At 40.7% G+C, this 144,179-nt stretch overlaps 1 protein-coding gene across 1 annotated transcript; it reads left to right on the top strand.

Moving 5' to 3' along the window:
• The first annotated feature begins 12,069 nt into the window (after window positions 1-12,069).
• On the top strand, window positions 12,070-114,964 carry kek1 (kekkon 1). Its single transcript, XM_071598598.1, has 3 exons — window positions 12,070-13,139; window positions 108,908-110,450; window positions 111,069-114,964. The coding sequence occupies exons 1-3, from the start codon at window positions 12,897-12,899 to the stop codon at window positions 111,593-111,595; spliced, it is 2,313 nt and encodes a 770-aa protein (XP_071454699.1). The 5' UTR covers window positions 12,070-12,896; the 3' UTR covers window positions 111,596-114,964.
• Window positions 114,965-144,179: the final 29,215 nt, after the last annotated feature.

A 144,179-nucleotide genomic window follows, 5' to 3' on the forward strand; every position in this document is an offset into this window, starting at 1 on the left:
AGAATTACTTTATAAACCAAATCATTGATAATTCCGTATTTTTTTACTGTGGACTCGACGTATCAGGAGGTGAGGCGTGAGTGGTTGAAACGGAAAAAAACAATCATTGAGTAAAGATTTGTGGGTGAGAGCATGTTTTCGGACCGGAAACTCCGAGAAAAACGCTCAGTGTTGGTGATGCGAATGGAAGAGGGTTTGAAGATTCAGCCTCGCAGGCAGAGAGATACTGGTTGAACTGCAGTAATTATACGACGTTTCTTGAAGTGCAGTTACCTTATGATCAAATTGAATGTTGGCAGGAATAAATTGTGCTGGAATATGCGGAAAAGAGGAGAATGAGAGAGCATGTTTTGAAACGTAGCAGAAGACACGCATATGACTGTGGAGCTTTGTGGGAGGGAATTATGCGCACAGGGAGATGATAGCGTACAATGCTGTAAAAGTATATGACCTCTAACAGATTTTGGAACATTTAGAAATAAGGTATGAGAAGAGGAAACTCTCCCGAAGAACATAGAAAAAGTCTTAAGTAATGTGACTCCTTTAAGCATTTCGGTGAATAAGGTAGTGCAGAATTTGAACGGGAAATCGGTCCTGGGTTTGGAGCGCGGCGTGAATGGGGATGAGGCAAGATAGTTGATGCGACGATTATGAAGGGAAGGTGGATAGCCACGTTTCAGGTGAGAGACTTTGAGGTAATTTAAAAGAAGGTCTCTTGATGAATAGCTATTTTAAAGCCATTGGAAGGAATTGAGAGCGAATATTTCATTGCGCGTTAAGTAAGGGGGAGAGCGGCAGCTTTTGATATGTAGGACCTCAGGGTGGAAAAATATTTACGTATTAACCATAATTTAATTCCTTGTTTAGGGTCATAGATAACAACCCAGTTTTCTCACATCTTGATGAAAATGAAATACATTTTCGATTGATTTCGTCGCTTTAACTAATAATCTAAGATTTTTCATGTGCTAAATTAATCGCTAAATTAATATTTTTTAAATATTTCTTTTTCTATTTTTGGGAAACATATTTTTTTGCGTTTGCAATGTTGCCAATCGGTCATAGGGTAGACTTGTGTGTGTGTGTGTTTCTCTTTCAACGATAAAAAATGTCCAATTAGTGCTCTTATTAGTTCTTTTTTTTGCCACCAAATATTTTAAACATTAAAAACATTTTGGTTTTTGCTAATAATGGCAGATTTGTTCATAAATTGCGCCTACCTCAACAAAAATTCTTCATAGAGAGAACTCAATTTTATTCTATACATCATTTAACAGAATCCCGTCACATACTTTGATGAATTAGAGCCCTAAGAAAACATGGTGTGCCCTGCGTTTATGAAAGACGCTAAAGAGAAGGAAGGGAGTTTCAATTCCCGCTACTTGTGCAAAAGCACATATATCTTCCATGACGTATTATTGCCGCGATTAAAAATGCAACTCTTGTTTGCTTACATTGTTTAATCCCATTTTGTACGATTTTTCGAAATGAGTTTAGCACCCAACGCGGAGTAAATGATGAGAAATATTTTTTTAGCAACGTGTGAGCAGCCTACGGAATTCCTTAAATAAAATGTGGGCGACCATTTCAGAGAACGCCCGGGGCAAGCGCCTCGTTAAGACCAGATCCCGATTGTGTTTACGTCTGCTGTCTTCGAACACAGTGTAATTTGGGCCAACTAACGCTGCCTCCGAACTTGGTTAAAATGGACAGAAAAAATTCTCTCAGGAAGATTACCAGAAGAGGAGAGTCAGTGAAATTACAGGTAAGACATTGTTTCTCGGAAAATAATCCATTGTGCTGAAGTCCTTGATGGCTTATGCAAAGGTTTCTTTAGAGAAAAGAATGCAGAAAAGGTTTCTCGGTAATAATATACGTGTATATGTTACGTGTGTAAAGAAATTGCAGGTTTAGCAGAATAAAATTATAGTTATCCATGAAAATGCTAAATATCAATTAGGAACTCATTGATATTTTAATTATATTTTCTTTACCATTAATTATTTCCCTTCCGTCTACCATTAATTTTCTCCACCATCCGCCAGATGGATATTCCCACCACTCGTTATAGGCTAGAAAATGGACCATTGCTCTTAACAGGTTAAATATTACCAAGCAAGGACCTCTTCATACCGCAACTTTGCTACATGTGACATCCGTCATATTGCCAAAGTGAAAGTTGCGAGAAAAACTTGAATGAATGACAATAAATTTCAATCGTTTATTTATGAAGACAAAACGTGAAAACTTTGATCCAATTAGAATAATGAAGGGATTTTAAACAATATCTAAGTAAAAGGCAAAATAAGGCCGCATGATGAATAGTGTTGACGGCATCGTGAGACTTGATGGCAGTTGTTTCCCCATCTATGGAAAAGGTCTCTAAAACTTATTGGCACTTAATGTAAAGGATTAATCCTATTATTCCTTTACGATGACTCTATTACCACCAGATAAATCGACAAAGAAAGTGAAGAACACTCTTACCTTTCATAATAATGAAACAAAGACCTATTCAAGGGAAAGGAATTTGTTATGACCATGATGAACACAGTAACAAATCTCGCCAAGGGGACTACTTGTTTTTGGCCACCATTCCCGTTCGGGCTTGCTCTATTGTCGGTAAAGGCTCGATGCGGTTTCAGTTTCAACGCCACAACCGACCTTGTGATGAACGGCCCAAAACTTGAACGGTCAGGAAAGATGGAGGGCACCGAGACCTAGTTCCCTCCCTCCTTATTAATGTAAGGGCTCAAACTTTCATCGACAGGACCCCAATAACTCCCGCCGAAGAAAGGGTTTCCAGATTGGCCCGAATCCCCGCCCCTGGCCCCCTCGGCCCCGCCAACCCCCTCCCCCGCCCCCCACGCACCCCTTGCGCCGGAAAGAGCGTCGCGTCTGGGACCACCCGCGGTGATGTGGGCAGGTTGAGTGAGAAGCGTGGACGGGGGAGGGTGGTGGGGACTGGGATCGGCCACGGAGGGCAGCGGGCGGGGGGGGGGTGGAGTGGGGAGAGAGGGCGTTGAGGTATTAAAGAGGGCCGGCCGGGCCTGACCACCGCCACCGATCCGAGGGATGCCACGGGTTCCCCGGGGTCGGCCGATGATGGGTGCACTGTGGCCACAAAATCAGAAATCTAGTATCCGTGACTGAGCATAAGTGACCGTTTAACCGATGATTCTTCTGCGCATCATTTAGGTAAACAATAAGAAAGTTGACCCATTGAATTCCTCAAAAATCAATAGGCGTTGTAACATGTGCTTCCTCAAAATGGGCGTAGATTGGAGGCTTCTGAGATTGGTGCGTGTAGAAGGATGAGAAAGGTGAAATTGACGACTAGGGAAATAAACGAGGAAGTACTAGGCATGGTGGGGGAGGAGAGAGTGTTATTGGGAGATATAAGAAAAGAAGGAAATATGAATGAAAAACATTTTGATGGTCGATGGAATGCTGAGGGCTGTGATAGAGAGGATGATGTCATGCAGGTGAGGTAAAGTTAGAATAAGGATAGGGATGTTGGGCGGATCGAAGGGAGATAAAATGTATGTGGAGTTGAAGAATAGTTTATTGTGGAACGGGGCGTCAGATTTGTCCTTGTTGGGCAAGGCTAAAAAATTAAGGAGTGCTCAGTTTCTGTCCACCCAAATATTTACGTTAAAAAAACTGTGGATTATCAAAAATATCATGTCGTTGGGTTATCAATAGCACCACAACATTAAACTTTAAATTTTCATGTTATTTTAAATATTGAAATACCCATATTAGTTTTATATTTGCAAATTTATGACTACACAATTTCGATTATCATCGGCACTCTTTCCTTTCAGAAACAATTGTTCAGGTATTCAAAAGTTTATTAACACAAACTGAGGGAACATTATATCCCTCTATGATTTCAAAAGAGCAGATTCAAACATCCGATAAGAAGTAACCTCCAGAATCATATCACTGATGTGCTATTCATTGACCAGTTTACTATGCTTAAATGCCATTCATCTTCTTTCCTCTTCAATTTCTCCAACTTTTATGATTTTTTCTTTCGTGGAATGCCCCTCATGAGGTCTATGTGAAGCAAAGTAACCGATTGTGTTGTAGTGATGCGCTCTGCAGTTCTGCTTTGACAGTTCAAGGAGCGGTTGGCGATATGGAATGAAACTCTGCAATGCAATCTACGAGGAAGTTTATAGCTAAAAGGGCTGACGCCGCACCAAGACCCTATTACTGTCCCACAAACCCTCAATGGCCGTTGTCCTCTGACTCTCAATTACCCGGGAGGGTTATTTACTTGGTGCGTTCCAAAGAGGGACCGCCGTCGGAAAAACCGGCTGCTCGGCCACGAGAACACACGGGAATTCGACGCCTGTCGAAAGAATCTGCTCAGAATAGGATGTGCGCCCTACGTAAGGCTCCGCGGGGAGGATCAGCGTCCTGAGAAAGGATCTGCTCAAATAGGACAGGAGGAAAAAGCCTTTTGGGTACCCCAAGCGTCCGCTAAGTCGGGCGCGCACGCGATAAGCTGTGCTGGGGGTAGCGTCAGGGAGGATTCTGCAAAATTGACGTCGGTCGTGGGTGATTCACACGCTAGGTAAGATCTTGAGGGGCATGGGTTCTTATTGTTGGGTGAGTCGCCTTTGGGGTCATTGGTCGGGATGCATCATACATCCTTGCAGTCACATCATTACTACACTTGATCAGCAGGCCAAAGTACGACTATTACAGCATTGATAATAGTTCCTGACGGAATGACGGTCGGGATTGGTACGGTAACCGTATTTACCAGATTCGATTTGATTTGGTAATCCTCCACAAGGTTATTTGAACATCCTTTGCTGAAACTATTAGGCGCAGATTTATCTCTGTGCTTCCTAGTCTTCATTGAGAGGTAAAAAGATGAGAGCTCATCTCTACTGCAGGTGATAGGTTTTTACCGCACCCTCTAAAGAAATAAATTTTGTTCTGACATGAGATCTACTCCTATTCTTGAAATGATAAAAATTTCTTCGCTGGACTACTCTCAAGATTTTTTAAAATATCCATTACAAAACCCCAGGAGCTCATGGTTTGCTTCGCCAACAGAGCACGCAACTTAGCAGTACATTCACCGAGGTTTGAGTATTGGTTAAAAACAATTATTTGGATTATATTGCTTGGGAAGCCTAATTTATCACCGGAAAGGTAACATATTTAATCAGAGAATGTATTAAAATCACAGGCTATTACTCTTAAAGATTCAAATTACGTTACCTACAAAGTATTGAAGTTTTATGGAGTAGATGGGGATTATTTTTACCCGTATAAATTTATCCAATACTTTAAGCAAATTCTAAGTGGTTTCTTATGTGCAAATGAGTATTGAATATGAATTTGAAACCTGAATTTACGCTGGGCTTATGGCCACTATGTTTGTTTTCCTGTAACTATTTCCCATTCCGTATTGTCACCGTATGAGTGTAAGCAACCGTTGCAGATCTCATCGTCAAGACAATGATCGCCATTGTTCCTGCCATCAAGGACAATGCTCAACATTGTTTCTTATGATGAGACCTGGAACGTAGCAAAAGCTCGCGAGTGACTATGCTAAATAGATATCAATTACCGAAAACTAACACTCACGAGAGTTAACTATGATTGACAAATGAGTTAAAATGCGCCTCGTTAGTAGAATTGAACAAGGTTATTAAACATTAGTGACGATATAATTGTTTACTGACTTCAAGTCCCCAGTAAAACAAATGCTCATGATATAATCGTACGATTTTAATCAACTTTTAACTCAATTTGATGCATTTTTTCCGGATTGAAAACAATTTTATTCGATTGAAAAAATGGAATGTTCATGTGTAGCCGGCAATCAGTAATAAATAAACGGGGCTCGTGCAGAAACTTCGATTGAAAAGTTAAATGAAAGATTCTTTGGGATTGAATTCTGTGATAGCACAACATGACAGAGCAATGATGTACGTTCATTTAAAAAATCAGCTTACTAAATCATTTGGTTCTTTCCAAAATTCGTGTCTTATTCATTTGTGTTGACGTTTCTCGTTGAATGAGTGTCGTCAAGGTATTTACAATAGCTCCCTCAGACTAAACGGCGGAAACATAAATGGTCTTTGTCACAGTTCAACTTCGTCCGTCCGGCAACCAAACGCCGGATGGAAATTACCGTGATTGCTTCGTTGGAAAGGAAACGGATGCACAGGTTAAGAAATAACGACAGAGAAACGTATACTGGCGTCATAAACTCGGAATTCTCCTTGAAACAGCAGACAGGAGTGATAAAAATAAACAGGTGTAAATGTGAATCATTTGAGTTATTCTGTATATTAAGGTAGGCTTTGGACAGTACCTGATAAATCTTCCTTCTTCTTTTCTCCGTATCTCCTACCTACCTTCATGCTTTCTGAAAAGCCTGCTCTTTTCCTTTCTCTACTCTGCTTACCCAACGTTCTTCCTTTGATCACGATCATCAACATCCCCCTACCATTTAGAAATTCCTCCACTCAATATTTTTGCCTTCCTCGGAGTCTACTTGCTTTCTTCTGCCCACAAATATAAGCTTCGACTTTCATCCTATCCACTTATTTTCCCAATTGTCCTTCTTACCCTATCTCAGAGCTAATCAACGCTCATGGCCTTGCCTCAAAGCCCAGGTAATGGCTCCAAAGAGTACTATGCTCTTTATCTTTCGGAATTAATTTTTCAGAAAGTCTTTCCACATTTTTTTATTCCTTATTTCTTCACTGCCTTTCACTAAATCACATCTATTTGCGTGTGAATCTAGAAACTTGAACATACGTTAGGGGAGTTTATGCATAAGTTTGGGGAACAACTGCGTCATGAGATTAAAGTTCACTCCAAGGATTCTCTTATATTCTAATGATCTAATGGTCCACAGCAATTGATGATTGACAGCAACGGTCATCAATACTAAGATCGGCTTAACGCTGCAGCTAAGTTCTCCAATGCACCTAGCATTTAATGTCTATAATATGCCCCTTCTCTTTGGCGTCCGTCATTACTTGTTCCACGTTTTTCATCCAGGCTCCTACAAAGTACCTTAAATTTTAAGATTTAAGATCTGCTAATTTTTTCTAACAAATTTCTTACCCCAGAAAGTTGAAACTTCTGGTAATTCTTAAAATAATATTTCTCTAGTCGTACACATTTTTCACAACAACTTGACCCATGGCCGCCAAGAAGTCTTCCATAGATGGGTCCCTTTTGCGCATTGGCAGAGTGCTGATTGTCTGAGACAGAGACTTCTTGGGCTCGTGGCAACAAGACGCTCGTTCTTCTTTGAAATGTCACGCCCACGAACGCATATTTTTCACATCCGTAAGACCATTACCGTGTGTTTCTATCAATTTACGATAGTGTTAAAACAAACACTTGGAGAAAACATATTATTACATACCGCTCCCGTACATCATTACAATATTTAAAACATTGAAAATCTCTCACTCTAGCGGCAGCTATATAAACACTGTACTCTGTATGCCACAACCATTTATATATTGGATTTATTAAGAGCGTCCGCGTATTTTAATCTCAACTAAATTTTTCAAACTATTCTCAGTTGCGAGAAAAAAATGGTATATCTTAAAACTTGAAGATAATAAAGTTTTTCCCCGCAATATTTTCATCTCGACTATTTTCTCTAACAAGCCTGGGCGTTACGAAATATGCAGGATACAGTTTTTTTTTCTGCTTTTCCAAGTTGTCAATAGACATCTTTCCTCTCCTACTCTTCATTGAAATCAGGGAAAAAATAAATTGATAGCAAATTAAAGTCAATAATATGCAATAAGACGGAACATGACGGTACACCTTAATTCCCTGCTGAAATGCGAATAGCTCAAAAAAGACAGCCATCGCCACATTTTATACCCGTCCCCGATTGTAACATCAGTACGCGCAAAAAATGTTGGCTCATGTCTGCTTACGGGAAACCATATACTTTCATAAATATCCCTCAATCCATCCACCTGGTCTCCGTCTTGACTCCCGGTCGCACAGACTACCACGCTTTTGCAAACACCACACCTGTGCTTCCGTAGAAAGTTTTTTTTTAACCATTGATACGGGGGTGTAAAATTTGTATACAATCAAACCTTAGTTTTACAAATTCATAATTTTCCCGCCCCTGCACCCATAATTTTGCCATAGTATCGACACCCTGCTTCCATGTACGTCGGAGATCACTTAAAGAGTTAACACTGAACAACGATTGATCTTTGCAAAATTTAACGCACAGAAAGAGAGTTAATGGCGGTAGTCATTTGTAAATCGTAGTTCGATATTCATTTGTACAATAACTTAAATAAAATACTCTCGGTATTTTTCATATAATGGTAATAATTAAAATCCGCGACCAAAGTAAAAGGAAATTGCCTTTTAATTATTAAATTACCAAATGATATTCCGAGGAAAAAATGAGGAAAGAAGATGGAGGGAGCAAGGTGTAGTGATGCATATGAAAAAAAAAGGTTCTAAGGACAGCATTTGAAAGCAATTCGCACTTAAATAGCACAATACAGTACCATCGCATAATGCTTTAACACAAAAAATGTAGGACATGCAAGCAATTATTTAGAAAGAAGGGCCACCTTATATTTCCCTCGTTCATCATGAAGGCAGTCATTAACTAGACAACAAACGGAATTCCTAGGACAAGTAGTTTACTATTATATACATGTACGGCCTAGGATCAATATTTTATTTCATGCACGGCCCAAAATAATCGTACAAATTCTTATCTACAAAGAAATTTGCAAATCATTAGAAATTTGAAACTTATATCGCACTAGTTTACATTTAGAGACCACAGCGGACTGTGGTAGAAAAATTTTTGCTTTGGGAACAGCAACGATTCAAAGGTGGAGTCGGACATAAAATTAATATTTATTTTGGACAAATGAAAGAAAAAACATTTCGTGAGGTGGTCCATGGCCCCTATACTCTCCTTTTTGGATCCGCCGCGGCAGGAGACCATTATTAATATTCATAATAATGCCACACAAAACTATAAATGATCTAGAAATTAAATTGACAAAGTAGCTCTTATTTTTAAGGTAGGTAGATCATTTTATTGCACCTATTGTAATAAATGAGATTTTCAAAGGTAGGAGACCAGTCTTAAACGACTCAAGCTGCCTGGACTCAAATAGAGGCCAAATTACCACCTCAGGGGGATAGAGGGCAGACGGGACGGCGCTGAGGGTCTGGAGCGAGAGAGCGTCTTCTCCCGTGCTTTTCAAGTCGCCGAGAAGGAACGGAGCGCGCGGGCCTTTAAGACTTCCACCGGCGGACGTCTGCGGCGCTGTGGGCGACGGCAGGAAGCCCTCCACCCTCATAGCACCCCCGAAACCTCCCCGGTCCCCCAAACCCCCTCTCTCTATAGCCTTTCCCGAAAACGTACCCATCGCCCCTCCCGATCCCCTCCCACGAGCTCCTCCTCGCCCCATCCCGAAGAACACGAAACGCTCCCATCCCTTCCCGTCCTCAGCACGCGAGGATCCGAAGGGTAAAGTGAGGTAGGGGAAGTTGAAAGTGTTTGGGAAGGGGTTTGCCCAGCGAGGGCACGACGCCGGGGAAAGGGCGGATGAGGGGAGGGTCAGGAGGGGAGTGCGGCCGGAGGTGGGGAGGGTTAGGATTCTTGGAGCCCCCTCCCCTCCTTCGGCTCTCTCGCTGCCCAATCACGACCGTCGCCTCAGTCCGCCACGGAGAGCGCCACGGTGAGCACCGAGCTGCCGGAGCATCGCAACGTCCCTCCCCTCATTGTGCCAACTTCGTGCGAGAATTCCGCGCCGCTTGGAGAACTTTTCCCAAACGCTGCCGTCCCCTTTGGAAGATTCTTACCTCCTCCACCCGGGGACGTTCTGTGTGGTGCAAGTCCGTCAGGGTAATTTTTTTTCTCGCCAAAAGTGCGCAAGGAGGATTTTTTAGGTGGGCAGTACCACACACTGGGGACGACGTGTTGTGCACGGCATTCAAAGAAAAAAAATCTCCCCCCCTCCGCGGACATCTTCAATTGTCGTGGTGCATTATTCCAGAAGCGGAGATTGCGATACCCCTGACAGAAAAATATTCGAAAGGGGAGGAAAAAAATAGGCTCTCTCAAGGGCGCATGCGTGTCCGCAGTGCTTTGTCCCTCATTTTCAGGCGTCCCGGTACCCTTCTCCCGTCACCCCCCCTGTTTTCGCGCCCTCCCCCACAAATACTCCTCGCCATCAACCACCCTCTTCCCCTATCAAACCTCCCATTTTTTACACCATTTTTGCCAATGGATGAGGGAAGCCCACCACCCACCCCTCCCGCTGGTGTGACAACGCATGGATGGTGACGTGAAATGGAAAAAGTGGTGACCCGTCGAAACGCCGAGGCTGGTTCTGTGCTCCGTTACGGGTTCTTGCGGACGTCGGAATCGCTCCCAAAATCCTCCGGTCCCGCCGTCGCGAACGGATCCCTTTGTTGTAGGGGAGCGGGAGGACCTAGCTACCCTGATGACCGCCGCGCATGGACCCTCCGGGACTCCGAACTGTGAATCGGGTTTGTGTGACCGTTAAAATCTCTCTTGGTGGAAGTGATATCCGAGGGGATCTCGTCGTCAGACTCGCTCGTTTTTTTACGTTGCCTCCGACAGTGGATTTGAGCTTTGTGTTGCCCACCCCCGTCAGAGCTTTGTGGAAAGGCCAGTCGACCCCGCATGTGTGTTGTTGTGTTGTCTCCCGAGTCCGTCCGTCCTCCCCCGCTTCCCTCCTCTTTGGATGTGACGAAGACCGAGAGTGACTTTTAACCCGTCGGATTATTCATGATTCCCCTCTTTCAGGGTTCTTTCAGATTCCAATCTCATCGTTTCCTTCCGGCAGTTTTCCATTGTTCAATAAAGGAAATCTCAAGGAAATTTATTTGAGATTCCTGCCTGAAGGGTTGTGGTTCCATATCTAAATAAATTTTTCCCCTCGACTCTAGTGGTTTTAATAAAAAAATATATGCGAGCACATAATCTCTTGTTTTGAGAGAGAGAGAGAGAAAGAGGAACGTATTAGGTTAAATTTTCAACTTTCCTCGAAAGAAATTGATCGACGATTGCTCCGGAATTAAGAGGGCTCCACAACGATATTATGGGACATTAACTCCATCAAGAAATAACACGTATTTACCAGACGTTCGCCATCAATTCCATAGCGAAAGTACACTTGGTCACGGAATCCAATCACTTTACGAACCCTTCGTTAGCTTGAGGAGAGAGAGAAAAGGTATTTGGGGGGCTGTTTGGAAAACAAAATCTCGCTGGCTGCTGAGTAACCACCCAAAAAAATCGTTTATCGATCACGCGAGACGGAAAGGGAGTGAGAAAGGAAAGAGGGGATAGGGAGAGAAAGGCAGAGAGACGGAGGAAGGAGATCCTAACGCTTAGAGTCATTAATTGATTGATTGCTACCTTGGCAACGGCCTTGCCACCCTCGAGGCGAGATCAAAGCGAGTGAGGAGAGCCGCTCTCGGCTTGGGAAATTGCCTCTTAGCGGTGTCGAGCCCGGATACCGCAAGACTTAGACGTCTCCCTCACGAAAGGGAAAACGTTTTTCTTTGCGCTTGAACGAGGAGATAGGAGTACACCACGGAATATTCACCGCCAATGCCTCGTCCTCATCTCAAACGCCATTTTAAAAAACTCCCTCTCGTCTTCTCTCATACAAGGTGATCGCAAAGGGATTCCTTGCCCGGGTCACTTTTCTGCCCACGAAACCGCCCGCCGAGAACCCCCGGCTTCGGGTTATCCCATTCGCCCATCTCTCCTGACCCTTCGGGAGCACTCGACCGCCCTCTTTCACCACTGCTTGTGGGCCGAGTGAAGTGTGAGAGAAGGGGTCCCGGAATGAGTCCATGACCTCAGGGGCCATCGACACCCATGACGGCGGCTCCGGCGGTCGGATCTTGGGCGCCGCAAACGGGAGGAGCGGCGAGTAGATCGCGTTCGCGGAGGCAGGGCCGAGTCAGGGGCGGCAGGAAGAGGAGGACTAGGGGTAAGTGGAGCGAGTCAGCGGAGACCACTAGGGTGGTGTCGATCGCGTTCGGGAAGGCGAGCGAGTGTGAGACATCTTAGCATCCGAATCTCTCCTTCTCGGGAAAAAAGATATTCCTCTTCGCTTTCTTTCGGCGGGACACCCTTGAGGGAGGGAGAATTCGTGAAGTTAAGACGTGACACATATTTATTGCCCAACTAACACGGATCCAGAAAATTATTTCACCCTCCGTGGAAAGTGAACTTGTGTGTTTATTTTTCTCTCCAAGACTCCCAGCTGTGTGCGGGTGTTTCGTCGGCTGAGGAATTCCCCTTCCGTTGGATTAAGACCCGTCTTCCTAGATTACTTCCACAACTACGAAAGGCGTCCATTCAGAAAGGCAAATACGTGCGAACGCCTCCCTCTTTAATGCGTATCACGCCCACGCTAGTTACGTATCTCTCTCTCTCCACCTTCTCGTACGAATTTACTCGTAACATTAAATAATAATAAACTTCTCCTGTTCCCCGATCACAGTGCTCAGTGGATTATCGCTCGCGTGGATCTTGTGGTGACAACAATCGGGTCGACCTCCAGTGGAAGGGAAAATCGTATCGCCTTGACCTTACAATCCTTCCAATCTCTTGTGTATATACATATATATTTCCTCCTCCTCCGTTTTCTTCCGCCCACCCTCAAAAATTACCCTTCGCGGGGTGGATGAAATTTTCATTTACGGGGTGGATGAAATCAAGGATCGGGCGTTGAAAGGAAGGAGGAATCCCCGAGAACAAACCAAGTGCTTCGTTTTCATCTCACCCCCCCCCTCCGCCTTTCCCCAAGGCACACGTAAGAACCTGGGGGTAAAATAAATCTTTGGACACCCAGATAATGGCGGTGACCCGCGAGACCGGGCCCCAGTGGTCCACGGCCATCTCCGCCTCCCGCCGCCTCCTCCTGGTTCTGCTGCTGCAGCTGTGCCTCGCCGGGGTACGGCTCGGGTCGACGCTGGGTGGCGCCGCGGGCGCCTGCCCCATCGTCTGCGCTTGCAAGTGGAAGGGCGGCAAGAGGACTGTGGAGTGCCCGGAGAGGGCACTATACAGCATCCCGGTCAACGTGGACCCTGAGACTCAGGTAAGACACCAGACGGGGAAATTCGGGGTAGGGGAAGGCCACTTGAACGCGAGAAAAAGCACTCTCCCACGTCATATGGCTTTTATCTTTAGGAAAAATCAGTGCATATAAACCACACTCAGTCCCATTTCCCGACCAATATGAAACCCACCGCTTCTCGGTGTATTTTCCTCATGTCTGCGACATTTCAGCACACGTTATGCAACTTGGGACAACATTGCATGCGCTCATGTAATGCCATGCGACGGAAACGTCTTATCTCCGTTTCTGCAGCGCCGGAAGATTTGCGTCCGATCAACGAGCTTTCTATTATTCACTTGTATTTGGAATTCGCAATCGGCGACCGTTGAGACTCTTTAGGTTTCCAAATAAAACGTTGGGAATGTCAGTTTTCTCAGATGAGACAAGCAAACTGAGCCATGCTTTGATAACTTCTCAACTGATTTTATAAACGCGATTAAATGGGTGTTATACATGAAGATTCTATATCAAATAAGGAATGAAAAAGATGTGAACATTCAGAACACCTACTGAGTAAATGAATGTCTTATTACGATCTTGGAGTTAAGCACAGTCTGCAAATTGTGCTGAAACAAGAAATTAATGCGATTATAAGTATGTGAAATATTCCTTGAAGAAAGAGTTCAACTTCACTCTTCCACTTTGATATTAGTTTTTTAAATCAGGATTAACTCAAATAATTTCTTTTCCCAAATATATTCGCCATTTATAGTGTTTTATTATAATTTAGTTCATCTTTCAGAGAGTTTAATACCGAGGTGTATACCTGTGTCGTTCAATGAGTCCTTAGGGAGAAATAGCAAAACAAATTACTCTGGGAAGTATAAATATCACATGTTTCCACTTCGTTTAGTTTGTAGTCCAAGGGAAGAGAATAATATATTATAATGTAAATGTAAACAATTATGCATAAACATACATAAATGTACATATATATTATTATATAATATATTTATTTATTGATTGTGTCTATCCAGCTTAACCTTCGAAGCTTTCGCTTTGCTTAAGCCATCTATGACCCTCCTTGGTTAAGAAAAACCACGTATTTCCTACGAGATTATTACCGATGGGATTAGGGAAGAAAGTAACTACTGATTGATCAGCAACGCCCACGTTTCTAAATGTAGAAAAGTATATTACTAAAATACATGATCAAAATTCACTATTATCGTTTACTATTTATTCTATTCATTATTTTATTATACCATTTAAGGTCGGTTTTGAATGGACAAAATTTGAGCATCGGGAATGCCTTATGATTTAAACCAGCAGGCTAAAATACTTTTCCAAATTAGTAAAATGATAATATTGCATACACTCTGAAATACTTTCAGCCTCTACGTTAAATAATATCGCATATCTCATGCTACTGTGATTATCAGTCAATTTTTTCATGTACATTTTCTACTGACATGTTTTCATGTTTTCTCGAGAGGAATAAAAAAGTTATTGTAATTTCTATCATACTCTGATTAATCCAACTGTGCCATTACTCGATTTATCATAGTGCACTGATAAATATCGTACATACCTCTGTGTGTGTATCAGAAGGTACTGGAAAAATCTGGAAAGCCTAATAATTCCATCCCATTAAGTGCTCGTTCCAGTTTACCTTAGTTATACTGTTGCATTTGCGGATGTCGTCATGGCGTCTGGAACATTACTGATATATGCGTGGCATGGCCATTTTGATTACTCGTTACAGTGATAGCTATGTAAAATATTGTTTCAATACCCACGTTAAACATTCACTATGCATTCTCTCTATGAAAAATGGCTTTTTTATTTCATTTTGATGTGTTTCGAGAGGTGGTGCTTCCGATTAAATGCTAAATTCATGTGCTATGTATGGAGTTGGAGTCTGTTCTCGAGGTAGAATAAAAAACCATGGTCTTCACATGAGTAAGCGTGGGCATACTTACAGATTTCATCAACCTTAGGTTTTTAAATTTTATTTTAGTTCTAAGCTTTATTTAGTTAACCCTTGTACGTGAATGCATTTTTGGAAAGACTAGAAAACCCACAATTAAGGGTAGTTGAGAATAGTGATGCTTTTTGAAACAGGCATATATTTTTTCCTACCCAACGACTGTTAAGCTCGCAATTTTTTAATATGTGGTCTGTAGGAATTCTACAAGAAACAATAACAATTTTACTCGTATTTTTTTCGTGTTCGATTTCGTCCAGGTTGAAAATTTTGTTTTCTCCCTAAAGCCCCGGCCCTGCTACAATCCCCATCCCCTGAGGGGGGATTCCGACGTCGTCCCCTACATCCTAAAGGTCGTTTGCGGTATGTGATCGACCCTTTCGATGATAGCAGGCGAGGCGAAATGCCACTTGGTGGGAAATTTCCTTCCCCATATTCGTGCACGCAGCCGTACGTACGATTGGAGTGTTCCTGTGAGCGGGGTGGGTGTGGGGGGGTTTCCGCACTCCGCCCGTATGGAGGCGCCGCAAGCGAAATCTCCTTGGATGGCCAGGGACCGCCGCCGGTGTGCAATCCGTGCCTCCCTTACGATGTGCCGTCGTCTGCATTCGGAGATGTGGCTGCATTTGAAGGTTGCATATGCTACGGACTGAACGTTTACGCGATCGAACCCAAAAAGCGATCTTCTACACCATCTTCTCGCGTACTTCACATATTTGCGAATAGTATTCACCCCCGTGACTTTAAGCGAGTTAGCTGGTGCAATACCGGTTCGAACCACACTCCCTCCCTTCCTGTACGAACCTAGCGATCCCTTTGAGAAGTGCCTCGTAAATTCTTACTCAGAAAACGCCGAAGCTGTCGCCAAACTTGAAAGGGTTGTGCTTGCTTTAAGCAAACATTCACGGTGATCTCTAATATTAAAAATGTACTGGTTACAACTTTGAAGGGGAGATACTTTCAGACTGCTGCCAATCAAAACTTGGATTTCCAGGCATTAGGAAACTTAGAACCAAACGAGCACTAAACTTCGTAAAGGGTCTGCCGTAATGCCTGAAGATAGTTCGGAATGCCTATAATGAAAGAATCCTTGCCGTGAATTTAAGCTCGAAGTATTACCATGCAACATATCATTAGAAATATTCCTTCATTTTAATAGATGCATCTAAAAGCGCTCTATCAAGGTAAAAGTGGTCATATTTGTGGAAAAATAAACAAAAATAAGCACGTAAAATTGTCAAAAACTACAAAATACTTACTATACTGCTACTAATTATGCATCCTTCGGATTAATAGTGGGAAAATTAGGCGTTTAAACAATTCCTAGTACAGATACATTATGCAATCATCATTAAATACGACAAGGCTGGAATAGGGAAATTATTTGCAGAAAAATATCACGGAAATCATATAATTTTATTGAAAGGCTGTCTTTTCTTTTAAGATAATTTCCATATCACCCCAAATCAAACAGATTTTGAATAACCCTAAATAAATCAAGCGTTGTTAAATTAAGCTTTAGAAGACATGGAAAAATTGTATAAAAACTTTGTCTTTAAAAATTTTAAATACTTTCATAAATTAAAATCTGAAAAAGAAATTTTTTTGCGATTTTGTAATTGTTGGAGCGAATCCGGAAAAAAAGGATTGCAACAACATATAATCTGCTGTACCTAATTAGGAAAAGAATGGAAAATTGTGAACTTGTATGGGTTTTAATTTTCTTTTCAGTAGTGTTTCAGTGGCCTCATGTAATTTACAACCCCACCCGTTCAAGTGTTTGTTTGTACGTTTTATTTCGGAGGAAAAGCGCGTTTATAGCCTTTGAAGTAACGTTTATTTCGTTAAACTTGCGAGAGGGAGATTTGCCACATTGCCATGAAGGACGTTTGCTTCTCTGTTCAAGACATTTGGTCTAGCATGCAAAAGATCACGATATAAATCGTTCTGGACTTCATGGTCACGCGACAGCATATAAATGAGAAGGGATTGATGCTGTCAAAGCACTTTCCCTACCGTGAGCCCAAATTTCGGAAGATATCGCAATTATAAAGATATGCTGGTGATAAAATCTTGGATAATCGCGATTTTTTTATCCATCTTTCAAAATGCCTCTTAATTTTGCAGTTTTCACTGAGCAAAATATATTCGCCACGAAGTTTTCCTCGGAGGTATCAAGCTTTCCGTGAGCTCAAACCTGCCTTTTAAAATGTGTCCATATCAAGTTGAGCCTGAAGCTGAAGAAAAGTTATTTTACAAATGTTTATAGTTCCAATCAAAATTCAAAAGTGATGAAAAATATTATATGCTCATATTTCTAGTGCATGAGTAAATGGTTCACCTAACGAATACCTCAGGTTTATTCAGGAGACATATTAAAAGATATTGAAAGAAATGCGCTGAAAACCTTATTACGACTCTCCTATGGCCCTTCATATGCTAAGTAAATCTTCGCATCACAGATGTCATTCAAGTAAAAACTGAGATGCTGCTTCAAATTGTCAGTCACCCTTCGGATGTATGTAATTTATTTGAGCAGAACATTAATTTTACTCAAACTTAGTCATAACACACCACTGACAACATTGGTGGTTTTTAGGTGGTGACTTATTTTCCATAATCAGGGGAAGAAAAACCACAGTAACCTGATTTGCAAGAAAAATAGATAATTATATCTCAGGTTCCCTGATTTTACCAGGCTCGGTTTACGTAACCTGCTTTTCATATGGTGGGGGACAGGTGAATCAAACTTATACTATTACCACGGCGGCCATGAGTGATATATTTAATGAAATATAACGCAATGGCTTTCACTTATAATTGTTATAAACACATAAAAGTGTAATCGAAAGTATCTGCGTAATGTTTACTAAATTGTTCGCTTTTTTCGAAGAAATATGTCGTTCATGCAACGGCTCTTTTGTAACAGTGGGTCATTTCGATGTTAATTTTTGGCTCTAGCCGCCCTTTTCGTGGAATATGCTATTTGCCATGCCCCATCGGGACTCAAAGCGATGAAAGAAGTCGTAAATTCACCGGCTTCTCTCAAAAGCCGAATATTTGCTCGCATCAGAGTTGCCCCTGGGGAAATTAAACAAGCTAAGTTTTTGGGAGAGAGAGAGAGTAAATAATAGGGAGTGTTTATCTTCTCCCACGCACACACCATCATTCAATACACAATGCGCTTTGGACCGAAATACGTTTTGTGGCATCCTCACAGGCTCCTTGAGAATGTAAAACGGATTGTCTGAGACCCAAAGATGCCATCGAGAGACTTATAGCAGCCCGTTATTCACTAGGCTCACCCCATTCCTCCCACTGATTTATCAATTTTTCTGCTTGAAAATATTACTTTGTCGGAAAGCTTTTCCCAACCCAATGCCTCCATCATTTAGCAAGCGCTTCTTAAGATTGACTTATAGACTTAAGATTCGATGAACCTAAGTTTTATCCACTAAATATTCCTGATAAATGTTTTAATTCTTTCAAGTTGCATAGCGTTAAATTAGCGGCAGGGGTCTTGAGTTGTTTGCATGTTATGATGCACGATTTAAGGTAGGGTAAAATGAAAATTATAAAACGGTAAATTGGGATGAATAGAATGGAAAAAGTAAGAGATTCGCTTAACATGGTGCATAGTTAGGGTTTTTGCTTGGAAGATTAAAGTTTTTTTACGTCATAATGGGTGTAAATATTTCGGAACAATGAATAATGCAGTTTCTTTCTTTCGATGGTGGCGGTTAGTATTTTTAAAGTACGCATCTAATTTACCCGATTAAATAGACTTTTCTAATGAGGAAAATTATGTGGAAAGTAAAAAAAATGCATATTTACGTAGTATATCTTGCCTAGTAATTTCTAGTTGGACTACGTACAATCCGAACCACAGTGACCCTTGTTTAACCCATGGATGGCATTCGGAAAACTGAAACGAATCAATAGTGTGTCAGTGCGGACAAATCTATTTTATCAGTTAAATAGGAATTAAACAAGACCAACAATTTATAAATTAATACGGACGCCTGAATTATAATGGTATTCAGGCAAAACATGGAGAACCACGATTCAATGAAGAGGCAGAGAAAATTTTATCCATCATAATGAAATTAAATATTCGATGTAAATACAACATCTGGAAAACGTTTTGCGATAAAGAAGGAATGCTAGACTCATTACACTCGCATATCTCAGATACAGATTTGATAAAAGACGAGAGAGCAAATATTTTTTCAACTGTATGTGATTGAGCCCACTGTTATTTTCTTCATAAACGCACTTACACTAAATATTTTAGATTATTTTCATTTCCCCTTGTTTAAAATGCTTAAGGTTAAGTTTCTTGTTGGTTTAAAATACGAATCGATTTAAAAGGCTCGTTCTCCTGTTATTCTCGCACAAATGACCATCCATCTGGAAAACTAACTTTCAAAGCATTCGATAGACATTTCGATTTTCAGAAATAAAATCATTTGAACACGAACTCGACAAACATTTCGCACTCATCCCGAAAGCTGTCTGTAGACCCGTCTGTAACGAAATGAGCAGTCAACAATTATCCACTTCCACTGATTATGCCCCTCCCCCATCATCATTTCTGTGGCATTCTCCAGCTTTCCTTATTAGTCCCATGGGTGCCTTGACATGGGAAAGCATTATTTAAATACAATCAATCGAGTTGGGTTCGTTTCGAGCCTCGTTCCCTGCTTTCGACGTCCCATTTCAAGAGAACCGGTTGCAAATACCTATCGATGATGCACACGCACGGGGTGGGGGAATGGATATAGGGGAAGGAGAGGATGGAAAGGATGAGAGTCAGGGAACCCTCAACCCTTTCCAAATGCTCTGCTATGTATATATATATATATATATATATATATATATATATATATATATATATATATATATATATATGCATGCTATCGTGCACTCGATGGACATGCATATGAAGATCAGGTCGAAACTGCGGTTGCGCCGCGGCACTCAGATTCAAAGCCATTGATTTATGCAAAAGAGATATCAAATTCTTCCTTTGTTTACAGGAGATGGGAGCTTGGACCAAACTGGTGGACAATCGTACGTGTTTAATTTCAAGCAGTGTGTAGTTCACTTATCAGTGCAAAATTATTTTCCTTGCGAAATAGGGATCGATGTGGTCTTACTCGCTCTTGCAAATAAAATTATATATGCTCCGCTCTCATTTTAAACCTTCCAATCACTACTTAACAGCCTACGTTATTTATATTGATAACGCTGAGCGTATTTTGAGTATCCCTTTTTGGTGTGTAGTGGAGCGCGAGCGATTTTATCGCTGCAAAATGTGAACGGAGTTTGACTGAAAATTAAAAAAAAAAGTAGAACGCTTTCGGACAGGTTGCCTGTTTCATCTGATACGCAGCGCAGCGAAGGGGATTTGAATTATTTTAATTCAGTGGGACCAGAAAATAAAATAGTAATGAACCTGGCGTTGTGAAGTTCCATTGCGGAAATCAGGGTCCCAGTTCAAATAAAAAAAATAACTTTAATGTCATATTTTTGAATATTGCTCACAGTCGAATTGACCTGGATTTTTGCCATTATTTGCACTCTAATGAAAACCATTTATGCTCTTTGAAATACTCGGTGTCTGTCGCGTGAGTACGATATCTCTTCGCTTCGTTAACAAAGGACAAATCAATCATTGATATTTACCGATTATGTATTGGTACAAGTTCAGTATGCTCATATGAGTTTTGCAGTTTCTAAACAAACAACAAAATACCTACCACAGAAAAAACTATTGGCAATAAGAAATGCATGATTTTAAGGAATAGTGCAGGAATGATTATGACACGCTGGGTGAATATATAACTACATACATTCGCCACTCATCATATAAAAAAAAGCTGTGTACCTGAAATTGAGGCTCAAACTTGGGAATAGTTTAATTTCGTTTTTAACCACTTGAAGCAAGAGTTTATGCATCGTTAGAACATGCGATTAAATATTATTTTTTCTTTTCAGATGAATACCAATAAGAATAACATTATCTGCCAACGTGATCACTGAAAATCTCATTCCGAGCGAAGATTCCCCAAGAAATATTTCACTTCACCATAAACCAACCGATCACTTAATGTACAAAGAGGAGTTAAATAATCCACCCATTCGAAGACGGTCGGTCCCCGCGCAATTCTCGCCACTCTCTCCCGGTGCCCCTTTAGGTGGAATAAGGAAATTAGAATTCATCTCCTTGAACCCTAGACGGAGTTCTCGGGGAAACACACGGACCCAACCACACTGAGCATTGGGCATGAGGAGCGTGTGAGCCTTGGGCGATTCGGAGAATCCATTTCGGGGGCGACCGTGTCTAGCGATGATGTTCTTTCCTAAGAATCCGTTCCTTTGCGGTCGCGTGCTGGAGGGAGGCGGGATTCCTACCGTCGTCAGAAGGAACCCTGTGAGGGGTGTGGTGCGACCAACACCCGCTCCCTCAAACCACCTCCCCCACTTCGCGACGTCGAAATCACGGCACATCCATTTGGGGTGGTATGGGCGGAGGGGGGGCCTCCACCCCTCATTAGCTTCGATCGAAGAACGAAATCGACCAATCCTCCTTTGTTACCCAAGGAGACAATCGAACCTATCGATATTGCCGCATTCGACGATGCGCATTGATTGGCCATTTGGATGATTCACCCTCAAAGATCCGGACGAGCATTAGCTACTGTTACATCCGCTGGTGAAAAACTATTGTTTTCTTCTTTTCCGTTTGCCTCGACCGATGGTTCTTGGCTTTCCAACGATTCGACGTCACTGACCTAGTGCTGTGAGTTTCATCATTGCAAAAAGGCAGAACGAAATATGCTTCAGTCAGTCGCGTCAGTTGGCTGCCAATGGGCAATTACGTGCGGATCGCTTAATCACCGGGGTATAACGGTCATTTAAATCCACCCCGCTCGCAAGGAACTTAAATATCGCTCAAAAAGCAAAATAAGGGCACAGGCACGCAAGCATGGATGACCTTTGCGCAAGGCTGTTCCTTTTCGTAAACTGAATTTCGGAAAAATTCGTGAACAAGGGAACGTCCTTTTTTGAGCCGTCTTGCCAATTCGTAGGAAATCTGAAACTCATGGCGCCCTTTATTATTCCTCTCATTTATACCGATACCTAAAAAGGTGGTGTGGAGAAAGTTACCTTTCGGAAAATGATCTTTATTCATGAGCGTATGTGTATTCGAAATCATTTTCACGCATTCAAAGGATAAAACACACATATAACGGCCTACCATTACTGCCTTTCTTCCAGAAAGTTCTTGCTATCTGCGGCAGAAAATAGCATCCGAATTTCACACGGCCAGGTGGTCATACAGAAAGAGTCAAAAAAATGCAACTCTGGAGGCGAATTCGCAATTTTTTTTGCTTCTATTATTTCTTCGATTCACTGAAGCTTCTTAAAACCTGACTATTCGGTCCGGGACTGATGGTCTCATATCAGTCGTAAGTGTGAGCGAAAATGCAGTGCATGTATATCCGCTGTAATGACATTGATTGCCCATCGCATTGGATTGATTAACATATAACACAATATGCAACACGCGTGCAATATAGCAAAGTACGGCTAGGCCTTCAATAAATGGGTGTTGCATTCTTTCAGCCACTTTTGCTTATTTTGGAAAAAATCAATGATAATGGCTTATCTATCAAAAATATGAATATCCACTTATCAGGTCGATAAGTTAAATCAGTTCGGCTTATCAGTTTAAATCCATCCCGTCAGTGGCCAGTGATAGTGTCATTATATGGATAGAATTTTTTTTAATAGCATGGAAAACGAAGCTAGAAGATTCATTGTCCCTACATGGTTAAGTGTTGATAAAATATATATTTAAAAAATGGGTTTACCTGTCTGATATGCTTACTTTGCCCTGTATACACTGTTAAATCTAAAATATATTAAAAGTAAAGTATTTGAATTTCATATTGCTATCCATCTATCACATTTGGATCGTCAGTATTTACTTTACACTTTCAAGGCTTCACATAGTGGAATTGTTTGATACCCATATTAAATGAGTTTGTAATTGTTCACAGACTTTAGGAATCACCGCAAGTTGGTGAAACGCGTTGTTTCTTAAAATAAAGTTGTGGAAAATTAAAAACTCATTTAATATGGTCCTCAGTATATACCAATATTTCTTTCAATGGACATTTTTCAAATAACTGCTCTTAATAAGGTAGGAGGATTAGGAATGGCAATATTAATAGAACTCCTTCCGATTAAAATCTTCAGTATACGTACTCCTATTATGGCTACGTTTTGGTAGAAATCAAATAACTGCTCTTTACATGGTAGGGGAATTAGGAATGGTAATAATAATAATAGAAGAAACGTAACCTTATATATAGTTATGTGTGGTAATATATGCTGACTTTGAATGTTACATCATGAAAATATACTTTCCAGATTTTTAATAGGCTTACGTTCATTATGAGGCTCGTCTGCTTACATACTAAAGCGACTTGTGGCGAAGAAGAGCCGAAGTTAACCTTTTCTGAGTATGACTCTGACCGAGTTCATTCGCAGGAATAGCGACGTATTTCTTTATTCTCGTGTAATCAAACATTTCATCCTCGGGAAGGGGACACGTATCGAATAAAGTGTTTATTACACCAATCAGATTCGGCGGCCGTTTAATTTTACTTATTTTTTTGGCATCAGGGGGTGGGAGGCTCTAGATTTTCGGCAAATTTACCCGATGGCAGAGCAGTGATTTCGGACGTTTGGTACAAGAGATAAAGCTGCCAGGCACGTCGTGATAAGGGGACGTGCACTCGGTGCGTCTGATTTACGTGACAAACAGAAACTTCCCTTTTTTCCTAAAAGGGCGTGGACTGAGATAGGTGCTCTAAAGATTTCAAAATTGACTGGCGGTTGTGTTTGACATGCAAAATATTTTTCAGTCGGCATCACCATCAATTTTGTGGACCGTTAAACATTTGATGGAGAGTTTTTGTGTGCCTTTTCATCTTTGATTTCAATCCCTCCGTATTTCAGACTATTATCGATTCCATTATGTGTAAAGTTATTGCCAGTTTTCCGTGCTTTGCGCTTCAAGGTTCAATTGTGGTATTGCCATTATAAATATGAGAAAGGTATGAAATAGATTGGCCATTTAATTGATGGCGATATTCATGAGCATGTATGGACATTTTATTAGCGTCGTGGCACAATAAACATATTAGGTTAATAATTTTTGGCAAAATAACTAGTGAACACATGCAGCATGTTAATTCTTACTAACCGGCAAAGTTTAAGAACCCAACTGCTTATCTTTCATTAAACTGCTTCACTTTACCATAGTAGCCGAGAGGATAATATATCACTATGATAATTGCAATTTTAACATCAAAAGGTACTCTTGGACCAGATATCGAACAATGGTTGTTTCTCCTGCGAAAGAAATTTGCAGGGGTAGTCTTCCACTTAGGAATACAAACTGCATAGAGTTTTTCGTTAATTTAACAAATTATGAGTCGCAAATTTTCTATACTATCCTACGATTGATTACAAATGTTGGACTACGAAACGTCAACTTGTTTACTAACTTCACAGACTCGAGCAAGGGATTCAGACAGAAGGGGGGGAACACACACGACGATGAGCGTTCGGAGAGACCGTCTGTCATTACAGACCAACTGGTGAGCTCAGTTGACGAATTCGTGAGGAACGATCGGCGCGTCACAATTGATGACATCTGTGAGCATTTTCCCAATGTTTCTCGAACAATTGTTCATGAAATTGTTAAACACCATCTGCATTATGCAAAAATTTGTGCAAGATGGGTCCCTCGCGTATCTCAATGAGCTGGCGGCGAAGGACTATGCAGCAGGAATACAGAAACTTGTCACACGTTATGACAAATGCCTTAATTTGCTTGGAGATTATGTTGAGAAGTAGTTTAAAGTATCCTCTTTCAAATAAATTTTTTTATGTTTGTTAATATTTACTTTTGTCTTTTTATTTCACGAACGGGTACTACTTTCCGGATGACCCTCGTATTTTATATTTTACCATGCCGTTTGGTTATGCCAATCATTTTATTATCGAACAAAGAATGTGATAATGCTTTAAAATAAATGTGGTCAATATGTTAAATAAAAAAAATCGTGACATCTCAGGGAAGGCATCACTAGAAATTTAGTGCAGTTTCGAATCTATTGAAATGATTGGTGTTTTAAATGGCACCTAATTTACTCCATGAAATATACTCTGGTTTTCCAACAGTAAACCATTACTTTCGATAAATTTAGTCTTTGAATCGATTTCTTGATAGCATCAAATTAATTTTGACTGACATTTTAATTTAAACCATAGTTTACAGTTAAGGGTCGCTTATGTAATTATTTTAACAGAATAAAGAACAAATAAAAGATAAAAGTTTCATTCATAGCTCATATTCAAGGATTTTTTATTATAGTGGAAACGGAAACTTCTTTTTTTCTGAACGACTATAGAATGAGAGAGTTGCTCTAAGAATGTAAACATTGACAACAGGCTGTACTTGACAAGCGAGCTATTTTTCATTCACTATCAACTTCAATTTTAGGAATAGATAAAACATTCCGTTGAGGGTTTTAATGCCTCTTCATGTAAAAATACTGTTATTTTACTGTGTAATGTACGGAGTTATGCTATGGTATTTAAATAAACAAGAAAAATGTGCAATACCCTAGCCATTTTACTAACTGTGATATTTATATGCATACGATGAAGTATAATTATCATTTTCGAGATGTTGATAAATATTATTAGTTTAGTGCCAAATTTCTACGACTATGATATCTTTTGTTAGTCGTATTGAGGGAAAAATATTTTAGCATTGTAGTTGAAATTCGAGGAAATATTTAGTGAAATGTTTAGTACAAAGTGCACCGGATGATGTTTTCAATGTATTTATATGCATTTTTAGATAATTACTACCCGAATGAACAAAATAAAGTTAAAATTGTATAATTAGAATCCATTCAAATTATAATAGACTTCCTTGGTCCACAACGGTTATCACGTTTCCATCCAGCTGACCTCGCGAGGGCCAGTTTAAAAATTAGCAAGTGTAAATAGAAAATAATAATCTTAATAACTCATAGTTTTTAACTTCTGGTTGCAATACGATTGGGCGATTATAGCATTATTTCGATTAGGGATGACTTTGGGAGTCTGAGAAGTATTCATATTGGTTTGTTTCATTTACATTAAAATTTTAAATTCTCGCTATCAGGGGTAGGTAGTGAATGAATCAGTTTTTTCGCGAGAGAAATATTATGCCTTAGAATTTGTTGAAGCCAATGTTGTGACTTTGCGAAATTTCTTCTCATCGTTCAATGAACCCTGTGGCTTAATTTGTTGAGGCCTCCAATACCCCAGATAAAAAGCAGCAAGAACTTCAGAGTAAGGAATGAAAATTTTATTTAGACCCGGCAGGACATTCCTTTCGTGTGTCCTTTGTTTTCGCCATCTGCAGAGCAAAACGACGGATCCCGAACCGAAATCCAACGCTCTCGCGCCCTCAATTTTTATCACAGCAGGGAGCCTTTGTAGTATGCTGTTTTATTTTTCCGCGAGCACAGAGAATTCGCGATTGTGTACATTTTGCGCACACGAGGACGCACCCGACGTAACCCACTCAGCGAAATACACACACACACACACACACGCACGCACACGGGCCCAAGTCTGTGTGAAATATGTTTCTCTCGCGCATGCCGCAGATGCGAGTACCTCCACAAAGGAGTCGCTCGGAGAAAGGGAAATAAAAAGTGATAAAAAACCGTATGATATTAAAAAAAACACACACACACTCACACGCATAGCGGCTTGCATTTTATACTTGTTGCGTCATCTCGTGAGGATGACTTGAGATGCTATTCCGCTGCACCCGATTGATTTCTTCTCTCCACGCCCATGAGTCAATTCTTTTCACTACTCGACTTCATCCTCCATACAAAACTCCCGCGAGTGCTGTCTCCAACCCCTTCCCTCCATCCTTTCCATGCGAAAATCCAACCTAACCAATGAGAAACAAGGAGAAAAACGCGTCTCCTTCCAATAGAGAAAAAGACGGAAACCGCTGAAATGAAGGAGCATACCCCCTTCCCCCTTTCAACGGGCGGGAAGGAAGGGAAAGGGGGAAATGGCGGAGAGGGATGGAGGTTGAATCGGAATGGGTGGGTGGGTGGGGTGGGATAAAAAAGGAAAGTGGGAAGGAAGATGGGATGAGAAGGGGGCTCTTAACCTAAATGAAACCGACCGGGAGAGCGGGGGTGGCGGAGGACGTCCCCTTCCCCCAACATCCCTTCACCTCCACCGCCCCCGGAGAGGGAGACATCTGGTGGGATGGGAGCGGAACCAAGGGAAGATTCAAATACTGACGTGCATCTCCTGGTTTCCAGCGTAATGTAATGGAAGATTTACGGCCTCAAACCCCTACCTCACTCTCAGATCCCCTCCAACCCCGCCCCGTCCTTACCTCCTCGCTCATTGTTGGCACACTCCTTCATAATGGGGAGCTCCCCGCGACTCTCTTTCCACCCTCTTCCCCTCCTCCCCCTCGCAACAATGACTTCCAAAGCTCGCGCTCTCTCTCTATCCCTCTCTCTTTCACTTCTTCCCCCATTCCTCTCACCCCTCCAACTCTCTCAAAAGGATACTTTTTCTCCCTCTCTCTCTTCTGTACGGACTAAGGAAGAGACCTGGGGAGGGGGAGGAGAGAGAGAGAGAGGTGGGTGGCGATAGTTATACGGGGCGGGGAGGAACTCGAGAGATGGAGAGTTTTTGGGTGAGGAGAATTGTTGGGCGAGGAGAGCGTGGGTGTGGGAAGCCAACGAATGAGTTGGAAGGGAAGGAGAGCGAGAGAGACAGAGGGAGGGGTTCGGACCTACCGCTCATTCGCCGAGTTTCCGATTTTTCTTATTCCGCGCACAAACAGCAGAGCATGGAGCCGATGGATTCACCCGCCAAAGAGCACAAAGTCGTTCGTTCGTTCGTTCCACGTGATCCTTTTGGACCCAAAGTTTCCCCTCCCCCTTTTACTTGCCTCCTGCAACCCTTCCCCCGATATCTCAACCTCAAGCCCCTCCCACTTCCTATCTATCTCCGAGCCTCCGAAACGAATCCAGCGCGCGCTCCGGAGAGAGAGGGAGAGAGACAGAGAGAAAGGAAGAGAAAAGAGACGGGGATCTGGGAATGGGAGAAGGGGTAGGCTTCTGAGGGAAAGGGTTTGTCTTCTCCATCTCCCACCCCCTCCCCGTATTTTCTCCAAGGCATTCCTTTGTTGAGCCATATGGTTGTGGGGTGGGACCGTGAGGGATAAGGGAGTGGGATGGAGTGGAGGCACTAAGGGGGTCGGGAGGGATCCGGGGGAGGCATATGGGCCCCCAGGGCGTTTTCTATGCGCTAGATCGGGGTCTCCCGAACGCGGATGCACGTTCTCATGGGGTTTACTTCCAGGGGGACCACTGGGTTGGTACTTGATAAATCTAACGATCCTGTCTAGAAAACATGGTATCTTACGCTTCTGACATATCACATGAATTGAGAAAACGGTGGTGTGGCAATGCAAATTTTTTTCGGAAATGGGATAGTTGCTCAAGAAAAAGTGATGTACCTACTCAAAGGCATCATATTTCTCCCGCGGATTGGATGCATCCGCGGGTGAAGTATGTTTATAGTGTGTAAGGATGGTTATAAGTTATAGCGTTTAACGATTAAAGATCGTATGGTCGATTAAGATTAACCCAATGGGATTATGTTGAACTAATTCACACGTTATCAATCCTTATATTAGTTGTGAGTTGTTCTCAGATTTTATCGTAAATGATAGTGCTGCTCCGTTTTGAGGTTTAATATATTTACCAGATATCCTACAAGTACAAGATCGGCTTTAATGGCAGTAATGCCTTAAAAGAAATATAAAACAAGCTTTTACCCATCTTCCGGATAATAAGCGTTAGTGATGGAGAAAATGAATATATATCAGAGACAGAAGACAATACTTTTCACGCTATGACATTTTTAGATAATTTTAGAGATTGTGCAGTAAGTTTAAATGCAAGTTTTGGTAGCTAGGAGATTGGTCGCAGCTCATTGATTGTAGGATATATTGAAAGAAAAACCCAAAATAGATCGAATCATGGTTGTCTGCAGAGGAAAAATGCAGGAAAAGCGTTACAATGAGACGCGTTATAACTGAATAATTAGCTATTACATCTCCTTAACTTCACCCTTTAACGTCAGTAACCCGGTTTAAAACGTATTTCGTAACCACTGGCTGATGCCTTAATTCAATTTTTCCTGAGTAAGTGACGGCCGGCTGAGCGAAGGGTAGATGCTATCTTCATGAGTTAAGAATGCACGATTTAAATAACCCACTTGATAATCATACATTAGTTTCATTAAGAAACTGAAGGCCCTTACGAATTAAAGTCACCGTATTTTTTTGTTTTTTTTTTTAACTTTTCTGGACTTTTTCATTTTTATCCGCTTGTTAGGTGTCTTCCTCACGTACTCCGCTCGACGAATTCCCGTGGTAAATTGAAGAAGTCTGAGACTTGGCCGTGAATAAATACTTCCTGGGTGGCCGATGCGTTTTAGCTTTCTTATTTCCTCCCTATTCCTTGAGCGGAGGGCTTTTTTCTTTCTCTTAAGTGTTTGTTTTGATAGGAAGTTTTGATAGCAATCTCTCACATTTCTTTTCGGCTTTTCTGGGAAATTGTGTTTTCTAAAGTTGTGAAACTTTTGAAGCGCTCAGACCATAAACTCCTGTCAGCTTCACGCACATAATTCCGAAAGTAATGGTTACAGTTTTTTTCTTCCTTTTTTAATCTCGCTGTGACACACACGCAAGCTATAAGAATACAACTGAAAATTTGTGCCAGAATCCTCGAATGTATGTAAACTCTAAATATTTAATCATCTCTCCAACTCGAAGTTTTGCGGAGACTACAAAGTTCTAACCAAAGTAATGGATATGTCAAATATAATGTTTTGCGCTCAAGAATCAAATATATTCAACCTGTATATTTTACTTGGTCACAAATTGATCAAAAGAGGGTACAGATTGTTGTTAAAAGAATTGCTAAAAATCTTCAATAGTACTTGTCCTACACCAAATCAGATGTTCCCTTCTGCGTCATATTTCTAACAAAACGTTTTCGACGCTTTAACAAATATTCTTACTCTGAGCAATCTCGTCATCTTATTTAAATCATCCGCATTAGAAAAAAATAATCAAAAGCGCGAGCATAGAATTTAATTAATTTATTGTAATTTAATAGGAATACTAGTTTATTAATAGATTCTATATTTAATAGAATAATAGTAAAAATGTTTCGGCACAAATATAACTCTTTGATCTATCTTGAGCGCGAACAGCAGTGAATAACAGTTATCCCTCAATCACTAGTAGATTTGACCTCATTTACGTTGGTCCGCATGTGCAGCGAGAGATTCTTTTTCGCCCCCTAGGCCCAGATGCTGCTTAAACTTACACAGCTTAGGATTTATTGTTGGTAGCAGACTTTACGTTTCCCTCTAACCCCTAACAGAGAAGGGAGAACCCTTATTTTAGCGCCACCTCTAACCTCAAAATTCTCACTACGCCAATTCGGGAGGTGATTCCGGATTGAGGGAGGCAGTTTTGGAGGCTGGGGAGTGGTGGCTTGAGAGGGAGGACTCTCTCTCGAGAGGGAGGAAACTATGTAGCCGAGTGGAGGAACGCGGTGTGCGGCGGGGAGAAGGAAAGAGGGACCCGGCAAGAACGTGCCCGCGCGCGAGTGGGGTGAGTCCCAGAGTCGTTCTCCTCTAGAATCGGGTTCGCTTCGAGAGGGATGGAAGAGGAATGGGAGGGAAGAGTTTCAGCAGTTTGGGTGGAAGGAAGACGCCTGGTGTAAGAAGAGACACTATCGCTATTTGTAGCTGAAGAGAAGAAGAGGCTCCCCATTGTCTGCCGAGTGGAGGGAGTTTCGGGGAAGGGACGTGGACGCCCGACGGAGGGAGAACGTCGAAGTCGGGGTCTTCGGAGGGGGGAGGGTCTCGGGAGTCAAATGGGGAAACGGGAGGGGGTGACCCCTTTAGTGCCGCACGCAACCATCCCACCCTCCTCCCGTTTCTTCGGTGCGTGCGGCGGTGCGTGATGGAACGAGGGAATTCCAGACGTCCGTCCACCACCTTCCCACTTTGGAGACGGGCCAGGTCTCAAAGGAGTAGGGGTATATTTTTTTTGAGGGTAGGGAGGTAGTTCGTGGGGAGAGAGGAGGAGCAGGAGGAAGAGGTGTTTACTCCATTTCTTCACGGAGGTGGCGTACCCGAGGTTAATCCACGGGGTTGGAGGGTCGTGCTGGGGATAGGGTTGCCAGGGAGCGCCCGCCTCCTTCTTGGTCTCGTCGCCCCCATTTCAACCCTTTCCCTGGCGCTTCGAGCATCCCCTATCCGGAGCCATTTCCCCCAAAACTACCCCCCTGTGGGTGGGGGTGTCGATAGGGGCCATTGGTGGGGGGGGTGAGGAGCGCGGGACCTGTAGGGAAATGCCTGGGGAGGTCCCGGCCAGGTCCTCCCTTCCCCTCAGGCGCCGTCCAACAGACTCCCGGTCGTAAAGCATGCATTCCACACCACCCGGACGGGGGGAGGGAGTGGTCGGGGAGGCGGAGAATGCAGATTCGGGAGGCTAGGAAGAATTAGGGCGTGGGGAGGAGAATTTGTTGGAGTGGCTGTATCGGAGGTGGGCGTAGGTGATCGGAGGGATGAAGTAAGTAGCCAGGGAATGGCGGAGAGCCGGCTCTGTGTGTTGGGGGTGGGGAGGCTCCAGAGGGGCACCTTTCACATAAGTTTTGTATTGTTCAAAGGCGCGTCGACGGGTCAAGTATTAATGGAACACGGGCCGAGCCGCACCAAGAGGAATAATGGGGAAGCCTGAAAATTTTCCCAACCCCAAGCCCGTCCCCATTCGAACTACAATTTATGCCTTCGTAAATAGTGATTTAACTTTTAACTAGTGCTTAAACCCTAATTGCATTGTGACAAAATCAATTAGCATCCGTAATACCGTTACCCTTTTTGGCATTTTGCGGCTGTTTACCGCGAGCTTGCCAATGTTTTTCGCGATAATTTGGTTAGGGCTATTTCCGCGGCAGCCCCATTCTCTTTCGGAAGATGGACGATGCTTTGGATGTGAGAGCAATAATTCGATGGCTTATTCGTGCTATAATTCCGCTCAGAGTTGTGATTTTCGTTATAGTTAATGGCTCGTTTATAGTTTCGACAAATTGTTCAGGAATTTTCTCTCCACTGGAAGATTATGTTTAAAAAATCAATTTTGCATACCTGGAAACTATTTCTGTTCCATTAACAGAAAATAGCAGCAAGAACCCTTGATTAATATTCATTTTCAATATAGACGAATTACCATTTTGTGGGGTAAATGAGTTTGGCAGTCACATTAAAATTAGACATTAAGAGGTAAGGAATGGAGGCGCCATTCCTCTTAATCCGGAAAGCATTTCGAGACTAATATAGCGTTCGTGGAAATCAAATAAAAGAGCACGCTTTACAGATGTTTCCCAGAATGTTTCTACATTTCCCAAATGAATTACCAAATAAGTCGGTAGACAGGTATATTTAGAGTGAGAGTGAATTTCCCGGAACCTTCCTACGCTCGGCTTACTCCACCTTTAAAAAGGACTATTCTGCGTGAAATAGAAACTTTCATTTGAAGTAATGTGGTGGATAAAATCGTGCTCCCAGAATGCCCACCGTTGAAATAATTATAATTTTATCTACAACATCATTTCCCTGATACTGAAGCAAGAATTGGTTTAATTTTCCAAATTCCTTCGATAGAACAATAAAGATGCGTAGCTGAATTACCGTTTTCGAAAGGCCTGGTCTGTTTTCTTGGTTAGGGCCCCAATTCACTCAAACTAGCGAGGAGTTCCGACCGGATTTTACGATAAGCTTTGGTGTCTATTAATTCCCACAAATGGTTTTGCTTCTCTATTTAAAATATTAGTATTCAAAGAGCACATAGTTTTTATCGATCGGGAGGCACATGATTTTCTAAAATAATGATTGCTGTTAATCAATTGTCATTTTGTGCATTCAAAACATCTCTATAATTTTTTATTCCCACATCTAATTGTTTCTAGAATCACTTTTTTAGTTAGTTTGGTCATATCCGACGATTTAATAGATTTATCTGCTCAAAGGCGCTGATAAATTACGACTCTGAACTAAGATATCCTCTAGATATGGAGATCTTGCTCTGGAAGAAGTTTTGCTATTACTATATTATGACTCATTAAGAAACTCGAATTACCCCTTCCAATTGCAATCGGATAGCAATAGGAGGACTTAATCTAATATAAATGGTCTGTTTTCCTTTGCGCGGTTTCATATAGTACTGCGTTTTTTTCATTATTCGTTTATTTCATCATCAAGGCGTTTTATATTCATAGCGTAATACCAATACATCTAATTTGCTTTGTGCCTACGAAGAATCAATAAATCTCATCATAATTTTTAGCAAAAGCCATAGCTATTAATGCAGTGACATGGGTATATAGTAAATAATAGGAAGTTTATTGTTACCTTGAAAGTAGAGGCCGAAAATTCGAGTAAATTTATGATAATAAGAAATAAACGAAAAACCTTAGTTACTACGGAATAAGGAGTAAAAATAATTCTATGGAATTATAAAAAAATAAACTCTTCCTTGTGCATTTTTATGCGAATGATCTACAACTCACCAGGAATATTGAGCCATGAAGAAATTTGTGTAATGTTTCGATACTATGAAAAAATAGTTTCAACGAGAATGTGCAAAATTCAGCTAAGAAGGTAGTTTGCTGTCAAATGACTATGATATTAATGCCAGTTGTTTATGATAAGCACACACACCCCAATTATGTCCTATGAAACATATATTATTAAATTTTTCAGCATACCTACACTTCCATGCCACTCTTTATCTTCTACAGCTAATACTCGTCTTCTTTAAAGGTAATTTAGTTTGAAAAATTGGAGAGAATATTAACATATTCAAGCCCTCACAATTATATCTCGTTTCCGCTTTACATTATCCTCCCAACTGCCACGCATTATATCATTCGATCCCGTCGTACTTATGACGTACACTTAGAGCGTACGAACGCGTTAAGGTCGTCAGATTTAAATGCTAATTCCACGGTTTGAAACTTCGAGCCATGAGAATGTACTAAATCGTTGTGAAAACTCAGCACCCGGCAACAACCCCTACGCCCCAGTGGTGAGAAAGGGTCTCCCATTACGGGGACAAGGAGGGGAGCGGGGGTTACAGAGGGGACTGGCGACACCCTATACAACGCACTTTCCCCGGGACGTCGTCACCCTGTTCGTGTACGGTAGAGAAAGGGCGGGGGGGGGGGATCTATACGAGGGGGTCAGCGAATGGGTGGCGGGGTAAGCGTGGGAGGACGGGGAGACTGGCGGAAGGCGCCTGGTGGACCGGAACGATTCAGCGCCTCTCATCTCCATTGTTGTTCCTCGATCGCCATGGAAACGCGTGTGCTTTATAGTAGCTGTCGTTCTGGTCGTCGGGGGGGGGGGGGTTGAGGGGGGAGGGAGGCGGGATGGACATGGGTGGGTGCGGGAAAGAATGGCGGTAGGTTGTTGTGGAAGAGGAGGAGGTGGATGCAGACGGATAAGAGAGGGCAGACGGGGCGGGAGTAGTTTAACCGTTGGCGTAGCTGCCAAACGCCGTTTGCTACGAACAGTTTTTTTTACGCCCTGGAATTTCTTTCGTAGTGTCGTTCGGTATTTGACGATCGCCTGTTGGTGGTAATTTATTTTTACTCCGTTGCATTGTTTTTAGAGAGGTCGTAAAAAGCAAAGCAGTAAAGCAGACGAGTTCTTCAATTTTATTACGTTTTTCATACATAATCCGCCTGTGTTTTTCTTTGCGTGGAGACAGACAAGCGATAGCTATGGAAGTGTTCTACTATGTTAACAGAGCCTTTAAGTTTTACGTCCCATTAGGTTGCATTGGATCCTCCGCCCATTGATGATCGGCATCAAGCCCAGCTTAAGAAAATAGGACTGTAAACAGGGGTAGAGAAGTTAATAGTTTTTTTATAATTTTATGGCTCCATTACACTGTCTTGATTTTGATTCCCTTGTCCCAAGGAAAGTAGTGTGACTTCATTTTACTAGTCTCAAACATTCAATCAATCAATCAATCTCTTTGATTTGAATTTCGATAAAAATTGGGGTTTTCATTATAAAATAGTGTTTCCAGGAATAAAGAGAAGACTAGATTATTATTCTATATGGTAAGCATATATATATATATATATATATATATATATATATATATATATATATATATATATATATATATATATATATATGAGCGTCTGTATGTCGCCGATAGTAGAATGAATAATTTATATATATATATATATATATATATATATATATATATATATATATATATATATATATATATAAATTATGCATTCTACTATCGGCTATTATAGACGCTCATCTACAATTTTCGGCATTAAGTTTAACTTGATGTGGGTGATCAAAAAACGATAACAATTTCTATTTAATATACGTTTCTTTTTGTTCATTGACATCATTTTTCGCTTTAAGATGATCCATGCCGTGAAACAATAGTGTATTACCTTTTTCACTTAGCTGAGATATATCCACAAAATAATGGTAATTTGTATAATATTTTGTGTCAAGTTATTATATACCAGTCACTACTTAATGAAAACTTTATTTTGTAACATCAAAATTTAAGTTTGACAATAGATACAAAGGATATGTAGGCCCATGGTTCTCATCAATTTTCTTTGTTTAAAAAATGGTACAATGATTAATGGAGATTAGGATGTATTGCAATTCACCTGCATAAATGATTCGTCGCAACAAATATTTAAATTGGCTTTTTAAATATTTTATGATGGCCCCAAATACTTAGATGCAATAGATTTATAACAGCAAAAGGTTATGAATGCACTCCTACATTAGGAGAAGAGAAAAAAGAGAATAATTAAGACTTAAAAACACTCTTTCTAAATGAATAAATTTAAATATCAAGTGTAAAACTGAAATTATTGTCAGAGTAGTTTAAATTGAATCGATCATTTTGACCCTCGTATGTGACCAAATTTCAGAGTATTATTTTTCCCTTTGGTATAAATCACATGATGGAAAGTAACGTCCATTTGTATTTTATTAGCTTAAATTCCTTCGCATTTTCTTAAACTGGTCTCTATCAATTAATATGTATGGAAAAATTCTTTATACGTTTGGATACAGGTACGTGTTATATTTAGGTAATAACTATTCATGACCCAGGCTTTAGAAGCAATGTCTTTATCAACTACAAACAGAAAACTCTACACACCGATGGTTACGTCAGTTTATTATGTAGCTAACTTACAGGCTATCTTCGATAACTAGAACATACCAAGTGGATTTATCGATTATATTAACGTTAATAGCTGTAATTCTTCAGGATGAAAAGATACCTGTTAACGATGTATTCAATCAATCAGGGTAATTTTTAACTGCGTATGTGAGACGTAAGTTGGCCCACATACGGTGCATGTGCACTTCGCTCCCCTCGCCCTGATATCTGGCGCCGGAGACCCGGACGTGAGGAGAGATTATTTTTGCGACGAATGCTGCGCTGACGTTTTGTCTTTAAAGCCGACTCTCGGTGCCTCTCTGCCTGGAAGGAGTCGCCTTCCATCCCTTTAATTAGGCCCGATGATTAACGACGGCGCTTGATTTGCATTGCCGCACTAGGCTCCCGATTACTCCAGGGGATGACGGAAGGGTGGCGGGAATGGGGAGAGGGGCGGGGGTGGAAAGAGAGAATAGGAGGGGACTTAAATGAGGGAAAAGAGGGGTGGAGCTCTAGCCCTCTTGCAGTTAAAACTCCTCTGCATCCTACCTCCTTTTTTTTCCCCCTTTCCGATAGAGGACGAGGGAGCAATGCGGGAATTTAAATGGGTATGGAATCGGTCCCGTAATCAGGAGGTGATTTGAAGCTCCCTGGTGGAAAAATTGTAAATAAAGTGAAAAAGGCACACATACACGTACATATTTACGTAGACTCCCCAGGCTGGGATATATTTTTTCTTTCCTCGGGATTTTGAACGTATCTAATATAGAATATCCAAATTATCGGTCACCGACATCGATTAAACGCTCATTGTATGTAACAGCCAATGGAGTATGCTATATCAATTGCTGAGAACAAGTGAACAGCCGATATATGGGGTGAAAACATCGTATTACACATTTTCAAGTTTCAGGTGACACCTTTGAAATCATAGCGCAAGGAAGGAGCGATTCGAGGATTTCAAAAGAGCCCGAAGGAAAAATGGTTCAACATTGCCCCTCCCCCCCCCCCCTTCATGGAATAAAATGCCGAATACACGGAGAGCGTAAGGTGTAATAACACAGAATCCGGTTTAGGAATCTGGTAGTGAGGTGGAAAATGAGACTGTTTGCGTAGGGTTGCTTGTGGATAATACACCCTTCTCATTTCGATCCGTTTTCAAGGAGTAAAGGTAAGTTCGGGATTCAGAGCGTTCGAAGAAATTACCTTTTTCAATTATCGCTATCAATTGATTTCCAGAATGATAACCAATGGATTGTATTTGTAAACCCTCGAAATCTAAATATGGAGTGATCCTTGCCATATTCAGAGAAAAGTCAGGCTTTTAGTTGCGGACTAAGGGCTCTTTGCAAGGCGTGAATCATTCCAGTTTTCAGATAGTTAACGAAGACACCCGCGAACTCTGTAGATTTAGAGTATCATCATCACACAATGGATGAAACTAATTGGTTACGGAATTCTGATATTGACCATTTGAAACGGAACTAAACATTTCTATTACTTTATCATTATTTTCTCAATTCACTGGTTTGTTGAAAATATAGTAAAATATGAATGAAAGTATAGACATTGGTTCCTCGATCCAGGAGAAAATACACCTTTCCTTCATCATTCTGTACAGAAAATAAATACTTGGTTATTCCACATGCATTTTTTATTAAACACGCCCCGGGTTTAATCACCTGATGATGACTTTCTAAGTCGTAACCCGGGTCGTGTTTAGTAAAATATATATGTGGAATAACCAAGTATTTATTATCTGAAATGAATCGATTCCACAAAGTGACACCTGAAACCATTATATTCATCATTCTGTAGTTATATCCATATGTTTCTTACATTTGATTCCTAATTTTTTTAATTCCGTATTAATTGCATTAATGAATAACTTTAGCAATTTAGTTAGGCTGTCGTCCTCTGTGCATGGAGTAGTGCTTAGAAAAATTGAGTGCGAATCATCTCTGCTTACCATTCGTGACCTCTTTTTGATCTCCCTGGGACTTGAGACAAAAGAACTTATATTTTCTCTCATTGTTTCACCTTTTGCTGCACGCACTGTAGTTTTGTGGAGTATCGGGAAGAGCAACCTGTATGAACAAAGCCTGTTCACGATTCGCTGGTAGAACGCCTAATGGTAAGTTTCTCCTACTGCATCTTTTTGCTGAAATAATTCTTTGGGACTGAGTTGCAAACCACAATTCTTCTAAGAACAAGCGCTTCGAACTTGTTTTGCCCTTACGCTCTCGGACACAAACAATAGGTTCGCGAAAACTGAGAGACGTATCACAAAAAAAATAGAACCAGCAGTGATTGTGCTAAAACCCTGTGCAGACATGCTCCCGTTCTTCGAATAAATCCCAGCCCCACTTTCGTGGAACCTCCGCCTCTTAGTGATGCCCTCTGAACCGAAGACCTATCTGCGCTAAAGATGGGCAAAAATAAAATGACTACTCGATGTACTACTCATGTCATTACTCGAATGTATTCAGCATCAGAATGTTACGGTTTAAGTATAGATGAACTTGTGATTTCGTTTTCACACGTGATGGTAATTATTGTTCACTCTCCGGTGTCTAAACAGGTAAAGAACCCCGTTTTGTTTTCGATAAAGAGCATCCCACCCACATGAATGGAAATATTTACGGACACGACGCGCACAACGCGAATTCATGAACGAAAACTTCAGCTCGTCCGATATTTTTTGCCAAATATAAATGGCAGAGGGGCAATAAAGTGTCAAGGGGCGGATTCTTGGATAAAAAAAAGGTCTAATTTTTACGTCCTGAATATGAACTGGGAAATCAATATTTTAACCCTATTTCCTATCCCTCCTTCAACTTTCGCACTACCCGCTACTCAAAATCCTCTCCTTCATACCTTTCCTCCTCCTCTCTCCGCCTTTAGTGCCCGGCAACGGATTTTTTCGTCAATACGTCGCGCCAGAGTCCATTAGTTTAATCATTTTCCGGGATGGCGGCGGGGAGAATGTAATATGGCACCATTGTTTGCGTCCCTAAATCACCCGAAAATGAAGTCGTTCATCTGTTCCCTTTCTCGCATTCACCCCAGAAAATCGTCAACACGCATTCCTTCCTATCACCCCATGATTTCCTCGTCCATCCCCCGCCATCTCTTTCTCGTCCAGCCGACCGCACTGATACGCACCCACGCTCACCATCTCATCTGTTTTGTAAAGGAGAGGGCATACAGACGGGAGCATTGATGGCAGGGACCCCGAACCCCCCTACCCACTTCTCACACTACCATGCCCCGACCCCTCGCGTCCGGGGGTCGACGTACGGCGGGCTGGTTGGAGGCATCAAAAATGCCTTTAGGCTCGTTTCGAGTACAGTGCAGGGGGGCGAGACACTTGGCGCAATAAAACCATTCTAACAACGACCCCGCCCCCCTATCACCCTCCGTGGGGTCCTTTCTTCCCCATCGTCTGCTCCCCCCCCCCTTCCTCCTCTCCGTCCGCCGATCTCCGTCACTTCCGCCGAAGAATGAGAACGGAAGTCGACGCTCTTACCTCCGCTCCCTTTCCCCTTTTCCCCGCCTCCAGCCAGTCTCCGTCGCCCCATGCCTCTCCTCTCCCCTTTGGTCTTCAACTATCCGGCGCCAATCTCCTCCCTCGCACTCCCCATTCCGTCACTTATATGGCCCTTCAATTCGGGAGATATTACGGCTCCTCCGTCCGATCCCCTTCCATTCCTACTCACCCGGCGACACCGCGGCGTCTCCCCTTCCCACACCCATCCACCTGACGTCCATCCCATCTACCACCCCTCCTCCTCCCACCACACACAGACAAACACACGTTTCATTCTTTTTTTTATACTCTAGGTACACGCATTTAGACTACGTATGTTTTCATGTCATGCTGTTGCATTTATTTTTTTTATCTTTAATGAGCCTTGGACATCTGACTAATGCATCATCGTATCGATGTAATGACTGACGACGTAGGGAGATGGCTTCCAGTGATGCCTCCCGGTTGCAACGGAGGCACCTTATGACAGTCGACGTTTACGCATTTTCTGGAGTGGATACGACCCTCGCATAACAGCGCGATAAAAGCCATTTTCCCATTTTGTTGGGAATTTTCTAGGCTATTCCTCTCTTACGCACTTCGTATTACATTCCATGGAACAAAATAGATTAACACAATCAGCGACGACTTTACTTCCCGTTATCATTTAATTCCGCTGCAGTGTGCCATCCAAAAGCTTTTAGGCGTAGACAACGTTTAAGACTAGGTAGGAACGTCACTTGACGCCGATAAAAAGTTTTTCTTCGTTGCTATAAAGCTAAATGTTTTGGATTAAGCCGATTTTGGGTTGCCGCGTCTTGGAATAGCGTTTCTATGAAATATTACGCATGTAAATCTTCCGAGGAACCAGTTTTCTGTCCGTGTGCGGATCGTATTCCTAGAGGTAAAGTGATTTCTTTCCATAAGACCCATTTGACCTTTTTGTTATAAGGACGGTAAATATAAGGAATCATTAAGGGGATTGATGAATGGATATCTTGTTTCTTTTCTCCTCGTTTAGAGATAACTTTGAGTTGCCCATCAGCAGAATGCGAGATCACCGTCTGGAAGGATAACATATTAAGTCGATCGTCATAAAAGGAAGATATCACGTTCGGGATGCTAGGTTATATTTTTCCGACATATTTATGAATTCACCTTACCAACTGACGCAGGATTGTACGAAATTTATTCGAATGGCCGTTATTTCGTTCGTTTATTTAATTACGAGAACAAGCTCAGAGTATTCAGAAATTTTATCATTCATAATAATTTCTACCTACCATTTTTTTCCATTGAATGGAGGAGTAAGGTCCAACTAAGATGTATTGACTGGGAATTGCCCTGAATTGAAAAATGTGGGTTGATTCAAAACTTCAAATTGAACTGTCGAATAATTCTATAATAACGATTTTTACTCGCGAGAAGGCTGAAAAATACGAGGAACGAGAGGCCGCAGGTGGAATCTGTTGGCTGAATACAATGCTCTTACTGCGTCTGTAATGTTCAGTTTACGATATCACGTTGACTGCAGTGCGGTGCTCCTCGTTAAGGGATAGGCAGGTATATAAAACAGCGTGCCTATCGGGTACTGCATGTGTGATTGCTGGGGAGGACTGTTTGTGAATAGAAATAGAGCAAGTTTCGGATCTATGCCGCAAAGTCCCTCCCTCTCCGTGTATCTCCCTTGGCGCCTCCACTCCCACCGATCCGATCAAACATTAGAGGAAGGATGCCGATATTCACGATTTTGCCGGAGGTCTATTTGATCCCGTCAATTTTCTCTTCATGAATAATTAATGAAATGACTAAAGTTAATATATTTTCTCTCCTCTGTTCACCATCGTGCATTCTATTTGTGATAAAAATATCTATGATACGTATTTCTGACGACATAAAACCGAGTGAATGCCAGGATTCAAGCGTATTGACACATTCGTCAAAGTCGCATCATCACAAGAAATCTCAAATTTCTGTTCCTACCTTCTCTGAATGCTTGAAACGGCTTTGTTAGAATCTAGAAAATCGCTCTTTCCAATCACATGACCTTTAAATGCACCTTTCGAGGAAAGGTAAGGGATTTACATTTTATAGCAAAAATTGACGTGGCATCATTTCATTGTCATTTAGTTTCATATATGATGCCAATGTAACCCTGATAGGTATGATTTTGCACAAGAATATAATAATAAAATAGAAAGCACTAAGAGTTTCTCTTTATCATTAGCCCACGTTCGATTTTCGCAATAGTTTACGATATTTTTCCCAAGGATACAAAGGTCATTTTTTTCTGTTACGCTAGCTACCAACGTAAAATTCACAACAAAGACGAAGTACGCGGCATGACAGTGGAGTGGCAAGAATAGAATTGATCTAAAAGCATTCCGAAACCAAATAGATTCCGAAATAAACCGGTTTTCCAAAGCAGATATCGCCTCGGGTCACCACCTACTTTTATAAGACTATTCATCAATGTATAAAAGCTCCCATCCAACCTAGTATTGTGAGCGCCCTTTGCGGACAAAGAATCTCAACATGGAATGGTGAACCTTGCTGCCTTTTCCAATGATTGCCAATTCTTTTCCTGTGAAAACACAGGGTTGTGATTTCCATCCCACGGAATTCCTACGTTACACCTAACTAAATTCCGGAAGGCAGAGATAGCATCGTAATTTGAGCAGAGCGTTGGACCACTGACCCGAGAGCCCGGGTTCGATTTCCGAGAAAGCCTCTGGGCACCTGCAGCTCCACACAAGCTACGTGATTTTTCGGGTACCAGATCTTCAAGGGAAACCATAACAGGCACAGGGGAAGGAACTGCCCGCCTACTCAGATGTGTAAATTTCACACGCCGTCGGGCTTAGTTCTGTGTGAACTCTATCATCACCTACCAAACCGACCTTCCGGTTGATTTCTGTGTTTATTGAACAAAGCATCCTTTTTTTAACTTCTCCCGGATATGAAATATACAATTTTTCTAATACACTCATTTTAAAACTAATATTGTTTTGGAAAATAAATTACGTGACCTTTTGAATAGGTTTTATCAAGCAATTATATTACAATCTGTTCAATTCAGCACTCCACGAATTGGTTATCGTCCTCATTGGACGTAATTCCTGAGAAAGTCTCGATGTAGCCCTCCACTTTCCTCCTTCGATTGGCTAATATTTCCATGCTTGCATATTGCTAAAGAGTCCACCATTGCTTGTTCCATATATTAAACATTCGAAAGATAAATTCACATGATACTAAAATTTAAATTATTACACCTTAGGAGAGCTTTCAGTAACTGCCTGTAAAATGTGGTTCTTTTAGGCTATTTTTTTCCACTGTTTATCAGGATATGAATTTAAAATTACCTATTCCTTTGCGACATAAAATATTAAAGTTAATTCTTATCACATTTATTTTCATTTACACGTCCATGGTAATTATTAAATCTTAGAAACAATTCTGTATTGGTTTTAAAGTCATGTTTTCAATTTCGGAGGAGGGGTCCTAATTCTCTCGTTACGACGGAATCAGTTGAATAGCAATCGTCTTAAAATGTAAACATTGGGTGTAGCACATGATCACAATGCGCGTAATGATATACGCCTGAATCTCAAATCTCTGGGCGTGACTTTCACTCGATCCTGATTAAGGTAAACTTACTTAATTACTCCTTTTCAATTACCGGGTAAATGAATTCAGCCCAATGAATTTGTTGCATATGGACGCAAGCATTAGGTGAGAATCTGTGTACATATGACTAAATTAAACCTGAATGCCTTCGCTTTATTTTAAATGTATATTTATCCCTTTCCTTTCAACACCCGGGTATACGATCGAATATTCTGCACATTGACCGAGGAAAAAGGTGGCTGGGTTTTATCACACGTACGTCACAGGATACTTAAAACACCATCGCTTGTGTGCATGGCAGAGGATGATGATCCAGCAGCAAGAATGCAGCATCAAAAATAAGTTCAATGTAATTGTTAGTTAAAATTAATACTCAAAAAAAGTATTGCAAATAATGTAAATAATAATGATCACAGATCATGCAATACTACATTTGAATGTGAAATATTTCTCTACGCACTGCTTGTAAAAGGATTCCAATATTCTATTATCAATAATTTCATAAGATTCTACAAAATAAGAAAGCATAAGTGTTTATATGCATGCATGAAAAAAATAAGAGTTTAGATTTTCAATTTTAGGGAGGAATGAATCCATACTGCTTCCGGGAATTACCGTCGCGTAGGTTAGTTGATGGACAACTCCCGGAAGCAGCTGGGATTCATCAGATAGACGTCTCGGAAGCCTAAGGATTAAATTTAGGGAGAAATGTATGATCAGTAATTTTACAGATGTACTCTGATTCTAAAACATGCATACAATAGAAATCTTTATACCAATTCTGTGTTGCTTTTCCTGTTATAAAACTTTAAGGTCCGAAAAATCATTAAATATCAACCTCAACTAATTCATTAAATATAGTGGAACTTACGCAAGTTCGCAATGAAAATCTATCTCTACCATTTCACAAAGTCGTTAAGGGGAAAGCCCTTTTGCTCTTACTCTCAAAAATGGCATTAATCTTTCCCATAATTTCGTTGTCTCAAAAACACCAAAATTACGGTCTACTCTTTGATATAAATTCTTCTCAGAGCTACAATCTTTAATGCCAAAATATTTTTTTCGGATAAATGTTAACAATTGATTGTTACGGCTATAAGAAAACTTGAGAATATGCGTGCTCCAGGTACAATTTTCTCCTCCCATAAAAATTCGGTCACGCAATTTTAACTTTTCTGACGGATTAATTATAAAATGACACAAATACAAAGGTCCCGTAACTCAGGGAACGACAGCAGAAATTGCACCAACGACGGCTAACAAAACACACCCCTCACGCGAATTCATGGTTGATACAGTCAAGTCAGTCAGTCAGCCAGTCTCTCGTCCACACTGGACGAACGCGAGGGCAGGCTGGGCCCGTGGGGAATTTTTGACGGGTCCGCCCGCTTTGTCGTCGAAATCACCATCGGGAACCCTTCACGAGTGCCCTTAAAATGAGTTTGGAACTGGAGGGGGGGGGGCTGGGGTTGGGGAGGGAGGGGGGAAGAGAGGAAACGCTCCGTAGCTTAAAACGGCATCGGACCGTGTCCCGGGCGAATGGATGTTTATCGGAATAAAATGCCTTGCCGGGGGTAAATATTAAACGAAACACGGGAGAATGCCCATCCTCCTCTGTTTGCTCGGCCTTTTCCGCCGGTCGGCGTCTCTATCGGCCTACACCGCCTCGAATGCGGCGCCTCATTTCAAAAATCCCGTCGCTCGACCACGGGCGTCCATTAAACCTTTATCATTTTTCGCGTGTAGAAAGAAAAACGCCGCGCAAAAATGTATGTTGGTCTAATTTTTACGGTTGCTTCTGCATTGCTCGTTTTTAAAGGGTAATTTATAAGCATCCTGAAACATTGCGTGCGATATAAACAGCTTTCTTTTAACTTATGATCCCATTAACCGAGTTTAATGGACGTTTTAAAGTTTTTATCTCCTCGGTCAAGAGGGTTAAAATTTTACTAAATGCCCGTGTTGGCTCTAATAGCTTCCCAGGAAAGTATAATTTTTTACTGTGTACTCTCCCAATTCCTTTTTCACTGCGAGAGTTAGGGATTTAGCGTGAACAAACTTCGCGCAACTTTCACTGTGTGGAGGCTAAGCAGCTCTCTTAACTTCTTCGAATCGATTCCTCCGAATCAAGGAAAGCTAAAGTTTAAGCATATCACCTTGAACATATTCAATAACTCAATAACTCAGATTTCCGCTTCCACGAAATTGTATATCGACGCAGATGGAAGTTGCTCATTTAAACTTGACATACTCGTATATACTTCGAGGCATTCGATAACACTATACATTCACCGAAGGCGTATAAACACTTACAAGGGTATTTAATAAGTGAACGGCCTGCGTTTAGAAAATGCGCATATGGTTTTGGGAGATAAACAGCCCGTTCATTTTCATCCAAAGCTGAGTGATGGGGTCACGAAAACAGCTAGCGACGACATTCCCACAGAGAGCAATATTAAATTTCTCGCTTACGTACATACGTACAGAGGAATTTTAAAGTGTATGCATGAGATGTATAAATGCTTATGACTCCTGGAAAAAAAATCCAGAAATCTAATTCAATAAGTTGTGAGGGCATCGAAGCTATTTCGGGATTTTCGCCTGAGATTAAAAAAAAACACCCTCCTCCCACTTTCTTGATAGGCAGGGCTATCTCTTCTGCCTACCCCCTTATCCTCCTCCTTTCCTCAATGCCAACCCTTTCCCTACACGCCTCTCCTCTTCCACTCTCTTTAAACAAATCGATTCCCCCTCCAAACCCCCCCTTCTCCACCCCGCTGCCTGCTGCTGCTCCACTACGGCGCGATTTGCATCTCTTCCACATCCCTCTTCTTTTGATTTATCTCCCTCATCTCCCGTTATCCCATCTCCCCTTTCCTTCCCTATCTCCCATCGCTCCTCCTCTTCCTCCCCTCCCGCTACCTACGCCGCCCACAATTTTTTATCTGCCCCTTCCAACACCCCTCCTCACCTCCCCCCTCCCTCCCATACAACCCTCGGCCACATTCCCCCTCACCCTCTCTGATTTGCGTAAGCTTTTTCTCACCTTTCTCTTTGCATTTTTTTCTCTCTCCTCCTTTAAACCCGGGCCCAAAACGTCGACAATGGGTTAAAATGCAACGAAATAACCTCCGCTGCGGTCTCGGCTTTCGCACGAATGATGGCATCCATTTGTCCGTATTCCCTTATCTCTTTGCGTAGGTACCACATGCTTCCCTCGCGCCCTTTGTAAATCCCACCCCTCCCACCCTTTACCTCCCTTCCTCTCTCACTCTAACTCTTTCTCCCTCTCCGTTTCATCCTCTTTTCCCATTTCTGCCGCATCAAGGTACGAAACGAAACGTTCGGAGTTTCCTTGCTAATTCGTGGTGTCGTGAAATTACGCAGGACAACTGCTCGCTGACGGAGACCCCTCGTTGGATGAACAGTTGTGCTCAATTTGAAAAAAATAAATAAGTAAATTTCTGGTTTCATGAAAGCGATTTAAATCCTTTGCATAGATGAGCCAAGCTCAATGACTGCAAATTGTATGTTTCGTGGAACAATAGTATGGTGAGCGCTGCTACCGGGATACAGGGAGAAATTTCCCCTCTGTTCGTAAAGAAGTCTTGTTCGTAAAGAAGAAGTTCGTAAAGAAGTAATGGCACAGTTTCCGAATTTGAATTTATTTTTTTATGGTAGAGCAAATGGAGTAATTAAATGCAGCATTTTTTTCGCGTATACTATGTTTGTAGTTGTGCGACGTAATCTTGCAGATCGTACCGGGCAAAATAATAATGATGGCTTACCTATCATACGTAGGTATTAAGTGCTGTATTGGAGTGTGAACCAAAAGAATCTAAAAATGTTAACTGTGCGAATTAATTTTATCACAAAACCCCCATAATAATAATTCACTTGACTAGAATTATATTCAAATTCAATAACTTCAGATGCGCAGAGCAAAATTGTAATTACTATAAATTTAAATATGTCCTTATAGCTCAGGCTATTTTTTCTGCTCTCTTGTGGTAAAAATTGGGTTGATCCTCTGATTTCTTTATACGACTGGAAGTATGAAGGAGGAGTTTCATTTGATATTCTTTATTGCAATACGGTTAATTATTTCCCAATAGTTTGGCATTAAAATAATATTGTAGCGGAATGAAAATCATACGTAGACTACTTTCATACACGTTAACGTCCATCTTGTCACAAAGCTGTTGAAATGCGCAGCAGGGCGTGGAAAAACGCCGGCTGAGTTTCACCCAAACTTTCTATACAATAATATAAAGACATGATACGTGAAGAATTTTCCATATTCACAAACGTTATAGGCGAAATATGTCATATTCATTGCTGGTACCTGCTTATGTTTATTCATAGACATTGTGCATTGCTGGTACATATGCAGTACACGTACGTAGAACGAAATGAATTATTTTTTGGCAGCTGTGACAAGCATATATTACATGGATAACTTTTTGTAAAATTTCGTTCTCAAAATACTACTTCTTCGGTTTACTTTCGTCATCAATTACTGATGAATTTTTTACATCATACCCAGATGAATTGCTCTATAGAATGTATTTTTTTTTAATTCATAGTGATTTACGTTATACCGTCCTGTGCTGCGAGAGTGAGAACACTACGAGACTCATAACCGAGATCTAGGTAAAATATAATTCGAAAGGAAAATATATTTCGAGGACCCTGCATCCATTCTCCGCGTTGAAGTTGATTCACTAGGACTCTACAGGGGTCTGGATATTGAACAGCTTCAAATAGAGACGTCTTCGTCGTTTCTAAGTTACCGTCATTCCTTCTGTGCATGTGTTAGTTCCTCGAATATTTTCTCCGGAGACGTCGTATTTTTCCCCGAGCGTAGCCAGCTCCTTCCTGACGTAAAACTATATATATATAGCCTGGTGCGCTTGCCTAGCCAGAGCTCCTCTTCCCCGTTCCCCATTCAGGCCAATTTATTCAACCATTCGCGGCCACTGCACATAGGGGGGGGGGGGGGCTTGCGTCCGCATTCGCGCCATTACATGCTTTAACAAACAACGCCGGATTTTGACCCACTTTCTGGGATGTTTGAATTTTTCCCCATTCTTCTTGTTTATTCCTTTTCATTCTTCATTTTTTTATGAAAGCGCTGAATTTCATAAAGAAGAGTTGACATCTTTGCAAACTTCAATATCTTGGGCAGAATGCTAATATTTTCACTCAGCAGGATGACGGCAGCTCTTTCGGATTCCAAGCCTATCCGTGTGGGAGAGAGATTCCGAAACTGCCCTTTTCTTTGGCCGACGCCCTTTTGGCCCCTCTCCACACCTTACCGAGGCCTTTCTTCTCTCCTTTCACCATACCGTGTATATAAATAAATAAATATATATATATATATATACATATATATATATATATATATATATATATATATATATATATATATGAACACACATACGCACATTTGCGTATACATCTGAAGAATAATTCCAAAAGAGTGACTTCCTTAGGTGTAAAAATATTGGCATGTCGCTCGAGGCAACTTGGGCCTGACGACCTTTTTTTATGAAATTTCGGATCACAGAGGTGGAAAAGGACATTTGAAGCCTTCGCTAAACTCTCTCAAGTCATTCCAAACACCGTCTGTCCTTCTTTAGAGAATCATTATCCCCGATGTGAGTTATCAACGTAGCTGAACGGTGAGATGAAATTAAAAGTGGCAATGCGGAGTTTACTGAGATATCAAAGGATGGAGCGGATTTTTGTGTGTCTTTCGTATTCTCTCACCCTGACGACCACCTCTTACTGGAGGCAGGAGAGCCAATGCAGTATTAAGGAGACTTGAGAGACAGCAGCCAAGCTCAGAAAAATACTCAGAAAAGAAATACGGAAGAGATTGCAAATAATTTACCCAACTGCGTCGAGATTGCTCCATTGAAGGGATTAAATATTTGCCGAATCCATTGCTGTAAAGCACAAAATCACAGAAACACGTAAACGAGATTGTGCTTATGTGCACGATGTCGGCATGACGGCCTGCGAACCTGGCACGCTTTTTTATTGAAACATAAGTTCTCTAGGTGCCCACGGGTGGGGTTCAAACTCGCGAGCTCTGGGCCGACCGGAGTGAGCGTTTTTCGATCAAGCTGTCGCGATGCGGGACGACATTACACGGCAATTCTTGCTTCGGGGCCCACGGTGTATAAATTTCCAAGTCTTTTCAAACGGACGTGTAAGACTGGAGGGATATGGGGTGCTTGTATTATACCGCATTTTATTTCCGGAGGGAAACGCTCTCCTTTCAACGTCTCATTCCGAAAGAGACTGCCACTGCAGGCGAAATAGCTCCGTCGTGGATGAGAGGGTGACACTCACTCACTCTCTTGGAGCCCGCAGCTCATTAGCTTGGGACGTGTTGGCCAACCTTTTCTTGAGGCCTGGATGTGGAAAAAAAGAGAAACTTCAAACGAGCTTAAATTTGGTCGATTCGGAACTCTTAATGCATTAATTTTTTCAAACGGAGAACGATACCAGATGACAGAAATAGGAGATGCACGTAGTTTGGTGCGTAGTCCATTCTTTTTGCGTACAGAAACTGTATCGGATAGCATGGACAACAATTTTATGCGGTATTAGGACTGCGTTGCAAATGATATATCCCTTCGGACCTCAGTTCTGGTCGTTCCCCTCAGATATTTACTATGATGTGAAACCTTTTACGGATATTGCGTATCAACATGGATTTCATTGCGTTCTTTTGAATTTTTTTCGACATAAAAATGCATTCCAAAATAATTATTACACAATGGTTTAAGTATTCATCGTATCATAAATTACTTCCTTAATTAAAGTGTCTGATTTTCCTTCGGAGTCATAGAGTGCGTCCAAAAACATTAGGGTTCAGAAGCACACATGATTGTAAGTTATTTTTAATGAGCCAATTAATAGGTAAGACTTAGTATTTGAGTTCGGGAGTATAAGAAAGAAATGAAGAAGAAGACGGAGGCTTTGACGCATTGCAGTCAGCAATCCCCGCCCTTGTGACTCAACGAACCTTTTCAGCGAGATAGAGTCTTTATCAGTCCGGAGGCGTACCGGTTTAGTTTTTCAATACGGGAGAAGGAGACGTACGTCGGATGAGATAAGCGAATAATGCGTACTTCACAGGAAAAAATAAATGCACACTATCTCTCTTCAAGCGTCCCTATTGTTGACCGAAATAGAACTTTTAAGTGAAATATAGTGGGCTGTTTTAAATATATATTTATACATAGATATGTGAATAACTATCTCAGTTATTTGACGCATCCATTGTCTTTGATGTTGGCCGCACAAGACTCAAAAAACCACGTGCTTGGCACCCCTGACATATGGGGAGAAAAATTAGCCGTTTGGCCGCCATGGCCTCCCAGAGTGCGGAGGAATGGTGGGGAGATACGGATGGGAAGGAAGGAGAAAAGATTGAAGATATCCAGCTGTGAGGAGGAAATGGGTGTTGCTCGGAGGGTTATTTTTTTCACTCCCCCCTTCCCCCCCTCTCTCTCTCTCTCTGCCTCCGTCGCACCCCCTTTCCCAACCCTCCACCCCCTTGGATACGTGGCGAGGGAGAGAGAAGGATAACTGCAAAAGCAGTCGATTTCCTTTTATAGGTTTCCCATCTCCTCCGGCTCCTTCTAGTCCCGCATCAACTTCCAGCAATGCTTTCTCATAAAATGAAATCCGAAAATGGTAGTTTTTCATCGGACTTCGCATATTTATGTAGGCACATCACATTCTTGTGCGTGCTTTTGGTTTATGTGGAAAGAAACCGCGACCCTAAATGTAAATCCCGAGGCTCAATAAATAATTGTCGGGGTATTTGCGCAAGAAATGCCCCCAGCTGCCGAAATAGGACCTGAAATACTATCCAGTTTCTGAAAAACTCTGATATAAAAAAAAATTATAAATACGCATCTTTTGGTTACGGTCACAATTAACCATTCTGTGCATTCAACCGCACTTGTCTACGTTCGCTAAATTTTCTTTTCAGTATTTGCAATGCAAAAAAAAACATTCCGCCGGAGATTCAAATATCTAACAGATGGACCTAATTGGACTCCAATGTTTAAAAACCTTCAAAAAACTTCATTCATTTTTAAATACAGATGCAGATTTGCAATTTAAATTGCCATTGATTTGCTGTATGAATATTTAGAAAAAAAACTACATGATTTACTTCAGCACGGACAGTAGTAGCTCGTAAGCCGATTTTCCCAACGGAAAATTGAAATGAGTCGGGGCGAGTTGTTTCTTTTTCCTCCCGTATATTCCGGTCATATGCACAGCCCTTCAACCGTATTATGCTTTCGGTTAAGTTTTCCGTCACGTCGAGGGCTTCTCAATTGAATGCAATAATGTGAAACCCAGTGGGACGTAAACTCCTCCTCTAACAGAGTTCCTCGGGAGAGTGCCGGTGTTTTGGTTGCTCACTTCATTCTCCCGGTTATATCAAGGCCCGAACATGCCAGTGCATCACCCTACCCTCCCCACTCCCTCCCACAGCACCCCTTAGGAAAGCCTCCCCAAAACCCGGACATCCCAGCACGAAATATGAAAGAATCAACAGCTCTTCCGCCGCTCGTGCAATATTTTCACCATAAATTCTCGGAATGACGCGGTGTGTGGAAAGGGGAGTGGGGAAGAGGAGGGGGCGTGAAAAAGTAAGTAAGTGAAGGAATTCCCGCCCCGCCCACATCCCATCTTTGAGGGGGTGGTGCTGGTGGCGTTTACATATTTCTTCGCGCACCTTCACCGCCGAAGGAAAACATCCCTCCCTTTTACCACGGGCGGATCCCAGTTTCATGCGAGGGCAATTTATGAGAGCAATATAACGCATGTGACATTCACTCCTTCAATTAATATTTTAATCAGAGAAAGGAAATTTAAAGCAGAAAAGGGTGCGTAGTGAGTATGAAGCGTGGCTGAGTGGCAAGAAATATCTCGAGGGAAACATTGTGGTAGCTCGGCAAGCTGTATGAAAATCTAGTCGACGCACGTCATATCATCCCTTACTCTACTACTACTACTACGAGGGTCATCCGGAAAGTAGTACCCGTTCGTGCCGCATGAAGTGCTGACGACGCGAGTAGCCGCTGGACGAGGTCAGATAGCTTCAGTGGCTTGTCTGCCTTCTCTGAGCCAAGTTGCGTGACGCTAGCATTGCCTGTGTTGTTTCTGTGATTGTTTACAATTTTAAAAAAATTGAGAACGCCGCCAGTTGTGAAGTGAGGGCAGTGATTAAATTCCTCAATGCAAGAAACGTTCGCCCATGTGATATTCATCGCCAATTAAAGGAGGTGTATGGAGACAATGTAATGGACGTGTCGTCTGTTCGGCGGTGGTGTCGCAACTTCAACATGGGGAGGGGGAACACACACGACGATGAGCGTTCGGAGAGACCGTCTGTCATTACAGACCAACTGGTGAGCTCAGTTGACGAATTCGTGAGGAACGATCGGCGCGTCACAATTGATGACATCTGTGAGCATTTTCCCAATGTTTCTCGAACAATTGTTCATGAAATTGTTAAACACCATCTGCATTATGCAAAAATTTGTGCAAGATGGGTCCCTCGCGTATCTCAATGAGCTGGCGGCGAAGGACTATGCAGCAGGAATACAGAAACTTGTCACACGTTATGACAAATGCCTTAATTTGCTTGGAGATTATGTTGAGAAGTAGTTTAAAGTATCCTCTTTCAAATAAAATTTTTTATGTTTGTTAATATTTACTTTTGTGTCTTTATTTCACGAACGGGTACTACTTTCCGGATGACCCTCGTATTTAGGATGTGTGTTTGTGTTCGTTTTCTTGTAATAAAAGTGCATACATACACAAACTCTCACACTATGGAGGAATCAGTGGCAAAATAAATATTGTACACCAGACAAGCAATACTAAGACAGATAAAGGAAAAAAAATTCACTCTAATTTTTCTTCGTTGGACGAAGGCATGACCACTGAAATGTAAAAATATAAATGAGAATTTCCTTGTATTTTTCTATTATTATAGCGTCTTATATATATATATATATATATATAAATATAATATATATATATATGTATATATATATATATATATATATATCTATATACATAAATATATCGATGATGTAGAAACACTCACACGAGCAGTATAATATTTGGACCGTCCAAATATTGTATATATATATATATATATATATATATATATATATATATATATATATATTTTTTTTTTTTTCTTTATGCACACAGTATAGTCAGTCTTCTACTTCTGTCCGCTAAAGAAGGTAGATGTTCCTCCGAAAATTGCGATAAATCCTCGCATGAGTTTCTTTTTTGCGTGCTCTATACTCTCACTTTTCTTGTTTGACACGCTTGCGCCAATTGAGCGTTTTACGCACACACTTTTATGATAGCGTACACGCAGAAAAACACAGGAACAAATAGGAGTGCGCACTTGCTAACATAATGTGTTTGGCTTTGAATTCCTTCCCCTTTCCCCAACCCTCTGTATATACACATAGCGACACTAAAGGTGAAAGAACGCTATTAATATTTTGCATTTAATTAAACATGGCTCATAAATAATTCAACACCCTTAATACTACGGCAGGGACTTAGAGGGTTATCTTTTTAACTGTTCAGAGATTCTAGAGGGTGCTATTAACACTATACCCAGCCCGAATCAGCGCTTTCGACCCATAAGCGCAGTAGCTGCGAACGAACCCTCGGGGTGCGCTCGTGGGTGCGCTAACGTGCTTCCGAGAGAACGCCTTCCGAGACGGGAGGATGGGCGACTGTGGCGGCGACGGGTAATACCCGCTCACGGGATGCGACTCATGGCCTTCATAAATTATTCAATCCCGGGTGCAAACGTCGAGAGTAATTCGGAACTCCGAGGAATTTCATAGAGTGAGAGGCATGGCAGGGCAACACATTCTCTCCTAAAGGACGAGTGTTTCATTTACGTCTGAAATATTCGCCATAGTAAGGCTGCGCGAAAAGGGCGTATCCGTGTTCTTTCAAAAAGCTTTTTGCTGGGATATCCTTCCAAGACCTGGATTTATTTCCAAATCTGAGCGTTGATTAAGGGTAAATCTTGTCAAGGAAAAAAACAGAAATTTAATTTGTCTACTCAGATTGTAAATTGATAGTTTCGTACTATTTTTTAACAAATTATATATTATATATATATATATATGTTTGTTGAAAATAAGATTTTAAAACCCTGAACGTCCGAAATTAAGTGACGCTATTGGACATTGAGGAGGTAAAGGCAATTGACGAAAAAATCTCGTTATTATACATGTAAACCATGAATACAGTTATCAATCCGAAGGTCGGTTGGCAACGGCGCGTTAAGCTCACGCATCAGGGTTTGGAGGGCCAGTGCCTGTGCCGGTTATGGTTTCCTAGGAAGACCTGGTAACCGAAAAATCACGTAGCTTGGGTGAAGACGAGGGTGCCCAGAGATGCTTGAGGCCCGGGAATCGGACCCGGGCTCTCCGGTGAGTAGTCCAACGCTCTACCCCTGGACTACTGCGGCCTAAGTTTATACATATGAAATATATGAAACACAATTATTATATATAATTATACATGCACACACATAATGTGCACACAAATTACTCCACCGTACTTTTCCCAGTTCCTCGTCCTTCCCTGTCAGCCAAATGAACTTGCTCTTTCAAACCAGTGGAAATGGATCAGGCTACCATCCCCTTCATTCATGAAAATGTAGATGAAACTAAAAACAAATTTATCTCAAATCGCTTCCGGAATGACATCACCCGTCAGAGCTTCTGTCTTTCCTCACCACACATGAGCGACTCCCTGAATCCCATATTGGCGCGCGAAATTTATGGACCATTTACAGAAACATGTTTACTCTAAAGCGTTGTCATTGGTGTTATTTATGTTCCAATTTCAAATTGAATACGAGAGTGAAAAAACATATACATAGAAGCGTGTCCTTATCTTTATGTTCTATAGTCTCTCTTTTCTAGCCAGTCCCGCATTCCAACGAAATGTGTGTCTTGAATAATTTACCTCCGCGCGTCACAAGTGTTTGTGCGGGTCCTTCAACATTTCCCGTCCATATCTTTCCCAGTTCCCTCTTCCATTTCGCATCACAGATACGCCTCCTTCGACCGATCTTCCTCCCACTCTCAAGGGCCGAAGGCTATTTTTTTTGTTTTTTTTTTGCCCCACCACTGGAGCGTAACGCCGAACATCCCTTCTTCTCCTCGACGTGGATATAAATGTTTTGTCATGGCCGCCGACCCTGATAATGCTCTCCCTTTCGTACATAAACATGGTGATTAGAGGGAGTAAGGGGGCGACTTACGTCCTCTTTTTTTTGTAGCGCGAGGCTCGCTCGAAAAAAGTGGGATGCAATGATTTATTGAAATAATTTCCACTTTTTTCTTGTGCGGGCCATCTATCGGCTCGGGAATTATTCTTTTTTTTGCCCTGGAACTAATTATATCTTTTTTTCGGAGGAGGATCCCCGTCACACGACCGAACCGAGCCCTCGGAGGTGTCTTCAGTGTCTTCCTGTTCAGTTTCCACCATTCTTAATACGCAAAGTACACTCAGGCGATGGTGATTAACCCTGATTAGCCTCATTCATGGAGGATGTTAACAGTATTTTGGTAAGGGATTGTGGCGAAATGATTTCAGTGCCAAAGTTTAATATCCTCTCTGATTAGGCAAAAAATAAGAACACATGGCCTATAGTATGGAGGTGAAACGGTAATCACAAAGCAATTCTCGTAGATTCCAAATCTGATAAAAGTTTTCTCTCTTTTAGTGGTGTTTATGCTAATAATTATACCTTTTCAAGATCTTTATATGAATGAAAATTTGATTTTTTCGTAATATTTGAATTCATTTGATTGAGTATTAGGAGCTAATGCATAAGCGGTTCTAAATAAGTAAAATCTTGAAAGCACTATAAACTGTGACCTGGGGATAAAGTAATAGGTGTGATTTATTGACCATCATCTAGGTGTAGAGGGTCTTTTTTGTTCCTTTATCCTCCACTATCTTAATTTGGCGTTGAATTCGATTCCTCACGACTTTTTTTATCAGTTGTCAGGAAGGGAACATTTAATTTAGCATTTTATGAGTCTCGTTTGGTAGAATTATCAATTGTAATAGCTCACCTTAGAGTGCCAAAGTTCATTGTTAGTGATAGCTTACACAAAGTTGCCACTTGTCCTTGAATAACCCCTTTAGTCTCAGCATACAACTGTTATGACTCCGCCAAATCAAGGGTTCGGTTAATTATTGAGATAAGCCGATCATTGAGGACTTACGAGAGAAGCGAGGCTCTGAACACATTCACAACTGTTATTTTGGATTGCTGATCCAGCGTGTACTTCTCAAGGACTTCCGAAAAAATTGTTTTCGTCGAAAAGCGAACGGACACGAATAAGAGATTGCTTTCTTTACCCTCCCTACCTTTCTCTCCTTCTCCTTTTCCCCCACACCACCTTCTCCTTCTCCAAACATTGTCGTGCGAACTTGTACCCTTTCGGCTCCGAAACCCCATCACTTCTAAGCTCCACTTCTGAGGAATGGATCCATAAATCGACGCGAAGGAGACCGGGAAAAGGTCTGCGTGCGGATTATTTTACGCGATAAAGAATGGAATAAACGTCTCTCCCTCCTTGCCTACCTTCGCCTTTCCTGCCATTCGAAAGAGAAAAAACGACACGAAAGAGTGAGAGAAGAGAGAGGTAGAGAAAACACCACGATCCTCTCCATCCCTCTTTTTCCCTTCTCCTCCCCCCAGAAAAACGCCTCCCTCCACCCCCAAACCCTGCAACCCCCCCCCCCCCCCCCGCCTTTTTAACACCAATTCTTTTCTTCTCCTTACCCCAGGACCTCTGCTTCTCCCTCTCCCCCCTCAACCTTATAATACCCGAAGGAAGGCTTGCTTCGTTGCCCACCTCCACCTGCCCACCCAAAGAAACCCTCACGCACGCCCCGGAAGGGCTGAGCCCCTTCGGCGTTCCCTTTTCTTCCTTCCCGGGAGGAGAGAAGTGAAAGAGAGGGAGAGAGAGAGAGAGGAGGAGGAGGAAGAGGAAGAAGTGTCCCTCGGTTTCTGCTGATTCGAGGGTGGGGCGAGGGCGGGTCGGTTGGTGGCGGTTGATGGCGTTCCGTCCGCGGGGCACACGCCATTGCGGGACTCGGTTGCGTCTGAGGAAGGCAGGCAGCTCTCACTCGCAGTCGCAGCAAGGGGTTGAGGGAGCAGAACGGACTGACGGACAGGCGAAACGATTTCATTCCGCTCGGGATTGGCGAGAGAGATGGATGTAGACCACCATTCTTACCTCTTCGTTCGATTGCTGTTTCAACGCGCGGTTGATACCCGAGTGTGAGACTATCCAGAATGCAAGGCGATTCCTCCCAATTTCCTTAAAAAAATTTTACTGGGAATTTAAATGGAGGGACTTTTGGGATCACAAATAAAATAGTTTCCGCTTCCCTTAACCCAACTTATTTTACAAGTCCTCACTCCAGTACCGATTACTCCAGTCCCGAAGAGTTATCCGCCACGTGCAAAGCTGGAAAGGTAAAAATGAATGCATAAATTTTCGTATATATGTATAGTTTTTAACGATGAAACCATGTAAACACCGGAATAGGAATGATAATCATTTTTAACCTTTTCCAAATAAGAAATATTGCACTTTGCGACATGAGGTGGCAGTTTAATTTCCTTCTGAGATTTTTTATAACGGCGCAGTTACTTCTTGTTTGCTAAGTCATGACCGTTCCAGTACACCACTTAAAGGGGGAATAACAAGTATGATTTAGAGCACTTGCATGGCCACTCTGGCCACTGAAAAAAAGTTAATAGAAATATAAAGGTAATGGATTGCTTCTTTTGGTCCGGAACATTAACACTCACGATGGATGAATAGATCATACCACATTAACGATCTCAAACTGTGCCATTATGTATAAATGGTATGGAGACATACTGAGCCATTTCATGATTTCATCCCAGCTGTTGATGCCCAAATTTCAGCCTATAACTCACAAAGGATCAAATTTATCCTCTTGCACGTTATGGATGATACTCAAGTCGTCCGCATAAGTGTTCATTAATTTTCCAGATTAATAAACGTAACCCCATGAAAATGATGTTTTTACCTCTATTTCATTGAATGCGTGCGCTGATACACGCTTAATTTTTCTTTGCTGTTTAGAGATACCAGATGAAGCTAAGATACACTCAGTAACTCTTCTAATGCAGCACACTGCTGTTTACATGCATACGTAGTTGCTCACATAAAATTTAAATCATCATGATTCACTTCAATATATGCTATACATTTATATCTGAAATCTCTTGTATTTCTCCTTAGCACTGACGTTGAAAATGTATTATTTCCCCATCATACCACGGTAGACGAGATCACGTCAATAAAATTAGAGATACAAAGCGTTGAACAGATAAATTGAGGATGTTATTTTTTCAACGAACGCTAAGGGATCAGAATAACCTTGTCCGACCGCACTAGGGTAATATTTGGGTCAAATTAGTCAGGTATATATTTAACCACTCCCACACACCCTAGCGGTGGCTTGCAGGGTACTAAAATAAATAAGGATAAAAATATTCGGGTCAAAATTAGTCGGGTGTATATTCACCCCCTGCCTTTACACCCTAGCGGTGGCTTGCAGGGTACCAAGAAATACTAATACTGTACGTCTTTGATAATTATCGTGAAACTTCTGTTAAATTCCAATCAAACTCACGTGAACGTTCTGGTGTGCCGAATATGAGTAAGTAGAGTTGTAAAATGTCCCTATGCCCTAGTTTCGATTCACTGGAAAGGATATGGGAGTGGGAGAAGGCCGCCCTATCCTATTCCTCGGAATCCTCTGCTGTGAATGAAACTCCCTCTCTTCTCTTGAGGGCAGCAATTTGATGACTTCTCTCCGAAATATAGCATAACTCCTAAGAGCTCAGGTTTTCAAAATGTTACGAGGAACTAGCTTACCCATTTGCGGAGTTATTGCCTGGTTTCTAACCTGGGCTTATCCGAAATTCCAGTAGTTCAAAAGAGACTTCCTTACTTCTGCGAAAACAGGTATATGGTGGCCAGCTATTAGATGGCTTCTGATCCCAAATTTTTAATTTAAAAAATAATTTTTTAAGGTTGTGCCATCATTTTTACTCCCTTACAGCCCCGATGTAACTTAACGTGGACTGCTTAATTTACATGCGCCGATATTTTAATATTTTTGCCTGTGGTATAAACATACATATGGTAGATGAGTATTTAATGAAAAAACAATAGCTTGTAGCTTTAAAATGTTATCTTTCATTTGAACATTGATCCCGCTTTAGGTTGAGGTTACTTCGATTGAGTGTTTGAGTCCTGAATTGGATATTTGGACTTTTTCAATCTCCTAGATGAATGTTAACCGTACCATGACTCCTTTTCCTGTTTTCTGCACACACGCATACCCTTAACGGGGGAGGATACATCGGGAGAGAGGTCAAAACTTGTTTAAGCGATGCCATATAACTTATATAAAAAATCCTGGTCATTGAGGAACACGTATATTGTAAATTCTGGTAATCCTTTTTAATGACTACAATATCTAATTGTTTAAACATGACAAAATTAGTAATAAATGTGTGTCGGAGTAAAAATATGAAAGGTTTCCGGAACAGTTGAAAACTTTACGTCAAAGAATTTATTTTTCAGTAATTAGATTTTGCAATCAAAATATAAAAATGGTATTTCCTTTCTCCATAACCTCCCCGAACCGAAAAAATGAATGTTAAAGCGAGAATTTCATTAATGGGCAACGTTTTGAATGATTTCGCCGCCTATTCATCTACATATAGTCTCTTATTCACCCAACACTATTTAATGCGGGTTGATCTCATGGTCCAACATTTGATTGTCACTTTGCCCTAACAGTGTGATGTGATTGGCATGGAACATGCAGCACACCAGATATCTTCGTCACTAGGTGCTCACAATATCACGTCACGCTACTCACTCTCTGACAAGGTACGAGCCTACCATGTTTCGGGAAAGGGACAACACGTTGTTCCTCTCCTCGTATTTACGTTCGGGACGAATACGATTCCTTCTTCTGATTTGGAAAGGTGCAGTAATTGTGTTTCACGAAACAGGAAGACAGAAAAAAGCAAAAAGTGTGGTACAAAATAAAGGAATGAATAACTTCACAGATTATTTAAATATTAATTTAGCTCTCTCCTATTTGGTCTCTATTATTCCTACAAACTTTTGAAGCATATTATGGTCAAAGTTTTAGCACAGTTTTGTACCCATTAAATTAAATATATTTACTTTATGTACTTTTCACATTTACAATGCATATCTTTTCCTACTTATCAGGTTACGCAGAAAAGGTACCTACAGTTATTTTTCTACAAAAATTCTAACCTAGATGTTCTATTTTTCACTTATCTACGGAAATAGTTTAGAAATTTCATTCCTCGTTTATTGTAAATTTTTGGTGCTCAACTTATATTCCAGGAAGCATTTCGTCCCCGTAGAGACTTTCCCGGTATGAATCTGTACGGGTTATCAGCCATTGAAGAGAAAATTCAGTCTCGCCTATGTTGAATGGTCTGACGTGCCGGGTGGAATGATGTTGAAAAGGCTTAATGGTCCTTACAGCAGCAATAAACAACGAATCTAAATCTTAGTGGTCGTGAACAGTAATGATATGCTTCTAAAACCGTGGTCATATATATGGAAGATGGGTATCAATGAAGATAAGAGAGCCAGATTAGGCACTGCTTAGAGTGGTTTGAATTTTTTGATTTATGCGCAGTTATATTCCCTTAAAATGTAGTTCCCTCTACGCTTATATACACCTTTGACTGCAATTTAGTCAAGTTGCATGTTTAAATTTGCAATTTTCCAGGGAGATTACACTGAAAAGTCACTGAGAAAACACGGAATTGGTTGGCTGAACTATTATTTTGCAGGAAGTTGCTTGGGATGGCAACGTAAAGCATAGGCATTGCGGCCGTGCGATGAGCAATATTGTAACTCGGTGTTCATTTTTGCCATTTATTTTATCACGAAAGCGTAATCAGTCTTTCAAAATGAATAGTTTACATCTTTTTTATTATATTTATTTCAATAAAGCTCGATTCTAAAAAAACCAAGAGTCTGGTATTGTGCAAAGCACTTGAATATAGTATACAGCCATCAGAGCGTTCATTCCGCCAAGGGTATTCATCTCTATACAAGTGCACCATGGGGAAGCAATTTTCCTAGGAAAATACCCTTAAAATACATTTAAATGAAATTACTCGCTATATTATTTGACATCTACCTTCAACGGCAAGTTAATGGATATTAAAACCTTATAAAACCTTTTAATGAGCAATCTCCACACCTGATGTTCGTGTTTCGCCGGGTTAAACCTTTCAGAATATTCAATCTGTTTTTTATTGACCTTAAAACTGAAATTTCGGAACAATAGCGATGAGTTTTACCCGGGAATCGCCTCTAGAGCAGGTTAACGGTGAAAATGAAGGGAAAATTAATTAATTATACTTAAAATTAAATTTCAAGGTTGTACAAGCGGAAGATAAGATGAAGTTATTGATAATAATGACGAACTTGGATGGATAGTGATGTCATTCAGAAGTTTTAATCGTTAATAACTTACGGATAAAGTATTACGGCCCGCAACGCCGAAGTTAAAAAAGATAGGTGAGGATAGAGCTCACCATGTACTGAGCCATAACAGAGTGTGGAATTCACAGACATGTATGTGCGAGGGTGGTCCCAGGAGTTCCCGAACCAGCAAAAAAAACAAAAATTTGAGAAAAAATTGTATTTATTTTTCAACACATCTCCTTTCAGCTCCTAACACTTTTCCCAGCGATGTTCAATAAGTTCGATACCCTTTTTATAATAAGAACTGCCTTGCTCCTCAAAATAGCAATTAATTGCCGACATCACTTCTTCACGACTGGATAATCTTTAACCACCTAGCCATTTTTTCAAGTTTTCAAATATAAAATAATCCGAGGGGGCTAAATTTGGCGAATAGGGTGCATGAGGTAGCATTTCAAACTTTAATTCATGAATCTTGACCATTGCAATAACGGATTTGTGAGCTGCTGCATTGTCTTGATGAAACAACACTTTCTTCTTAGCCAAATACGGCTGAATTTGCTTGATTTCTTCGCTCAAACGTTGCAATAAGTTTGCATAATACTCGCCGTTGATATTTTTTCCTTTTCCAAGATGGTCAATGAAAATTATCCCGCGAGCATCCCAAAAAACCGATGCTATGACCTTGCATATTAATGAAACCGTCTTCGCCTTCTTTGGAGGCGGTTATCCCTTTTGATTCCATTGTTTTGATTTTTCTTTTGTCTCGGATGTGAAGTAATGGACCATTGTTTCATCGACGGTTATATACATGGCTTTTATATTGCTTGGGCTCGGGCCTTTCGAATAAAAGTATTTTATCACATAACGATGACCAATGTTATCCATTTTCATAAAAATGCCTCTATATTTTAAACAACTGCCGCCACATCTAGGTCAGGCCGGGTAATTAATTATGGGACCCCTCTCGCGAAAAATCACGTAGCTTGGTTAAAGCTGGGAATATCCAAAGTTATTGTTGAATCGAACTTGAACCCTCTGGTCAGTAATAAATGAATGCTCTACTCACTAGGTTAGAATATTATAATTACGAAACCCCAAATAATCTTAATCCATTCACGGTGGTGGTAATTAATGAATTTGAAACCTCTCCATTTCTACGTTATTAAAAAAGAACCCTTTCCCTGTCGATATAATTTATTTTCTCAATTCTAAAGGAAACATTGACCCTAATTAATTTTCGATTTTCGATTGTACAACTAGGTGGGAAATCGTATGAGAAAATGGTAAGGTATAATCCGATGCTAGAGGGATGGAAGGTTTCTGTTGATTAATTAGAAAATTCACACCCTTGAATCCTTACGAATTGCGATTACTCCCAGGTGTCACGACTGACTCAATGTATTGAACTCCAATGGACTTTTTTTTAAATTTTTCTCCCCACAGGCGAGATGTACACTAGTCCCTGCGTCAACTTTCCGATAGAAAATTCAATGTGCGAAGCGCCCTTATTTTCTCTTTTCCTCACTTGGCGTCATGGGAAAGGGACTCCAAATGCTCTCGACTGGATTCCGTGTACTTTTCCCATTTTTCTTGCTGAAGCCATCTCTCAGGTGCTTGCGGAGTTTCTCTGTGATAATGCTGAGGCGAGAGAGAGAGATCACGTGTGGGAAGTCACGTGATCCGCGGGAAATGTGCGCATCAAATGCCCACTCACGAGCTGCGGGTATATGTATATTTTTTCTTGATTAATTTCAAAAGATAAAGTTTTTCAGGTTGAAAGGTGTCGTTTTCAAAACTCCATCCCTCAATCAAGGATGGAATTTTGCATCTTCTATAGAGCTCAATTTATTCGGGCTCATTCTCTCAACCCTCCATCGCCACATTTACAAAGACTTTTAACCTGTGATCATTTCGTGAATCCAAGTTTAGAAAACACAGTTCCAAACGATATTTTCTCCATACTTGATATGCGATACGACTTCACTCAATTTCAACTAATCAGTTCCATTGTTAACTCTGAGGCAATGTATGCACTCAGAGATATACAGCACACACCCTGATGAAGGAGATTGTCGGCGAATACATTTTGTGAACTGTGACACGCCGGCAATGCAAAGTGATTGAAATATTTACAACGCACCCTCCGATTTATAAACATCTTTTTGTATGCTTAATATTATCAATCCCGCTAAACTCATCGTATCGCTTTTATAAGAAGGAAACTCTTCACCGTGTATCCGTCATCAAGTGGATATATGCATGTGGCCTACGTGAATTGCCAGCACGGATCTACTTCCATCCTCGCCTTTGCATGCAGAGTTCGCGGTCCGGGCAGCTGACGGACGGTGGCGCGCAAAATTTCGGTCACGAGTCAAAAAAAGCACGAAAAATCCCATCACCCCCTTAGGTCAGACCTCTTTCGCTCGTAGGCGCCGGGTTTGCTTTTGTCTAAAGGTCCCCTTCCCCTCCAGCCTTTTGGGCTAGTAGTTCATCTCAAAAGGGCACGGGTTAATTTAAATGCAGGAACTCTTTCGGAGTGGGAGATGGCTAATTAAAAACGCATTCGAGGATGACGAGTGTGCACATATGTGTGAGAGAGACATGGGGGGAGATAGAAAGGAATGAAGACCGTAGAAAAATTTAAGGGGCCTAGGAGGGAAATTTTTTTAGTGTGACGTGGTGGTCCTGCGCTGGTTTTTTTTGCATCATTCCGACCGAGACGAAAAATAATTGTGCCCACTCGCGTAAATCAAATTAATTAAAGCTTTTGGGCTGAGTTCTCGTGACTATATGAGATCTCGATGGAAGATCTGCATTGCTGCCTTGTGTGTTGACGATATTTGTGCCTTTTTTATTCGGTCATCGGGATGACTCCAAGGTTTTTCTAGAAAACTCGGAAAAATCTTTTAAAATTTTGAGTGCTTCATTTCGATTTACGGTGATTGTATCGATGACTATGTTTTTCTGTGACAATTGTTGTAATTTATTTAAGATGGCCGAAGTTAAGCGTAAAACATTGTTTCTACTGATTGCAATTTGCTATGAAATATACCCGAAGTATATGTAAGAGTATAAAAGTATGCTTCTATATATATTTATATATTATATATGTATATATATATGTATATATATGTATGTATATATATATATGTATATATATATGTATGTATGTATGTATATATATATATATATATATATATATGTATATATAATGGGCTGACACAATATAACACAAATAGAAAAGAATAGCAACATTTAAAAGAACACGCACGCGGTAAATTGTTCGAGCTTTCGGCCCTCTCAGCGGCCTTCTTCAAGTGAGACTTGAAGAAGGCCTCTGATATATATATATATATATATATATATATATATATATATATATATATATATATATATAAATAAAAACCATAAACACAGTAATCAACCCGAAGGTCGGTTTAGTAGGTGATGGTAGAGTTCACCCAGTTCTAAGCCCTATACGGCGTGTGAAAATTCACACATCAGGGTAGGGGGGCCAGTTCCTTTCCCTGTGCCGGTTATGGTTTCCTAGGAAGACCTGGTACCCGAAAAATCACTTTAGCTGGGGTGGAGCTGCAGGTGCCCAGAGTGCCTTGCCCGGGAATCGAACCGACCCTCCGGTCAGCAGTCCAACGCTCTACCCAATATATATATATATATATATATATATATATATATATATATAATGTATAACACTTAGCACTGTTGGACAGAGACAAAAACACAGAAACACACAAAAAAGAGACTCACTATTTTTCGAATATTCGGTGGTCATTGCCACCTTTATCAAGGAAGAGAGGGACAGTGAGAGGTCTGACGGAAGAGGGGTCTGTCCCTCTCTTCCTTGATAAAGGTGGCAACGACCACCGAAAATTCGAAAAATAGTGAGTCTCTTTTTTGTGTGTTTCTATGTTTTTGTCTGTGTCCACTAGTGCTAAGTGTTATACATTATTATTCACGTCCGTGAGACTTTCAAAAAGTGTTATATATATATATATATATATATATATATATATATATATATATATATATATATATATATATATATATATATATATATATATAATATACATATTTAGAAGCATACTGTGGTGTTCGACATTTTACAAAAACGTGATTATCCTAATTTGTTTATAATTTTGCAATGTATGTGCAGCTTTCAAGTGCTTGGGACAATACACGTTCACACATTCATATTCGTTTTTAACTGCCTTAATGAAGAAATATCAAAGGGAATCCTTCCTGGATTCATCATTTAGATTGTTATTACAGATGGTGGATTTATACATTAGATTCTAAATTCATACAAGATTAAATGCGTAATACAGAAATCGTTTGACATCTTTCCTGCCCTAAACAAAGTTCTTCAGCATGGCACCCCTTCTTTTTAAAGTGGCCATGTTGCGTGGGTGGCCACATTAAAACACTCTGGTGATACAGTTATACCGCAGATCTGTTTTTTTTATGGATCCTCGCTTAGAGCCGTAAAAATCTTGTGCTTTATGAACTGAAAATGTCTTCTCGTTCGAAAGAAGCTATTCCTTTGTGATCCGACCTTCTGGAGGTTCTCTAGGAATGTCATGCGGTTACGATGATGGCAAAGTTTCCCAAAGCCCTGGCGTGGAGACTCATGGGGGTTATGTTTTGCTTCATGCATCCTCGAGTCATAAAACATTAACGGAAGTGCCTGAGCGTTCCAAAAATCTCAAATTCAAGGCCACACAGAGGGAGGAGGGTAGTGAATTAAAGCAAGAACCATTTACGTCATTTCAATCGATAAAGTGGATACAGATGGACTATGAAGGTCCCATGTTGATTCTCGCGTGTTTACTCAATATAGTAACTGGGACACTTTATTCCATTAGGGGATATAAACCAGAATGTAAGTGGAAAGTGGGCGTATAAAAAAAGCGTGATCTGATTGCACCAAAAATATATTGCGGCAATTGAACAGGTTAAAGGTAATTTTAATTATTTATTGTTTAAATATATGTTTTTGTGCATGAATCTATGCATATGTGTTAATATGGGGACATCGGGGACACTCGTAAAAGTATATAATCGCATAAAGAGGATACTGATTTTTTTATTTTTCAAATTTTTGATGATCCCAAGCTCTTTTATCAGGACGAGATTGTGGCTGCAGTGTGAGTCTCATTTTCGCTTCGTTGAAGATGGCCGGTACCAGAAAATATTTTGAAAACAAAATAGTGAGTTTACACATTTCTCTTTCAGTTAGTGTCCCCTATTGGTGTCAATTTATGCATTATATCACATACGCGTGTTACCGTGTATTGCAAAATAAAAATATGAAGTCATATTACTCAAGCGTTATGGTTCAAGGAGGCTTATTGAGTTCAATATTGTTTGGTAGTTGGGTGACGTTGCCATGTAACTGAATTAAGAATAAGCTCAAAAAGCTTAAATAGATCTAGCTTCAGCCTTGTTAAATTTATCGGCCCTTGTCAAAATAATCAGGCAATCAGTAACAAATTCAAGGCAATAAATTTTATAAAGCGGCTTCAATAGGCGGTAAACTCTCGGTAAGCTATAAGAATTGGACTGGATTATAGATGAATGGACGAATTATCTTTTGATTGCCAATTTTTTTTGCTAATTGCCAAAGTTGTTGGTTCGGTTGTCTGTATTGAAAATGCACTGAGAATATATTTGACTCATATATGGCCAGAAAAATGTTGACAAGGAAGAAACAGCCATTTGGATTCTTTGCGTGCGAAACTTTGTTGGCGATGTTATCTTTATTAAAATACACTTTCTACTTAGGTAAATATACATATATATATATATCAACTTAAGCTAATTAGATCACTGTGAAGTGATCTAATTAGCTTAAGTTGATCTTTAGAAGGTACTCATTACTAATCACGGACATTCACCTGCTCAATATCGGAAATCATTGACTTCATTGAAAGTTACTGTTGCGGCATCTCCCGCAGTTTCTTTGAAATAGAAAAACCTTTTTCTTCTCCTTCTTTGACATTAATTAACAGCAACACTATAGTTAGCACTTACGAAAAATACCTGATAATATTACCTGAAAACCTCAGGTAGTTCGAGACGGCTGAACAAAATCGGAAACATCTCGGAAACGCCCTTACCTAAACTTTCACGTCTTCTTGCATCTCGACGAAAATTCTATAGGGGAGCAATACTCCTACCTATGACTAAGAGATCCGATGGGGAAGATCCACACAAAGGACCACCATAGATTTAGACAGTATTTTAGTGCTTGGATTTCGTATGATGTTTTAAGGGTAAACTGACCTTCTGCGGCACAACAATTAACTGAATCTTGATGACTGAAAACATTTTTTACACCAACAACTTCATCATAAAACTACCGGTTTCGAAACCGGTAGTATAATAATAAAGTTTTTTGTGTGAAAAAATGCAAATTTCATTTATTCAGTGGTTAAGAATTTTCACAAAGTAGAGCCTCAAATCATAGAATTCAAACCAAATCTTCTCCACAAATTTTACGCACAACAATTTCCATCTCCTAAAATATTCGTAACTACGTTTTTCTTGTACGGAACGTGACCCAAACTTCTCGCTTACCTGAAAAATATTGGTGGATGCACGCCTGTCACACACGTCACCGGTGGCTTTCAGGGTATCGCCTGGATTTAAATGAATAGAAAAGGACTTGTACAATATTGTAATGGTTATTCTTTTCACAAAAGCTAAATATTACCATAAACTGTAGTCATCACGATCCGACTGACCTATACTGCTCTAGAAGTACTGCGTGTCTAAATGGGGACGGAAATGGTGAGGGAATCGCTCAACGGAATGTGAATTCCATGCTGCCGGGCATTTAAATGGGTTTGGGCGGGTCCTGTTCATCGCACGGGAGGTCCATGGGGAGAGGACGACTGTTGACGGGGGTAAGGGGGTTGGTGCACGGGGCGACCGGGGTGGGTCGACGCCGGGGAGTACCGGCGGCTGCGGGTTGGAGTTGGGCTGAGCGGGGCCAGTGAGGGTGGGAGGGGGGGGGAAGGGAGGGAGAGATGTCACTCGTAGAGTGAATGCTCTCGCTCTATCTGGTTCGCTCTACTTGCAAATTAAACCGCACCCTTTCACTTCTTTTTCAAAGCCGGAGAATAATTCGGGGCGCATTTTCGTTGTTCATTTGCCTGCGAAGCTCGCTTTTTGTGCTCGTGTCCGTTAATTATCCGTTTTCTGTTGCGGCGATTGGAAATATCACTGGTTAATGAAAACTATGGGCGATTGTTTGTCTTGCCCGTCGAATGTGACGAGCGACGAGTGTTTATTCAATGATTACTCAAGTTAATTTTATTTGCGGTTTTTTTTATTCATTAATTGGAAGGGCATTATACACATCCAGCGACTGTCTCGGGGTTTACAATGTGTTTTCCAATATTGGGGCTATATGGCAACCATGCAGTCGCTGTCGATTATTCATTCAAATGCTACAAGTTCTCTCCTTCGTCACTCATTTAATCATTTTTTTGCGTTGTATTTTATTAGGTATTACCTTACCCTGTTCCCACAACTCTATAAATGGATCTGAAATTAGTCTCAGGTGGCTGACACTGTGAAAGCTTTGTTTGAATTGAGCAAAGTGGCCCTATTAGAATTCCTTTCTTTGTTTTTATAGAGACATCCATATGAAGTCTCCTATTACATTCTTGTGCTTTGAAAATACAGTACATTGTACTTATTTAGACATGAAATTACATTGAGTTCAAAATGATATTCTCATTAAATATTAAAAGCGGACCAAAAATTGAAATTAATTCTAAGGTATGAGATTTTTGAACTTTTTTATTTAATGCAACAATTTCAGATATTATGACGGGTGACTCTGTTAAAAGTTACTGTTGCGGCATCTCCCGCAGTTAGTTTGGAATTTTTATTTAAGCATAAAATGAAGAAAATGCAGAAGTTTTTACTGCATTTTACAAGCTGGAGATGTTGAAGTCATGGAATACTCATATCTAGACAACAAGACAGGCATAAATGTTGGTATATAACCACTCCTCAGTCAGCAGATGTAGTCATATGATGCTAAATCTATCACACTTCAAAGGTAATGTGGCTACTACGATGATTTTAATTGACCTTACCCTTAATCCAAACCATAGCCATGAAGTCATTTTTGAGATGTTATGCCTCAAAAATATAAATTCAGTTACAGCCTTATGTATTATAGTTTTGGCAGGAATTCGAATTGTGTTTACAGATAACTGTCTAGGCCATATACCTAAATATATATATATATATATATATATATATATATATATATATATATATATATATATATATATATATATACATACACACACACGGGGATTCCCACAAAGGTACAGTTTATACTAATACGGCAGTATTCTTGAATGGTTTTTTTATATGTGAAAACGTTTTTTGTCAGCTACGAATTTGCCTTCCTTTCATTGGATGTGAGCCACACCTGGCTTACTTGGATTAATTGCATCCGATCTAATTCAATATGCGATCTCCTCTTAAATGACATTTACGTTTTTCATTTTTTTCTGTCAAACTTTGTTAGCGAACAATAAGAATTGCAGTTCCCATGTACGTTGGTTTTATTCAAGCACAAATTAAGCTGCAAACTCATTACTACCCACATTCAATCTCTGTCAATTCCGGATTAAAAAAAGATTGCCGAGGATAATTGGCATCAAATTTCAAAGGAGCAAAAAGTTTAATGAGGCACTGCAGAGTAAACATTCAAGCTGTGTTCTGTCAGGTACATATGTTTCATAATAAGGATAAAATTCATTAGTCGTTAAAACCATTTTGACGCTTTTTTCATTTTTCCACAGTGAAAAAATTAAAAATCAAAACATATACACTTACGGAGAATTATTATTTTAATAGCTATATCATTGAGTAAATATAAAATTAATATAGTACAAGCAAACAATTTTTTTCAAGCCAATAGCACTCAAGTGCAGCGAATTCAGTTCCAGAAAATAATTGGTTGTAGTTCATTGTGTACTGAGCAAGTTTCATGAGCTCTAGCTTTTTTATGAAAAAATAATGTAGTTTATAAACTCAAAAAAACAAACTTATCGTTGTCTACCTCGTTAATCTTTAATAGAAATTTATGTACTATAAGGGGATACCGAAAGATTTTTCGTTCCTTTTCTCGCTGTCTACGTGGTGGGTGACGTGAAAGGTTTGCGTTCAAAAAAAGGAAAAATCAAGTAAACCGAAATGTATCATTGAAGTACGTATAATGCATTGAATTATTTCTATGAGGTGACTAACCATATGATCGAATTGGTAGCGTGAAATGCCAGGATCAAACGAAAGCATTAAATGAGAGAGTGAAATTTAGCTTATGGAAGAAAAATATTATAGCAAACACACCTAATTGAAAAAATGTAAAGATTTTTCTAGCAGAGATAAATGAGTTATGGACTAATAAATACTAATTTTAGCTCATTTTTATTAGAAAATAATAATTTTTGCTTGCTACTCGAACGAACCAAGTTTTTTTTCAATTAAAACTAATGTATTATCATGCATACTTTACCTTAGATTTTGTCTTGATAAGGAATTTGCAATAATCAACAATTTCTAAACTCATAGATTAAAATATGCAGCACTTCTCCTCTAAAAAAAGCTAGGCTCCAAGGATATAAATCTTAAGTCAATCTTGTCATCGAGTTTTCTTTGCACTAAATTCTAAAGTTATTTCATTCCTCCCACCGCTGATCAAATATTCTCTTATTCAACCGACTTTTGTAAGAGTGGTCTTTAAAAAGCTCACCCTTCTTTCGATGAAATTGAATAAAGACGATAGCTATGATAAATTATTCTTTTGATCCAAATTGCTAGTAACACACGGTAAACGTCAATAAATTGGCTATCAGTTTTGCAATTTTAAGTCCTCACAATTGCCATGGGGGTGTATTTTATGCTCTCTTCTCCTCCTTGAATGAAGGGCGTGGAAGGCGTTTGGAAGAAAATTGTTATGTCCCAGGCACCTCAGTAGTTATCGGGCAAATGCCTGCGGATTTTATAGTCTCGGCGGCTTCGGAGGTGGCGTGATACGAAGACCATTGAAATGCTATCCCCGACGCAGTAAGGCCTTGACGCCGCTCGTTTGAAGTCTAGTGTTGACCTCGCGTATCGTGAGTCGATGTAAAGAGCTCCCGTGGCATTCTCACACGGGCTCTGTACGATTCCATTCCCAATGCCGCGTGCGTCGTCGATGGTGGTTCGTGAAGGCATCGAGCCCACTCTGCGAACGATTATGACGCGTATTTTTCACTAGCTTGTACATTTATTCATTTTATTCTCTTCGAGTTCTGTTTTTCGGCAGTCGCATTGCCTGCACGGCGCTGGTGGGGCCAAGAGTAAAGCTTTAACGAAGTCGCAATTTAGAATGAATTGATGATCAAACTTTCTGGTGGATAACTAAAGACCTTATTTCGATGTAGATAGGCTTGAGGGTAATATAATTTCCTTTTTACGCCCATCTAAATTTAATATCAAATCGAAGTTATTGATCAGAAGATAGAAAATATTACATTGATAAGGTCAATGCTTGTAATTGCGTTCATATTTCTTGGACACCGTCAAAATACCTGTCAATGTAAGCTTATTATTGTATTATTTTTTGTTACAAATTGTTATTATTAAATAAATTACACTAAATGAAAGCTTAAAAGTTGAAATATATGCGAGTAGTCGGAATATAGCCTGCCGTTAAATGAATTTCTATTACGTATATTTGAATAGCCGGTGAGATGCTAAAAAATACGGAGGATGAAATTTTTTTGTAGGAATTCATTCATTAATAACTCAATAAAAAATCAAACTTAGGACAACAAAAGGAATCTATGTAGATGTTCTCATATATTAAAATATAAAAAAACGCACTTATGAACTCAATGCGACGAAATTATTGAAACCTATCGAACCGAAATAAGACTGAATTATGTGGCTCGATAAAAGACCCTTACCCTTTCATAATGAGTTGGTTTTCTTCCTATCACTCCATTGGATTTTAATATCAAAGAGCCAGTCGACTTGAATAAGTAGATTTGTATAAACCTTATCGAAGCTATTAAACGCTTTTCTTTAGAGTATGTTTTGAGGGTTGCCGAAGGTGAATAAAAAAAATAATTTTTTTTCGTTATTTTTTCCCTCCATATTTTCACTTTGACCCGGCAAATCACGCTCACGTAATATTCTCGTTCCTTGGTTCAATCACGGAGCTGGGAAGGCCGATTGCGGGTCGGGCGCTGTGGGGGCCAATCGTGGTCACGAACATTGGGATTTTCTCGGAAACCTCACCCGCCTCCCCATCATTCCCTCCCGAGGAGAGTCGCAGGGGAGCGGGAGCAGAAGAAAGTCGTGGGGGTGGGCGGGGGTGGGGGAAGGGGAACGGAAGAGAGGGAGAAGGAGCGTATTGTGGTTATCGTAGTGTCGACGGCAGAGAATGCGCCGTTCAACTGTTATTGCGTGCCGTGAGAGTCTGGATGTCGTTTTGGAAGGGGCTGAGGAAAGGGATGTCGGGGGGAGGGGGGGTTTGGAAGGAAGAGGACAGGGGGTTGAGGAGGAGGGGTTGGGGGAAGCGGACAATTAAGGCGATTGCGGGAGCATTTTGGTTACCATGGTGAGTTTCTCCCGGTTACGAAAAAAAAAGTGGAGATAAAATTGGAAGGAAACCGTTAAGAGTTGAGGCATTAAGACGTGATTTTAAAGTGAAAAGGCGATTAGTTGGGAGCAAGTGAGTCGGAATGCGGCGGTGGGAACGCTGAGATTCTTGTCAGGAAATGAAGCCGAGAGTGTTAGGGTTATTTTGATTGTGGACTGAGGGGGGTGGGTGGAGAGGCTGTTGCGGACGTCTGTATGGGGCTTAACTACGTCGCCATACCGTACAGCCCTTCCCAGAACGTCGGGTAAACACTGAAACGGATGCGAATGCGTTCATTCATGTCGGTGGACGTGATTTTAAAAATTAAATCAAAATCTGAGTATAAAGTTAAGCTGTAGACGCCTTAATATTTGGTATAATAACCAACTTAAGCATGAAAAATACACGACAAATAAGTAAAATTTCACAGTATTCTGAAATATCGTGAAACGTGAACAAATATCAATGGGGAATTTAATATTTAATATTGCTTCTTACTTAGTATCTGTACAATTTAACGTTACTCGCATGGTCAGCGAGATCCAAATTTTCAGAAAAGAAAGATAGGCGCCACTGATGAAGGCACGAACCGGATAACGCGAATCTAACAGGGAATTTTAATTGAGATCTTTTGCTTGCGTGCTACGTGTGCGTTGGTGCTTGAGCCACGATTACTAGGAAATCATTTGTAAATTATTATAAACTAAACATGAACTAATTCTCAGTTTATACTTGAGCCTTTAATCTTCTCAATGATGACAGTAAGATAAAACTAATGCAGAGCATTTTTAGAGTAGTATAATAACCCATATTATAATAAACATGTTTATGTTAACAGAAGAGGCTCTTTCGTGGTAATTACCATGCATTATTTTTTGAAGGCTATCGTAAAACTGATTGTTTATTAGCAATTATTGTAAAATCGGTTATTCTTTCAATTTCTATAATATTGTCTATCTCTTACTGTTTGCTGATTAAGAATATTCCTTAATAACCAAGAAATAAGCGAATATCTTTTTAAATATACGTGACCCTTAAAGAATACATTCCCCTTCGTCAATAATAGTCCTTGACGAATACTGGAGCCGTAGTCTCACGCAAGATGTAACCAAAGAAAAATAAAGCGGAAACCCAAGGGAAATTGCTGTCAAGCCAAGGATACGTAGGTATGTCTTACATAATAATATGCAGAAGAGCATTTCTGCATTATTCAGTTTCCTTAATTTATTCCGGAATTTCCTAAGGGGTTTCAACTCCTGAAAATTACATGCAAATGTGGAACGCAGTCATCGCGATTGTAATAACATCATCCTTTTTTTTTAATCGAGGCCCGTTTTTATGCCGCTGTTTCCTTGTTACGTCTCCAACGCGAGCGGTACCGTCCCCGCGGAATGCGAGAAAATCATTCACCCATTCACTCACACAACGTCGGTAGAAACCTACAGACGGTCTCCACTTTCATTTAACGAAAGATTTGTTCGGGCGAATCTAAACAAGCATTTTGGGTGAAGAGGGGAATCCGGAGAGGAATTGAATTGGTGAGGACAGGAGTGTGAGGACAGAGAGAAAGAGTCAGGGATGCCCGCGACGTCGACGCAGATCAATGGAACAAGACTGTCGGTTGAATGCCAAACTTCAATGGTAGATATAAACAAAGAATCCCAATTCATATTTGGAATTTCCGCTCTCGACTTTTGCTCAATATTTTTCCCCCGAGTGCTTGGGATCTGATTACGTATTTCTATATGAACCTCTCCTCATGACTTCGTTAGCCACTGCTTTCACTGAAGTTGATCGGATTATAATTTCGATTTTTGCCAGTTCTTGCATTGCGATGGACTGGAATGGAGTGATGGACTGCGGCAAACGCGTACTGATCTCACAACCAAAAGTAGCAATATCCCAATTCACTGGCATGTTCCTCATTCGAGTATCAAACTCCCGATCCGCGTACCAAATCACCGACTTTTTCTACAATATTCGACACATTTCCCATGTTTGGCTTCCAAAATGTTGGAAGAAATTGAGCTTTCCGCGATAGGTTTCCCGACCAAGGGTGTACTATCTAAAACAGGTGGCTCAATTCAAATGAAGGAAATTTTTCTACGCTTGTGGGGACGTCGGGTTCGATTTGAGATAAAGGCAATTTGATTTAAATCACAGTGCAGGCACTTCTGTGTATCTGAATTCGGGGGTGCTGCTCCGATAAAAATAAATACGCTAATTACTGCGGCTGTTCAAACATTCTGCTTTTAAACATTTTTGGGTGCGTGATAGCTGGTACTTATGGTCGTGTTCGGGTCTTCTATGCTAATTACTTGACGTAGACAGACCCGGTTTCACCAAAGCCTTGTAGTTTTCTGGGTTCCGAAAATTAGCGGATACTCTCAGGCGCAACAGGGACGGAAAATTCCCACCCTACACTGTTGTCTGAACTATGCATGCCGATCGGCGTGAGTCACTACTAAATGAGCTGTAATCTCACCAACCATTTGTTTTGATTACCATTAAAAAATAAAAATACTTTAAAAACTCAAAGGGAAAAAGAATTTATACCAACTTTTTGCAAAAGTTCAATATCGTTCCCGCAGTTCGTTTTGGTTGCTTTTTTAATTTCATTTAATGCGCAAAATAATTAAGGCTAATTTAATTTAATTCGTACGTTAATGCCACCAACATAAAATCACAAATTTTATGGATACGCAATGGGTTTCCGGTTCACGACAACATCCCCTACCTTTGGTGACGTTAAACAGCGTAATGTTGAATTTTAATTAGGTTTTCATTAATGCATTGACTATTTTACTATCCCAAACATTTCTGAGAGCTTAAAAATTAAAAAAACTGTTATGAATAGAGATTGAACATGTTTTTTTTCTACCGAGAGGACGAATATCATCCCGGGCGTCTATTCTCTTCCGGTCCCTGAGATTTACTGCAAACGCATGGACGGAAATGCAGACCCATCGGCGCCGACGTGCCTCGGGTACACACAAATGTGCTCGCGGCGGATTGAAAAGGAAAATGTGGGGCGAATGAGTGGTCGCGTAATGAAGGTGGGAGTGATGAGAACTCAGCGGGACCCACACACACGGACGACCTCGGGGATTGCACTCCCTCTCCCGCGTGCGTTTGCCGAGAGCATGAGGGCGGATGGTTGGGGATTAAGACAGGTAGAGAGACATCGAGAGGATGATGGAAAAGGTCGGCGGTGTTCGATGGGGGTGAGATGAATCCGGGGGAAGGGAGGAGGCTTATGTGTGTGTGTGCGTGTGTGTGTACGGGAGGATGGTAGGGGTGGGAGTATTTGCGATGGAGGAAAAAAACCTCTCCCCCCCACCACCAGCACCCTCTTTCCCACACCCTCCCCCAGCGCCCCGATGGAAGTAAAATGGGGAACGAATCCATCGGCAAACAAAAGAATAACGCGAGGCAAAGGCACTCAATTCCGGGCTCCGGTGCCGCCGCTGCCACCTTCCCGGAGGCGGAATGCGGTGAGGCATGGGAGGGAAGAGGAGTTTGGGTCGTGGAAGGGACATCAAAGGCAGGGGTGAAGGGAATGGAGGTGAAGGAAGAAAAGTGCGAAGGAAGCGGTGGGGCATAATGCTGTGTCAATATCGGCGACAATGTTATCTCCCCCACCCGTTCACTCAATATAACTCCCTCCGCGGGCCAAACATCCAAAACCCCTTTTACCTCCCCATTTCCCGCCCCACGAAACCCTCGCCATCCCTCCGTCTTAATTAGACACGGCTCTCGTTTCTCAGGCTCGTAACCTCTTCCCCCCCCACCACACACCCCACCCTTCCACGACATTTTACGCAGCCCACCCTATCATGCTCCTCCTCCACACACACACACCCCACCCCCCGGCAACAGTTTCCATGGAAACATCATATAATGATATTCTCTATAAACGACGCGGGCTACGCGGCGTACGGCTGGAATTGGGACCCCTTTCCTCCTCAACACCACCCCCCTCCATCCCATCTCTAAAGATTAAATGAAAGGAATCAAGCCGGTTGCGGTCCTAAAAATAAAGGGGAGAGAGGTAGAGTATTTGGGGATTGCGAGTGAGCGTTGGGGGTGGGTGGGAGGGCCTTGACGGGAATGGAAGAAATGGACGAATTAAGGTGGGAAGGAGAGGGATGCGTTTTTCGAGTTTCGAGGTGGCGAAGATTGGTAGGGGGCGGGATTGGGAGTGGGCAGCGAGTTTTGGGGAGGAATAGGCACTGCGGTTGGTGGTAAGAGGAGGAAAATGGGAATTGAATTAAGAATTCCACCCCCAGCCTAAACTATTATTAAAAGGGGGGAGTTTTTAGAGTGGAAAGGGGGGGATGCTATGAGAGAGGAAAGAAGCGGAGGAAAAGGAAACTGAGAGCGAGTGGGGGAATGGTGGAATAGGCATGAAAAGAAAGCGATGTGGAGGAGAATGGTTGAGAGGAAGACGTTTGAGGCGAAGAAAAAGGAGGGGAGGAAGAGCTGCTTCATTTTGAGGAGATTGAGGCCAATGGGTGCCCTCCAAACCGTCCTTCCGTTCCTCAGTTTTCCTCGGAACGTTGAGCAATAATAATGAAGGCGATGCTAAGAATATTATCGCTTAAACATAGCACAAGCTGGATGTAAAATGTCAGAAGGCTTACGTTTTCCAATAAGTTCCTAAATTAGCTAGCATTAGAGTCTATGGTTCCATATGTATAAGAATTTGTATCCGAGTAATCCCAACGAATTGGATGCTCTAGAGAAGAAACATTAAAGAAAACTAAAAGAATTTACGTTGAACTCTTAAAAAGGATTATCATTTCCGTCTGCTATTCAGAGGCCCTCCTAACGTTCCGAGAGTTTCTTTTAACATAAATATTTCAGGAGAAAACATAGAATTTAATACAATTATTTAAAGGTGATAGAAAGTGTTCCAAAGCAAGTCTAAATACTATTCATTGGACCGTTCACTATCGCTCAACGTATTCCTAGTGAGAAATCCCATTCCTTCTGCAAACAGAGACGCTTTCAGTTCAATAACAGATGAACCTATTCACAATATTATCGCACTGTTGTAATCAATATTACAACAACTATGATGACGTAGGACCAGTAAAATTACGCGGTATCACCAAGGTAGGTATTTTGGTATTATTTCAGCCGCGGCAAATATCACAGCGAATAGAATATTGATGCAACAGACATTCCAATGAGCTCAGGCGCAGGAGAAAGTACTTGAGAAAAGAGATACGGAATAAAGGAGGACTCGGGGAAATGAGAAATTAAAGGGCATGGAATTTGGAAAGTTTATTTTCTTCTGATGTTGATAAATTTGCGGTTGATGATAAATCTTTCAGTTGGAGCCAAGACCAGGGGCATTGCTAGATTAATTGCTTCCACTAAAGTTAAATTAGTAGAAGGCGTTCCAGCAGTGTAAAATATACTGCTCTTCCGCCGGACAAAGACCACATAGGGAAAATTTAGAAGATCAGAAATGCAGAAGTGAGAAATGATCGATTATGACCACCGGTTTGAGGTTTTCCTTAAAAATGACATCTATCTACTCCGCCAATATTGCATAATCCAATCGAGATGTCACTGCGCCAGAACGGGATGAAATAAATTTATTTCGCGCAGTATCAAAATACATTTGCGAATTCATATCTTCCATTTAGATTTGATTCCATACCAGCTACTATGAGTTTCTGTATGGCCTGATTTTAATGGTTATTTAGTGGTTGTTAAACACCTATTTTTTAATGCTAAAACTGAGGAAAATCATGAAGACCAAAGTTTTTGCTTAAAGCAAAGGTTTAACTTAAAAGAAACTTAATTCACTCACTCCTCTTATAACTGTTTTGGCGACTCAATGACGGAACGAGAAGAATTGTGAAAATTCTTTAAATTTCTGCACTGTTGATACAGTAGCACATGTTGTTGCTGGTTGCAATTCAGGACTTGAATGAATATATTCATAATTACTGATTTATAATTACGATTGAAAGAAGAATTCTCGCAGTAATCAACCCTTAAAAAGGACCTTAGAAACTGAAATTTAAAAACTAAAAGTGGATCTTTTAATTTTAATATTTTGAGGCTTTTTAAAGAGTGTATTACTCTCCCTTAAGTATAAACTGCTCATCACCAATAATACTTGGCGTGCGTTTTTGAGCATTTAAATTGTTTTTGTTCGGTTAGAAGTCTTTTAGGAAAGTCCTTGATTGAATCGATAAGAACACGAAGTGCTGTTAGCGTTAGTGCCATTAGATTTACGACACTATTACTACTAAAGAGCATATTGCCCTACTACCTACATTAATCGAATTTCCAAAGAATTTTCTTTTACCGTGGTTTCATGTCTCTCGGTATTTCACCGAGAATGTGCCCCGTCGTTGAAAGTCCGGGAGTCATTCATTTTTTTAACAACTGCACTCCGTAGTGAAGGCTTTCGCTACATTTTACTGTACTCTCAAACAATTGAGGTTCGTATTTGGAGCTGGTAATGTCTACTGCCTCTGTCATTGGTGTGGACGGGTATCGAATGATCTCAAGGACCAGAAAGATAGCGTGAGTCTTTGCCACCCCTCCTATCACCAAGACCAAGGGGTAGCTAACCTTGAAAGGGGTGGAAAATAATGTTGAGCGTTGTCTTTAAGCAACCACCCACCCTCCATCTAGGCAAACGTGTTGAGGGATGTGGGTTGCGCTTTCCAAAGTGCCCCGTAATGGATCAAATGGATCCATCCCTCCCTTCCGATACTCGTACGATTCGATAACTCGTCGAGGAACAAATCCTGTAAACGGTAAAGAGTTGGGGGCCAAATAACGATCCTTCCAGAATTCCTCTCTACCGCCTTCCCGACTCCTCTCCCCAAACCCCCCCCCCCATCAACCCACACACGACGAAAAACTCCAAATGATTTCCGATGGTGTGCTGCCAAGTTTCCATGGAAACGGAAAAGACAAGGGTGAAGGAGATGAGAGCAGGCGTGAATAATGCGGGAGCGATTTTAATAGCCCGCTGCTGCCCTCGCTCTGTTGACTTCTACAGAGAGCAGTGTAGCAGAAGTGAAATGAGGAGGGGCAGAGGGGGCGTGGAATGATTGGGAGGGGGGCGGAGGGAGGTTTCCTTGTGGGGAGGCGGAGAGGGGAATGGTGGAATTGGGGGTATCGTGGGGGGTAAAAAGAGAGAAAGAGAGAGAGCACGGGGCCGTGGGAAAAAGAGGGTGGGGTGCGGAGAAAAGGGAGAGGGAGATGAGGGAAGTTCGCGATATAATGACGGCGGAAGCCGGGTGGGGAGGGAGATGGAAGTGGAAGAGAGAGATGTTGTGGGAAGAGAAAGAAAGCACGGCAGAGTCGTTCGTTGTGGGAGGTGCGAGAGTGGATCGAACAGGGTAGAAAAAAACGGGCAAGGAGAATTGGAAGGATGGGGGTTGAATGGATTTTGGGGGACGGGGATGGAGGAATGAATTTTGCTCCGGAACAAAGTCTGAATGGGGGAAATCGGAATTCCAATAGCAGTGGCGCAGCGAAAATTCCTCTAACCTCGGACAAGGGCTAATAAAATAAATAAAAGGAGTGAGGTTGAGTAAATGTTTGAAGTGGCGTTCTAATTTTGTGCTTTAATATGGGTGCATGCTTTGTCTCAGAGCATTTTTATTCACCGCGGCGATGGTCCACAACCTTCTAAACAAGGGAACGCGATACTCCGAGCTGTCACTGGACAGTTTAATGGGTGCCGCATACTGTTCTGTAATAACGTAAATAGCTAGTGAATAATAAAGCAGAGTGGAGATATGTAATCTATTGACGAAGAAGTTAGGATGATTTTCAAAAGAAGAACTGTAATTTTATTTTTATGTCGTATTTTCGCTGTCGTACGAGTTCAAATAATTTATTTATTTATTTCCTCTGTCGTACAATGCTTTGTGGCTTTGCATATTATTTAGAACATCCTTAAATATCGCCATAGAAATCTGCGAACTCCCCCATATACCTATTTCTTTTCTGAAGTTTATGCTTTTGAAGAGTTTGTGCTGCTTGTTTCGGTAGTAAGTTAATCTGATGACAGTTGGTTTAAATCTCGGGCGATGACAAGGTTACAAACTTAATTCAGGTTGAAAATTCTGAAGCTGCAAAGAAACTGTGTGAGTTCCCCTAGCAGATGATCATGGTAAAGTAACTGATCAGCGTTCAATGTTCAGTCATGTGAAATGATAATTTCTAGAGTTTGCACATATTTGTTGTGTATTCTAATCGAAAGCGTTGCCAGAAAAGACAACTCATTTGATTAGGATATTGATCATTAGATGTTATTCACTGTGTTGTCAGTTATGGCCATTAGCTTGGTGATTAGCTCACTTTTTACTGAATGAAAGTGCGAAAAAAGTGTATTTTTACATAATCTGAAGAAGTAGTTGAAGATTAAAACATTTGTTACATAGCATAATTCGTTTGCATACATAATATTTTAATAAATTTCCAAAATGCATGAGCATGACTTTTATACTTGAAGAAGAAAAATACAGAATGGTTTTGCAATAACTTGATTTAAATATTTCGTGACATTCCGAGAGTCTTCTACACCAAAATTCCCTCACAAATAATACCCAGGGGTGTTTCTTAATAGCAGGTTTTCTAAACTCCTCATTTACTATCGTGTGTTTCTCCTGTAAAAAAATACAGCTTAAGTCAACTCATGCCTTCTCACTATTAGCGCGTCTTCCCCCATTTGTTCATTCGGATGACTTAACCTTATCACCGTATTTTATGAACTATATCCACTATAGCATATCTTTCTTTTACAATTTTGTGAACAAGACTTTTTTTAAATGATTTACCGCTATGTGGTCTACATTTTAAGCATCGTGAGTGCATTTCATCGTAATTTTAAGCCCTGGAATTAAATACTGCTCGCCTAATATAGATGGGACATGAAATAATTGCATCCTCCTACTGCCGAGAATCATCAGTAGTAACTCTTCTAACAATACCTTGACCGTAGTCACATGTTCAAATTAATTACAATTAGCCGAAAACCTACTGATTTGTATCCCTAAAAGCCTAGTATTCACTATTTATTCTCGCTTTATATTACCAAGCATTGGCTGTATAATACATTTTTTAGCTACGTAGTGAAAATGAAAATTGGCACTTATTTAGAAATAACCCCTTACGTTTTCAAACAGCAGCGCGTTAATAAGTATAATTAACTGATATAATTTTGTGATTACTGTTATATTTATAAGCATTGCGACTAAATTTTGCAGTATTTGCTGATTTGTATTCAGCAATTGTTTCTTAATTTAAACATGGACTCCATTGAACCTTTTGAAATGCGCTTCATAAATATGAATAAAAGAATTCGTACTTCTTTGTACGTATAACTCAACGTCACTACGAAAAACGTAACTTTCCGCAATGAGCATTGCCTTTTATATAAAAGTGCAAACAAAAAACATGCGAAAAACAATTTCTACTCGTTTCTATTGAAAAACTATCCATGGGCGAACTAGTCTTGTTATTGGCATCACTTACGTCCACTGCGGATTTCTCTCGGTATCTTTCCTGTATCATTTCTCTTTTTCGTCTCCTTCACCAAATCATCATCATCTCGTGTGCCCAATATATCCGCGTTTTTCTTTTTATCGTGATCTGCGGTGCTTTAACTTCCACTATATTCCTCTATACGTCACCATTTACAAAGCTTCCATGTGTACATAAAAAACGCTGTTATTTGTAATGAGGCTTGGGGAGTGTCTCGCCAAATTTCTGGAAGGCTATCATGAGGTCTTGTTTCTGTGGAAGTTTTGATAGCACGGTGGTACGGGATTGAGGACGGAGAGGAGAAGGATGAGGCGGATAAAGGTTTAGAGAATGAGAGTGGTGATGGGAAGGGTTGGTGAGTCAAGAGGAGGAGAGATGGTGAGCGCTGGAATATAGCGAGGGAGGTGGAGGCCACTGAAAGTGTGTGCGTGAGAGAGAGAGGGAGAGAGGTTGAAGAGACCGAGGAGGAAAGAAGGGAGGGAGGAGTGGGGATAAAGCGGGATTCGAGCCAAAGCAGTCGCTCTGGAGGGCAATTTGGCTGAGCGTAACGAATAAGCGGGATCACTTGTGGATGTCCGCCGTCTTGGGAATTTATGCTGTAGCCGAGGGACGGGGGAAGGCGGAGGGTGAGGGAAAGGTTTTTTTGGGGGTTAGGGGAAAGGGAAGAAAACTGTGGGAGAACAGACGGATTAAGGGATGGAAGACTACGTACGCTCTCATAAATAGCCTTTTAATCTAGGCCAATTCCAAAACGCACTTAAAAAGTAGCAGAATATATATATATATATATATATATATATATATATATATATATATATATATATATATATATATAAATGTATGTGTGTGCACACATATATTATACATATTTTACAATGTATTAATACATATTACTTTTTTAAAAAAATAATGAAGACTAACCGAAAAAGAACTATATTTCTCTGTTCAAAGCCGGGCGTTTAATTCTAAGCCGTAATTAAAGGTTACTTACGAGGCATTCGAATGAAATGTTCCTTAACTTTGGCGAATAAATTTCGAAAAAATGTTCAAAAGGCTTCTCTAATTTCGCGAGTCTTTCAAAATTTTACATGCGGAAAACTTAAGTTTCGATGCGAATTTTTTTCCGACCTCTTATCTCAACTTCTTAAATAGAGGAAATGAAGATGTAACTAGCGATGAAATGGCTATCCAAGTATGTTGTCTCTATTCGGTAGGCATGATGATTAGCATAAGTCTTAGCAAATTCTAAAAGTAGTAATTACTGCCCAAAAATGTTCAGTCGCGGTCATTTCTTCTACTCATATTACCCTTCTCTTTAGAAATTAAATTCCTACTGTCCTGATCTCTCATATTGGATGAAAACTTCTGATTGTACTTCATATGTTAAATAGATTTATAAATGTGATATAAATAATTGTGGGAAATTTTGGGCAATGCATTAGTTAAATGCTTGGTCGAGAAATAAGTTCGTATAATGTGCAGGGAATTTACTTCCTAGAAAAAATATTAGGAACCAAGTTCGAACAAAGGCTATGAAAAATAAAAATATATGCCAAAAAAAGGAAAAGGATCGATTCTTTACTCTAATTAGGTCTGAAATGAGTTTTCCTTTTACTTTAATCTTAAATAAAATGTGCTAAGTTGACATTTACCGATAATAAGAGAGGAAAATGCTTTGCAATCTTGAAACTCAACGCAGGTGTAGGATCAAATTCAAAAACGTGGAGCTGTCATAATCTTATTGATTTTAATGGAGATTATTATTCACATATAATTAAATGCGATAAAATTTTACAAGGATTTGTTCGGTGACAATCGATTAAGGGGAAAATTTTAGGACATGACCCGTAGTTTTCTATTTCTCGCACGTTTTAAAACAGTTTCAATCGGAGAAAAGAGCATTTTTATCACCTCATAAGGATCTCCCCATGTAAATCTGAGATCGGGTCTTTTGTTTATGAATCGAACAATCTTTCCGAGATCGTTGGAACACGACTCATTGTGTAAAACGCCGTCACTTGGTAGAATGTAGCCCCCCTCCCCCCTGTGAGCCAAGTGGTGAGTGAGCTCATTGCGATGGGATGACACCAAATACTCGTGAATTCACAGTCAAGGCCGGGGAGTGGAATACACCTGCACGGATGCGAACCATTCACTGCGGCCGTATGGAAACCACGTTGCATCAACCTTTTTTTTTCCCTTCGCCCAGCACACCCCGACAGCACTTTGTGTGGCTTGTTTACGGTCGCTACACAATCCTGACAGTTCCAACTCTGGAATCGGTGAATCATATTTGCCCATCAGCCGAAACGCAATAAAGTTTCTTTCCTTTTTATTCCCTCCCGGCGCCGATGTTGGATTATAAGAGGGATATCGCCCGCCTTTCACCTTTTTTCTCCCCCCCCCCCCATCTTTTTCTCTTTCAATGATGAGCACATTTGATGGCGGTGCGGGCGGTGAAAAAAAAGCGAGCTCGGGCACCGCGCATTTAGCGCGCGACGTGTTTGTTTCTCCGGCACTGATCCGACTCTCCGCGACTCTCATTCTCTCTCGCATCTGCACACGAGCGAACATCCTACCTACCCCCGACCCCCTCGCATCGCATTCACCTCATAATCTCTCTTTCCCCTGCCCCTCCCCCCTGTGCCCTTAAAACCATCCATCATCGCACACTCACGACCCCACGCCTCCCTTGCACCACCCCCTCCCCGTTCCCGATCCGCGACCACCGCACGCCCATTCTAAAACCCTCGTCCTCTCAACGTTCGAAGTGCTCTGCTCCCGTCTCCCATGAATATTCCCCACCCACCTTTCTCTTATAGCACGCTAAGCTCTCTCCCGCGTGTACTCCTCCACTCTTCCCTCTCCGAACTCTTCCGAGCACGCTGACCAGGAAGAACGGTCGCTCGTCAAACTGCGGAACGTTTGATGGAAATCGCGCGAGAAAATCCGCAATGGAACTTTCGACGCTTTATGGTCGCGAGCGGCGTGCATCGCTTGTGAAAAAAAAACGAAACCGATCCCCGCGTGTGAAGTGCGTGCTTTGAGTGAAACCACAAATTAATTGACCCATTTAGTTGTCACGAACACGGCCAAACTGCGGTATCTATCACGACGCGCTTGAAATTTCGAGAATTTTACAATTGCAATGAGGCGTATTGAATTTATGTACCTACTAATACAAGGTATACGAAATTCATTGGTCCGTTTCATTTGTTGGTATTTAATCGTCAGGACATATGAGTTTGATATTTAAGGCTTCTATAGTGAAAATCGCGATGAGCCTTGAAAACATTTATCAGGTCTCTAAAATATTTCAAAATAATTGAATTATGTGTCCTCATCGATTAGAGAGAGTGAATTTTGGAAAACTATAAAGCCAAAAAGTCATAAACTTTAAATAAGGATCTGGTCGAAATGTTTCTGGCTAATATTGAATTTAATTCGAAATGTTTGAACGCTACTCTCTATTACCTAGTTATAGTAGCTAAGTTTAAATACAGAATATATGATGGGATTCTATGCTCTGCCATAATCGAGTTCAAATCGCATCGTAATCGTTTTCACTTTGCATAACTTTGGTTTTATTTCAGTGAATGTATCAAACCCAGACTGGACTCAGATCCGCTCACTTTTGTTTTGCTGTTGAACACGCTAATTGGACAAAATTACGTCAGCAAATCGCACATGTATAATTTAACCCTTAAGAGTATCGGCATATATGTACATACATATGTTGTATGCACAGATAGATAATATTTTGCTTGTACTGACGAATAGTCTTCTTTACCCAGGCAACTTCAAGCGTTTCGGCCCACTTATTAGAAAACGTATCCGAATTTGCAGTACCTACGAGGGTCATCCGGAAAGTAGTACCCGTTCGTGAAATAAAGAGACAAAAGTAAATATTAACAAACATAAAAAAATTTATTTGAAAGAGGATACTTTAAACTACTTCTCAACATAATCTCCAAGCAAATTAAGGCATTTGTCATAACGTGTGACAAGTTTCTGTATTCCTGCTGCATAGTCCTTCGCCGCCAGCTCATTGAGATACGCGAGGGACCCATCTTGCACAAATTTTTGCATAATGCAGATGGTGTTTAACAATTTCATGAACAATTGTTCGAGAAACATTGGGAAAATGCTCACAGATGTCATCAATTGTGACGCGCCGATCGTTCCTCACGAATTCGTCAACTGAGCTCACCAGTTGGTCTGCCATGACAGACGGTCTCTCCGAACGCTCATCGTCGTGTGTGTTCCCCCTCCCCATGTTGAAGTTGCGACACCACCGCCGAACAGACGACACGTCCATTACATTGTCTCCATACACCTCCTTTAATTGGCGATGAATATCACATGGGCGAACGTTTCTTGCATTGAGGAATTTAATCACTGCCCTCACTTCACAACTGGCGGCGTTCTCAATTTTTTTAAACATTGTAAACAATCACAGAAACAACACAGGCAATGCTAGCGTCACGCAACTTGGCTCAGAGAAGGCAGACAAGCCACTGAAGCTATCTGACCTCGTCCAGCGGCTACTCGCGTCGTCAGCACTTCATGCGGCACGAACGGGTACTACTTTCCGGATGACCCTCGTATTATTTTTACAAACTAACATTATAATGAGATATTAGTTTGCACTTTGAAAATATTGTTAATTATATTCAGCTACGCATATACATACTTAATTATATTCACCATTGTCTAGACATATGCTATTTATTTTCGGAAGTATGGCCCAAAGTTATATCCAAATCAAAATACTCGAGGAACCACCCTTTTGGGCTTGCACAAATTTCCATACTCTATGGGACTTTGTCCGGGTAGGGTTCCTGAATTATTGAGACGGGCCCCGAAGGCCGACACCGCTGTCCTCCTAACAAAACACACGCGCACACACGCAACCACACACAACCTGTCCATTAATATCCCTTCTCCCCCATTCTTCCCGCCCCTTCGCAAGCCTAAAACCCTTCTACTCCCTCACGACGTTCCTCTCGCACCCGACCAGGGGGCAATCCACTCTGTTCCTCACACACACACACGCACGAACACACACACACACACGCACACATGCGCGCACTCGGTTGCGGACGCACACACACACAGACATCCAGCCTACGGAGGCGACGCCTGACATCTGTCGCTTCGGATTCCGGGGCTTAGGAAGAGGAGAACACCGTCCCGCGTATCGTAGGGGCCCCGGAAACGGAATTAGGTTTTGTGTCCGACGCTCAAAAGGCATTCTTCATCGCGGAGGGAAAGAAAGAAAGAAAGAAAAAAAAAGGAGAGGGAATTATGTGTATGTATGTGTGTGGGTTAAGGTTGGGGAGGGGGCGACGCGAGAGAAAAGGGCAGGAGAAAGGGGGAGAGTGGGGGAGGGTGCGAGAGCGAATGTGGAGGAATAGAACAATAAGCATCACGTGACTCGAGACATCTTTTCATTTGCGATGAACGATTCTGGTGTGCGAGCCTCGTGCCCTCCTTTGCGTCTCGTCTCTTGTTTCCTACTTTTTTCCTCCCACCACCTCCCTCCCTCCTTACCCACGGGTTGGTTGGATTAAGACCTGGGGGTCCGGGAGAGGGAGAGAGAAATGAGACAAGGTTTACGTGCAGGCGTAATTCTCAAGCCGGGAATAAAAATGCGAGGTGGACGAGGGAAGAATGGGGTGAGGGGCGGGAGGGGGGGTCGGAGGAGGACTTTACTATACGTTCTGGTGGGAAAACGGGAATTCGTTACGTGCGGAATCTGTTGATGGCATTCTAAGCTGATGAAGGAGGGTTTTCTCGGGGGAAATGAAGGGGTGGGGGTTTCTTTGTGGGGAGGGAGGGTGTAGAGATACTAATCAAAAGACGGCTTTCGTTGCATGTCCCAGTAACTCTTCTCGTCTTTCCTTCCCTGCTGGTTGCTGAAAGAGCCGCAGTTGGCCATTCACTACGAGTACTACAAACGCATTACCGAAGATTCTTGTTCTGTAGGTATAGTTTTTGCTCGAAAACTTTGGGGGTGTGTTTATTAAAATACACATAAATGAAATCCTCTTATAGGATTGAAGTAAAGAAAAATACGTTGAAGAAAATAAACATTTTCCCTTATTTGCAAATATTAACGATTGTTATAATTGCCGAAAAATTTGACTATTGAAAAAATTTGAGACTTGGTAGTAGGTGGAAACATTCGAGAACTCAGTGATCATGATTCATGGTTTTACTAAACTCGAATGAATACCATACAATATACATGTATTTTCTATTAAAAACACCTATTTTTGTATTTCCATTACGCATTTTAATGCTAAATTGCTGTTATGTTTAAGAATATTTATTACAAAATAAAAAGTGTCGTCAATACTTTGTGGGTCAATGGTTTTTAATTAAAATTAACACAGGTTGAAATCACGAACAATTAATCTATTTTTTAGTATATCACAGCTTCATAATATTAAATTTGTAGTACTGAGCGATATAACCACCGAACATAAAATAATGAAAGCCGATTTACTCGCACTTTAAATACGAATGCCAGTCTGACAATTTAAAACAGTTTTTGGAGGGAAATTTATTGCCTATACACGTATCTAGTGACCCACCTCTGTTTCAAAGGTGTCTTTAAAATAAATTGCATTTATATCAACATCATTTTACCTCAAATATAGAAAGAGCGTCAGCTGAACGTGTACATGGGCAAAAGAAAACATATAGAGGAGCCAATTTGTTCTAATTATCTTGCTCTTTCCAACTTCAGGATTTGAATTGATTACGAGCCAAAAAATATCGTTGAGGAAATTTTACTTTATAGAGTTGATATTTTACAGATTAACCGACAATTCCCACAGAGAGAGAATAAAAGTACATCTCCTGGGAACGGAGTTTAGGGACCACCAGTGCGGAAACGGTGCAAATGGGACCACTTCATCCTGGGCCACCAATGATGCCCTTTATATGAGTGAACTCGAAAAAATGGATGAATTTTCGCTTCATGAAAAATTGGGAGAAAGGCAGGGTCCGTTTCTGTGGAGAGGCATTGGGGGGAAATGGATGCCATTAATAAGGCACTCGAGAGGGTTAGGTGGGGCGGTGAGTTGAGGGGGAAAAGTCTGCATCCGGACGGTGTCGGGCATAGTGCGCCGTCGCGTTGACGGTGCATTTCGCGACCCTTAATGGATAGGCGTCGTTAGGGACGTTGCCGCCGCCTGATTCCCACGGGCGGCGGCGGAGATAGCGCCGGAGTGCCGCCTCTTTTTACGTATCCGTCCAGACTCTCTTCTCTCTCCTGCCCGCCCACGTCCCACCTTCCAGTCTCCCGGGACCGAGGAAGGCAGCGGCGTTCGCCTTAAAGTGGTAGGGCACGGCGGTGGGATCGCCCTAACTTCGCCCCGGGATATATCTCCCTGACGTTATATCGTTCAATGAGCTTCTCCTTTTCTCTCTTTCTCTCTCGCTCTCTTACTTTTTTAAACTGGGGATTTCGACGGTGGCATTAGCAACGAGATGCACGATGCAATATAAGAAATTTACGATCGAGGGAGGAGCGTGCCTGAGTTTGATAAAACGTGGCTCGTGTGAAGCGGGAGACAAACGCTTCATGCTGCAGAAACATCCAGTTGGCTGTAGGTAATGAGTTGAATTGCAAACCTGATATCTGAAATGAGTTTATCGCATGACAAAAGAATGTGTTTTGATTGACCAGGTGTTTTCAAAAATGGATTCTTTTTCATGCTCAAATTTGCTTCCTAATGGGAACGGTTTTTTTGTCGATTCAGTAAACATTAATTCTTTTTAATATGAATACAGAAATATGCTGTTATACATTATTACTAGTTTTCGAAAACTTGGTGAAAAAAAACGTTAATATCATCACGTAATTTTATTTAAACGACCATGAAATCGTTGCGATGCAGCATCCCCAAATGATCCCCCGGTGATTTTGCGTCGCAATAAAAAGTATGCTAGCTTAAAATATTTCCTTAAATTTACGTCCGAGACTAATACTCCCAATAGTTTATTCTACTCGCTCTGAGAGATTCATTTCAAAACCAAATAATTCCAAGAGGAGTTGAAAGCATTTATTTTGACTGTGCAGTTTCGCGGTGTACTCACTCGGAACACCAATTGCACTTATGAAATAAGGATGATAGCTTTCATTCTTCGCTCTATTTGACATGGCTCATATTATACGGTCGTTCTGGTATCATTTATTGATTTCTCGTATGCCCTTCAGAATATTGTCACTTTTAATACATAGAATTCAAATAGACTACACTAATCAAGAACAAAATCGAATGTTTTAGATAGATTTGCACTTTCATTCCACATAATTTCGTCAACGCGGCTTTATGTTGAAAGCCACAAAGTCGCTTAGCAATTCCTTCGAAACTACGGGCTAATTTAACAATGATGATGGAAACATTCACCCGAGTGCTATCAGTTATTTTCATTCTGCACAGATTGATCGTGACCGGCCGCGAAGAACCTAAATTTATTTCCTAATAACGCCAGAGAGTCGTGACTCAAACGCCGTGAGAAGGGGAGAAGGAAAACACGAGAACTTTACGGTACATCATCGAGATTACAGTTCCTCCTGAAATAATACTCAATAAAAGAAATTTTTGTTTCCAAGGCATATAATGAAAAACAAAAAAAAACTTGTTATGTAACTTAAATAAAACGCTAGGAACACCGCATTGCTAATAGCATTGAAGGAAGAAAAAGCTCATGCCTCAAAATTTTTGAGCCCATTTACAAGAGAAATCGTTTTGAAAAAATTAAGCATTTACTGAGGTACTACGTGGGGATTTCGATTAAGTGTGAAAATTTCATCCAAAAAAATGATTCCTTGGGTTTAATTTCTATTTAATGCTGAGAATCATTCATCAGAATTATTGGAGAGAGAATTTAGCCATGTGATTGCTAACTATTCAAATGCTATTTCGTTTTTGAAGAGATAATTTTTACTAAAAAATTCCCAAAAAATATAATCAAAAGCCGAATTTAGTGAGTCTGAATTTAATTCGGATTAATCGTTTCAAAATATATGGAACATATTCAAGGCTGATTGCATTCTTTCATGCTTCCTGCAGGGAAATCTCAATTTCCTCTCCGGGTAAAGTTCACGAATGCGCTCCGTACGAATTGGGGATATCGAATGTTACAGCCGGCGGAATGAAATTCCCCCCATTGCTGCTTCTCGGGTTTGAAGAATGGGGTGGGCGGTGGAGAAACGAAATGAAGTCAGGAGGTCACGGCTGTATGTTTAGCTCAAAACCCCTTAAGGTGAGAGACGGGGAAAAAAACAGGAAGAAAAATACTAAATCACCAAAATGGAATCCTAGCAGCAAAGGAAATAGAGGAAAACCTCATCGCTAAGATCATAAACTAGCGCGTCTAAAAGTTGAAACGGACTACGACGGAAGGCTCACAAAAAGGATGGCTCCTGGAACAGGTCATACGGCCCACTTCCGGAGTTAAGTTGAAGATTAAAAGATGTATCCCCGGGTTTATGCGTGCGATTCACGTGAGGCGGTGTGCAGGGATATGGGTAGTGGGAGTGGAGAAGGAAGAGCAAGTGGAGGGGGGTGGCAGATTAAGGGCATTTTCCTGTTCCGTATTCCGAGCGACGCCTTAATGGCCGGCGCATTGTGCCGCCTCTTTGCCGGCGGGATGCGTCGCACATCGCACTTCTCGGCCGCGGTGGCCGTATGCCCGATTTTTTGGCCGCTCCCTCCCGCCCCTGACCCCGCGGCCCTCTCTCTCCTCCCGTCCGTCGTGCAATCATTCACGCGAGAACTTACGCACGGCGAAGTGGAGGTAATTCCGGAGTGAGCGATGCGCGGGATGTTTCGTGCATAAAAATCTGCCCCGGGCGAGGAAATAAATAAAAGACGGAAAAAATTGGATTACCGGTTGGGAAACTCGATCGGAAGGTCGGGGGGGGGGGGGGACGCGTGCAGTCGTGAGATGCGTAGATTGTGTGTGGTTGGATAAAAAGGGAGAGAGAAAGGATGGCTGGAGAGGAGGGGTCACGCAGGAAACTTTTTGACTGCGCCCAAGTGATGAAGCTGGCAAGTTGTACGCCCGGCTAGAAGAACGAAGCATCCACTCTTTTTTTTTACGGGTTCCCAGCCAAGTAGAATACCTTCGACCCGCTGGCTCCACTTGACCCCGAAGAGTACATTTGTGACCCTGACCTGCCCCGTAAAGATGGTTGACAGTAAGTCGTCTGCGGGAAGCATTTTGACAAAAAGTTTGAAGTTTGTGGCCAGTCTTATGTTTCTCCATTAGCGTTCCGAATGCGAATAAATCTTTCGTCTAGGACGTCCGTCAATCATTAATTTACCTGGTTTAGGTATAGTCACCACGGTATAGTTTTGACTTGCGTCCGACGAAAGAATGTACCCATTTTGTATTCAAGCGCACTAATAATGAATGTCGACCAGTGGCGGTCCAGCGCAATGGGGTAGTCGAGGGGAAGTGAAGGAAGATGGAAGCGCCGATAAGTCCGTGGTCACGGCGAAGGCACTGTTACGAAAGCTCACGCTGTCTCAGGGAAATTGTTGGGAAAATTCAGGCAGAGGCCACGCAAGGACACACAAGGCTGGATGGTGAAATGGCTGGAGAGCCGCGGTAATTCGATGCAATTCGCACAAACACGCTCCTTTCAAATGAGGAAGGAAGAGAAAGGCTCCGGTTGGCTGTTACATTCATTCGGGGAAGCGAGAGCCCTTCTCGCGCGAGCGTGAACTCGTTCGGCTATGAACATTTCCGATACAATGGGCTGTGCGCGCTGTTCAAAATTTCCACTTCCGCCTTTCTTTCCATGAGATTCTTCTCACGGGGGAATCGAATTACTCCAGCTATTACGTGTCAAGGTTCATGTCACGGTGATGGACGGAAGTCTCGTTCTCGTTGATATTATTCACATTCATTGGCGTCAGTCAGGGTCACTTTCATGGTGAATGATTGAAAGAAATTTGTTTTAAGGCTCTAAAATATAACTAAGTAATTATAAATGATGTTCCAATTGTAAAATATCTACATCTACATAATATCCCGCAAGCCGTCGCAAGGGCGTGTGGCGGGGGCTGTTAGGTCACCACCCCGTAGATAGCAACAAATTTGTTTCTAATTAGAATGAAATACCTGAAAACAACAAGAAATTCAGAAAGCTATAGTCTTGTAATCCCGGTTGGAAAACTCTTATCTCAATTAAGAGGAAACATGGATAAATAATTCGTGTTTATCTCATTAATCTCTCCACACTGCCTTTGATAATAGTTTATTCAGTAATTTTGTATAGATGTGGTTATTGATGAAGTCGGACTAAAAGTAATATTTTTTCTTCATTACCTCATTGAAGGATGCCATAGGTAGACTATGTCCAATGATATCTCGAACCTAATGCATTGACTTTACCCTAAAAAAATTCATTGAATGAAAATGGATTAATAATAATAATGAACAATTTTTATTGCTGTGGATTAGGGAACGAAAGCTGGCTCAAGGACTCCCAAGTTATTCGCGAATTGTATTAAACTTCGAATCGTGTTCTAATATAGAGAACTAATACAAATTGTTCCGTACAATGATTTTCGGGATTATATTTAGCAAAACATGGAAATGGAGTAGTAAAATGAATGACCTACAATAAAATGAAGAACCCCAAAGTAAAAATGTATAGAAAAATGGTATTGAAAAGGCATTGCGAACACCAATGAGACTGAAGAAAACATCGGATATGAGTGTGGGAGGGTAATCTGACTCATGAAAACTCGACCTACACCAATACCTTTGACCTAATATCACACATATAATTCTAATATCCATGCAATGATATCTACCTTTAAGTTCAACTCTTGTACTGGGATTCCAATGTGAAGGTTGCGGTAGAAAAACGATTTAATCATAGCTTCCTTTTCCCTTGACGTTGCTAACTTCATTCTATTCAGTAGAACCCTGTCTAAATCTTACGATATAGTATACCATGATAAAAAAGCGTTAAAGACAGTTTCCGGAATACAGGAGCCAATTTGGCTATCGTTCATCTAAAAACGGCGATATCACCCCATTTCACGCTCGCCATTACCATTTATTGATTCGAACGGCCACATTTTGTTTTGGTATTTTTCCCGCCAAAGATCTCGCGTATCGACTCTTTTTTTTTATTTGCACAGCTACTTCCCTTAAAAATGGAGTAAAACCCTTACACGCTTGTTTTCGTATCGACCCATCGGGGGAAGGGGGGGACGAGAGGGCCCTGCGTTTTTGTTTGTGCCATGTAGAGCGGCGTAGGATCGGGCTGAGGCCCGCCTCATCGGCAGCACTGGGGAGGACGAGGATGGGTAGTGCGCTCCGACCCATGGAAACGGGGGTGCGGGGGAGTGAGGCAATAATCGGCCGAACACGGCGAGACGGGGCAAAAATATTCCTTCAGCATTCCGGCGATTTCTTTCGCGGAAACCGTTACTATACGGAGAATGGAAGATGGAAGCAGGGAAAGAGGGTGAATGGAGGGGTATAGTTAGGGGGACAGGAAGAAAGTGAAGAAAGAGGGAGGCATAATGTGGAGGGAGAGAGGAAGAAGGAGAGAGAAAGTGAGAGGCGGAAAAGGAATGAGAGTGAAGGGCGGAGGGAGGGAAGGTACGCCCGGGATAACGGAGACTTTAGGCTGGAGATGTTGATGAGAAGGACGCGAGCGGGTTTCTAACGGCTTGGAATGGCCCGCAGTGGCGCCGCAAGCGGTGGGGGTTGGGTAGGTGGGAGGAGCACGAAATATGCGCGCATCGTGGGGCGGAGAGCGGAGGGTTTGCGGGGGCGGGAAATGAAGGGAGGGTGAGTGTGTGGGGCGGAGGAGGAGATATGGGTGCGTGAGGGGATAACCAAGAGCCAAGAGTATGAAATGGGGGGTCGCGGGAGGAAGGAAGGAAGGCAGCAGGCAGGGCCAAGGGTATGGAGGGGAAGGGGTTGTCGGACGGTAAGGGGGGCAGGATGGAGGTGGTAGGATATAGGGGGGGTGGAGACTAGAGGGGAGACCGAGGAGATAGCATTCCCCGGGAAGAGACGGCAGGAAACGCTCTATGCCATAGCCATGCCACACACTAAGGGCCATTGTTTGCGGAATGGAGCCCAGGAGATGATTCCAAAAACACCTGCTCCGTACGGGAGGCTGCCGGCACACACCCAACCAGGTTGCTAATGATGACAGTGGAAAGGCAAAGGAAATGGGTGGTCCCCACAGGTACAGGGGACACTATGAGGGTTGGATAAGAGGGACCCGGGGGCAGGGATAAAAGTAAAAGGATGGGAGGCGGAGTGAACGGTAAGGGTCTGCGGATTGGATGGGGACGAGGGACCTGCAAGGAAGGAGAAAGGTCACGGGCATGGATAGACATTTTAGCGTCCAATGCTCGTCAAAACCTCCGTGCGTAATGAACTGCAAGTGAAGTTAAATACCAAAACATACTTAACTATTCTCCTAAACATAAAACTAAATATCTTCATTTTTATAAACTGAGTTCGAATTATCTATTTAACTCATTTGAAGAGCCGATATGTTTCCTGGCATTCGTTACCGTAAGAAATATTCATTTTTTACTGTATAGGAATTGTCAGTTACAAAAATTGGTTTTGCCTACCGATTAATGCGCTTTCTCCCTGTGATAAAAAATGGGTTTCACTTACGGATTATGAGATAAGTTTATTTTCAAATTATAGGAAAAAGATACTTGCGTACTTCCTTGAGCAAATTACCTGCAATATCAGCGATTATATAAGATTTAAAAAACTTCCTGGCAAATATGATTCTGATGGTGCAGAATTGAGTGCATTTGGAATGGACAAAGAGAGCTCCTTCAAATGTCGTTTAATTATTGTATTTCTCTCGCAGCCGTATTTCCTTCCGAGATAAGGATACGAAACCGAATATTAAATGTGTAATTTTGCTATACATGTTCCTGTTATACGTTCACCCTTTTTCCTCTTATTTCTTCAGTGCCTACCTGTATCATTTGTTATCTTTCCCTCCGAATTGTATTCGCCGTATTATTTTGCGAAGCGATACGGTTAGCGATCAATGGATTCATAAAATGGCCATTGGTGAATACTTTAACATGAAATTATAAATGAATCGACAGACTATCATTTTCGTTTTTACTATGGCCGACGTATTTATTTGTTAAACAAAAATGTTTAGCATATATTTTAATTGCCTCTTTCTTATTTTCACAAAGATGGATTCATTTTCGTTCTCCCTTTCATTTTCCAAGAATATTTTTTCATAACGAAATTTCCTTTATTTATATTGGACGAATGATATCGATTTATTTCATAATTTGGAAAGAGAGAATATTCTCTTCCCTGGAAAGTTTCATTTCCCTTGAAAATTGAAAAATGACCTGTTACAGCTCTTCTCCCATCGGAACCATATCTGTAGATATTTTTGAAGATGGCCACCAAATGATGGCTACGAGAAGAGTCGCAGTAGAGCAGTTCACTTTTCCTTTGAAGTTTTAAGTTTCTCTGACTAGACTTCTTCATAGCATTAATTAACTGTTGGAATTTTTTCATTCAGCAAGTAATGACCTCTATTTTTATTTTCCATTTGCTTGTTTATGTTTTTGTTAATTGTCAAATTAAAGTCCGTTTAATCAAATTCTGATTATGATACTAATAAGGTAATTAATTACTTACCATATTAATCAGTAAATGAAAGTATCTGAATTTCAATAACGCATGAGGACAAATTTTCTTGGAACGAAATCTGCATATTCCCTGAGTTGTCCTAATTGTTTAATGACACCGATATTTTGTGAACGTTACATAGCGCGTTGAACTAATGTTAAGCAACTAAAGAAGCGATGCATGAGTACACGGTTTTTATTTTTTGTCTTTTTACGTAAAAAAACTCATTTTATGTATAAAAGAGAGCTCTAATTTTATGATCCAAAAGTCATTTGTGCTCCTTTCCGTGACTGGTACGTACATCCACCGAACGAATCAATTCTCAGTAACAATAATGTTATATAATACCATGAAAAAAATTGAAATATTAGTGCCGTATGTTTATACATACCATTATCTCAAAGAATTTTTAAATTTATATATATATGTATATATATATATATATATATATATATATATATATATATATATATATATATATATATACACACATATATCTGTTTGTGTTTATTTTCCTCGTTGATGCGGGGACTTGACTCCTTACCAGATATTTCTAAACCCGAATGGAATTATAATTTGGCTATATATGTAATTTTTCTTTTCCTTTTGGCATCAATTAATACAATTGTCGACTCGTCCCTTTCCAGAAAGGCAAACTCCGAATTTTTTGGAGTACAAAAACCAAAACAAGCATTGAGTAATTGACGCATTCGGATTTTACTGTCGTCGGGATGGATCAACGTCCGTTGATGAATGTTATTGGATTTGAAGGGCTTTTCTACCTAGGAATAAATCACTCGGCACATTCGCCATTGGGTTCGCTCGCCACTGATTGGGTGGGCGGTTTATTTACTGCATCGGTGACACGAGACGTTAAGGTTTATGAACGAAGAATTTGGGATTGCAGCCACGCTCGAACTGGGCCGAAAAATAATTGCGGGATAAAGGAAGGAAAAGATCTGAAAGAGAAAAAGTCGGCTAGCAATGTGAACATACATGCTTCTGTAATGAACATTTTTAGAGCTTAAAAAAAAATCACTCTAGGATTGTTGAAAATGTTTGATTTTAGGTTTTGCGACAGGAGAGGAAAGACATGAAAAGGGAAGAGCGAAGGAGTTCGTAGGCACTGGTTGCGAAAAGACGATCCGCGGGACGTTCTACTTCCCTCCCGCGAGAACAACTTGCAGAAATTAAAGCGAACTTTAAACAGCATTAATTCCGGGAGAATAATGAACAACCCCTACCCTTCTGGCAAGATGGCGAAGTGACGTGTCGTTGTTTATGGGCCAAGATAGTTGGGCGGTGAAAGTTAGGACTTGATTAAATAAAACATTTTCACCGCGTCGGCGCTGGCTTGTCGATCCCGACTCCTCCTTGATCTGCATGCATTCCGCTCCGTCCTTGTTTCCTTCACGGCGACGATACGTGCTAACTACGTGGAGTGTGCCGGGAACAAGAGCGAAGGGAACCGCGGACCGAGAGCTTGCATTGCGGCTACATGGTGGATGAGAAAACTTTTTGACGGAGATCCGAGTACGTGTTGACGATTAACGGGAGAGACAAAGGAATTAAGGAGAACGTCAACGAGCGCAACTTTCCCTTGAATATAACTCTGGCCTTCGGTTTCATTCTACTCCATGGGCAATGAAATTTTCTTTCATAATTTTTAATCTAAAGACAAAAATTTAAATATAATTTTCCAATAGCCTTTGGCCCGGAAGTTTGGAAGCGTATTGGAGGATTCTGGGTACAATCATGGGCGATGCCTCGGAGCATACCAGCTTTGCCCACGCTTCTGGTTTTTCTGTTGAATATATACCTGTATTTCTGAGAAACCGTAGGGACAATAGGGAAAGTAACCCGACCCACTTAATGATAATTTTACATACCCTCGAATTAATTTAGCAGATAACGGTTTATTCTAAAATACTACGATGTTACATTTGATGATAGAAAATATCGAGGAGATAATGACGATACTTCACCATTAGTTTGTCTGACTAAAATCCAAGTAGAGAATATTTAACGTGATGAAAATATGAGGCGTGTAACCAATTGCTGTATAATTCGTCAAAAATAGTAATGGCAAGTAAGCGACAAGCCCCAAGGGAAGTAATTTTACCATTTTTAACTAAATATTGGCAATATTTTATTTGTTTTGATTTTTATGTTTTCCTTCAGGGAAAATCGGCACTTGCTTCCAGTCCAAATATTTTTTATTGAAATTAATATTTAAATAAAACTCTAATTCACGTGTATTATTCCTTTCGTTGGCAAGGCTAACATTCGTTTAACCACTTCTGAATAATATTTAACATTTTGCCAATGATGTTAAAATATTGACATTTGTATAATAAATCAACGAAAACAGTGCCGCATTTATGCGCTCCGATACATTTGAACAATATTATATATTTTATCATCCAGCGAAGCATTTTGTCCGGGGTCAACTTTATTCGAGTAATCTAAATCCTAACTAGGGTCTCACAGCCTGTTATCAAAACTTTTTTTTAACCATTTCGTGTGTACCTTTTACGTTACTGAACTTACTGGATTGAACTTAATTACACCTTGTCAACACCAGAGTGAAAATGATTTTAGACAAATAGGAGGAATTCATACTCTTATTGTTTGAAATACGAGAAACTAATGGGTCACGTGTAAACTTAACCCAGTAACATTTAGTTGGGTGTAAAAACCGCTTGATTTGTATCAACATGTTATATACAAATTAAGGCATCCGGAATAGAAATTGTTTATTTCCTGATGAGCATATCTGAGGGCTGAATTTTCTTCTGTAACTCTGCTCTTTTTTGAGTTGATTAAAGATAAATCAAATTACTGCGGTCTAAACCTTTTAAACACTGTTTACCTCAGGTAAAGTAATATAAATTGATTTCCGACTAATGTGCGCAATGGAATCTGGATTCCATCCTATGCCATCTGAGACTCGGGTATTATTGTATATGTATTTAATAAATTAAGTCGATTTTCAGCGTGAGATTCCTAACGGAGTAGACGAAGTTTCAGAGTGGTAACGTATTGATTTTTGCTAGTCTCAATCTTCAACGAAATTTACAAAATTCTTAATTACAAAACTACAAGCATTTTAAGGTGAAATATAGTGATTAAAATTAACCCTCTCAGCAATATATGGAATCAGATATCTATGAAATTATTCAATGTACGCATAAAAACCTTTTCTCTAAATTTATATCGTAATTAATTCACATGCATATACAGCATTAAGTACTAACCCCGAAGTGCTAAGTTTGAAACAGTACATTTATTATTTAAATAAATTAATGGATATTTACATTCAAAGGGTTTAATTAGAATTAATTTCATATGCAAACGATTTCCCCATTTAAGCTGGGCGTATTTGTTAATTGAAATACCTAGTAGTTATGAAGTTGGTATGAAGAATTAAATTGAACTGTGGGATTAAAAACATGCATATTGATAGGTTCATTGGTGTAATATGGGATTATATTAAAAGATTGAAAGTTGATCATACTGCTAAATCATCGGTAATCGACATGATATGAATGAAAAATGTCATCTATAATTTCGGTATTATTGAAATACGGGAAACATATTTTCATTTTTCCTTAACACTAATTTAACTGCAGCAAAACTGACTGCTTAATTGTATTATTTGAATATTATTTAATCGTACTTAATTAAATCACCATCTCGTGCTTCTTCGTACCAATTTCAACTCCACGAATATTGAGGCAGGATAATATTTCATTGGGTCTGAGAAACTGCTCTAACCGACCCAAGTTCAAATAATCTCGATCAGTTACGGTGTGTCCTCGTACTTCTGAAATGCTATTTGATATAAATATGATTAATGGTGCTTTAGATCAAAGCTATGATCTATCATGTTTATCTTCGTTTGCTGGCAGAACTGCTGGTTCAATTAAAAATGAACATGAAAACCAAATACCTTCGAACATTTTCGGTGCAGATATCGCTGCCAAATTCTACGATAGCCCCATTAGTAGTTCAGCAAATGAGAAATGGAAGCAGATGGTTAGATAGAACCATTCAACTCTTTTCTTTATGTTTGCTGTCTTTTCATTACACGATGAAGAACGAATTATGTCGGTTACGAGGTTATTCATTTCTCCCGCTGGAAACGATGTAGTCACTTAACGAAGCCTACACTGTCCGCGTCACTTGGCAAATCTGAATGAATTGCTCCGTTTAGGGACTGGCAGAGTGGGTGGGCTCCTGAGGGAAAGTTGGAGAGGATTTGATGGGGCAGGGAAGGGGTTTTTCGGAAGGGTGGAAAGGGGTGGTGCGATTGGCAGAGAGGGTAACGTGGGGATTTACGGGGGAGGAGGAGAACATGAAATTGGCCAAATCAAAATCGAAACGGGTTGCCAATGGTTACCCCAGGGTCTACCGAGACCGCACCCTCCCGGTACCATTCAACCGCCAACACTGCCCCACCCCTCCTTAACTTTCTCCTCACCACCCCTTTCACCCTCCCCGCCCATTTCTACCTCCTTCTCTTGTTTATTCCGGACCGCGACCCCCTGTGTGTCCTCCTCGCCTCCAACCCAATTCGACGCCCCCTCCGCCCACTCGGCGCACACCCTTTCTCTTCCCGAATAACCCTGGCCTAATTCATCCCCCTCCGGCGCGGCACTCTTCTCGTGCCTCCCTTCCCCTCCTACACTCCCCACCCCCCATTCCCAATCTCCCGGCTGCTTCGGGCGGGGTGGGACAGAAAAGATAGGCAGTGGGGGAGGGAGAGGTTAATTTCCGAGTTCCGGAAAACAACGCAGAAAATCGCCGGCTGGGCCCATCTCCTCACGAATATTCTAAATTTAGGCGGGAGTGTGTGGTGGGGGCGAGGGGATTTGCTGGGGTAGAGTTGGGAGGTTAAAGGAAGGCAATGATCGCTCGAATTGGAGGAGGGCTGAGGAGGAGGAGGGAGGGAGGAGGAGGGGGGTAGAGGGGCGGATAAAACCGCCGTTTTCATTTGGTTGCCCGAACCCCCCTTCCCCCCCCCAATTTCTCCCGCCTCCTCCTCCTCAACCCTTCCTCCCCACCACCCACCCCGCAGACCGTTCCCTGCTCCCCCGAAAACCGAGAAATAAAGCCGTGAGCGCCATTCCACCAGCGGGACGACTGGAACAGGATGGGTGGGTACAAGCACAAAAGATTAATCTTCTAGAGCTCTCATGGATTCGCATTAAAGGACTTCTCCGTTGAGGGTACGATGCCTTTGTGTTCTTGCTGATATGTAGAAACGCGGAAAATACATTCACGTCTGCGAGGATTTCCTCCAACCAAAAATAATCCAAATGATCGATTATGCTGTCCCCTGGGTAATATTATCATGGAATTTAAGTTAACATAAATTTTTATCATATTCTGGGGATGAAAAATAAACTGTTGTTGTAGTGCATTTTCCAATTTCTTTCCATTTAAAACAACTAAATCCAAATTCGAAGATATATATATATATATATATATATATATATATATATATATATATATATATATACATTCAAACACGAAATCCCGCCAAACGGCGAATAAATACTCATATATACAGAAACATATATATATATATATAAAGGCACAAAGGAACACTAAATAAAACAGATAACACGAAAAAGGACACTCACCTTGTACATTGTTTAACCTTTCGGCCTACTCCGAGGCCTTCTTCAGGTCAGACTAACCTGAAGAAGGCCTCAGAGTAGGCCGAAAGCTTAAGCAATCTACAATGTCAGTGCCCTTTCACTTGCTATCCATTTTATTTTGTGCTCTTTTGTGCCGTTTTATTACTCTCGTGAGTGCTTATATATATATATATATATATATATATATATATATATATATATATATATATATACTATATATATATATATATATATATATATATATATATATACACACACACACACATTCAAAAACGAAATCCCGCCAAACGGCAAACAAATACTCATTTATATAGAAACAGATATAAGGAAAAGGGATAGGAACACACACAAAGGACGAGCACAGGAGAGGTGAGGAAGGCGGAATACAGCAGATCACGAATGTAAAAATATTTCCTATCCTCCTTTGTGTGTGTTCCTATCCCTTTTCCTTATATCTGTTTCTATATAAATGAGTATATATATATATATTATATATATATATATATATATATATATATATATATATATATATATATCTATATATATAAAGGAGAGTGTTTGTTTGTATGTATGTAATTTGTTTACTTTTTTGCTGTCATAGAAACAGCATTTTTCCAACTATGCCAGCAGGATACTTTTGCAAGAACACTATTGTATTCCGAAATGCCGAGATATTATACGTGGAATACATCAAGGAAAGTCTTTTGTAGAAGAAAAATGGGCAACTTTGATCCTGAGAATAATATTTATTCATGTGACGCATTGGGCCGAGTCTACACAGTCCATCCTAACAACGCCGAATGTTATTTTTTAAGAATGCTTCTACATACCATTAGAGGACCTCGCTCATTTGCAGAATTAAGAACGGTAAACGGAGAAATATGTGAGAGAGTCAGAGAAGCTTGCCAGAATTTAGGGTTGCTAGAAGGAGATCAACACTGGGATGACTCATTGCGAGAGGCCAGTTTGATTTCTCTTCCAGGACAAATCCGAATTTTGTTTGCCATCACAATAACCATATAACCCAACAACAATATGGGAAAAATATAAAGAATCAATGAGTGAGGATATACTGGCTAAAGTTCGAAGTGAAAATCCTACATTGGATATTACGTTTAACTCCGACATTTTTAATAACACTTTGATTATTTTGGAGGAAAAGTGTATCACCATGGTTAACAAGACTTTAGTGGAACTCGGTCTTTTTGCACCTGTACAAGATCAACAGGGTGTATTTTATCCAGATTATATCCGTGAAACTAGCTACAATGTCTTAGACTTAGAAGCATACATCGCGGATAAAAAGCCACTTCTTAATGAAGATCAGAAATTCGCGTACGAAACAATAATGGATCAAGTAGATAAACAAGAAGGAGGTATCATTTTTCTTGATGCTGCTGGTGGCACGGGAAAAACATTTTTAATTAATTTAGTTCTCGCTGAAATCAGGGTTCATGGAGAAATTGCTCTAGCCGTTGCATCTTCAGGTATTGCAGCGACATTAATGGAAGGAGGAAGAACAGCCCACTCTGCCCTTAAGTTGCCCCTTAATATTTCCCGACAAGAAAATCCCACATGTCACATAAATAAAACAAGCGGCCAGGCACAAGTCCTTATAGAATGTAAATTGATAGTATGGGATGAGTGTACGATGGCTCATAAAAAATCTCTTGAGGCCCTCAACGCAACACTTCAAGATCTTAGAGGAAACTGCAGTTGAATGGGAGGAGCTCTGGTACTCCTGTGTGGAGACTTCCGTCAAACTCTGCCTGTCATTCCAAAATCGACTCCAGCCGATGAAATTTATGCCTGTTTAAAACATTCTGTTCTATGGAATCATGTCCAAGAAATTAGCCTTAAACAAAACATGCGAATCCTCTTAAGAGATGGGAATGCTCAAAATTTTGCAAATAAACTTTTGGAGATTGGAGAAGATAGATTAGTTATTGAAGCATCTGGTATGATAAAATTGTCATCAGATTTATGTGTATCGGTGAAAACTGTCCGCGATATGATACAAACAGTCTATCCTAACGTTAATCAAAATTATAAAAATTTAGAATGGTTGCGAGAAAGAGCCATTCTTGCTCCTAAGAACGATGATGTTAATGAAATTAACAAGGAGATACTAGCCATGCTGCCAGGAGACGTGATTGAATATAAATCGGTTGATACCGTAGTGGATGCTGACGAAGCCGTCAATTATCCAACGGAATTCCTAAATTCACTTGATCCAGCTGAATTGCCACAACATTGCCTTATACTTAAAGTAGGATCTCCAATCATTTTATTGCGAAATTTAGATCCACCAAAACTCTGCAATGGGACACGATTGTGTGTGACAAAATTAATGAAAAATATAATCCATGCAGTCATTTTAACTGGAAAAGGAAAAGGTGAAATAATTTTTGTTCCACGGATACCTCTAATCCCAACTGATCTTCCCTTCAACTTTAAAAGATTACAGTTTCCAGTCCGGCTAGCTTTTTCAATTACCATTAATAAATCACAGGGACAGTCTTTAAAGTTTTGTGGTGTTGATCTAAGATCGCCATGTTTTAGCCACGGGCAACTTTATGTTGCTTGCTCCAGAGTAGGTTCGCCTAAAAATTTATATATTCTTTCTCCTGGATATGAAACAAAAAATGTAGTTTATAAACAGGTGTTAAATAAAAAAGATTCTTAAATTTGTATGAAGTAGTGTATTATTGTACTTCATAATTTGTTGTTTTTATTTATGTAGTATATTTATATTATTGTTTCTCCCTAACCCGTGCAAAGCCGGGTATTCAGCTAGTATATATATATATATATATATATATATATATATATATATATACACATATATATGTTTGTGTCTGTATGCATATATTTATTTTTCATTCGAATCTACGCTCCTAACTAGGAACTTCCATGGAGCACTGTGATTCTTTCTACTCTACCATAATACACAAGCCCGACAATTTGATTGAGGAAATGGGCATATAGTACGAAATTAAATTAATAAGATGAAGTTTACATTCAGTCTTTTATGTGACAAATTTTGGAGCATTATATGTTACGAGGTAATGATTCCTTTAATCCTAGTTATTTTTTATTACATTTCCACCGATTTTTTCAATCCTGCGCTAGACGTATGCCCGGGCTGAAATACGTTACGTTTTCGGGTGCGCCATTTTATTATTCAAGCAATATGTGAAAGAAGCTATAAGAGATCCCCATCATGAATATCGATTCAATGAATCACACAAAGAAACTCCTTTCTGAAAACAATTATCTCATGAAAATGGAGGCCAATGAAGAGGCAGCGAGCTGAACTTCCCAGCTATCTGCGAGATAGGAATAGAGATGACAGGTTGTCATGTCTTCTCATAATTACAGGATTATTGCCTTCCGTGCCATCAAGTTTCCTCGTCCATGGGCACCATTAGGTAACACAGTAGCAATAGTGTTGCAAAACCGCCAGGCATCTCCAATGTAGTTGGCCCTCTTTCGAGCTCACTCACACCACCGGTCTCTTCGGCGAATTCCCGATTAACTCACCCACCCTTTCCTCCACCCCGACGAAAATCCTTCGATATCCCGATCCACACCCTTTTCTGGTCTTCTCATCCCTTTCACCCGTCGACCCATGACCCTTGCACTCCCCCGTACCCCCACTACCACCGCAACCCCTTTCCGTCCCACTCGCACTCATCCTCCACATCTCTTCCGACCCCATTGCGGTTCCGACGTCCGCCGCCCGCTCACCGATTGACCAGCGGCTCATTGTGAATGCTCGACTGCCGTGAAAGAGAGAGAGAAGCGGACACAAACACACACACACAAATCCACTCTTCGTTATGCATGCGGAATCACGGACGCTCGCTCCCCGCCGCCGCGGGTTTAAGCCTCGGCATAAAAAAGACCTCCCTCCAACCCCCTTCCCATCATCCCTTTCCGCCCGCCACACCTCACCGCCTCACAACCCCGCCTACCCCAGGAGCGCCGCCGACGTGGGCTCATCCCCATCCCCCGCCAGTTCCGTTCCCTCCCGCTCCCCACTAGAATGGATGTCGTGAAAAGGGAAATTTGTCCCTAGGATGATGATGATGCGCGCACTTTGGGTTTTGTAAGAGTGGAGTTAACCGACCCGGCCTGATCCTCCCCTCTCTTCCCTACCTTTTCCCCCCTTCCCCCCGTTCGGGCTCGGGAGGCGGAGTCGCCCGGCCGCGCTTCGGGAAGCAGATTTGTAATCACGCTAAACTTGGCCATTCCGAGAATCCTATAAAATGCCACCGCAGATATATGAGAGAATACCCTGCGTGCGAAAGCGGGTTTATTTGGGCAGAAAAAAAAGTTTGGTGCCAAAGTTTTCTGCGTGGAGACATTATCACCGAATACTAATTAATACAACGACCCCGAGTTGTTGGAAAATCAGGACGAGAAAAAAGATTTTCAGTGGAAAACATAAGAGAAACTCATGTTCAAATAATTTTCATTTGCGCGGAGTGCTATCACGGTAATTAACGTGTTTCAAATTGAACGGTGAGTTTCAGTATGTGTTAATTAATAGAAATTTTTGGAAATGCACACTCAAGCAGAAATTAGAGATTGCGTATCAATTCCTAAGTGTCAGGGTTGGTTAAATTGTATTTATTAAATATTGCTGTTCACTCACACGCCAACAACCTATTTGTTAGCCATAATTAAATTAATTTTACATGCTGGTAAAAAAATAAGATTTTATCTCATAGCCAGTGCAATTAATGTATGAAGACGCTAGCTCACTGGATAGTCTCAAAACTTAATCTTGGAAAGTGCATTTTGACTGTTGGAGCCAAACTCTCCACTCTCATTATTTGGTGAAGCAATTAAGAAGATCATTTAAATGCCAGTGCTTGACTATGTAATCAAGGCAAAGATAATTCTTTTAAGCTAGTAAGAGGAGAGTGAGCACAAGATTATAAAATGTTATCAAATAAAATATACATAATTAAAATAATGGCTATACGTGTTGACTATATAGTTTTCTCATTCTTTTCCACGCAGGTCCTGGACATGTCCGGAAATAACCTTCAAATTCTTCCCAGTGAAGCCTTCGTTCGAGCGGGCCTCCTTAATTTGCAAAAGGCTTTCCTGAGAGAGTGTCGCTTGGGCCAAATCGACGAACTCGCCTTTCACAGGCTGAAGAATCTTGTAGAACTTGATCTTTCTGGAAATCTGTTGACAGCTGTCCCTTCCCAGGCCTTTCGCGGCGTTCCTTTGCTGAGAGAGCTCTCTTTAGCCAGGAATCCCATCCAAAAGATAGACGGACACGCGTTCAAAACGGTACCCAGCCTTGTAAAGCTGGATCTGAGTGGATGCGAGCTCCGGACGTTGGCTCCGGCTGCTTTTGACGGGTTAGACCTACTGGAGACGCTTCGTCTGGACGGTAACAGGCTCGCCGAACTTCGACCTCGAACTGTCGACTCCCTTAGGCGACTCTCCGGGGTACAACTTCACGACAACCCATGGCACTGTGACTGTCGCCTTAGGACCCTCAGGGATTGGATGGCTGCCGCCAACGTGGCGCGACCCGTCGAGCCGATTTGTGCGGAGCCTCGTCGCCTCGTGTCACGCTCGCTTGCTGACCTTAAGCCGGACGATCTGGCATGCCGACCTGAGATGCTGATACCGCCGAGATGGAGGGTCGTCGAGGCCCCAGCTGGCGGCAACATCAGCCTCACATGCAGGGCTGGCGGTGCCCCGCCTCCTGCCCTCTTCTGGGCATGGGGAGGGAGACCCGTACTAAATGGAACCGTCATAGGACCCCCGGGACCGACTTCCAGGGTAATCATCCGTGAAGAGGACATGGGGCAACACGAGAGACGCAGCACTCTCTACCTGCCCGACTCCCGTGAGGGGGAGACGGCAGAATTGACCTGCATCGCGGAGAACAAGGCAGGCTCTGCCGAAGCCAACTTCAGCCTCCGGGTTACGCCAGCAGCAGCCGGGGCGGCTTCCTTGGGCAGTGGACAGATAGCAGGACTGAGCGCTGCCCTTATTATTCTCATACTGTTCATCATGATAGTCATTGTCCTGCTTATGGTACGCCTGCGCAAACCTTCTTTGTCCTCTACCAAAACTCCAACTCCGGGTGGGACGAACGTAGGGGCGGCGGGGGTTGAGAGCGGAGCTGTCGTCGGTATCACCGCAAACGGGAAAGCTGCGGAAGCCGGGTGCGGGGTTCCAGTGCAGAGAATGGTTGAATCCTCCGCCGTTACCGGCACCAATGCTGCGAAATCACCCGACTCTCGCAGCGGTGGTTGTGAGCCAAGGGCTAATCCTGTGCAGAAGCCTCCACGACTGACTGAGATCCCGTACACCACGACTCACTATGATGGCAGTGGGAGTGTTATGGGTGCGCCATGTTATGTTTCAGCCAGGCACGGTGGAGGAGCAGTTGTGAACAACGGTGCTGCTGGCATTCACAATAATCCGGATCTGGTACCAGAGGGAGATAGAGTCGCTGGGGAATCTAACAGCAACGGATTACCATCACCTACCGGCTCCGGGAGGACTGCAAGACACCATCCACCGACTGGTGGCAGAGGTAATATTAAGGCCATGAAGGCATGACACTATTACATATTGGAGAGCTTTTGGAATATCATTCGCAAAGCTAGTTGGATATATTTATTATGATGGGTTGGATTATTGACCGGAGAGCCCGGGTTCGATTCCTGGGCAAGCCTCTCTGGGCACCCTCAGCTCCACTCAGGCGGTGTGATTTTTCGGGTACCAGATCTTTCTGGGAAACCATACTCGGCATAGGGAAAGGAACTGGACCTCCTACCCTAATGTGTGAATTTCACGCGCCGTGAAGAAAAATTTGTATGATATTTTGATAGCTGTGAGGGCATTTAATTCTGGAAACTTGGGTCTTGACTATCTCCTTCCATCAATTACTCTTGCATATTTTCGGGGTTTCTCCTTTGGATTAATGTTTCTCCTCCTTTGGTGTTCAAGTTTTCTGCATTCTATTTATTTTGAATGCGTTCCAATGAACATGTCATCAATTTAGAAATAACATGCTCCCTCAACAGATGTTAATTTGAAATAATGAATGAAAGACCATATGCAAAACTTAATGCGTTTAGTAAAACAAGATAAGAACGCATTGGAAAATTTAAATCATTCCAATACCAATGAGCGTTTTAATGATTTTCAGGTATTTGGGATTCCACCACGCTGGCTGGAGTGGTGGCTGATGGTTATCAAATACGACGGGCTGTGGCTACGAGTCCGGGATCAGGGAACAGCGGAATGGGCGCCGTATTCGAAAAAGGCATCGACGCTTCTGATAGGACGCCCATCATCGGGGATGGCGCCGGAAGCGTCGGGTCGGAAGAAGACGAGGAAGATGATGAAGAGGACGACGCCGCGACTGTCGTAGGAGTCGAAGCGGCGGATCCGATCGATTCCCGAAACCAATACCCTCCCGTGCCTCCTAGGTACCACCATGGCGGATACCCCCCGGACTACGGTCTGCCCATTCCAGGCGGGCAAGCGACGGGCGCGGGGGGCAAGCCACCCCCTCCACCGCCACCCCCGCCCCCGCCTCCGAATGCTAAGACGCTCAGAGTCTGGCAGAGGGGAGTACCAGTCTTGCCTCCCGTCACGGCCTTGAAGAGGGTGCTCGGGAGTAGGGACTCCCCGGATGAGGGGTACCAAGAAGGCTGCGGTACGGACGTGTAACCTTTCAGTTGCGCTTTCAAGAGAAAAGAGAGAAGACTGCTGCTTTGAATTCACAATGCAAAAGCTGTCCACTGCGACAGTTGGGCGCGTCTACAAGAAAATTTCGGCCGGCGCCGATGATGACCCGAGTACCCTGGTGATATAAAAAAGAAAACGATGAGAGAAGGAAACAATTGAGAGGCCGGAACTGGTTGGCGTGTCATAGCAGCCGGGAGTCGTTCGGAGAGTTGGGGTGTCCGGCTTGCCGCATTGGAAGAGCTCTTGAATTGTGGGGATTGCTCGTGGTTGAGGGCGCTAAGTTGAAACCTACGAGAAGGTTACATGCCGTTCATATCGCCCAGCTTAAAAAAAAGTGTGAGAGAAACCAAAGCTTGAAATCTTTTACGAGGAAGGTGAAATGTGTATTTTTATAAGAAGCGTTAAAGAGTGGAAGGCTGTTGTAGTGAACCTTAAATAAATAAGTAATGGGAAAAATGGTGGAAAGCTATGGTGCGACGTTTGCAAGAAGACTGCTTGTGCGTGTATGTGTGTTTTAGATTAAAGAAGAATGAGAGGCCTGAGGTAGAATAAAAGCCGTCAAGTTATCCATTTAATAATCGCTCAATTCCAGGAGTTGGTGGCGCAGACTTTTTTGTTTCCTCCCCGGAGAGAGAGAGCTCCACTCATTCAGCTAAAGAGAGTCGGGCGTATTTTATTACATTTCGTTCGAGCCAATGTTTTAGAGTTGCGAGTGGCATAATTCGCGATAATAAATCAAGGGAATGATAATAAAATTGATCGATAATCCTTCATAATGATTAAACAATTTTAAATCAATTTTTTCGATGGCGGCTAAATTAGTGAATATTTAAATGGTGATGTGTGTCGTTGTGCGTTGTTTCCCCCGTTTATCCCAGTATTACTCTAAATTCATAATGAAGCGGAATCCTTCCCACACTTCCGGCAATGAGGGAAAGAACACGAAAGAAGAGGAAATATATTAAGGAGAGCTGACTGATTCGATGGAAGTTAAACACAACGCTTCCATTGATCGGAATACTTGATTGTTCCGTTTGCATTCTGTGATTGGTGCTCTGAGTCGGATTACATTTTTTCCCTCCGTATCGGATCTGCGTTTTAACACAGGATCTCAGTGAGGGATCTGGGAAGGACAGGGCAATAATGAGGTGCTGCCCTCTCCCGGGTACTTAATCCCGGCCAGTGTTGTGTGACGCGATTGCTTCTCATGAAGGCTACGGTCACGCTGGAGTCGGCGACTGTGTGTTTGAGATGTGAATTCAGAGAGGCAGGGAGTACGGACTCCTATCGAAGGTATCGAACTGTCGATGTTACAGTGCTGCGGTTTCGCGTTTTCGCGCGAGGCACGTCAAACTCTCGCCGTGAGATGACGGACAGGCAAGAAGACCTTTGTGTATGTGCTCTCCTCCTCTCCAGTGCTTTTGTGGTCCATCTCATTCTGCTGGTGATTCGCATTAAAAAAAAACTTCCATAAACTGGCGGTCACTGCGCGATTCTTTGGCGACGCGCGATACCACCGCCGGGAAAAGGGAAAGAATCCTAATACGTTCCGTTTTAATAAATAATATATTGTTTTATATACATATGTGGATGTGTGTGTATCATTACCTCTATATATAACATTATTATTTGTATTTTTGTACATCGAATATACCAGGAGTTTTGTTATTTTTTGAGGTGCGTGTAAACCATTACACTTTCTGAGTTATGACCACTTCCGTTGCCTATACCGAGCACTGTACTATTGCTCTCTAGAAAACTTTTTCGTGTGTCTTATAACAATAAGATGGAGATAGTCGAATTTTCTAAATTTTATTTTGAAAAAGACGGTCAACCAAATCTTTCTTCGCTGGATCCCTTTACACTATACAGCCAGACTGCCAACTCCATTCGTCATCGCATAAACCTTCTGTGACACGCTTCGATTCTTTATCGTTATCTTTTGACTCAAGTGACGTGAGATGACGGGCAGATTTTTACAAATAGGGTACTAGTTTTTTTTCGGTAAACCTTTTTTTTTAAGTGTGCAGTCTGTGATGTTTCCCAATACTTTTAAAAACCCAGTGCTCTTGTACTTATAAATAATGTCTTTTTCGTCAGTGTGTAAATGAAGTAAATCTTCTTTGTGACACTCCATCGGTCAAGGGGATAGATCATCAAATTAGGGCGTGCAGATATTAAACAAGCTGGAGAACATTTTTGAAGTATGACTTGTTGAGAAAATAATGTCGAAGACGGAGGCAGATTTTAGTGACTTGGCAAACTGACTGATGTTTTCCCAGCGTCTATTGTTAAATTGACTAAGACAACACTCGTAACAATGCCTTTTTTGCTAAAATAGGGTGATTTCGTTGAAGTACTATGCCTAAAACCAACTTTTACTTCTTATTTACCATAAATGCCGGGGAAAGGTAAACTAAAATTCTTCAGTAAAATTGCAAATGCCAACTGCTCTTTATTAACAATGGGAGCTGACCTAAACCGATTGAAAATTAATTGAAATGACAACTGGCATCGGCGCAATGTTTCATATTTTTTTGCAGTGCTCTCGTCCCTACGTCGTCATTATTCTGAAGCAAGTTCGTCCGAACGAATACGTTATTACCATAGTATGTAATGCGAAAAACTACAACCAGAAATGCAGTACATTGGTGACCTAAATTGGGCCATGGCAGAGCGGAAATATCTCACTCCCTGACCAATCATTACGTCACACGGAAGCTCGAGAGTCTTTTATATGCAAAATATTTTGGACCAAGCCCCGTAATACTTCCTATGCATGCTCTTTGCCACAGTAAAAATGAATGAACTGGAAGGAGAAAGAGTACTTTTGATCCATATAAATGTAACGAATAATGCAGTGTTTTCTCTTAAAATATGGACGCATTCAGAGCCAGTTTTCTCATGTTATCCTGGAATTTCAGGTCGTATTTCATACCAGCTAAAGTGAGAATCGGATTAAAAGTTTTATGAGGTTCTTCCGATGTTCCCCGCACTGTCTCTTTGACAAATGGAGGTAGACATAATACATAGTCACATAATCATGATACACGTCCTTCATTCTTTCTAAAAAGACATGAGGCCTATGCAATGTAATGACATCAATCGTAAATGACATTTTACTTCGTCGGCTTACAGTGTTGTCGCCCTGGCGATTAAAACACAGAGACATTAATATCATCATTTTCGTTGGACGTGTCGACCCAATTCAGGCTCTTCCCCTTTCGATTTTCCCGCGAAGTATCTGTTTTCCAAGTACATATTTATTGTGTTTTGTGATGTGTTTGTACAAAAAGTTATTAATGTTCTTCTTTCTCTTTGGCGAAGATATTTAACTAATAAAAGAATATGATAATTTCTCAGAAGAATATTTTGTATATTTTATTGAACTACCTTCTCCTCTGAATAAAATACATAATATCACTCTTGTTGATTATATATTTCTCTTAATTATGCTCAATGGTTCTTAATTATGTAGTAAATTTGTAAAAAGTCTTGCTGAGAATTAATGCTTAAAAAGCAGGTTGTTTACAATTTTCAAGATAATATAGAATTCACGATTTGGAAACTGTCGTATTCTTCGTACGATCATGATATCTAGAGAGTGAAAAAACATTTCACTAGTCTCTTACCTAATTGTTGATAAAACAAGGATATTTGGGGCAAAATATATTTCAAGAGTCTCTAGTTTGATGTCATTAGTGAAGTGACTCGAAACTCACCTCTACCGGAACTCTAGTTTGGTAATTTAATGAAATTAAAAGAATGTCATGCCATCCAGAGATAAATGAGTCATGACTAAGCATTAAAAGAGAATTCTCGCATCATTGCTAGAAAAAAATTATTTTTCCTAATCACATTGTTAGCCTATCCCGCCGAACGGTGTTCCATCAATCCAAGGTAAGTGCCCCTAGCGTGGATCGTGTAATATGAATTACTTGATTAAAATCAATAAGCCCGACTAAGTTTCTTAGTTTTTTTAATACTACATGGGCAGGTTTTGATTTTTGAGATGAGTTTAGATATTACCAATTATCAAAATTCCAGATAAGTGAATGCCAACTAACGATATTCGTCCAGCATTAGGAGAAAAATACCTACGACAACAGTTATTTTTAGTCTTTTGAATGTTAACGACGTAAAAATGGTCAACATTCATCATCAATAAAAATTTCCGTCGGGGTATCAACAACGTAACCTATTCTCATGAATTCGAGTCATATATTTCACTTCATGTGGGCAATAATTGGATTTACCGGCGATGAAATGAATAGTGCCCGGGTGCATGCGCGAGCAACGCTAAATGGCGCCACTCTATATTCTCACGTTCCAATCGATGAAATCAAAGTTGGATTGAATGCGAAGGCGTGGAATTGTACGGTAACCTTCATACGGGTGGTTGAATGAATGGATTCCTAAAGCAAGCTGAAGGAATGAAGGGAACAAGGAACAATAGGGATTATTCATTTCATTGATGTCTGTCTCACTCGATATGGACCGTAGGATCACCACATGTATGGATGGGTGGAAGAAAAAACGAAAGAGGCGCGGTCTCGAGTTATAACGAGGAATCACGTTTCGTTTTTCCTAAGGGCTAAGGTGTTGTTATACGCCACGGCATGACTTTCTTGGGCATTCTATCAAGTAGCTTTGTCGTCTGATGTCATACTATGAGAATTTATATTATATAGATAGTTAATAATCTATTACATAGTATATGAATATATTGTACAGATAGCACCTTTATAGAGTTAAATTATTCTTGATGCATAGTCATTTAATTGTTCTCTAAAAGGATAAAAACAACTAACTCAAATATTTCATTGACTGACTCAGTCAATTAAAATTAAGTTCACTGACTCAGTCAGTGACTCCTCTTAACTTGTCTAGTTCTAGTCACTGACTACTCGTATCAGTGGAGTCAGTGAGTAGACTTAAGTATACGAGGAGTTAAACACTCCTCATGCACTGGTAAAGGTGGAAGGTACCCAGCTGGGACCACCGAGATATTGAAGTGAGTTGTCTACATTTGGGTTAACCTTTACTATATATTTTTTTACGATAATGAAATGCTTGTGTATCAAGAATTAGTGTGTGTGTGTGTGTATATATATATATATAATATATAATACACACACATACATAAATAAAATTTGTGTGAAAGTTTCACGGAAGTGAATAATAATGTACGATGTACTCGTCACCTTTCTCAACGTCCTTGTATAATAGCCACCTTTCTCAATGAAGAGAAGGAAGGAATTCCTCTTCCTTGGAATATGTGTCTTTTGCAACCGAAAATTCGAAAATATGTGAGTTTTTTTCTTTTTTGTGTTTCATCCTTGTTCGTTAGAGCTAACTTCTTATAACTTACTCTCGCTCACCAATTTTAGCAATTGGATTGCACTGTCATGACACAAACACAAAAAAAAATATGCAGGACGCCAAAAGAAATTCGCACAAAAATGAAAATTTCACAATTTTGGCGGCGCGGCCACAGTCTTCAGCAGAAGGAAGGATCTCCAATATGATTTCCGGACATACTTCTTGGAACCTCAGTCCTTCCACGTTCACCACTAATCTTCTGATCGTTCTTTAAAGAGTTTTCAATAGGTTTCCTAATGTTATCATCCTAATCCTATCATTGGCATTGAATATATGCACATACATACATAAATATATATATATATATATATATATATATATATATATATATATATTTATATATTTATATGTACACACACACGTTTACATTAAACTTTTATGATTAATGTAAACTCAAAAACTCACGCATTGCGTTGGTAAAATGTGAAATCTGGAAAAAGGAAGGGATGAATAATTCTCTAGACCGACTGAGTGAGCAGAATGCGGAAGTAAATTAATTAAAGCCTGAAGAGGGGTTCAAGGGCGCGGTTTCCGAGCTTTGGAACTTAATTCCTCCGCCTCTTAATCCGAATTATTCCCACCATTCATTTACCTCGCCGCGAATCAGTGTTCAATTGTTTATACCTTAACGTCTAGGCATATTCTGGCTTGAAGGAATTTTGGAATATTTTTTCAACTTCATAAAGATTAGATATTAGTTATCAGTTCAAAATGTTGATTTGCACACTCCAGGGCGTGGCTTTACGCAGCGCAAATTTTTTTAATCGATGGAATCTCCTTAAAGCGTAGTGAAAATGATTTTGGCGAAAATACCTGTCACTTGAGGGTATACATCATTGGAATATCAGATTCAACTTTTTTCCCCACTACTGATTAACTTTTTTTCATGAAATATTTTGTTAGAATCAAAAATACAGAATTCAACATGCAAAAATATGTTTTAGGTTTTTAATACCATTAGCTAGGCCGTTTGGAGATTTATCCCGACTGTTTTCGGGGTTATGGATCCCTGAAATGTAGCTTGAGAAATGTCAACATTATATGTATACTATATGAAATTATGTTAGTCCTCTTTCCTCAAAAGGTTCTCACATGAAATAGTGTAACTGTAGAATAATATGAACATATCACCATCATGGGCACGAAGTGCTTTCATTGAAGTATTTGGAAATTATCATTAAAATGCTCAAGATACATTAAATTCATATCACTAATCTTCAATGACGCTATGCCGGTAAAATTATAAAGTATAACAACCGCTGATTCTTCCCTTCTTTTCAAACAATAGAAACAAACGCTCCAGGGAGAATATTCCAATGTTTGCAATTGATGTGGCCTGAAACTTTTTATCCTTGCTGCGAATTTTGGCCATTTTCTGCATTTATCTTCATTTTTCAAAATCACACCTCAAACAAAAACCCAAAGTTCTCATTGTTCGAGAGAAGTTTCCTTAATAACTGCTCCTTACTTCTTATCTCTGGAAATTCAAATCACAGAAAAAACCTCCCTTATCTTAAGTACGCCCAACGAGTATAGCAAAGGAAATGAAGTTTGTATATCTCAATCTTTAAATGGAAATTTAAAGGTGGTATTTATTTACGAAATAAAATAATGAACAAGTTAAATGCTTATAGAATCTTTGATTCCAGCGTTTACGAATTTTAAGACATGCAGTCCCAGAAATAGTAATTCCAGTCACGATATTATATTTCGGTTATGTTCCTGATAGTGAAGCAGAAAATGGTGTCCATCGTAAAATGTTCATCAGCTCGCATGCCATTGATTCCTGATGAGAAATTAACAATCAAGAACGAAACATACAATTAAAGTTAATCCTAGAGAAAAATTTGCCTATGTTACTAGGTGTAAATCCTGATTCCTAATTGGGAAAGAAAGATAAAAGCATATTAAAGAGTCTCATAGAAAGATTTACGCACTTTTTTGGCGGATACAAAATTAATTTGGAAATTCAATTGAGGAGAATTCAAATAATATCACTTCACAAGGAGACCATGCATCCGAATCGAATTAAAAACATATTTCACTTAAAGATAAATGTCATTTTAAAACCTTAGCAAACATACATAATTTACCAAAAAACTAATTTTTACAGGGCTAGTAACAAATTATAATCATACATAAAATTGATAACAAATTTATTCTTCTTGGTACCCCGATAAAATACCAAATACTATTATATACAATATGAGTTCAGTATGAACTACTGACATTTTGGCCGCACAAAACTATCAGGACTAACTGGGCTGGGAAATCGAACAATATTAACTCCAAGGCAGCGTACTCCATTAAACAAGCTAGAACTTCTGAGAGTCGAAAAATTCCAAATTAATGCCTGCAAAGGACAAAGTACAATCTCCCAGTCAAATGTCACCTGTCTCCTGGCATTTGCTGCTCACAGTCAGGCAGAGCGAAACTGAAACTGATAGGCAATTTTCAAGAAGAACAAAAAAGACAAAAAAAAGTCTCCTCTTCAAATAGAGAATTTCTTTCAATGAAAGGGGCCTCGAGGAGAGAAACCCCCTTTCTCTCTCACCCACCGCGGAAGACGTAAAACGGGAGTACAGAGCGTGTGGGTGCCTCGCACCTCCCCCGACAACCAACCTCGTCTTTCCGCCCCCTTTCCCAAAGTACGTCACTCCCACCCAACTCCGGCCCCAACGAATGGAATCAGCCGTGCGAGCGAGACGCATTCCTGCAAGCACGCGCGCAGCCGAGCGAGGATTCTTTGATTCCAATCACAATCTCGCACACACAAAAACACTCCCGTGTTCGGGCGCGCGCTCCCCCGGGACTCCACAATCTCGCCCGCCTCATCACTCGTCGCTCGAGGGAGTGGGGTGTCGAGGGGGGAGGCAAAAGGTGAGACCGACGCGTACACACATTTCCTGGGAATGAGAGGCGAAAAAGATGAAAAGAGTTGACGCAGAATAAAAGGGGATCGAGTGGGCGAGACGAAGATGAGAGGAGACAGGCGCGGTCACTCGAGAAACACGCGAGCCGACAATCGCAATCGACTGGTTTGTTTACACACAGAATGAAGTTCGCAGCGTAGCCACTTAACCTTTTCTTTTCTTTCACATTTTTATTATCCATTCCCACCCGAGTGTTTGTTATCCCCTGGGTGAAACCCTGCGACAATTTAATGTAACCGAAATGTTTCCGTTCCTGTCTTGGAGTCTATTCGCTGCGCGCCAGGTGGTATCTAAATTACAAATTCAGCAAAAAATGATTGTATTGCCAAATTAACCCTTAGGCATGCCTTACTTCCGCACACCAGGGATTGCGAGCTAAGTGTTCATGCTCCATCTATACCAGCACTCGTGCGCAGTGATGGATAGCATTAACTAACAGAATCAAGAGTGCTAGGCGTTGTTTCATGGAATATTTGGAATGTTTCATGGAATTTTCATTTATTTAAATTAAAAATGCGATCGCACTATCCAGAATGTGATTTCACTTCGACAAAACTACGTGTTTCAACGCTTTACACTTTAGAATTACGTCATGCGTTGAAGCGTTTAGCGTGGTGGAATTGAAATTGAATTTAGGACAGTTTATTCACTCATTTTTTCATTTTTTTAAAAAAGCATTAACATCTAGTAGGCAGTCCAGTATGGAGAATTCAGAATTATGCCTGTATTGTTCATTTTACAAGCATGTAAAAACTTGTAGTTTATTTCAAGCGAAACAGGCGAAAGAAAACGTAAAAAATATGGCAGATAGTCAAAGAGTACATTTTTCGATATTTTAAGCATAAATACGTCTCTCTATTAAAGGTTTACCATAATTTTAGTGCGGATTCTACACCTACTAGTTGAAGAATCAATAGAATTCATTGTGTATCTCCAACATTAAGATTGGTTGGTAGTAGCCTTAGTGAATTAATTCAATGCTGTTTCTTCATCACTTCATAGTTCTTTTCATTTACATATTCCAACATCCGCCTCTCATAATTCATTCTTTGTCTTGTTTTTTAGTCTTCTTTTATATTTATTTCCTACCATGCGTTTCTTTATGGTTTTCAGGGTTCATGCAAGGTTGACAAGAAATGGGTCGATTCAGTTAAGTTCAACTCTACTACAATGCCCACTAACGGTTACCGTCGTCCTAAATAAGGACATTTTTGCGCGTGCTTTCATATCTCGTATGTAGATTTGGTGAGAGGCGGGAAGAGAAGCGACAAGAAATTCTAAAATGTAATACATATCTAAGAATATAATATTCGACCTATACTTCTACTAATAATTCCCAATTAGTAGTGATCAATTATGTGCGGGAGGGAATTAGCCACGATCATTCGAAATAAATAAAAGGATAACCTGAATCAAAGTCCTCCCGCGGGTCTTCCCTCGACCTCATTCTTTGAACGTTATAGCTTCGAGAATCAAATTTAATCAAATTTTTATCATGTAATGACGGGTTTTGTGTTAATATTTCGCAATTTGGATACTTGGAAGACATTTATGGGGAGTTAGACGGTAATTTATATTGGTTTAATATTAAGTACCATCTAACGTTCAGGTTCAATAATGATGCGAATAATTTAAAGGAAGGAACCGTTTTGTCTATTGAAGTTTACACTCCTCTGTAGTTATTCCATTTTCTTACTACATAAAAGCATTCGATCTAAAACTAATGTTTGTGCGAGTCAATATTTCAACTCTTCAATCATCCGATTTCTCCTGTCCACCAGAGCTAGGTTAATACCAGAGAGAAAATATAAAAGATGAAGTGAACTCGGTGTATATCATCTCCAGCAGCTTCTTCACCGATGCAATACTTTTCCACTGCGATCATATTTTATTCTACAATAACACTGATTCATATTTTATACTATTTCACCGATCACTTAAGTTGGGGAAAAATAAGGATCGGAAAATTTTCAAATTTAGAACACGAAGACTTGGAAAGTTTTTGCACAAGTATTGTGAACATAAAGACAAATATTATTCATTCGGTCAGGCATAATTTTTAAGAATAACTGGCTTCTTTATCCGTATCTCAAATATGACATCGGTTAACTCTGCAAATTGCATTTTCCGCAAGATTGCGTTTCCATTAAAAAGGTTGTCGAATCGGAATCGGAACCGCTAATGTTGTTGACTTCAGGAACTCAATAATAATAACTTTATTAAAAGTACTTTCCATACACGCTTAACCATTCAGAATATAATAGTTAACTTTCAATCTATTAAAATAATGCAGTATCATTTCCAGAGTTGCTTATTGTTAGAATAGAATCGTACATATATATGTCTATATATGTGTATATATGTAGTGAAAATAATAGGATTTTTATTATCTTTGAAATCTCACACTTATTTTGGGGTTCATTACGCTAGACATATATTGTATGTATGTATGTATAGGTGTATATATATATAAATTTATATATATATACATATATATATTTATTTATTATTGTTATTATGAGGTAATCTACCGGTTAAGGTAGGTTTTTGGATATACACACTAACCAAATAAATATTTTGTGAATCTTAACAAAACACAAAATCCAGCAGTCTACTCTACATCAGGCCCCTCTTCATCTCTGAGTACTTCCTTCCTCCCTTCATCCCGTCCAACATCCCTATCCTGCTCCTTTCCTTTCCTCGTTTGCCTAACATTCTCCCCTCTATTACAGTCTTCATTATATATATATATATATATATATATATATATCACTATATATATGTATAAGTGTGTGTGTGTATATGTATATATATATATATATATATATATATATATATCCCTCCCCGGACTACAACCTTGACGTGGTGGAAGGGCTTGTGCGTTCCGATGACCCCTAGAGCTGTGCTGGCGGGAGTAATAATTATTGCTCCTGGTAGGGTCACCCATGCCAGAAAGGTCGAAGGTTAGGAGCCAGACGAAAGGTAGTCCACGCAGCGTCTGTTCCTCAGTGAGGCGGCTGCAATGGCGTCTGACCCCAGTGGGGCGGCCAGTAAGTGATGGTGTCACGTTAAAAACACTATTGAGGAAGGCAACGGGAAACCACCTCAATTATCATTCCCTAGAAAAATATGATGGACAATAGAGATAATTTGAGTCCTGGCAACCACGGGGCTCGGCCCAATGGGCCGTGTGTCGTGCCCGGCAGCGGGGGAGGCAAGGCTTCCGTGGTCGTCATCCCACGAAACCCTTGCAAGGGAAAACCAGCAGCAGCAGGACAGAAGACGCAGGAGAAGAAGACAAAATTAGTTAGAATAGGAACGTGGAATGTTAGGACAATGATGAGGACAGGGAAATTGGAGAATGTTAAGCGAGAGATGGAAAGGGGAAATATAGATATTTTAGGTCTATGCGAGGTGAGATGGAAAGATAGCGGGGATTACTGGAGTGATAAGTATAGAATAATATACAGCGGTGGGGACGAGAGCCAACGAGGGGTTGCCATAGTATTAAATGAAGAGGTAGGAAGAAGCGTAGTCAACATAGAGCAGGTAACGGATAGAATACTACTAGTGGAGATAAAAGCAGAACCGACGAACTTAGTTATTATTCAGGTATACATGCCACCGAGCAACCATAAGGAAGAAGAGGTCGATAAGATATACGATCAGTTAGAGGACATGATCGCGTGTGTTCCTGCAGGGAAACATTTGATAGTGATGGGGATTGGAATGCGACGGTAGGCGAAGGAAGAGATGGTGATGAGGTGGGCGACTACGGTTTAGGCAAGAGGAATGACCGCGGGGAGAAAGCAGTTGAGTTCTGCAGGAGACAGGGGTTAGTCATCACCAACACTTGGTTTAGACACCACAAAAGACGCAGGTATACATGGAAAATGCCAGGTGACTCAGGAAGATATCAGCTAGATTATATCCTGGTTAGACACAGGTTTAGGAATAGTGTGATAAATTCCCACAGCTTTCCGGGAGCGGATGCGGACTCAGACCACAATTTAGTTGTTATGAAATGTAGCGTACGTTTCAAAAAGATAAGGCAGGGGCGGCGAGTTAGAAAATGGAATGTAGAAGCATTAAATGGGTTGAAAAGGAAGGAATACAAACAGGCGGTAGAGAAAATCATGGAGGATGGTAAAGGGCTTATTACTATCGAAGAAAAATGGGAAATGATCAAAAAAGGGTTGTCTAAAGCCGCAAAAGACACTATTGGAACCGTTAACGCTAAAAGGACTAGGAAACCATGGATCACGGATGAGATGATTACAAAGATGGATGAGCGGCGAAAATGGAAGAATATAAATACAGAATTAGGCAAAATGAAGTACAAAGAATTGAACAATAAATTGAGGCGGGCAACAAATAAGGCAAAAGACGCATGGTGGAAGACGCAGTGCGAGGATATGGAAAGTCTCCAGAGGAAGGGTGAAATCGGTGCGCTGTACAGCAAAGTTAAATCGTTATGGGGAAGTAAGAAAGGAAGAGCTATGCTAATAGTTAGAGATAAGGCGGGTAAGGTAATAGTTGACGCAGGAAAGATCCAAGAGAGATGGAAGGAGTATATAGAAGAACTGTATAGTAAAGAACTCAGACCAACACAGTTAGACATTGAAAAAGAAAATGACGTAGAGGAGGACAGCTTAGGTCCAGGCATACTAGACAATGAGATAGAAAGGGCATTAAGGGAGATGAAACTAAATAAGGCCGTGGGGGTAGATAACATTCCCGTGGAACTTTTAAAATGCTTAGGAAAATGTGGGAGGAAGAGGATATATGGGCTGATCCGTAGCATTTATGAGGAGGGAATCTGGCCGGAAGACTTTGTGAGAGCAGTTTTAGTTCCGATTCCGAAAAAGGTAAAGGCCACGTCATGTGAGGACTATAGGACAATTAGTTTGATATCCCACGCAGCTAAAGTTGTTCTCAGGATCATAAACAAAAGGATAGAGAATAGGGCCAATGATTACTTAGGGGATGACCAGTTTGGGTTTAGGAAGGGGAGAGGTACGCGTGATGCCATTGCAGTAATGAGATTATTAATCGAGAGGAATATAGAATACAACCAGGATGTATTTGCCTGCTTCGTAGATTTCGAAAAAGCGTTTGATAGAGTGAATTGGGAAAAAATAATGAGTATATTGCAGAAAATAGGAATAGATTGGAGGGAAAGGAGGCTAATCCGCAACCTGTACATGTCTCAGACTGCTCAGGTGCGGGTGGGAAACGGGGAGTCAGGATGGGCAGTGGAAGAGGCGGGCAGAAGAGGTGTAAGGCAGGGTTGCCCATTATCACCGTTGCTGTTCAACCTGTATGCAGAGGAAATGATCAAAGAGGCATGGGAAGAACTAGAGGTAGGAATGAAAGTGGGCGGGGAATTCGTAAAATCAGTTAGGTTTGCTGATGACTAAGCTTTAGTTTGTCAGTCAGCCAAGGGGCTGCAAGCATTGCTGAGTGAATTGGAAATTCAGTGCGACAGGTATGGGATGAGAATCAACATTAATAAAACAAAGGTTATGCGATTTTCTAGAAAGAAAAAGGGCAAGCTTAACATTAAAATAGGTGGGCAAAAACTAGAGCAGGTAGAACAGTTTACGTATCTCGGTAGTGTTTTGGACCAACACGGTCAAAGTAGTAGGGACGTAAGGAGAAGAATTGCGCTAGGCAAAGAGGCTTTCACGAGGAGGAGGGAGTTGATGACGGGGACTTTGAGTAAGGATGTTAAGAAAAGACTCGTAAAAACTTTGATATGGAGCGTAGCTATGTACGGCGCGGAAACGTGGTCATTGAAGCAGGAGGATAGACGTAGACTGGAGGCTTTTGAAATGTGGGTGTGGAGAAGAATGGAGAAGGTGAAATGGACAGAGAAGAAAACAAATGAGGAAGTACTTGGTATGGTGGGCGAAGAGAGGGGTTTATTGGGAGCAATCCTATGGAGGCAGGAAAAGTGGATGAAGGGGGTGTTGACCGGCAGTGGGATGTTGAAGACTGTGATATAGGGTAGAATGTTGGGCAAAAGAGGAAAGGGAAGGAACAGGATAGGGATGTTGGACGGGATGAAGGGCGGAAGAAAGTACTCAGAGATGAAGAGGGACCTGGTGTAGAGTAGAATTTAGGGTTGTTTTTTGTTAGTAGTCACAAAATATTTGTTTGGTAGTTGTGTCCATCGAAAAACCTACCTTAACCGGTAGATTACCTTAAAAAAAAAATATATAGGGTTGTTTTTTGTTAGTAGTCACAAAATATTTGTTTGGTAGTTGTGTCCATCGAAAAACCTACCTTAACCGGTAGATTACCTTAAAAAAAAAATATATGTATATATATATATATATATATATATATATATACACACGAGGGTCATCCGGAAAGTAGTACCCGTTCGTGAAATAAAGACACAAAAGTAAATATTAACAAACATAAAAAATTTTATTTGAAAGAGGATACTTTAAACTACTTCTCAACATAATCTCCAAGCAAATTAAGGCATTTGTCATAACGTGTGACAAGTTTCTGTATTCCTGCTGCATAGTCCTTCGCCGCCAGCTCATTGAGATACGCGAGGGACCCATCTTGCACAAATTTTTGCATAATGCAGATGGTGTTTAACAATTTCATGAACAATTGTTCGAGAAACATTGGGAAAATGCTCACAGATGTCATCAATTGTGACGCGCCGATCGTTCCTCACGAATTCGTCAACTGAGCTCACCAGTTGGTCTGTAATGACAGAAGGTCTTCCCGAACGCTCATCGTCGTGTGTGTTCCCCCTCCCCATGTTGAAGTTGCGACACCACCGCCGAACAGACGACTCGTCCATTACATTGTCTCCATACACCTCCTTTAATTGGCGATGAATATCACATGGGCGAACGTTTCTTGCATTGAGGAATTTAATCACTGCCCTCACTTCACAACTGGCGGCGTTCTCAATTTTTTTAAACATTGTAAAGAATCACAGAAACAACACAGGCAATGCTAGCGTCACGCAACTTGGCTCAGAGAAGGCAGACAAGCCACTGAAGCTATCTGACCTCGTCCAGCGGCTACTCGCGTCGTCAGCACTTCATGCGGCACGAACGGGTACTACTTTCCGGATGACCCTCGTATATATACTTAGTGGTGAAAATAAAAGGATGGAATCTTTGGAATATCACACTACTTTGGTATCCATTACGCCAGACCACTTATAGAAAATATTTAATCAATCAGAAAGTAATAGAGGCATTTAAAAAATGTTGTCCAAATTCGAGAAATACTCCGGGTGTTTTATTGGCTTCCTAAAATTGATTTAGCCTACAAGTACTTTTTGCCGAAGCATGTTTTTTTAGGCATGTGTTTTTACTGTAGTTCATAAGAAAATTCTTCAACCAATTTCTAAACTACACACTCTGCTGACTTTACTAATTCATCGTTTACGACTCAAGGCAACGGCTGTCACTCGCGCGCATTGCCGGGCGTAAGAATAAACTCCTTCCACAGCAAAGACCGCTTCCCCCCAGCAATTGCTTGGCGTTCAATTTTATTGCTCTTTTGTTTTTCTTCGGAACCCCTTCGCCATCAAAGAAGTCATTCACTCTCTCCGAAGTGTTCTCCTCCGTGCGAAAACCCTTTCTCCTGATCCCTCACCCGTTCCTCCTCCTTTTCCGGCAAAGTCCATAAATAACGTCACGCATTTTGGGACGGACAGGAGTGCCGTGACGCACCACCATGAGGAGCAGGGGGAGGGGAGTGCGGCAATCAGTGACGTCACCCCTGAGTTCGGACAAAACAAGCTACGGAGCTATGCGATAATAACTTCAAATCGTTGTCCATCGGCAATGACGAAGTTTTGTCGTCACCATCTCCACGATTGTCAATGTTTAGTATAAACAAGAATTGGGTATTGTCGAGGCTGTGACATTACAACATTGGATTGTCGACATACAGTAATTTTCATAACGTGCAGAAGTGGTCTCCTTATCACCGTTGCTCTCCCGCTCTATCAACTGACCCTGACATTGAAACTGTTCCACAGTAACAGAGAAGGAAATCAATAAAGCACCGCGGCATTTTATTTTCCCTTCTCGGAAGTTTTGATTAAAAAAAATGTGTTTACGCTTGTCTTCTGCAAGCGAATGAGTCGTTACTGTCTTGCAAACACCAAGATGTCCAGGAAAACTTCAAAGGAATTTCAACCATAATATTTGAATATTCTTCCTGCTGTTATTTCAATCATCCACTTAGGCAAGGATTTTCTGTGCAAGTATTCAGGGGAAACGGAGCGTAATGTTATCTTTTGGAAAGGAGGTCTACTCTATGGCCTAGTTCTTTTTGCTTCTTACACGTGTTAATGGCGCACACCCGTTAAAAATTAGTCATTCGAAAGAAAGATTCTACTATTCTCAGAGACATTTCATTGACATCCTCTTTTTTCGAACAGGTTCCGGTAACTTCGAGGAATGATGTACGTATAACTTACGTACGTATACTTCAGATAATAAGATCTGAAGAAGAATGGAATTATAGTCTTATGCATTTGCCTTTTCAGTATTGAAATGCAAGCAGGGTCTCGTTCGCAATGTATACATTTTGAACAAATATATCAGATCCGTGTAGTAAAATATTTATTGCATTGTCGGATAGGATACGTACGACGTGATAGCAATAATACTGTACGCGTTACAGCAAATACTGGCATACTGACTCACTGCCTAGGAAAGGAGGGCGTATGTTATGCCATAAGGCCCCCCTTTTGTAACTTGTAATAGGTTTTAAACACGCTTATCCAAAAAGATCGCCATTTTGACTAGCAGCAGGACCATTATAAATAATATTTTTCTTTTGTTTGTGGCACAATTACAAACAAAATATTTTATATTTTGACTAAGCCGATGGCATGTTATTACCTGAACGTTTTCAAGAATGACGTACAAGAGTTGATCATAAGAGATATTGAGAAAAATTAATATAGTAATTCAAAAGTTTATTGAAATTATATTCTTTTTTTAGAATTAAATCGTGATAAAAAGTTGTTCCGAACTGTCTACGAATAATGAAATAGTACCTACCTTTTTCTTTGCACTCGAATGCTTATGCTATGCATTTTCACTATTATTTGAAGTGAAGTAAATTTTGACATTAAAATAGGTGCACAGAAGCTAGACTATTTGACATTATTTCATATATAATACAGTAAAGCTATGCCCATTTTTGGACAATGCGAAGCAAGCGGAAGTTAAACAATAAGCGACATATTTTTGTCAACCTACCCAGCCCAGAAAGGCATAGTAATCGGAACTGAGTTCTTCTTAAGTGGTTAAATGAATGCGTCCTATTAATATGGCAACAAAAACACGATGTGATGTCAGATGGGGAAACATGGGGAAATATTATGGCAGCAGCATTTTTCGAATATGATTTTCAACAAAAGAATTCACTATTGCATGGCTAGGGAAGCAAATCAACCAAAAAGGATGGCTCTGCCATAGCTCTTGCTTACCTCAGCTACGCACACAAAACAGCAATCAGTTCATCCGTGTGGATCTTTTCCGCTCAATTCACCTAAGCGATCGGCTCACACTTTTTGACCGGGCCTGTCCCATGTTCTTCAAATGCCGAACACTAAACTCTTGGGAGGCACCTCACACATCGGACGAATGGAGGAGAGGCGCTGAGGTCGATCGCTAAAGAATTCTATCTTGATGGAGGAGCGTCGAAGCGAGAGAGTGATGCGAAGACTCGGGGAGGGGAGACTGGGGAAGAAATACGAAGAAGGTAGGGAATACCAACTCAGGTTGGTTAAGGCGATGGGAGAGAAAGTGGCGTGAATGAGAATCCGATGCTCGGCAGAAAGCGGAAGTGTTGAATGAGGTTGCAACGAAATACCAGGTACATTGCCATAAAATGTTTTCTATTTTTAGTCTTAAGTTCACTCTGCCAAATGACGATGATAAAATAGGACCTTACCACATTGGTTTTTAAAGAAATTGGCGTGAAAAATCAAAGTTTTCACAAATATTATTTTTCAAAATTACTGCGTAATTTGCAGAAATATGTCGTTTTCACGAAAAACTGTTATTATATGAACAAGTATAGATTGGTATTAGCGTAAACATGAATGGAACTACCATTTTTCGTAAAAAATAAAGTTTCAGACCACGTTCCAAAAATAAATAAGAACATCAGAGAGCTTATAAACTATACATTTACGTCATATATGTGTGCGAACTATTCATGAATAGATGTTAAATGTTTTTCATTGCTGGTCTTTTATGCATGATCCATTGACTAATTTAAGTCACAATCAAAAAGAAAGAAGTAGCGTGTGATGTGAAGAGGAGTGAATGGAGATTGGACATAGCCACGGGAAACTAGAAAAGATGCATAAATTTGCTCTTTTTTCAAATATAATATTCACGAGACATGCCTTCTTCAATTTCGCATGTATTCTACCACACTTCATTCCATCCGTTGTGTCTATTCGTTTCCAACCCTTACCTCGATTTCTAAAGTTGTTCCCTCTAACACAGACAGTCACGATCGGAACATATTAGCTTCCTTGAGAGGGAAGTACGAAATGAAAGAACCGTAAAAAACTGAATAATAACTCTGAGTATACTTTTGATTATAACAATATATTCAAATCATACAAGTAAAACTAATTTTATGGGCGTTTACTGAAACCAGTACTTGCTCTGAGTCGTCGCAAAAGTCGTTTCCCAGTAAGAACCTCATACGGAATATGCTGACAAAAGTACGAAAACTAAAGGCCAAAGCAAGTGTTTTACAATTTATATCTTATTTCATGAAGATTAAAACACTTTGCAATAGAAATGCAAATAGTTCACATGGAACTAGGAAATTATGAAGCTCAGAAGCACCTTTGCTCTTTGAAGGCAGGCCTCTACCGTTTAATAACACCCCGGTCTTCCCTTTTTTAATAGTCAATGGCAAAAATCTTCATCATAACATCCTTAGTTGTAGAAAACCCAGTGCGGTCTCCGATGGAACTCGTTCGACCGGTAACCTTGAGGGATTTTGACATGACCTATGCATATTCTTTCCGCAGCACCGAGCAGCATGGGCTACATTTCCAATAGTAATTGTCGATGAAATTGGCCCGGCAGATTAAATTAAGTAAACCTCTGCAACAAATACGTTTTGCAAGTTCGAGTTCCCACTTGGGCATTCATGCTCAATGAATTATGGCGTCACAAACCTGTGGGGAAGTGAAGCATCTTTACCAGAAAAACATAAAAAAGTACCCCAAAGAATATTATTTATATGAATGAATGGGTTATTGTTTCATCATAATTTTTGTCATTATCCACGTAATAAAACTTAACTTAAGGGCGATGCTTAAAATATTCAAAATAGTTTTGGAATCAATATTTTTCGACAAAGTAAAATTAAATGAAAAATAATTGAATATACGAATGGGTAACTAAATCAGTAAATGAAAACCAGACAATATTTAGATTGTCTCAACACATGATAGAACAGATGCAAGAGAAATTAAAACCAGAATTCTAATGACTAAAGAAACCTAGGAAAAATAAAGAATTTATTTGACTGAATGATAATTGAAAACTGTATGTACGAGAATGATTCTCGTAGAATGATTGTTTTTTTTGTGGTCAGTATTAGGTAGAAAAAAACTGAGAAAACAGTAGAAAAAATCTATGTTCTGGACGCGTGCTGTGCAAGAAGAATTTTCAAAATAAAATATACCGGAGAAATTGAAAAATTAATAAGTTTGAAATAGAATCAGATAATGCACACTACTTAGGAACGCAAAAAGAGAGAATTTGCGGAGCAATGCAGGTAGAAATTAGGTAGATAATTTGTGGAAAAATGGTAGAAGTAAAGTCTAGAGGGATAGGCACGTAAAATAGCCAGATCAAGAGTAAATCGCATGGATAACCTTGAACAATGTGCTTGGATAGAAACTAGAAAAGGAATACTGTACTAGAAAGTAGTTAGCTCAGCTGAACATAAGTACCCATGAAAGTTAACCCCCGAAACAGAGATCGTAGTTGTTGTTGAAGATGATGAAGGAAAAATGGTAAATTTGCAGGAGTAGCTTCGGATTCATATGATAATTTAGCAATAATGAAGTGTAGCATCCGATTCAAAAAGATAGAACAGGATTTACGGTCTAGGAAATCGAATTTAGACATATCAACCACCAAAAAAGGAATATTTTATTTATTTACTTAACAACTTTATTGGGGCGAGATTGAAACTTCATAGTCTCTTCCACCTTACCCCTAAACATTCAATTAAAGACAATCACAAACACCTAAGCCCTAAGTGGAGGACTACCTTGGCGGGAACGGAACCTTTGGATTAGCAGGCAATGACGTTGCCCCGCCGCCACCGGGGCCAAGAATCACAACGCTGTAGAGAACTATGAGTGGGAACAGGAAGCAGTGTATAAGAGAATAAAAATGAGAATATATCAAAAAAGGCATATAATAAGCCGCAAGTAAAACTATTGGAAAACTATATAGAAAAAGGACAAGTAAACCATGGATTACGGACGAGATGATCAGAAATATAGAAGAGAAAGGGCAATGTAATAATATAAAAATAGAGTTTGGTGGAAGAAAGTATTAACACTTAATTAACCAACTGAGGTGGGAAAAAAATAAAGCAAAATAAGGGTTATGGAAGATGCAGTACGTGGATATGGAAATTTTACAGCGAAAGGGTTAAATACGTGCATTGCACAGGAAGATTAAAGCACTATCATGAAGAAAGAGGGAAAATCGGTAAAAACAGCCTATACCGACAAGAATATTATTCATTGAACCAGGGAAGCTTCAAGAAAGATAGAATTACTCTATTGAGGAACTATACGGCAAAGACATTAAGCGAGCGAATTTAGTCATGGAAAAAGAATATGAATTAGATGAGGATAGCTTAGGTCCAGGTTTACTCAATGGTGAGATTGAAGAGATAAAAATGCATTAAGGGAATTGAAATCAAATAAGGCTGTGAGGGTATATAACATTCCCACTGAACTACTTAAGGGTTTAGGAAAACGTGGGAGGAAGAGTTTTCATATATTCATTCGGAGAGAGTAATAACTAATTCATTTATGAGGGAGGCTTGGCCAAGATAACTCGTCAGATCAATGTTAGTTCCTATTCCAAAAAAAAAGGAAAGCCATACGTGAGGACTAGGGAACAATAAGTTTGATTTCGCACACAGCTAAAGTGGTCTCAGGTTCATCATTGAAAGATTGGAGAGCAGGGTGAATGATTACTTTGGTAATGATCAGTTTGGATTCAGAAAGGGGAGAGGCACGCGTGATGCCAATGCAGTAATGAGGTCACTAATAGAGAGGAACATCGCTAATGTTGTTCCTGAATATCTCGCGAAAATCAATGTCAAGAGTGCTCCCTTCAGTCCAGACTTAGTCTCAGGTGACCTTTTCCTGTTCCCCTTTTCCTTGTATTCCTGTTGTGGATAAAAACCTTCGTGGAAAGCGTGTTTCATCGTCCAAAGCAGTGGACAAGGGCTGAGGAAATTTTGAAGAACCTATAAAAATTTGTTTCCAGCGAACCTTTGAAGACTGAAAAAATGATGGGACAAGTGCATTGTGTTCAATGTGGGCTACCTGAGAAGAGACCTCAAAATTTGGAGAATGAGTAAAAGTATGATGTTAAAAATAATATGAAAATTCAATACTTGGCAGGTATCTTATATTTTAAGAATTGGATTTCCATAGACTACCCTTAACTCTCCAGTCACAAGAGTATGGATTATGCAAACGAAAAAAAACGTATTTAGTAGCTAGTCCTGAGAATGAAAATCATCCTAGTGGTCAAGCCGATCCTGTTTATCCTATTATGATACATGTCAAGTTTTGGAGACCTAGAACAACTATTACAAACAGTTTATTTTACGAATGCTTACGGGATAACCTCACGTAAGTATTTGTACTGACTTGAGGGTCGTGCGTATAAGGATATGAAATAATTTTTTATTCAAAACCCCAACTTTGAATATTGCACGTCAATTTAGGTTTAATTTTCACAATACACTGGTTTTAGTGAGTTTTGAAACTTTAAATTACATTAAGCTGACTTCCGAGTGGTTCTTCTGTAAACATTTACACATTATTATATGCAACCAAAACAACTACATTTATATTTCCTGTGCCATTTACGCATTTATTTCAGAAAATACTAATCCTCCATTTTTGCAAAACTAATTAGTAATGCTGGTCTAAGACATTAGTGACAATTTTGGAGTACGCTTAGTCTGAATATTCTGTTCTACTATATATACGTACTACAGCCATAGAACACATCAGGCTGTTGGTGAGTTCCAATTGACAGAAACATGCAAGCGTGCGGATTGTGAGAAACATCAGAGCTAAGCAAACCATCTGCCTAATTTTGAAACGCAGTCACTATTAATTATTCTTAATGAGAAATAATACTCAGACTGTCTGATTCTCTCAAGAGTTTCATAAAAAAAACTCATAATGCCTGATGGAACGATAGGAGCTCCAATATTTCTCTCTTTATTCGAGGAAATTAATTATCTTGATTGCCTTGATAAAAACTTCTTCGATAAGATATCCGGACCTAAACTGATGAATTTTTAAAAAGTCTCATGATTTGATATGAATTCCATCTTAGAATGAGCTATTGAGTCTTTGGGCTAATGACAATCTAGAAATACTGCTGGTATTTTCTCACCATGGAGTTATTCAGCATGTCATTAAATGAAATACTATCATCAAATGACATTACGCTTGCCGATGACCCTAAAAAAAATATCATTCGAGAAATACCTACTTGATTTTCCAGACAAAACAGTTTGTCGAAACCATGACTCTTTATTAAAGTACGTGTATGTTATTTATACCATATCAGGCCCCTCTACGATATTCAGCCAACTAATACCATTCCCAACATTGTATCATGAATCTTGGCAGTGCTCTTCACTAGGGCACTTATCACAGTTTTGTACACATTAAATTCCAAACTTTTTCATTAAGAAATCCTAAAACAGTCATGGAATGCCAACTCTATTTAATATTTAGGTGAAGTAATTGTTTTCGGAAATGCACTTCTTTTGAATATAGCAAAAACTTGTAAATACGCGGGATACTCTCCAAATTAGGTTAAGTAACGTACAAACCATATTATTTTAATAGGAGAGAATACCTTGGAAATAATATAAGGTGGACAAAAGAGGCGTTTAAAATTCCGTGAAAAAATACTATGGAGAGAAATGCACGGAGTAAACCTCAGGATGGTGTCTGATAGGCAGAGCATTTAGTCTATGGTAAAACGTAAGAATGAAAGTGAACTGAATAATACGCGTAGGACGGAAGGAAGAATCTGGGCTGGCACACTTAACTCTGTTTGGCCAGGCGATGAAATGAGTAAAGAACATGTTCATCTCATCAGAAAAAACATGTATAGGTAAACAACACGGGTAATGCTATAAAGTGGGGGGGGGGGTTATATAAGAGTATCATCAACCGTGAGAATATATTTCTGTGCTGCAAGGAAAACTAAATCTCGTTTACGGCAAAATTTCGGATTTTTTTTGCATAATCTCCTCTACGTTACTGCATAGTTTCAGAATTAATCCCTTTTTTTTTGGGGAAAACAGCGTGGTTGGCGCCCTTCAGGCGTTCATTTAATTAACTCGCAAAGGAGGCATTAAAAATAACGAGAAGAGAAAAGATTAAATGTGAATGCAGTTAGGTCAGAGCCGAAATAAAAAAGTTTTTAGAAGAATCAGGAATCCATTAATTTCGGCTTCCCAAGAGTATTCTCCTATTTAAATTGTACTCATTATCATGTTGGTGCTTGTGAAATAAATATGGAAGAGTCGTTAAAACATGAAACAGGTTAGAAGAGATTTCGAACAATATTATTAAAGTTTAAAAGATGAATTTCAAAAAAAAATATGCAAGCAGGCGATGAGTAACAATTAGGATTGGCATTGAGTGAAACAATTGCCTCCAATGTAAAATGTAGGCTAACTGGCGTCTTTTAAGGATAACTTTTATTGACATCGTTTTTTTTATATTAATATACACCAGGATGGCAAATAATGTAACCTTAAAATGCAGTGAACTATTACTCTCATGCATTCCTACAAGATAGTAATGCAGGAGTGTGAAATCGTATAAGGATCATCCTGTCCTCGCCAGCTAAATTCGGAACGCAAACTGCAAAAAAACTGAAATACTCACTGCCCAACAGCGGAATTACGCTATGCGGCATATCGGAAACGATTAATTACACTCTGCCTGTCACCAGAGTTATAAGTCTAAATGTAAGGCTACGTTATGAAGTGCGCTCTTTGACCGGCAGATAGACATGTAACGCAGATGAAAGTTTAAAGCATTTTTAATGAATTAACGAGCTTCCACTGCGGACGCGGCGTAAACATTACCCCATACCACTGAGCAGCGGTGCGAAATGGGTGTCAAATTGTAGTAGGCTTTAGCGCAGACTGATTTTTCACTCCAGCATCAAAGACACGGAGGATGAAAAATGTATCTGGGCGTGAGGAAAGTGGAAATACGACGGATAAAAATGGAGGGGAAGGAGAATGTCGCTGCCTTCTCCTCTGCATTCTCGACTCGTGCGTTTCCCTACACCGTCTTTCACGCTCTCCTGTTCTCCCTCCTTCCCTCCTCCTCCCTCTATTATCTCTTCCGTGCATCGTGAGGTCGGAATCCTCCACCTCGGCACCCCCCTCCCATTCCCCGCTCAGCTATTTTTTTATCCCCGCCCCCCTTCTCAATCCCGCTCTCCTTCCTCCATCTCCTTCACATCACTGGCTTCGGCAACCGACCTTAGCGTTCCGTTTGGAACTCAGCGAGGCAATGGAAAAGAGATGGAGATAGCGAGTGCGGGAGAGTGTTGGCGGAGGGAAGTGGAGGAGGAGGGGGAAATAGAGAAAGAGGCAGCGGTGCGGCTGGCGTTCTACGCCGCCGGAGCATCCTGTCACGTACGGTAAGAGAGACGGCGAGGGAGGGGGGGGGGGTGGTGAGCGTTGGTATCGGAAGGTGGCGGGGTGTGGGGGGGAAGGGGAGGGCGAGGGCGGAAATGGTGCCGGTGGGATGGGGTTTGCCGAAGGGCTGTGGGGGATATGGGAAGGGGTAAAAATGGATGTAATGGGTCGGCGAGGGGTAAGGATGGGATGGGAAAGGAAAAGGAAAGAGATTTTTGGGTGAGGAATGGAGGGTGGCGGGCGATGCTGTGATGCCTAAAAACTACCACGCATCGGTGGCTTCGGTTTTTGCCCCTTTCTCTCTCTCTCGAAACGATTCGATTTTTTTTGTTCCTTACGCCTGCTTGGAAATTTTGAAGGCACTGAAGGAAGAGCATCGTCGTATCAGCAAATACATGCGAGGGCACGTAGCGTGGGAGGACACTAACGTGCGAATACTTTATGAAGTCTCCCTGACTATAAGGCACGCTTTCGGGGAAGAAAACAGATTTACTTCTGGGAAAGATAAATGATTTACTTTCATTACAATTGCACTTTCGGGCGACCATATGCATTTAGTGATAATCAGGATGGAAAGTGCTTGGAAGTGTTAATAGAATGGAATTCGGATTATTTGTCATTCAGTATATGTTTATCAGAACAAATATCATATTCTCACAACAACTATCTCATACTAATTGTATTTTGTCAATTATTTGAGCAATAGAATGAGCATGCAATATCATATACTATTATTTTTAGTACTTCAAATTATTTCAATCGGACTTTCAGAGATTCATATTGCTGTAGAGATTTTTGTTCGTATCCACATAAAATTTTAGAATTTCAATTGGCAAGTCGTTCGGTATTGATGTTTTCAATTCACATTTTTATTCGCATGATTGATAATTATGATTCTCTTCTAAAAGTGTTTTAGCGTCCAAAATAATGACGCAGCGACTGCTAATGCACATTCGGCTGAAAAGCGAGACTCTAATACTCCAACCTCCGCATAAATAAAAAACATCGGAACCAAGGTCCATATTAATGAAATCCATTGGTACAAGGAAATTAGTGTTGTGAAACACAAACCAATTCAAGTCTCAGTTCCACATGCAAGGCAATTGGCGAATATCGCACATAGATGCTTCACTAAATTATCACAAAAGTACATTTCGCCTTGGAAGATCCCCAAAACTGAAGATGGCGAATATGTAAACATTGATGCCACATGATTCTTGCACTTCATTGAAGCCTAGATTTAAAATCTTTTAGTAACGATATGACCCACAACGAGATACCTTCGAGCAAATTCTATCACTACAAAATTTTTCTGAGCGAAAACCAGAGTAGATGCCGCTGAACAAATTTTTAGTTCGACTTTTGCAACCCCGTCGTTGAACAGAGCTTCTCTGGTAAAAATCAATTCACCTGTATATAATTTGAATATATTGCTTGAAATTCAATGAAATACTGTTGAATGAACACATTTTTATCTGGGCATGACGCACCTTTGAAAAAGGTTTATGAGATTTTCCTTTCGGTAAGATGCATCAAAAAATGTTACGTTCCTTTTCCATGACATCACTTATTAATTAATTGGTAGCTTACATTGATATTAATAATAGTCCTGAATCTACAATTGTTTTCATTTATTTTATAACTATTAAGAAACCTTAGAGTTCAACCCCTCTCTAAACTTACGGATTTGGAAATCGGTCTATTAGGCAGTAGTCAGTGTGCATAGCAGTTTATAATGGCTTCCAGTATTAGCAAAGAAAAGAATATTTGAGGGTTAAAACGTTTTCTAATGGAAAACTGAATGGTGCCAATGAGAAATCGGAAATCCGTTACTCCGTCTGGTCTTTCAAGATCGATGCCTCCTAGGCATCGATATTTTCCGCTCCTTCGAGGAAAAGACGAAGGAGATTCTTTTCAACGGTTTATCACCAGGCAACAAGGCGTTCTTCGCAAACGCTGCTTGGCGGAGCAGAAACGCCATTATTCTTTTTATCTTCCCTCCATTCCTCTTCCATTGCTTCAGCACGTCTCCTTTTTTCCTCTCGCATCTCCGCCTCGTCTTCGGCCGAGTTTTTTCCAACGTTTGGGAGCTACGTTCACCTCTTAGGCTGTCCACATTTAAAATTTTTATGTGTGAAAATGGAAAACTCAGGGTCGTGATTCTTATAATGCTTACTCGCGCGGATTGAAGGAAGGTGTTCGAAGAGAATAATAGAATCAACGGACATTGTAGCAGAATTTAATTTCTGATGTAGACTAAACCGTTGTAGAATATCGTGGGTGATATCCAAAAACATCGCCGTTTACGCTACACGAAAGACGTCAATCTCCATGGAACTGACCACTAATAAGGTGTGTTGGCCTTTAAATTCCTCGAAATATCATCCAATTGACTAATTACTCATGCGACCAAATTAAATTCTTCCGCAGAATAGCACGAATGATACTTTGCTGGAGGGAATTTTTGTGAAAATGACTATTTAAAAATTAATTTAGGGCTAATTTTTTTACAAGCTGTTTATTCCCCATTCCGGTGATATTAAGAACTACGCCCGCATAAAAAGATGAAAGCATGCTTATTCCAGAGATTATTTTTACATAATGCATTAGACGCACCAAATATTTCGTCCTCGAATGTTACTTGAGGCTTGAAAGGTTGATGACCAACAGTGGCAGAATATTCGCGTGATGGTCTCAGTGAACGGCGATGCTTCCTAAAAAGAGACCAATGATGGCCGTGCCGCAGAGCATATCATATTCAGATAATCCACACGCAACAGCTCAAAATGAGTTACAAACACGCTAATTAGTAGTTGGTTGTTGGTTAAAAGGCTAGACATGTTTTGAACCGAGAGTGGAATTTGCTGAAAATGAGATTAGCTGCTTCTACGTTTACATCTACAAAATTCACCGCAATCCACCGCAAGGGCGCGTGGCGGGGGGTGTTAGGACATCACCCGTAAAATAAAATAAAAAATGCTTATATCCAAGGTCATTTTATGTTGTGAAAAACGAAGGATTCTCGTTGACAGCGTGAAGACCTCTCTGATAACCTTAACTAAAACTCAAATAATAACATTAAAACAGAAAACTGCATCAAATGCAAAACTTTCCCTTTTAAAACCATCCATAATGAATACAATACGCCGTCCTACACGAACATCTGTTGTCCAAAATATTTTAGTGACCAGTAATTTTTTAGTTCTAAAATCATATTTATAAAAGATATAAAACACTCAGCATCAAGTTCCTTGAAATGCAGACAATCGATGGATTTTTTTGGATAAAAATTCAATATAACCAAATCTCGGGAGATTGTACAATAATTTCAGGCTTTGAGAAACAAACCTATGGGTCTTTCACTCCGAATGAAATAAATTGAAACCAAGAAAGTTACTATAGTGCCCAAATTCGATCCACATTCCGTCGAAGGAGTGAATCACATGAGTGAAACGTTTGTGTAATCTATAAATCGATATCTTTGGATACAGTGAAAACTTTCATGAATGAAATGTATGTAAATTACGCAGATTTAAATATGTCAGTAATAAAAGTGCTGGAACTATAATGCATAGTGATCACAATTCTCTGAAAAATGAAAACTTAAAAACGCGGAAGGAAAACATTTTTCAGTAGGAATTTTTCAAAAGGATTCATCCCGAGTCTGTATAAGGTGGGCATGAAATTGAGGGAGAAGGTTCTCAGGCTTTCTGGTTTGAGCTCTGACTTGTTTTAGATACAATAATTATGCATGGGTCTCTAGTCGTTTAACTAAAATGTTGCTGGACTTCATATTATATAAGGAAAACGTTTCAGTTTCTACATATGCATTACCATTTATCCCTTTTGTTTTCCTAAATAGCATTCACGTCCATTGCTGTAATCCGTCTAAGAATAAAAACCTACTTACTACTCAAAAATATCTCTAAGGCCCTTGCGATTATATCTTAGGCAGGCTTTACAGCAACACAATTTTAGTCACGGAGTCAGAAAATGGCAAAGCTAACAAATTCATTATAGCGTAGGATAAAATTTTGGGGAAATTAAAAAAAATACCACATGAAACTCGGATGCATGAGGAATTAATGCGCGGGCATCACTGTTATTGTCCGATTCCCCCTCAAGTGGTTTGATACACTTTTGGCTCGCCCAAATGCCGCGGATTCGGAACCACCGCACGTACCCTATCTTCACCCTCGCCTTCGCCCTGATGCTTCTTATCGCGGCGTAAAACAAACGAATTCACGGGCCGGTTGTCTTTACCCGGCGCGGTGATCGAATGGCGGCGGGTCGCTTAGGCGGATCCCGCGACGAAAGCGCGCTGCTTCACAACAAGCAGGCAGTAAATCATCGCCTCGAGACGTACGGCGCCATTAGAATCTAATTAAGCGAAAAAAAACAGCGAAACCGTTTCGCAGCCGCCGTAAATCACTTAATAAAAGTTGGAGTCATAGGGACTGGGACTGATTCCTGTGGAATTTGAAAGGAATGACGAGGATTCAGTGCTTTCGCCAACGGAAGACTGATATTTTCGGACAATAATTAACTTTTCTCTTGGATCTCGAAATATTTCGTTCCAGAAAGCGCTTATCCATGAAAGCTGATAGTATTCAAACACAATTTGGGAAATTAGCAGCTATGATTTAAGACTGGAAACTGTGGACTATTAAAGGTAGTACCCTTGTGGTTTAGCACCTGCCGAATGAAAATCTTTCACGCTACAGCATAATATGGCGGCGGGTGATTACATGCGCCTAGTTTTGCCGAGTTCACTGCGCTCGTTAAATTATTCGCCCCAATTCCCGAGGAGGATTCTCTCAGTAACCTTTCATACAAATAAACTGTTTGGGAACCACCTTTCAAACCCGGAGAAGTATCCGGAGAGTATTCGAGAACTTTTCTGGAAAATTACAGGGAAAATATTCTTAAATAAATTTTGGAACTAAGTACAAGGTGTGATGAAAAAAAGACAGGACTGATTTTATAACTTGTTTATTTCGACGGATACAGCTTAATCGAACTTGTCGCCCTCAAAGTAAATGCCTTGGCTGACGACACTCCTTTGCCAACGTTTCTTCAAGCTCTCGAACCCTGCCTGGTAAGCCGCCATACGGATCCTCTTCAGGTCCACCGTGCAATTAGTTTTAATGTCCGCAACAGAGTCGAATCGGTGCCCTTTCAAGGTTTATTTTAACTTTGAAAACCAAAAGAAGGTTTTAAGAAACTCTGGGTCGGCATTGGCTCGATCCAGGAGTTCCTGACAAATGTCCACACATTTTTGTCTCTGTTCATCAGTCAGCACCCGCGGGACGAATTTTGATACGACGCGCGTCATGCCCAAAATGACTATCAAAATTGTCTCACAGAATCCAAAACTAAGGTTCACTTCCTCGGCTATCTCCCTAAAAGTTAAGCAGCGATTTTTTTGGACCAAATCGTTCACCTAATTGACATGGTTGGGGTCTATCGAAGTACAGGGCCGCCCCATTCGCGAATCTTCATCTGTCGAGGTTCTGCCCGATTCAAGACGACGGTACCACTCGAAACACTGGCTTTGACTCATAGCTTCATTAATAAAGGCTTACTGAATCATTCCAAATGTCTCCGTAACACTTTTGCCAAGTTTGAAACAAAATGTCACGCACACACGCTGTTCCTCTAGCACCTTCATTGCTACCGTTTCTCGCGGCTACGAACAGGTTAAGACACGTACCGCTGCTGCTGCGTAAAGACTCGACGGTGGGTTTTGTCTCGTTTCGATCTATTGCATGGTTTGCGCAGAATAAAATCAGTCCGGTCTTTCTTTGACCACACCATGTATAACTTAATTTTCCAGATTAGGGTGAAGTTTTATGCATTTCATAACACCCTAATACTTTAAATTGGTCAATAATAGTTCCCTAACTCAAATAGCAAAATAATCCACACTAAAACTACTTTTGTCTAATGCTTTGTGAAGATAATTCATAAAAATCGCTAAGAAAAAAGGATTGGGTGGCATTTATGCAAAAGGTGGTACAAAAATGGAGTAGCACTCGTAATATTCATAAAATGCAAGGTAACGGATTGGCGTCAATTTAATAAAAATGATCTATTTTCCCAATTTGATTACAATAACAGCATAACTATTGGCAAGTGGGTTCATTTTGTTGCACAGAAGCTATAAGTAGGGAATCTGATGACTTTCATAAGCAAATTTGAGTCTATTTATTGAGCCAAGGGATTTTAAGATTAGCTAATATTATTATTTTATTATATTTCATTATGGAAACAATTATCAGAATACCAATACTAATCAAACATGCATCACATGAATCAGAGCATAAGTGCAACGGTAACTTCCAGCCTTCCTTGGATTAGCTTTACGGGCCCAAATTGGAACTTCATATCCAGATTTAGATGCTTTAGACATATGGTGTGATGGAAAATACTTGATTCGAGGTCATTCAGTTTCCAAATGTTATTTAATATTTTCCTAATTGAATAATATTTTTATGCGATTATTCATATTTTTAGTATTAAGTAATGGAAGTAATTTATTTGCTATGAAGTAATTAATGGAAAAGAAAAATTCATCGAAAATTGACATATATTACTTCAAATAAGCACTTCAATTAAGGTTAAATGTGCTAAATTTGCCGCGGATTCATATGAAGGAATATGCAAAGATAAAATCAACAGTGGCCCATATTAAAGCTTGATAAAAAAATTATCCCGCAAAATAAGTTGGCCTACTTTATAAATACATGAACAGTAAAAAATACCTGTCCATGCGTGGTAAAATTTTTGACATGCTCGTCTGGAACTTCTTTCCTGCGAATCGGGAATTTTCCCAATCAATTCTAGTCATACTCTAATTTATAATTCATGAAATACCTTAACTATTCTAATGGACGGTACAGAAAAATAGTAACAATGTCATTATATCCACAGGAGGCTACAAAACGTATTTCTGTCATGCGTGATATTAAAGAATTAGTTAAAAAAGTTTCAAAGTGATGTTCAACATACTATAAAATATATGGGGCGTCAGTGGTTTGAATGAAAACTACAAAAAACTGAAACAATATTTTGCGAAAAAGAACTTCGTTTTACTTTCACGAGCGCTATAAATTTTCAGTAACACAATATGCATGTAAACGATATTTCATCTTACGACACAAATCCAAACGATCTTTCACTCTAGGATCTCCCAAGTTACGGCGCTGGCAGCGATTTTTAAAATAGCCCATATCTCATCCAGATAAATTTGAAGATTTAGATCATTC

Source organism: Hetaerina americana, unplaced genomic scaffold (genome assembly GCF_022747635.1).
Source record: "Hetaerina americana unplaced genomic scaffold, ioHetAmer1.1.p SCAF_10, whole genome shotgun sequence".
In the NCBI taxonomy this organism is placed as follows: Eukaryota; Metazoa; Arthropoda; class Insecta; order Odonata; family Calopterygidae; genus Hetaerina; species Hetaerina americana.

Excerpts from the sequence above, each read along its gene's own strand:
- kek1 (XM_071598598.1), top strand. The coding sequence starts at position 12,897 with ATGGCGGTGACCCGCGAGACCGGGCCCCAGTGGTCCACGGCCATCTCC. Across the intron at positions 13,140-108,907 it reads ACGTGGACCCTGAGACTCAG|GTCCTGGACATGTCCGGAAA; the intron begins GTAAGACACCAG and ends TTTTCCACGCAG. Across the intron at positions 110,451-111,068 it reads TCCACCGACTGGTGGCAGAG|GTATTTGGGATTCCACCACG; the intron begins GTAATATTAAGG and ends AATGATTTTCAG.